Below are 143,088 nucleotides of genomic sequence, written 5' to 3' on the forward strand. Positions count from 1 at the left end.
AAATTTCAAATCTCGAAAATTCTTCTCAAAATCTTACTCATTTACCTTTGACTATTTGCGAAAGGTCTTTAAAAAAAATTTACAAAAGAATTTGCAAAAACAAAACATGTGGTGCAAGCGTGGTCCAAAATGTTAAAAATATATAAATAAACAATCCATGCATATCTTATGAGAATTTATTGGTTCAATTCTAAGTAACCTTTGTACTTACATTTTGCAAACTAGTTCAATTATACACTTCTATACTTGCTTTGGTTTGTGTTGGCATCAATCACCAAAAAGGGGGAGATTGAAAGGGAATTAGGCTTACACCTTTTTCCTAATTGATTTTGGTGGTTGAATTGTCCAACACAAATAATTGGACTAACTAGTTTGCTCTAGTCTATAAGTTTTACAGGTGCCAAAGGTTCACAATAAGCAAATAAAAAGACCAAGAAAGAGTTCAAACAAAGAAAGCAAAAGACAACCCAAAGGCACCCTGGTGTGGCGCACAGGACTGTCCGGTGTGCCACCGGACAGTGTCCGGTGCACCAGGGAACTCGAAGCTGAACTTGCCACCTTCGGGAAAATGGGAGGCCGCTCCGCTATAATTCACCGGACTGTCCGGTGATGCACCGGACAGTGTCCAGTGTCACACCGGACTGTCCGGTGTGCCAGCGGAGCAACGACTACTTCGCGCGCAACGGTCGACTGCAAACGCATTTAATGCGCTACAGTGCGCGCCAGAGTCAGAGCAGCGCCAGACGGCGCACCGGACAGTCTACAGGACATGTCCGGTGCACCACCGGACAGCCCAGAGGCCCCACCAGTCAGAGCTCCAACGGTCAGAACCCAACGACCGGCTGACGTGGCTGGCGCACCGGACAGTGTCCGGTGGCATACGACAGCAGCCTTCCAACGACCACTTTTGGTGGTTGGGGCTATAAATACCCCAACCACCCCACATTTAATGGCATCCAAGTTTTCCACCTTCAACACATTACAAGAGCTATAACATACAACTCTAGACACAACCAAATAGATCAAATCCTCTCCCAAGTCCGGAATCACTCCAAATCAAATAGGGACTAGAGAGAGTGACATTTGTGTTCATTTGAGCTCTTGCGCTTGGATTGCTTCTTTTCTTTCTCATTCTTCTTGTGATCAACTCAATTGTAACCGAGGCAAGAGACACCAATTGTGTGGTGGTCCTTGCGGGGACTTTGTGTCCCGTTTGATTGAGAAGAGAAGCTCACTCGGTCTAAGTGACCGTTTGAGAGAGGGAAAGGGTTCAAAGAGACCCGGTCTTTGTGACCACCTCAACGGGGAGTAGGTTTGCAATAACCGAACCTCGGTAAAACATATCCTTGTGTTTCACTCGTTATTTGCTCACGATTTGTTTTTCGCCCTCTCTCTTGGACTCGTTCATATTTTTAACGCTAACCCGGCTTGTAGTTGTGCTTAAGTTTATAAATTTCAGATTCGCCCTATTCACCCCCCCTCTAGGCGACTTTCAAGAAGAACAGGGAATCCATAAGCTGAATTTCGTTCTGTTTCGATGATGAAAATCAGTTGCGGTACGAAACAAAACCACAAACCCCAGCTAGGCGCAAGAAGCGAGCAGCGAAGCTACGGCGGCGATGAGCTTGCGCAGTACCTAGACGACCGGCAGTCGATCGATCGTCGACAACGAGCACGAAGGAAGGTCGCTCCTGGATCCGGTGGCGGACGAACGGTCGTCGGTCGGGGGAGGGAAAAGGGGGGGAAGACGTGCAGAGTCAGGCAGGCACCGAATTGGACCCGAGAGGAAGGTAATAGGGTGAGGGGGTGGGCGCTCGGGTTTGCTGGAGTCCGACGCGACCGGCGGCCGAACTGCGCTCGCTCTCTCATCTGGTGGGTGAGGCGGGGGGCGGAGATGGGGGAGGGGAGGGCGCAGCAGCTTTGCTTTTCTTCCTCCCGCCTGCAGGCGGCCTTGCCTCAGCCCGTCTGTCCGTCAGCGTATCCCACGGTCCCACCGACGAGAGAGAGAGGGAGAGGAATGGAGGAGGAAGCGAGGAAGAGACAACTGTGGTGCAGATGGACGGATCCGTTCACCAGCGGCGGTGCGGCGGCGTGGTGGGCGCGAGTGGCGGCGCTAGGTTGAGGGGAGGGAGAGGACTGGACTTGTCTGCGGTGGTGAGCAGCCGAGAGGATAAGGTAGGAGGGGAATTTTGGTCATCTTGGGCGGGAGATGGGAAAGTGAATGTGGTCAACAGAAAGGGGTACGGTCCTTTTCTGGAAAAAAACATAAAGTGACGCCGCCAAATCATCACATAAAGGCACATCTAAGCGTCATAAAAGTAAAACCGTCTACCGGCTTCTGGCGCCTCACAATATATGACGAATCTTCGTACCCTTATGTGACAACCAAAACACTATCGTCATAAAATCTTCATGGCCTCATGAAATTATGACGACTCAAAAAAATCCATCATATTATGTGAAATTATATGACGATAACTGACCTTGTCATTAAGTATTTTGTCATAAAAGAACAAATTTCTTGTAGTGTATATATGTTCAATCTATCAGAGATAACACAACAAGACTACATATTAACCTAATCATACACATATATAAATATGACTCAATATTAGACCTAATCATTTCATATAAATCACCTTGGAGGTTTGGTCGCGGGCGAGACGACGGTGCGCGAGGGTTGGAGGTCGGCCGCGTGCACTTTGCCGCCGTGGAGGGCGCGGCGGGCGAAGCACTGCGGGCGAGGTGCGGCGGCGGGCGGGTGAGGGGCGCGGCGGGGGGTGAGGGGCGCGGCGAGGGGGACGACGAGGGGCGACGGCGAGGGGTGCGGGTGCGGTGGGCGGGGCGCGTCCGGGCGAGGGGCAAGGGACGGCGAGGGGCGGCGGGCGAGGGGCGGGCGCGGCCGGGCGCGAGGGACAACGAGGGGCGGCCGAGCGCGGCGCCGCGACGCATCGAGGGCGGCGGCGGCGCGATGAGAGTGAGAGAGTGAGGAAGAAAGGGTGAACCGTCAGTAAGTAAACGTTCTTTATCGAGTGCCCGTGATCAGACACTTGGCAAAATTTTTTTTTAATTTTAAAATACACTTTGCCGAGTGTTCCCCGTGCGACACTCGACAAAGATTATTTCACTACACTTTGTCGAGTGTCAACCAGCTGACATTCGGCAGAGGCTTCTTTGCCAAGTGTCATCTCTGGACACTCGGCAAAGTACATTTTTATTTTTTACCAACAAACTTTTTGTGGTATGTTCCTACACTATGTAGACCTACATGTACCATTTTGGGACAATTATAACAGAGTTTTCAATAGGTAGTAGATTTAGTTCGTTTATTTGAATTTCTTCGTAAAATTTAGATTTGAACTACAGGTCACTCGAAACTTGAAAAACCGTGCATACAAAAATGATATACATGCTACTTAGCACAAGTTACGATCGATTTCAGAAGCGGACCGGAAACTTCGAGCAACATGCTCACTAAACTTGGCCGTGAACTTGTCATCCACATGTTTAAAAATTGTATAAAACATAAACAAAGTCAGAAAATTATGAAACTTGTCCACGTGTCATGATATCATATATATAGAGGCTGTGATAAAAAATTGAGAAAGTTTCGAGAAAGCTGTGACACATTATGTGTAGAAACATAAGAGATCCACACATGAAATCATAGAGTTTCAATGTGGATCGGCCCTCGGCAAAGGTTGACGGCCGTCAGCTTTAGACGGCCGCTGACGGCCCTTTGCCGAGCGCCACCTTTGCCGAGTGTTTGCCACTCGGCAAATCTGTTTTTGCCAAGTGCACTGCACTCGGTAAACGAGCTCGTTACCGAGAGCAGGACTTTACCGAGTGCGGCTCTCGGCAAAGGCTTCTTTGCCGAGTGCCAGAGAAAAAGCACTCGATAAAGCGCCTGACACTCGGTAAAGGTCCAGATTCCGGTAGTGTTTGTTTTGATACGTGGGTCAATCCAATCGCTCGTGCAAAAAAATGTTCTGTTTGCAATGCCGCACGTGGATGTGTTTGTTTTGCCGTGCAGACAAACTTTCAGACCGTCAAATTTTTAATCGTCGACTGTCAAAGATCGCTCCATGCAAGTTGACTGCCAGGGCGCGAACCAAATAGCTAGCGAGTAGTGAATTAGTCATGCTGCACGGCCATCCTCCTCCACCTCGTCGCTGTCGGTAGTGACGATCTTGTTCTTGCCGTTTCCGTGGTATCGGTTCTCTGTGCGGTGCATCGGTGATTCGGTGCATGCATGTGTAGCGTTGATGTACTCGTCGTGTACTTTGTGCGCTTCCATCTCCCCAACCAAACCCGACACCGCGACACGTACCGACGTACGCGTATGTACGTACGGCAAGCATCTTTGGCTCTTTGCATGGAAGTTGGGACGTTGGCAGACGGCACTGCATTGACGTGCGTCGCTGCCACGTACGTTCATCCGACGCTGCCGGCGACTCGGCGTCCGTACTCACTCCGTTTCGTTTTAGTTGTCGCTGGATAGTGCAAAATTAAACTATCCAGCGACAAATAAAAAGAAACGAAGAGTATTTGTCTGCAGTGGTTGGCTGTCGACTCGCGAGAATGCACTAGTAAACAATGCATGCTTCGAGTTGCTTACGGGCAAGACATTCTTCGCGTACAGTGGCTGGCCACAACGATTCCGTCAGAAAGCGCTACAACAGATGGCAAGCGTCCAAGCGAAGTGCTTCTTCTAGCTCTCTATCTCTAGCCTACTGTACCCGCAACGACGAGCCGAGCCACCCATTGCATGAACCCGTGGCGGTACCTGATGTGCATGCGGCTTGCGGCGGACACGACGCGTGTATTTGGCAACCCCGATTGATTCGAGATCATATGCTTCCGACTTCCGGGAGTTCTATAACCATATAACCCTGTTAGTTTGAGCTTCTGTGGCCGTCTGGTCACAAAAATTGCTGTAAACCGTCTAACGCTCAACTTTTCAGTCGATTTTTATGAGAATTACTTCAGCTAAAATTGTTTAAAATCAATATAAACATGTAATAGATCGAGCCATTGTAATATACTAGCTGGATGCCCGTGCGTTGCAACGGGAATATATAATATCAGTATACTACGATAACTTATATACAAAATCTGTGTTATATTGTTATGAGAAAATGTTTCATAATCAATTTGTGATCCTAGACATACATAAATTTTGTTATTTTAATCTAGTTATTTCACCACTACATTGCAACCATCAGTATCATGCAGACTTCGATATATGCCACGATTTGTATGGTCTCATCATTGGAGAGCACGAGCACGTTCCACACATGCCGGAAAAATTCCCTCGTACATCGTTAGTCATCAGACACGCACCACCATATGCTCTTGCTTAAACAAAAAGGTAAGTGTGTATGTGTTTGCGAAGAGAATTAAAGGCAGGCCGGCACAAAAGCTACCCTGACGGTGGCGAGGATGACGAACTGGTCACTGTTGTCGATCCTCCTCTGTGTCACCTCCGGCGCCAAGATGACGCCACAATCCTCGATATAGTAGTCGTCGAACGCACGCGACATGACGAGTACCGATGACTCTTGGTTGGGCTGCCAAACAAAGTGCACCCCGGGCTCATCAGCGAGGTAGTACCCCTGGCCGTTGCACCACCGAATGCGCTATTCCACTACATACATCATGTTCGAGGACACTCACACAACGTCAGCAACGTCCATCGTCCCAGCGCACAAGAATTCATGTCCGATCAGTAGCGACTTACGTGGCAGGTTGGGCTTCAGGTGGACGATGAACTGGACGGCGTGATGGCGTCGTCGTCGGATGTGGTGTCCAGAACAACCCGAAAGTCGTCGACGTTGACGACAACCATGAGGCCCCCTGCTTAACGATGGACAGCGCGGTGCAGCTGCTCTGGACCGCGTCCAAGCGGCGGCTTCGCGGGAGCTTGTCGTACACAGCGGCGCATGCGACCACGTAAGACTGCTTTTAGAGGTCGAACTGACAGTCGCCAAGCTTCTTCTCGTCATCGATGAGCGACGACAACGCGAATGGCTCCTGCTCATGGAGTTTGTTCGGGGTTTGAAGTAGGAAACATGGATTCATGCTTGGCGTTGGTTTATGAAAATGACTCACAAGTCTGATCCATGATAAAAATATTACGAAGAAAAAATTTCACACATGCAAAAAATGGAATTTAAGTATAATGCATTAGTCAAACAAAAGAAATACCATGCAAAGCTCTTCTTTAAATAATATTACCTCCATTCAAAAATATAATTCAAAAATATCGGTGATACTTATCTACTACTACGCATTGTGCAATGGTATCAAGTGAGCTTGGAGAGAGATGTAGTAGATGTGTTTTCTGTCATAGATGCAGACATAAACACATATAGGTGGGTGCCCATGCGTTGCAACGGAAACATTTAATATCATGATAACTTATGAACAAATGTGTGTTATACTGTTATGTGAAAATGTTTCGTAATTAATTTGTGATCCTAGCCATACATAAATTTTGTTATTTCAATATAACTATTTCATCACTACATTGCAACCCACAGTACCGTGCAGACTTCTATACATGATAGCTGAATGCTCGTGCGTTGCAACGGGAATATATAATACCAGTATACTACGATAACTTATATACAAAATATGTGTTATATCGTTATGAGAAAATGTTTCATAATCAATTTGTGATTCTGGCCATACATAAATTTTGTTATTTATAATCTATCTGTTTCACCACTATATTGTAACCATCAGTATCATGCAGACTTTGATATATATCACGATTTGTATGGTCTCTGAAAGGATTACGATGCCCAAGAGGGGGGGTGAATTGGGCTTTTCTAAAAATCAACACTAATTAAAACCTAAGCAATAGCTAAACAAGAGCCCAACTTCACCCCAACAACTAGCACTAAGAAAATAATACTAGAAATGTAACAAGGCTAAAACAATGCTTCAAATACTTGCTAAACAAATGCACAAAGTAAAGAGCTTGAATTAAGTGCGGAATGTAAAGCAAAGTTTAGAAGACTCCTCCAATTTTTCCCGAGGTATCGCTCCCCCTTGGTCCTCGCAAGAACCAAGTGCTCACTACGAGATGATCCTTTGCCACTCCGGCACGGTGGATCCCTCGAGACCGCTTACAAACTTGAGTCGGGTCACCAACAAGATCTTCACGGTGATCACCGAGCTCCCAACGCCACCAAGCCGTCTAGGTGATGCCGATCACCAAGAGTAACAAGCCATAGACTTTCGCTTGACCAAGAGAAGCCTAATGCAAGTGGTGTGTGCTCTAGGTGGCTCTCACTAGCGCTAATGAGGAACAAGCGCGGATTATGATTCTCTAATCTCCTCACTAGGCTTTTGGTGCTTGCAATACTCTACCAAGGTGCTGGAATAAATGTGGAGTGCAAGACATTGAATATGGTGGGTGGAGGGGGTATAAATAGCCCTCACCCACCAACTAGCCGTTACAGGCAATGTGCTGCGCGATGGCGCACCGGACAGTCCGGTGCGCCACCGGTGCGCCAACGGTGCGCCACCGGTGCGCCAACGGTCACTTCCAACGGCTAGTTCTGACAGCTAGCCGTTGGACTCATGGCGCACCGGACAGTGAATAGTTCACTGTCCGGTGCACACCGGACAGTCCGGTGCGGTGTCCGGTGTGCCACTAAAATTCAACTTCAAACTCTGCACTCTCGGGTTTCTGGGAAGGTAAAAACACTGCCGTGGACCAGCCTGGTCCCACCTGGCAGAGGATGCACCGGACAGTCCGGTGCACACCGGACAGTCCGGTGCCCCTAAGCCAGAAACACTAAGTCTTGTTTTTCAGCTAATTTTCAAATCGGTTTTCGTTCTAACTTGTGTGTGAGTTCTAGAGTGACACCTAGCACTGTATATGAGTGTGATTGTGTACCAACACTACACTAGAACTCTCTTGGTCAAACTACTCATCGACAACCCCTCTTTATAGTACGGCTAAAAAGAGAATAAAAGACCTAACTAAATCGCGAGTGTCCACATCTCCTTGACACTCGGACTCCGTAGACCTTCACCTTTTGTTCCGTCTTTTTAGCCGTCGCTTCGAGTTCTTATCTCCGGGATTGTTTTCACCGTTGTAGTAATTTTACCTGTCATGCGACCTAACTTACCATTTGTCTCTGCAAAACACACGTTAGTCACACATAATATTACGTTGTCATTAATCACTAAAACCAACCAGGGGCCTAGATGCTTTCAATCTCCCCCTTTTTGGTGATTGATGACAACCCTACAAGTTTTGTGAGAGTAGTTTGTTTTGAAGATTCTGTCAATAGAAAGAATGGTTAGTTATACTCAATAATTTTTGACAGAAAGAATGTGTACCATAATAATAAGAGTGAGCGCATACACATCATAAGATTCTTGTTCATATAAAAGAGAAAGTAAATTAATGAAACAAGAGCTAGAAGACTGGTGATATGATATAAGGTGAAAACGTAATACACACAGTCAACCATAAGCAACGAGAGAATATGACGAGTTTGTGAGCCAAAAACATCAAGCTAGTACAGAGAGTAGCAGGCACAAATATTACATCAAAAGGACACTGACTCTCTACTAACTCTCTAACTCCCCCTAGCTCTCACAACTCATATCTCTCCCCCTTTGGCGTCAAACACCAAAAGGGACCTGAACCTAAACATCTGAAGCAGGAGGAGGCGGCGGGGGCGCATCCGGTCGAGGTCGAGGTAGCAGAGCGAACGCCGACGGAGGGTCAGAGTCAGTCTCGGATCCAGGATCTGCGGTAGAAGCTGGAGCTGGTACTGACTCGGACGCAGGCAGCGCTGCAGGAGCTACCGGAATAGAAGCGGTCACAGATACTGCCATAGCGGTAGTGGTAACAGCAGATGCTGGTGGCACTGGCGGCTACGGGCAGACAGAGCTGAGAACCGGAGAAGTGAACGCCAAGGTGACCGGCCGGAGCGGAGAGGTAACAGCAGGGGGTGCAGACAAGATCGAAGGCACCACCGGAGCGTGAAGCGAAGAAGGCGGAGCAGACTGAACCGGAGGTGCTGAGATACCAGAATGCTGAAGCATGAGGGCCATGAATGCCCTATTCTCTGCCCTATCCTGAATAAGCTGCTGCTGAAGTGCATCCTGCCTGTCCTGCATGTTCTGAAACATCGAGAGCATCCTATCGGATAAACGGGCCTGCTCGGCTGCCAGATGAGCCTGCTGCTGAGTGAGAGTCTGGAGAATCGAAGCAAGGGCGGGGTCCATAGCCTGAGGAGTAGCAGGGGCAGCACTAGAGCTCCCAGCCTCATGATCATGCGAGCGTGGAGGCATAGGAGGCGGAGGCGGAGGAGGAATCCCAAAATCATCATCATCATCATCATCAGCTGCTGCTGTACCCTGGGTGTCAAACTGGCGAAGTGCTGCATCCTCGGCCTGAGTGTCAAACACAGGAGCATAAGCTGGCACTAGAATCTCAGGAGCAGGACGGTAAGATCCAAACACAAGGCGTGAGGCCTCAAGAGTGCTCTGAAATCGAGGTGGCTGAATCAGCTGCGCAAAGATGTGGCACAAGTAGTGAGCATAGGGTAGCTGCCGACGAGCACGAATCCCATCCAGAACGGTGTCCTCAATTTCACAGATCAGAAAGTCCACAACATCAAACTCAGAGTGGGATACCAGGGCACCAAGGAGCCAAAGCTGAATATGAGTGGTAGCCTCCCTGTATCCCATCCTAGGCAGGAGTGTCCGTCTGATGAGCTCATATAAGTACTTCGCTGCTGTAGTGAAGTCTGCTGGAGAACGTCGCGACCCATCTGTGAAAGGCGGGCGGAACAGAGCCGCGACGTGAGCTGTCCCTGGAGCCACACCGCCGTGAGGGCGACGTGGAGGATCTGAAGTGCCGTAGCAGAGACTGTGAAGGCGAGTCGTCGACTCAGGGAATCCAAATAGCTGTCGGATCTGACTGGCAGTGATCGTGACATCCTCGCGCTCAAAGCGGAACCTCATCCAATGATGATCCGGGTCAATCCAAACAGAGGCATAGAAGACGCGGACCCACTCCTCAACATATCTGCCGCTGATAGTCAGAAAGGACAGAAGGTCGGGCAAATAGGTGAGATGCGCCTCAGACTCAGCACCGGCTGCGAGCAAAAAAGCTGGAAGATCCAATAGGCGGTGCACTCGCAGCGCAATCTGAGCAGACATCTGAGCCCTGAAGAATGATTCCTGAATCCGTGTGCTGAAAAGAACTCCTGCTGTTGGGTCTCTCTGAGCTGGCAGCCAAGACTCCACGGGTACGTACCTGAACCGACGTACCCGGGCTGCAGTAGCACGCTGAAGATCAAACAGACGAGGATCTGAAACCAGTGGACGGACCTCAGTCTCGTCACGCCCCCGGAAGCGAGGTGGAGGGACAGGTGGAGCTGAAGCGGGAGCGGGGGCAGGGGAAGCAGTGGAAGCTGGCGTAGTGCTGGTAGTGGGTATGGCGGTGGAGGTGGATGGAGCAATAGGAGTGACTGGAGCAGGCAGAGTGGGTGACGGAGTGGAAGCGGAGGTGTGAGTGGAGGAGCGAGACCGGGAGGCGAGACGACGAGCACGGAAAGCAATCTGATCTGATGGAACATCCGGCTGATCTCCAAGTGCTGCCTGTGCAGCGGCAGCTGCTGCTGCTGCACGAGCCTCTCTGTCCGAACGCCGCTTCTTGCGGCCTTCCTGCTGCTCCAAATAGACAGTCTTGCCCTTCACCTGCCTGAAGGGGCGACGAGGGTCCTCGTCATCGCCACCCCCTGACGCCGACGCATTCTTCGTGCGCGGCATCCTGAACTAAAGTCTGCAAATGAGATAGAGAGACTAAGCACAGAGCAAAAGTGACCGATAGATTTAGCAAAGAGTGAGATGTCTACCTGGAAAGCTCACACAAGAGGTGACGATCCAGGCAGGACGGGAGACGGCACACGGTCACACAAGGTCACTGAAATGACAGAAGAGGTGAGCACGTATTAGTCACATAGTCATAAGCATATGAAATGTGAATAAATACATACACAGAGAGATAAGGCACGAGACAGGACGATCAATAAGTCAAACGACGTGAAAACGGCGTTTGACAGACAAATAGAGACATAGGATGATTGGAATTCGAATTGAGGCACGAAACGATATGGGATTGAGCCGATACTTCACGAATAGGTTTATATAGGTGAATATGAGTGAAGTGTGTGCTTGGTTTGAATTTAGGCGAAGAAATAGGGTTTTGGGCACTCGGCTCGGAAACGATCGCGCAAAACGGGAATTTTGGTGAAATTTAAGCCTGGGATCTCGGATTGGCGTGAAATTTGGCAAGTAGGTTACTGGAAGTGTGGTGAAAGTGCCTGAAAAATTTGGGTTCAATTGGAGCAAGTTTGGCTGGTTTGGGCATTTCATCGAACACGTGGTGTGCGGGGAGCTAGGGTTTTAGGAATATAGCCATTTGAGGTAGGAATACCCTCCCGAAGGAGCCAAGGACCTGCAGGGATATGAAATAGGGTCAGGGAACACAATCCACCAACTGGATGCAAAGGATTTCACAGAAATTTGAGTTTATCACAAAGGGAGAGAGGGAAGAGCTTCACTGCCCACCAAGAACAGAGAAGAACTGAGGGAGTGAGCAAGAGCTGCTCACCGAGGAGGGGGACGTGGTGGCCGGAGATGGTGACCGCCGGTGAGAGAAGGTCGCCGGCGGGCGCTGGGAAATCGCCAGAGACAGAGAGCTCGCGGGCGCTGGCTGGGAAAAAGAAGGCTTCTGGCCCGGTCGGGCTGGGGGCCGTTTTTTAAAACGCGAGATGGGCACACTGGACAGCCTACAGTGCCTGTCCGGTGCACACCGGACAGCGCACAGTAGCTGTCCGGTGAACCACCGGACAGCGCACAGGAAAAGAGGAATTTTGCGCGCGGCTGCCGGTGCACCGGACATTGCACAGTGCAGTGTCCGGTGCACACCGGACTGTCCGGTGAGCCCAGACAGAGGGGAGTTTGGAAAATTTTGAATTTTTCTATCTAACTCCTAACCAAACCAAATCCCAACTTATAATCACACAAAAGAACACTTGTTGGGACAGGTATTGGCACCCTCATATACTTTTCAAAATATTTTGCCATAGGCTAGATAATTTTTAGAGAAAATAGGCAAATGGTGAAATTTGCATTTTGGTTTGCACTAGGGGTTTTCATGAGTGATTTGAGTTTTGAATACTCCCCCTAAGTGCAGTACCTCATGCATATTTCAAGAACCAATAATTGCATGAAAGTAAGAATTTAAGTGCTTAAAAGCTTAAAACTAAGACTTGTCAAGTTTGACCCGAGTTAAGCTTTTTCACTCGCTTTGTTGGCGGTTATCTCAACTAGGTTAGACAAGTCCTAGATGCAATACAAGGAATTTAAATATGCAATGCAAGTTTGACAACACCATTTGACATTTCACAAAAAATTTCTGAGATCAAGAATATTTAGTTCATTCCTCAACATGCAAAAGCGGGTCTTATCAAGTGGCTTAGTGAAAATATCCGCTAATTGATCTTCCGACCTCACTCCTTCTAAAATGATATCTCCTTTAGCAACATGATCTCTAAGGAAGTGATGACGGATATCAATGTGCTTGGTGCGAGAGTGTTGAACAGGATTATTAGCAATTTTAACAGCACTCTCATTATCACACAACAAAGGTACTTTTTCTAGAACTACGCCATAGTCTAGAAGAGTTTGCTTCATATATAAAATCTGTGTGCAGCAAGCACCTGCGGCAATGTATTCCGCTTCGGCAGTTGACAAGGCAACACTATTTTGCTTTTTGGATGTCCATGAAACTAGTGATCTACCAAGCAGATGGCATCCCCCAGAAGTACTTTTCCTATCAATCTTGCAACCGGCATAATCCGAATCGGAATAGCCAATTGAATCAAAAGTAGCTCCTTTGGGATACCACAGACCAACGCTTGTGGTGTGCTTGAGATACCTAAGAATTCTCTTAACAGCGCGAAGATGAGCTTTCTTAGGATTAGATTGAAATCTAGCACACATGCAGACACTAAACATAATATCGGGCCTAGATGCGGTAAGGTATAATAAACTACCAATCATAGAACGGTAGAGAGTTTGATTAACCGGGTTACCTCCCTCATCTAAGTCGAGATGTCCATTTGTAGGCATGGGGGTCTTGATTGGTTTGCACTTCTCCATGTTGAACCTTTTCAACAAGTCTTTGGTATACTTCTCTTGTGAGAGAAAGTTGCCATCTTTCATTTGCTTGACTTGAAAGCCGAGGAAGTATGTTAGCTCACCAATCATTGACATCTCGAACTCCTTCGACATCAACTCACCAAATTCCTTGCAATGACAGTCATTTGTCGAGCCAAAAATTATATCATCAACATATACTTGACAAATGAAAATATCACCATTATGTTTCTTTGTGAAGAGAGTTGTGTCGACGGTCCCGATTTTGAAGCCCTTTTCGATGAGGAAGTCGCGAAGACGCTCATACCAAGCCCTTGGAGCTTGCTTTAGCCCATATAGCGCCTTGGACAACCTGTAAGCATGGTTAGGATATCTAGGGTCTTCAAATCCAGGCGGTTGCTCAACATATACAAGTTCATTTATGAAGCCATTTAAAAATGCACTTTTTACATCCATTTGATAAAGTTTTATATCATAGCATGATGCATATGCAAGTAGGATACGGATGGCTTCCAGTCGAGCAACCGGTGCAAAGGTCTCTCCAAAATCTAAGCCTTCAACTTGAGAGAATCCCTTTGCGACAAGTCTTGCCTTGTTTCTTACAATCACACCTTGATCATCTTGTTTGTTTCTGAACACCCACTTTGTTCCAATGATTCTTGCATCTTGTGGGGGCTTCTCCAGGGTCCAAACTTCGTTACGGGTGAAGTTGTTAAGTTCTTCATGCATGGCATTCACCCAGTCCGGATCCTGTAGCGCCTCATCTATACAAGTAGGCTCAACACAAGAAACAAAAGAGTGATGTTTAATAAAATTAGCATGTTTATGTGATCGAGTAATAACCCCTTGTGAAGGACTCCCGATGATTTGGTTTTGAGGATGAGCCTGAAGTAGTGATGAGTTTCTCCTGTCAACCACTTGGGAAGAAGATCCTGGAGCATCAACATCTTCGGCTTGTACCCTTGCTTGTTCATGAGAGACAAATGTATCTTCATTTGCATGCCTCTCATCTTTTTCATCATCTTGTGGTACATTTGATGAAGAAGGCCTGTCAATGATTTGCACCTCTTCTTCATCTTCTTTTGGTTTGATAGCTCCAATAGGCATGTTCTTCATTGCTTCCCTTAGTGGCTCATCACCTACATCATCAAGATTTTCAAGTGCTCCTTGGGAGCCATTAGTCTCATCAAATTCCACATCATATGTTTCTTCTACCACGCCAGTGGCATGGTTGAATACTCGATATGCTTTGGACTTTAATGAATAACCCAAAAGAAAACCAATATCACAACGTCTTTGAAACTTCCCTAGATGATGGCGTTTTTTGTAGATGTAGCATTTGCACCCAAACACCCGGAAGAAAGAGACGTCTGGCTTTTTCCCATTTAATAGTTCATAAGGAGTCTTCGCAAGTAGCCGGTGAGGAAATAGCCTGTTTGATGCATAGCAAGCAGTGTTGACAGCTTCGGCCCAAAACCTCTCCGGTGTGTTATACTCATCAATCATTGTTCTTGCAAGAGTGATCAAGGTCCTATTTTTCCTTTCAACAACTCCATTTTGTTGAGGTGTATATGTGGCAGATACTTCATGCTTGATCCTAATTTCATCACAGTACTCATGAATGTTGGTGTTGTCAAATTCTTTGCCATTGTCACTTCTAATCTTCTTAATCTTGCAATCAAATTCATTTTGTGCTTTCTTGGCAAACTTCTTGAATATAGATGCAACTTCAGATTTGTCATGGAGAAAGAACACCCAAGTGTATCTTGAGAAGTCATCAACAATCACTAGACAGTAGAGGTTGCCACCGACACTGACATAATTTGTAGGTCCAAATAAATCCATATGAAGTAGTTCCAGTGGCCTTGATGTTGACATGAAAGCTTTAGTGGGATGTGTATTAGCAACCTGCTTTCCAGCTTGACATGCACTGCATGGCTTGTCCTTTTCAAATACCACATCCTTTAATCCTCTAACCATATCTTTCTTTAATACCTTCTTGAGTGTGCTCATCCCAACATGTGCAAGCCTCCTATGCCAAAGCCATCCAAGAGAAGCTTTGGTGAAGAGGCAAGTTCTTAAGTCTGCATCTTCTGAAGTGAAATCCACTAAGTAGAGGTTGTTGTATCTAAAACCCTTGAATACCATTGATTCATCATCCATTTTTGTTACAATAACCTCTGATGGAGTGAATAAGCATTGAAGTCCAAGATCACAGAGTTGTCCCACTGATAATAAATTGAAGCTCAAAGGTGCAACTAAGAGAACATTTGATATTGATAAGTCATTTGAGATTGCCACCTTGCCAAGTCCTTGTACTTTTCCTTTTGAGTTGTCTCCAAATGTGATTTTATCTTGACCATCAACATTCTCATCTAATGAGGTGAACATCCGTGGGTTGCCTATCATATGTTGTGTGCATCCACTGTCAATAACCCAATGGCTCCCACCGGTCTTGTAGTTCACCTACATTCACAGACAATTCAAGCTTGAGTTTTGAGAGCCCTATATTGCATAGGACCAGTGACTCTCTCAATTAAGGACTTTGCCACCCAGATTTGTCTAGGTCTACTCTTATTTGGTGGACCTAGGAATGTAACCTTAATCTTTCTATTTGCAACCTTTCTTAGAACATAGTGAGCATTGAAAGCAAATGGTCTTGAGTGCTTAGGCAAGGGAGTTGGTGGTTTAGCTTTGCAGTTGTGGGCAAAATGACCTTCATTTCCACACTCAAAGCATTTGATAGGCTTGTGAGTCTGCTTTGGCTTGTATTGAGTGATAGCTTTCTTTTGCACAAAAGCATTGTATCCAATACCACTCTTGTTATTTTTCATAACAGTGTTCATAAGCAGCTCATTTTGGAGGTATTGACCCTTGTTGAACTTTTGCACACTTGTTGCAAGATGTTCATTTTCACTTTTTAGTTTCTTGACCTCATTCTTAAGCCTTTGATTATCCACTGCCAACTCATTGTTGAAATCATTGTTCTCAATAGCAACTTTTCCTCTAGTAGTTGCATCAGTCAAATAATTCTTCAATTTTTGGTTGTCTAAAGTCAGGACTTCAACTTTTTCAGTCAATTCAGCATGTAGACTAGTTTGCTCTTCTTGAATCAAATCATCACATGAGGTTGCTACATCAAGCTTAACAACAGGGTTAATAGCCTCATGTGTTTTGCAAGATAAAAGTTCATTTTCAACAAGAAGATTGTCATGATCAAATTTAATTTGAGTATAGTCTTCCTTGATCTTAACTAGTCTATTTTGCAACTCCCTATTAGCTTCATTTAATTTGTCATATTTCTCCTTAGCATCTTTTAGGGAGTTTGTGAGCTCATTTACAGTTGATGACATAGTTTTATTTTCTTCTTTTATTTCATCACTAGCCTTTATAACAATGTCATACTTGGCATTTAAAGATTCATTTTCATTTTTCAACCTATCACATTTAGCTTTTGACTTTCTAATGATTTGAGTATATTCTTTATGTAAGTCAGCTAACTCATCATATGAAGGTGAAGCAAATTCTTCATCACTATCACTATCACTATCATCATCAATATTAATATCATTTTGTACCTTTCGTTCACCCCTAGCCATGAGGCATAGGTGAGAAGTGGATGATGGCGATGGTGGTGGTGAAGAGAAGTCCCCGGCGATGGCCGCAACTTTTTCATCATCCTCTTCTTCACTTGAAGAAGATCCACTTGATGATTCGATGTCGGTGAGCCAATCGCCAACAATATAAGCCTTTCCATTCTTCTTGTGGAACCTCTTTTGCTTCCCATCCTTCCTCTTGAAAAATTTCTTTTCCTTCTTTTCATCATCGCTGTCATCTTCCTTCTTGCCCTTGAACTTGTTCTTCTTGGGCTTGTTGCATTGATGAGCAAGATGACCAAGCTCACCACAGTTGTAGCAGTCCATCTCAGAAATGGGCTTTCTTTTGTTGGAAAAGAACTTCTTCTTTCTTGAATCAAATTTGATGCCTTCTCTATTTAGCTTCTTCAACATCTTGGTGGTCTTCCTTACCATCAAGGCAATGTTTGCATCAAGGTCATCATCACTTGAGGACTCTTCCTCAACTTGTATTTTTGCTTTTCCTTTTCTTTCATGATTTGCTTTGAGAGCCAAATCCTTTCTTTTGGAAGATGATTCTTCTTTGTTGATGTGCATGTACATTTCATGGGCATTGATCTTTCCCAAAATTTGTGTAGGTGTGGTAACTGAAAGATCCATTTGATGTAGCACAGTGACAATGTGTCCATATTTGTCTATTGGGAGGACACTGAGAATCTTCCTCACAACATCCAGTTGTGAGATTTGAGTAAGCCCCAATCCATTGACTTCCTCTACAAGAATATTAAGTCGTGAGTACATAGCGTTTGCATTTTCATTAGCAAGCATTTCAAAAGAATTTAACTTTCGCATAGCTATGTGATATCTTTCCTCACGTTCACTTCTAGTTCCTTCGTGTAGAGCACAAATGTCCATCCACAAATCATGAGCATTTTTATGATTCCGAACTCTATTGAACACATCTTTGCAAAGGCCTCTAAAAAGGGTGTTTTTGGCCTTCGCGTTCCATTTCTCATAATTGAACTCATCACCTACAAGATTTGTGGGATCTCTAGGTTGGGGAAACCCTTGTGTGGCGGCTTTATAGACACCAATGTCTATAGCCTCTAAGTATGCTTCCATACGAATTTTCCAATAAGGAAAGTCGTCACCATCAAAAACGGGAGGAGGTCCATCCCCACCGGACATCATAACTCTAGCGGTTAAGCTAATCTATGAGCAACAAGCCTCTGATACCAATTGAAAGGATCACGATGCCCAAGAGGGGGGTGAATTGGGCTTTTCTAAAAATCAACACTAATTAAAACCTAAGCAATAGCTAAACAAGAGCCCAACTTCACCCCAACAACTAGCACTAAGAAAATAATACTAGAAATGTAACAAGGCTAAAACAATGCTTCAAATACTTGCTAAACAAATGCACAAAGTAAAGAGCTTGAATTAAGTGCGGAATGTAAAGCAAAGTTTAGAAGACTCCTCCAATTTTTCCCGAGGTATCGAAGAGTCGGCACTCTCCACTAGTCCTCGTTGGAGCACCCGCGCAAGGGTATCGCTCCCCCTTGGTCCTCGCAAGAACCAAGTGCTCACTACGAGATGATCCTTTGCCACTCCGGCGCGGTGGATCCCTCGAGACCGCTTACAAACTTGAGTCGGGTCACCAACAAGATCTTCACGGTGATCACCGAGCTCCCAACGCCACCAAGCCGTCTAGGTGATGCCGATCACCAAGAGTAACAAGCCATAGACTTTCGCTTGACCAAGAGAAGCCTAATGCAAGTGGTGTGTGCTCTAGGTGGCTCTCACTAGCGCTAATGAGGAACAAGCGCGGATTATGATTCTCTAATCTCCTCACTAGGCTTTTGGTGCTTGCAATACTCTACCAAGGTGCTGGAATAAATGTGGAGTGCAAGACATTGAATATGGTGGGTGGAGGGGGTATAAATAGCCCTCACCCACCAACTAGCCGTTACAGGCAATGTGCTGCGCGATGGCGCACCGGACAGTCCGGTGCGCCACCGGTGCGCCAACGGTGCGCCACCGGTGCGCCAACGGTCACTTCCAACGGCTAGTTCTGACAGCTAGCCGTTGGACTCATGGCGCACCGGACAGTGAATAGTTCACTGTCCGGTGCACACCGGACAGTCCGGTGCGGTGTCCGGTGTGCCACTAAAATTCAACTTCAAACTCTGCACTCTCGGGTTTCTGGGAAGGTAAAAACACTGCCGTGGACCAGCCTGGTCCCACCTGGCAGAGGATGCACCGGACAGTCCGGTGCACACCGGACAGTCCGGTGCCCCTAAGCCAGAAACACTAAGTCTTGTTTTTCAGCTGATTTTCAAATCGGTTTTCGTTCTAACTTGTGTGTGAGTTCTAGAGTGACACCTAGCACTGTATATGAGTGTGATTGTGTACCAACACTACACTAGAACTCTCTTGGTCAAACTACTCATCGACAACCCCTCTTTATAGTACGGCTAAAAAGAGAATAAAAGACCTAACTAAATCGCGAGTGTCCACATCTCCTTGACACTCGGACTCCGTAGACCTTCACCTTTTGTTCCGTCTTTTTAGCCGTCGCTTCGAGTTCTTATCTCCGGGATTGTTTTCACCGTTGTAGTACTTTTACCTGTCATGCGACCTAACTTACCATTTGTCTCTGCAAAACACACGTCAGTCACATATAATATTACGTTGTCATTAATCACTAAAACCAACCAGGGGCCTAGATGCTTTCAGTCTCATTATTGGAGAGCACGTTTTACACATACCGGAAGAAATTCTCTCGTACATCGTTAGTCATTGGACACGTACCACCATACACTTTTGCTTAAACAAAAAGGTAAGTGTGTGTTTGCAAGACTAATGGTCAAACATCGTATAACCACAAAGTTAGAATACTATATTAATATATTAAATAAATTAATCCAATAGACATAGATTAACCCAATTAACATAGGATAAATAAATATCTAATTATAAAAGTATGAAACATGGTATAATCAATGTTGTTACTGCGTAGTAAATATTCATACGAGACTAACACAACTGGAACGATTCAATTTGGAATTAAAATGGGGAAGTTACGAATTTCCAAAGTTTCTATGTATTTGATATATGATTAATTAGGAAATCAATTTTATTGTTGTTTTCATGACAAAACAGAGGTATTATGTGATAAAAATAATATTATAGAATTATAGAAATTGGAATGAACTCATTTGGATTTAATATGAAATTTTCATGAATTAAATGAGTTTCTGCAATTATTTTTAAACTAAAAATCAATTTCTAAACTCCTTTTCCCTATTTTCTTTATTTCCTGGACTGCGTCCCAAATTCCAGAAAGATCAGGGGCCAAGCTATAAATGTTTTTCTAGACTCAGTGACCATACAGAGTGGACGGTGGGTTAAACACAAAAGACGTTTTAGTTGAAGTTGTATACAATTCAACATGAGTCATGTTGGCTAGAGGGTGGAAGGCTAGGCATTCTGCTCAAAAGATCCAAGGTTCGATCCCTAGGCAGTCATGGTTTGATTTTTTTTCTGCGCGCGGAAAACTGGTGTGCGAGATTGGACGACTGAGATTGTACAACGGTAGAATGGACGGCTGAGATCGCAGAATGGCAGAACATAAAAAGCAGACTAACTTAATAAGTAGTAGAGATAGTAGAAAGCCTTCATTTTCTACGTCAGGAACCCTTAAACCTTTTATCTTCTTTCTACAGTCATTTCTCACCCTTAGCTTCTACCTGCTTTTATTGCTACTCCAGTTTTTTTCCCCTCTGTTGGGTCAACAAAACTGCAGAAGGAATAAAGTGGATGACGATAGCAGGTCCATCACCCGTGTCACTTCACAACGATCTGCATCCTGCAAGCGTCTCGATTGCTACGGTGCTACCAGTTCACCATCGCTTTTGGACCTTTGATCTAAACTTTCTTTACGTGCGAAAATCCCCACCGGCCCATCCCTCGATCTTTCGAAAAGTCGAACAATACGGTTCAGGCTATGTTTGGTTTCTTTAGTCTAGAGACTAAAGTTTAGTTAGGGACTAAAATTTAGTCTTTAACATGTTTAGTTTTAGGGGCTAAAAATAATAAGAATATACTAAATGACTCACAAGAAGAGTAAAATGACCTTTAACATTCTCCTGCTATTAGTACAATTGAACTAAATGAGGAGTAAATGTGAAATTAATATGGTTTAGTCCCTTTTAGCACATATGTGAAGACTAAAGACTAAATCATTTTAGTCCATATTTTAGTCCTAGTGTTTGGCAAAAAAGGGACTAAATGGGACTAAAAACTAGAGACTAATCTTTAGTCCCTTTAACCAAACACACTCTCAGGTCGAGTTAAATCGAATTAGAGTAAAAGTTAGTTTAAGTTTTGATCCAATCCACTTCTACACATGTAATTCGCGGTAGTCATATGTGTATCTAAATAAAGCTTTAGAGCATGTTCTTTTTATTTCAAATTTACAGGGGAAATAAATCCACTACTAGTCATAACCTAGAACTTGTTCGTTTTACCGTTAATACATGTGGATTAAATTATATTGAGTCGATCTAAATCTATAATAAGTCAAAATCTCTCTCGATTATTCTAATACCCTCTAATCCAAAAAAAAGAATAACCGAACAATAGCTCAATACCCCTCAAATCCACGTGGTTTTAGGATTTTTTATTAGGATGAAACGAACAAGTCCTTACTTAGACGTGCTTTAGGCCATGTTTGATTTCTTTAGTCTAGAGACTAAACTTTAGTTAGAGACTAAAGTTTAGTCCCTAACATGTTTGGTTTTAGGGGCTAAAAATAGTAAGAATATACTGAATGACTCATAAGAAGACTAAAATGACCTTTAACATTCTCCTGCTATTAGTACAATTGAACTAAATGAGGGGTAAATGTGGAATTAATATAATTTAGTCCCTTTTAGCACATATATGAAGCACTAAAGACTAAATCATTTTAATCCATATTTTAGTCCTAGTGTTTGGCAAAAAAGTACTAAATACGACTAAAAATTAGAGACTAATCTTTAGTCCCTCTAACCAAACACACTCTTACTTGGACGCTTTTTTCTGTATGTTATACACCGTAACAACAATGCTCTTGAATGCGCGCTTTGGTGTTATCTGTAAGTTTTGGCTATGCTTTTCTCACCTCTCCGCTTTTGCACTCAAAAGCTCTCCTGTTGCGGCTTTCCAGACTAGTTTTAACCTTTGGCCCAGGCTCCGATTCTTTCACCCGCTGGGCACGGTAGAAGCGAGAAATTAACGACGGAACGGCCGCCGAAAGGGAAGGGAACATGACTTCGTTCGATGCCAAAGCATGGACGGATCAAATCAGAACAAAAGCGATCGAGCATGGCATCGGGCAAACGAAGGATCAAAATCGGAAGGGAGGCATCGCTAGATTACTCTACTTCATTCGTTTTTTTTGGTGAGAGGACATTGCGTGCTTCTACGAGTCGGACGATCGATCTATCTACTCCCTGAAAGTTCATCTACTGCCGTCGGCTCTAAAATATATAGCTGTACACTTACCTCTCGATCGCGACTCGTTTTTTTATTAATAAAAAAAGACAATCAAATTTACGCAAAACTGGTAAAATTGCTGCACACTTAACTCTCGATCGTTGAGTTGTTAATCACTAACCGTGGTCGATGATTTTTTTTTAAAAAAACTCTATCAGCTTTGATCTGGTAGACAACCCCAAATTAATGAATATAGCTAGAGACGGATTCATGAAGTTGGTGGAGCAGATCGTATTGAAGCTAAAAATATTTGAGTAAAAAAGTTAGATCTAAATCTAATATTAATAAACATATAGCTAGGGAAAACTGCCATAAATAGACGTTTGAGTGACCACTGTACCAAAACAGCTACCATTGTTGTTCTTTCACTTATGGCTGTGGATTCCGCGTGAGGACTTAAGAACCCATCCACCCTCGCAAAAAAGAAAGTCAAGCGGTTCCGGAAGAAGAAGAAGAAAAAAAAAAGGCAAGACAGCGAACAGGTCGCCACCCCGTAGCTTCAGTTTCAAGCTATTAGCGAGTTCAATCGAAGGAGCTAGCTGCACGCTTTCGAGCGTGTAAAAAGTTGAAAGACTTGCGTAATTCCGATCTGCAGGACGTGCCTGGTGAGACCCACATCATCCCCAGCGCCAGCTCCGATTTGCCGAGCTGGAAAAGACCCCGTCGTCGTCCGAGTACGGACCACCGACCACCCATCGAATCCTCGCTGGATCCAACGATCATCTGGATGCAAAGGCATATATGGCCATCTTTCTTTCGAATCGAAATTCGAAACTGTACCTAATATGCTGCGTATGCTGATATGCATGTGTTGAGAGACTTGGGAGGTCAAGCCATGCATGTAGAGAGTAGAGACAAGGTATATGTTCTTGCATGTGTCGCCTTGCTTTCCATGCGATGCGAGCAGGCGAAGGATGCGTCCAGCGGCCGCGAGGTACTTGATCGAGCTCGATCATGTCACGCGCGCACGCATGGCGCGGCCGCCCCGCGCCCCGGCCTAGGCGGTGGACGCTGGACGGCAAATCAGCGCGCTCAGTCACGAGGGGCCACATGGACGCTTTAATTTCCATTCACGCACTATGATTAATTCTTAGGACCCAAGACTTATTTGCTTGGTCGGTTAGGCTATATTTGATTTCTTTAGTTTAGAGACTAAAGTTTAGTTAGGGACCTAAAGTTTAATTCCTAACATATTTGGTTTCAGGGACTAAAAATAGTAAAAATATACCAAATGATTTATAAGAAGACTAAAATAGTCTTTAATATTCTTCTGCTATAGCTAGCTTGTCCCAGAATCGGCAGAGGAAACCCGGTACGTGGAGGGCGCATAAAACAGATTCAAGAGTACTATTTGCTCCACCAAACGTACTTCGTGACCTTGGATTTTGTTCATCGGCAGTTGCTACCGTTGCTGGCTGGCAGCTAGCGAGAGAATTTACCTGTTAAAGCTACCATTACGTTTGTGCGCTTTACGGGCGCTTTAAGTTGTCTCTAGCGGTTTACTCATCTTATTTACAATCTTATCTCGTATTTTAAATTTTACTTGTGTAACCTAGTTTTTTTCATGGTTATATACCTGACCCGCTAGAGATAGATCGACTAGTGTGAGTTGTTGTACCGTACACTTAGTACTCCTAAGCCTAGTAGTATCACATGCCAAATGGCAGGGAACCAAAGCAGCAGACACTACCTAGATAGTCCATCTCTGATCTATGCCCGAGTAATTGAGGCCTTGTGTTGTTTTGCACAAATTCCGGGTTAGCTTCCGCGTTACACTATCCACGTCAGATTATGTAAAATATGAGATCTGCACACGGTTTGCATAACGATGTTTAAAATAAAAAAAATAAGATAGAGAATAAGGCACAATAGTTTCTAGAGAAAACACTAGTTTTATTTTTCAAGGAGCAGAGCAACCTTATGTTTGGACCCAGAGCTAAACCAAACTTTTCTCACCTTTGTTTTAACTTCGGGATCGAAACACACACTAAATATTTTATAAAAATAACTACTTATAATAACTTCTACTTCTACCTTCGTTCTTAATATTTTATAATAACTACATCCTTATTTTTTACTCAGCTAATTTATTTTTAACTAAAACATGATGAATAAAAAAGAATGGAGGGAATATTAGAAAAAATCGAGCCCATACGAAAACTATAAAATAATCAATTGATTATAAATTGTTTCGATTTTTCCATATAAAATAACGGAGAAGTTCTGCCGAATAAATCCTGATATAACTTCCACTAGTTACCTTGCCCAGGAAAGAAATCGAACCGTACGCTTTTGCACGTCGATAGCGAGCACCATTTAAGCTGCAAAAAAAAGGCAACACTGCCCGTGTGGAAACGATTAAAGGCGGCATATGTAAAGTAGCAAATATCTAGGAGTGACAACTGTTAGGCAAAATACAGCTGGTGTTCTCAAAATATCTAAACACACGTCGACGTTATTGAGCCGCAGATCCACAAGCTCCCTCGACGTACACAATGCTTTCTATAGTGGTCATGTTTGCAACATGCATACAGATTTCTCTGGAGTTATATCTGCTTTCCGACAGTGCTTGAGCCCCCATTCGACGCTGATCCGTTCAGCCAAACGCCACCGGTGGCACCTGAACGGCCGAACAGCTGATAGAGCCTAGCAGAATGTGCAGAGAGAGCGCGTAGTCGAAAATGGTTGGATGGAGTGGAGACACCTGGGCTCAACAAAAGAAACCTGGACTCGAAGGTTCAAACTATAAAACACACTCCCGAGTCCCTCTATAGCCCAAACCAATTCCAAAACTGCAGGCCTCTCCAAAATTCGAACACCCTCGCCTGGAACCTTCTACGAGCCAGCTCCGAGCGGTTGCCGTCCCATAATCTGAGAGACGGTGCCGTGGGTTTGCGGCGCCTGGGTCGCCAGTAAAGTGCGGGCCGAGATGGAGTCCTCGTCGTCGGGCGGCGGGCTGGCGCGGCGGCGGAGTAGCGGCGGCTGGGGCAGCTTCAGCGGCGACACGGACCCGTTCGACATCCCCGCGAAGGGCGCACCCCTCGAGCGGCTTAGGAAGTGGCGGGTAAGCACGCTCCTCCACGCTCGTCGCCATTTGTTGTCGCGAGCGCGTTCCGGCGGCGGCGTGGCGTGATGTCTAGCTCTGCACAGTGTGGTGTGTCTCCAGTGGGTTGGGCTCATTGTGGCTGGGTTTGAAGCAGCGTCCAGTTTTCGTTCCCTGCGTTGGATGTGTGTCTGTGGCGGAGCTCTCAATTGTTTGGGGGGAGAAGAACAACCCACTCGCGCTGGCGAGCTCGCCGTCAGATTTTGGTTTTTGCAAGGGACTTCTGCGGAGTGCGGTGTATCTGATTTGGTTTGGGTTCATCATGGCTGGGTTTGAAGCAGCGTGTCGCTAGCATGGGACTTCTGCTTGCGCTTTCACTCGCGGTTTGGGCTCGTGAATTCGCCAATTCGGATTATTTCTTCACCCGGTTCCCCTTTCAAATTGAATTCGGATCCTTTTTTTTCTCTCGAGAGAAGAAGATGAATTAGATATCACATTAGCTGCGTTCCATCAGTTATCTGTAGATGGTTTTCAGCTGTTTCAGTCCATTTGATTCGATGGTCTTCACCGGGGTAATTTCTTCCGAACGCTAGACGTTCAGCACTGATTTAGCATTCCAGCTTGCTTTCAGATTCGCCTTTTACGATTTTATTTCAAACCTCTTTCCTCGTGCTCATTCATCTCCTTACCCTTTTTGCACTGTTGCATTTGAGTGGTCCGACGCGTCCTTTAGATTTGGCCTTTAACCAATGCGCGTCAGGTACTGAATCATTTTATTCAGATTTGATCCTAGACGGGCGCTTTTCCACTGCAAGGATTTGCCCGCACTTGCGTTAGGTTTGGGTCACTGTACGTCTGTACCCCTTTCGTGATATTAATGCCTTACAATTTCTGAAAACGGATATTGCTTGTACTCTGGGTGTAGACACTGACACTATATATACTAGTCCATTAACCCGCTAGAATTCCAGTGGGTATAAGAACTCGGTGATTTTAAAAATTCCTTTATTCTAAATTATCAAACATTTATAGTCGTCCATCAATCCATGCTCTTAATTGGACTATAATTTAAAAGATATAAGAATTAGATGATGTTTAATAATCCCTTCGTTAAATTATAATACATCTTATCTTTCTGGATATATATTTTTTACTATGTATGTAGATAATACATTTAAGTTAGATGCTACGTATAAGTATATAGCAAAAGTTATATATTTGGAAACTTAAAACGTATCGTAGTTTGTTGGAATAGAGCGCTCATTAATAATTAATTAATTATATCATACTATTTTTTACTTTTCTTTAATGCAATAGATATAATATATTATATATAATGTATACGAGTTATCATAAACTCAATAATTACCATTTTAAGGAACCAATTTATATATTTTTTTCTTTCAATGACATCTCTATATATTTTAATATATAATTACTTTAAAATCTTACTACTAACCATGGTGACTCTTATTGCATGATTTATATGAGGTCATAAATCTAAATTTTTATTTTTAAAGTTTTATTCATATCGACTATTATGGATTTTTTCTTTTAAAGCCCTTGTGCTTATCATATTATTTTATTAACTCACCTTTTTTACTTTTTAAAATAAACATTTTAAGTCATAAAATACGTTCTTAACTAACCCGTTATTTGAAACGTGCAGCATGCCACTTAAGATAAGTTATAGAGTTTAAAAAGAGATCTTGAACAGAAATAATAGAGCTAACCTCAAGAGAATTGCAATACTTAAACTTTATAATAAATTTCTTGTTGCTACCGTGTCTTAGGATCTCACTATGTATTGGTGTTTCTAAAGGTCTTCGTTGGATATGTCCAAACTATCTCAACAGATGTTGGAGAAGATTTTCTTCAATTTGTGCTACCCTAGCATATTACGTACGTCATCGTTCTAGACTCTATTCATTCTTATATGGCCACATATTTAACGCAACGTTCTAGACTCTATCCATTTCTTATATGGCCACATATTCAACGCAATGTACACATTTTTGGAACACTTATATGTTGAACATGTTGTGTTTTTGTAGGCCAGTATTTTGCGCTGTACAACATAGCAGGTCTAATCGTTGTTTTATAAAACTTGTCTTTTAGCTTGAGCGGTAGCCTCTTATCACATAGAACTCTAGATATTTGACATCTCTTCACTCACCCTGCTTTGATTATATGGCTACCATCTTCATAAATATCCATGTTTCTCTATAGCACTGATCATAAATACCGGAAGTTATCCTTTTTTGGCACTATTTGACCTTTTAAATTAACATTTACTTCCTCTTTTATAGTAGTGCCAAAGTCATATCATATATTCGATGTTAGTTCTACTGAGTCCAAAAGTTTTGGACTCTAGAATCTTTCGTCACAACCATAGTGACTGACCCCCTTTTACTTTTAAGCGACAAAGCGTAAGGCGAGGCAACAACTTAAATATATTTAAAAACTAAAAATTGATATTTGAGAAAGTATTTAAGAAAAAAATAATGAAGAAGAAAAAAGATAAATAAAAGAAAAAGACTAGCCCAACTAGCCAATTAAAACTTGGTTAAGCCCACTTCTTCTCTCCCCTCACTCCCTCTATCTCCTAGCCGACTCCCTGCTAGTCCCAGCCGCCTCTCCTAGCGGCCAGCCTTTCCCTCTCTACCTGCTTCTCCCTCTCTGCTCGCTTCTCCCTCTCTAAACATTTTTCCTTTGCTAAATTGATTTGCTTGATATCATTCTTTTGATATGTTTGGTTTTTAATACCTTATATTATTGCAGCAAGCAGCCCTTGTGCTGAATGCATCAAGGCGCTTTAGGTACACACTCGATTTGAAAAAGGAGGAACAAAATGAGGAAATCAGGAGAAAAATTCGTGCAAAGGCATATGTTATAACGGTATCTTACTAGAAACAAATTTTCATCATTCCTTAACTTTATCTTTTGGTATTACCTTATGTTTATATGTCCTTATGCAGGCTGCTTTTCGTTTCAAAGAGGCTGGCCGAGTCCATGTTCGGTCTGAAGAAACAAAAGGTTCGATTTTAATGCTTACTCACTGTCCTTTGACAACGGATTGCAAATTTGTTTGTAATAGTCTTGCATAATACCTGTAAGATGTTTTCCCAACTGCTGCTGATCAGCGTGAATATTGCTTGCAATCAACTGAATATCAAAAGTACAATATATAGTTCTCTACCGATGATCTTCCTATTCCTGTTTCATAGAAACATGATCAGGGAGGTGATTCAGGGGATCAGGCACATAATGTCCGGGAAATCAGGCACATAAGGCAACCAACCAATCACCTGAAAAAAAGAGATAAATTCTCTTACACCCGCAGTAGTCAGAATGGTCTACACGATAGGCATTAAGACTAGGACAAAACTCTCACAAAAAATAGAATTAGGAAGCCCCTTAGTGAAGATGTCAGCAAATTGGGATGTCTTCAAGACATGGAGAATGCGGACATCACCAATAGCAACACACTTATGAACGAAGTGGAGATCGATCTTGATATGCTTACTGATTTCATGTTGAACAGGGTTGGGCAATAAGTAGACACCACCGACGTTAGGAGACTATGAAGTTCTTGTAGCAACGGTGTAAGCTAACAAGCCTCGGCCACGTTAATTGCAACCGTCCGGTACTCAGCCTCAGCAATGAAGCAGGACAACGTGTTCTGTCGCTTGGAGGACCAGGATACTAAGTTGTCACCACATAACACAACATAGTATCGAGTAGATTTAAGATTGTCCCGACAACTGGTCCATTAAGGATCAGTGCGGACAAGCAAAGTAGAGGTCGCCGATGGGGGCAGAAGAAGATTGTGACCAAGTGTCCCTTGTAAATAGTGTTGGGATGCGTTTAACAATAGATAGGTGAACGTCACGAGGATCATGCATGGTGAGACACCCACAACATAAGATATATCGGGTCGAGTAAAGGTGAGATACAAAGTGGGGTCATCGCCAGGTGCACTGACTGTGTAGGAGAATTTGGGATGAGCGCCGACGGGTGTGTTGCACAACTTGCAGTTGGTCATGCCAGCTCGCACAGATACATCCAAAGTGTTTTATCATTGTGAAAGAAAAAGGCCCTTAGAACGCTGTTGAATAGCCACACGGAGGAAGTGATGGAGGATATTGAGATTCTTCATGGAGAATTCCTTCTGAAGTTTATTGCTATGCAACGAAGGAGATCCTGGTTGGAGGCAATGAGGAAAATGACGTCCACATATAATAGTAAGTATACCCTATCGGTCCTATGGCGATATATAAACAAGGAGGTGTCAGACTTGTCCTTAATGAATCCCGAAATGAGCAAGTGCACAACAAAGCAACTATACCAAGTGAGAGGTGCCTGCTTCATACTATACAAGGACTTGTTGAGATGTCAAATCACATGGGACTATGTAGGATCAACAAAACCTATGAGTTGTGAGTAGTAGATTGTCTTAGTGCGAGTGCCATACAAGAAGGTATTCTTGACATCGAAATGGTGAATCGCCCGATTTTGAAAGAGCGCAAGGGACAAAATGGTATCAACAGTTGCAAGCTTGATCACCGGATTTAAAGTCTCGTTATAATCCACACCAAGGTATTGGGTGAGGCCATCGACAACCCAACGATGTGGAACTTGTGGCATAAAATCCACCTGCCAGTGATGATATTGGTGTCGAAAGTATGTGGGACAAGATCCCACGTGTTGTTGGACATCAAGGTGTCATACTCATCTTTCATCATGCGCCACCAATGTGGATCGGTGAGGACATTGCGATAGGTCTTTGGAACGGGTGAGAGGACCGTCGCACTGAACGCGGCTGGCATGCAGAAGCCAGACTTGTCGTGGATAGCCATCCATTGGCGAGGGGGCGACACCAGGCGGAAGCCGGATTGGTGCAGAAGCCATGGGCTGTGAAGGTGAGGGTGTTGTCGGGATGGGAGCATGTGCAACAGGGCGGTTGTACATCAGCAAAAGGGTAGTCGACACACTACATGGGGCATAGCTAGCGACGAGGTTGCACGTGGTGCGGGCGAAGTCTAGGTCATTGTAGGCGTGTTGGGCAAGGGCGCCACCAGACGTTGTAGGCCTGGGGCGTTAACAACTTTAGCTAGTGTGATGTGGGTCACATCTGTTGAAGTGTATAAGTGGATTGCTTAACTTATAATAGCTTAAGCTTTTGGGTTGAGCTGGTCAGTGCGTCCACTCTAACATGGTATCATATCTAGATGTCTCGAGTTTGAATCCTGGCAGAGGCTTAATTTGTGCTTCCGTCCTTTTTTCCACGTTTGCGCCTTTCTTTCTGACTGCATGTGAGCAGAGGTGTTGAAGTGTATAAGTAGATTGTCTATCTTATCTTAATAGCTTAAACTTTTGGGTTGAACTGTTACTGGTTAATGCGTCCACTCTAACAACATCAACCACGACGGACGAGGTGCCAGGCTAGGCGAGTACTTGCATGGGATTGATCAATCAGAAAGATTGAAACCTCGAACTCAGACGAGAAGTCTTGGTCAGTGCATGATGCTGGAGAGCCAACAAGGGGAAAGCAAGTCTCGTCAAAGACCACTTGGTGGCAAGTGATGATCCTGTTGGACGAGAGGTCCAGATTATGATGGTTACTGGAGTGGCCAAGGAAGACGCAAAAACTCGATCTGTAAGCTAGCTTGTGAGGCGTGGTGGCAAACATGTTGGAGTAACATGTGCAGCCGAAACCCAGTGGTGGTGTTAGGACAGATGTGTACCAAAATGGACAAAATGGTGGTGGGGTGCCAAATGCCGATGTTTTGGTGGCTAGCCGATTGATGTGGTATGTGTCGGTTTGAAGGCTTTCAACCCAATATGACGGGGCTAGGGAGGCCTGAAGGAGCATCGAACATATGATGTTATTAATGCAACAAATCATATTCTCGACTTCACTGTTTCGAGAGGACGTGTATGGGCACTATATCTGGAGTAGGACGACAAGTGTGAGTTAAGGAGTTATTGAACTCGTGGTCGTTGTCACACTGAACACTTTGAATGGTGCAACTGAACCGAGTCTTCACATAAGTGAAAAGGTTAGCCAAGGCAGGAAATGTCTTGGATTTGAATGGTGCAAACTGAATCGAGTCTAAAGGTAATGCGAGCAGTCATTAAGAATAACAAGATAACTAGGGAGACCCACCGACCATAACAAACCAAATTAAAATTCTGTAGAGCTCACGAGTGGTACTGAGTCTAAAGGTATGCGGCCTGGGTTACGTGCGCACGTGGTGCCTGGCCGTCGTACTGCTGCAGACTGGGCCACATGGTGATTTGGCATATCCATGGGTTGTAGGTCGAGGGCCATAGCGCTGGTGGACTCCACTAGCAGAGCTGCAACTGGTGCTGCTAGAGGGTGCCGTGGAGCGGTGGATTTGCCATGGGGCGTCGCCGAGGCACAAGTGGAGGTAGTGCGAGGGAGCCAAGTCGCCGGAGTAGCACGAGGGCGGTCGCCGGAGGTGGTGTTGGCGCAGTGGAGTCGGCTTCGAGGATGAGGTAATTGTGTACCTCATTGAAAGAGGGCTTGCAGTGGGCCTTCATTTTGGAAAATTTTTCGTTTTAAGCCACGTAGCACATTGTGAACGAGGGTGCTATCACAGATGGGATGACCTCATAAAGGTCGCATATTGTGATGGTAGTCGTCGATCGAGAGGTTTTGCAAGAAGACACGAAAATCAGCGTCGAGGCAAAGAACGCGAGCTTCACGGTTGTAGAGGGATTGCGCCTCGATAGTGATCTAGATGTGAGACCATGACGTGTTGTGCCGTGGTCGGCAGACTCCATTAGCTTGGAGGAGAGCATGCCTAGCACCCATGACACGAGGATGACATCCATGTGACGCTAGGATAGCACGGCGAGGAAGGCAACGTCTTAGAGGACGTGGTCGGTGAAAGTGTACTGCTTGGGGGTGAGGAGCAGGGGCGGGCCCCATTAAATTCAAAGGTATTCAAATGAATACCCATTATTTTTGGCAAAAAAACTTCAATATATATACATGTATATAGTGCATATGCATGGAAAATAAAAAATGAATCAAATAAATAAAGGAATTCTGTTAATTTGGACTAAAATATCTCCTTCATACCTCTCATATCTAACTAATCCAATAGTTTGTCGTGGACCATGAAGCCCAATGGAGCGATAAAGCCCACTTCAGTACCTCACGACAAAAAAATCCCCAAACCCTATTGTAGTCGCACCATGGCAGAGCCACCAGATGTGTCAGCCACCAAGTCGTGGTTACATCTTGCAGCCCCATGTGCCATGGAGACACCAACACCTCCGTTGAGACATCGTGGCTCCACGGTGTAGCTAGGTGCCCACACTTGACTGACTAACTATCATTGTGTTGCATCTGGCCTCGTTGTTGCATCGTATGTTAAGTAATGGCGTCACCGCGTGCCAGGACATACAACCAGGGGCAAGGTCCCATCGTGCCAATGTCCAAGCCTAACCAACTAGTGGGCACCCGACCTGGCCTCCCCTGCTTTGCTGCTTGCAGTACTGGGCTGCAGATGGGGCATTAGCGATTGGAAAATGCCAAAGAGGAGAAGCAGCCAGGCAGCAACTGAGCAACAACCAATAGATGCATTTAGATTTAAAACTTTTGAAATAGTTGTATGAAATTTGAGTTTAGTAGACTAGTTATTGAATCAGTTATGACCATAGTGTTTGTGCTTAATTATAGGTTATATATATAATTAACTATATATGTCGATAGACATGTTTTAATCTTCCAAAAAATCATGTTTGGAAACCCTATTTTTCTAAGGGATTTTTATTTTCCCAAGGAAAATTAGTTTGTTTTCTCTTGGAAAAATAGAAATCACTTGGGAAAATGGTGTCCCCCATTTTCCTTGGGAAAATAAAAATCCCTTACAAAAATAGGGTTTCCAAACTAGCCCTAAAAAAATTCGAATACCCATCCTCTAAATCCTGGGCCCGCCACTGGTGAGGAGGACGATGTCGCGCCAGCGATTGTAGTGGGAGTAGATGGGGTCCCAAACTATGGGCACAAATGTTTTGACATCAGTTGCCTGTGCGCGGAGTTTGGCGATGGTGGTGGCAAAGCAAGAGGTCTCGATTACGAGTCCCGACAGAGGCATCATTTGGGCATCCACTCATTTATTTCCACGTTTGTGCCTTTCTCTTTGACTGCACGTGAGTCGGGATGTTGAAGTGTATAATTGAATTGACTACCTTCTTCTAACAACTTAAGCTTTTGGGTTGAATTGGTTAGTGCGTCCACTGTTACAAGGACATGGTAGGACATGATAGGAGCTTGCTTTGCTTCTTTGCATCGTACTATGTGTTGTGTGCCGGCGATCCTTATTCAATGCGTAGTAAAACAAAAGATATTCGGTTGTTGCAATTATTTTAATATGTTTTCAACTGACTTCTGCAGTACCGATTGCTGATGGTGCACTTGGCTTTGGAATCAAAGAAGACGAGATTACAGCACTGACAAGGGATCACAACTACTCTGGTCTGCAGCAATATGGAGGGGTGAGCTAATCCTGGTTCATAATCATCTACCTCACTAGTTGCCTGTGATAGCTTCATCAACCTTATAATTTCCTCCGCAGGTTTCTGGTGTAGCACATATGCTAAAAACCGATTCGGAGAAGGGCATTAGTGGAGATGACTCAGATTTGATAGCAAGGAAAAATACATTTGGTTCAAACACATATCCTCGTAAGAAAGGAAGAAGTTTTTTGGTATGCTAAGGTTTCGTTTATGATATAGTACTTCTCTTTTCTCTGGGTTAGTCACACCTGCTGATTGAACATCTTGTTTAGGCTTTCGTATGGGATGCTTGTAAAGACCTGACGCTAATCATCCTCATGGTTGCTGCTGCTGTTTCACTGGCATTGGGCATAACAACAGAGGTGGGCATCACATCTGTAGTTCTGACTCCCTAACTGTACAAAATTGTCAACTGTGTTTTGTCACACTGAAACAGTTGTTTTATTCTTTTTCCCTTCTGTGGGTATCCTATTTCAAATCTATCCAACTTCATCTACTTTCCAGCACATGCATTTCTTATGCAGATTTCATCATATTGCCTTATATCTTTCCATGTGCTTACATTGATTACATTGCTCATCTGTGTTCCTTTATTTTGCATTGGAATATGATGATATTAGGGCATAAAAGAAGGCTGGTATGATGGAGCGAGCATTGCCTTTGCTGTTCTTCTAGTTGTATTTGTTACAGGTGTGCCACTATGACTTTTCTCTGACTTTCTGTGTTCTTTGTCATATAACAAGCAGTGTGTTTCTATTCACATCAAATCATCAAGTAATATATGATAAAACTAATAACAAGCATGTGAAAAGTTACATATAATGATGCAAAATTAGTAGTGGCCTAAAGCAACAAAGTTGAAGTCAAGTATGCATGCCTGAAACTTCAAATAAAACCTCTTACTCAGCGCCAACAGTTCCTTTTACGGTTTGTGTACAGTTGCTCAAATCTAGTGGCTATTATTTTTCCATGTTAATTTTCAGCTATCAGCGACTACAAGCAATCACTACAATTTCAAAATCTGAATGAAGAAAAACAGAACATTCGTTTGGAGGTGAGGACTAGAGGCGCATATATTGCTATCGATTTCTTTACTGATCCCAAATAACATTACAAATCATTCAGGTTGTTAGAGGTGGAAGGCGAATCACAGTATCAATATATGATTTGGTTGTTGGAGATGTTGTCCCTCTCAAAATTGGTGACCAGGTAGAGAAGGCCACTGAGCATGAGCCTCATTTCTGAGTCATGTGTCTACTTCTAAATTCTAAGGATACCCTATTTTTTTTTGCCAGGTCCCTGCTGATGGTATCCTTATCAATGGCCACTCTCTTTCCATAGATGAATCAAGCATGACGGGAGAAAGTAAAATTGTAAGCTACTCCAATATGCTGCTTTGGAAGTAACACACTTTACCTGTGAACCTAACTTGGCCACATGTGGGTTATTTGAAGGTACACAAAGATCAAAAGTCGCCATTTCTAATGTCAGGTTGCAAAGTTGCCGATGGCTATGGCACAATGCTGGTGAGTTTGACTTGAAATTTTCTGGACAGGAATCCAGCCAAGCGTCTGAAATTTTGACTTGAAAATTATATGTTTAGATTTGTCTTGAACAATACTTAATACTCTTCTAGATTATTCGACTTCATATATGTGTAGAAGAAAACAGTGGATAAAGGTACATGAAAATAGTACTTCTCTTGGTCAAAGTTTGAGCTAAAACTTTACTGTTGTTACTTTCCAGTGTCAAACTTACTTTAATAGTTTAATATGATATATGCCTATTACCTCTTTAATTACTAGTAGTGATTGGAACAGTGTAGAGCGTTTATCAACTGAACCATTCTGTTGTAATGTCCAGGTAACTGCTGTTGGAGTCAACACTGAATGGGGGTTGCTAATGGCAAGCATATCTGAAGATTCGGGTGAAGAGACACCACTCCAGGTTTGATTTTGTTGTTGTTGCCAGCCTTTGCGCGAGTTTATTTCCTTTACATGCCTTTGTTGTTCCGGTGCAGGTTCGTTTGAATGGTGTCGCTACTTTCATTGGAATGGTTGGACTTTCTGTTGCCCTTGCAGTTCTGGTTGTACTTTTGGCCAGGTAAAATTGGCATATTTTAGTGTGCTAACCGTCTACTTTGTTTATCTACATCAATCTGTATCACCTTGTTTTCTCGTAGGTACTTCACTGGGCATACTTATAATCCTGACGGATCTGTGCAATATGTGAAAGGGAAGATGGGTGTAGGCCAGACGATACGTGGAGTAGTTAGAATATTCACAGTGGCTGTAGGTATTCTGTTCTCTGTTTATGCATACTGCTTTAGTGCTTACAGTTTTTGGCTCACCATCTTGAGGTGTAAATAGGTCACTATTGTGGTCGTGGCTGTTCCAGAAGGACTACCATTAGCTGTCACACTGACGTAAGCATGGTTTGTGTGTTATTTTCTGCCAGCCCTTTCGTCCCTTGCCACTCAACATACTTTATTTTTGTCAGGCTTGCTTTCTCAATGCGCAAAATGATGAAGGACAAGGCTCTGGTATGTTCCCAACTTTCTATACCTTGGTTTTGTCATACTACTTGATCCGACATTGAATGCTTTGCACGCTCACTTCCTATGGAATGTAGGTCAGGAGGCTTTCTGCATGTGAAACGATGGGTTCTGCCACAACAATCTGCAGTGACAAGACTGGCACCTTAACTTTAAATCAGGTGCAATGGTGTTTATTCACTTTATACATACTGACATACATGTTTCAGATAATTCTGTTTGTTGAATCTGATTGGCCCTGATTTTTAAATTCTCTTCTTCCTGGTTGATTTTAAGATGACTGTTGTTGAGGCATATTTTGGTGGAAAGAAGATGGACTCACCAGATAATGCACAAATGTTATCTGCTGATGTCACATCACTGATTGTTGAAGGAATTGCACAGAACACTTCTGGAAGCATATTTGAGCCCGAGGTTAGTCATCTCCATTCGTGGAGAAAGAAAAAGCATATGTGGTTGCATATGCATTTGAGATTTCAGGTTTTAGTAAAGATATAGCTTCGTAGTGATCCCTATGCGCCATCACTCAGTGGTTAGATAAAATGTGCACCCTTACAATTTTTTTATTGGAATTTATTGCACATGCATGCCTGTGTAGTGATCTTCAGAGGAAATTTTATGTTTGGTTCTCAAGTTCAATTGATTTTTTCTGGCTTGACAATTATCAGGAGAGCATGAACAGACATGTACTTTCTTGGGGCCATGAATTCTGACTTATGTTCTACAGGGTGGTCAAGAACCGGAGGTGACTGGATCACCTACAGAAAAGGCTATATTGTCTTGGGGGCTAAAGGTGCAAAAAGATCCTTTATAGTAGTCACAGAGATCCTTCTATAGGTTAATCTCTTGCTATTGCTAATCATGGTCGGCACATTTTTACAGCTGGGTATGAAATTCAATGAAACAAGATTGAAGTCATCTATTCTTCATGTATTTCCTTTCAACTCAGAGAAAAAGCGAGGTGGGGTTGCAGTGCACCTGGTAATTTGAATTATCTGCAACCCTGAAGATGTTGTGTGATATCTCTTGAAGACCTAAGTCATAACGTTGTGCTAGATCCTCTCTTTTTTACCCTACCACAGATGGGTTGAAAGGGTGCATGCATGTTGGCCCATTGGTATCTGATATGCCTTTAACGGCTTTAATTTTTCAAAATCTTCGTACTGTTTGAAAGATAGCATTTCAGTTTCCACCTATTTAGGGTTCCTTTTTTTAAAACAGGTTAATTATGTTTGAATTATTAACTACATTACACCTAATCCTTCAAATCTTGTATTCAGCAATCATGGATACTCTCCTGCTAGTTCTAGGAAAAATATGAAAACAAAATAATGATCAGAAGCAGATACTTTCTTCCTTGATCAGTGTCTCCTTTGGTTAAGCTGGCAATTTGTATTTTGAATATTTCAATGTCTAATCACTTCCCCTTTTTTTTTTGAAGGATGGCCCTGAAGTCCATATACACTGGAAAGGAGCAGCTGAAATCATTTTGGATTCATGCACAAGCTGGCTTGACACTGATGGTTCGAAGCACTCAATGACTCCTGAAAAAGTATATATTTTTTAAGGGAACTTCATGTTCGTTCTTTTCATTTGTACAGTATCTTAGTTTATTAATATTTCAGATTGCTGAATTCAAGAAATTCATTGAAGATATGGCTGTGGCTAGCCTCCGCTGTGTTGCCTTTGCCTATATAACTCATGAGATGGATGATGTTCCAAACGAAGATCAGAGGGCAGAGTGGAAACTGCCTGAAGATAACCTCATTATGCTTGGAATTGTGGGAATAAAGGTACATAACATATTTGAGAGTTTTGGTTATAACAACAATAAAGCCTTTTATCCAAGCAAGTTGAGGTAGTATAGAGTTTAAAACCCAATAGAAACCAACTCAAGGTTCGAGTACATAGATAACTATTTTCCATGCACTCTTATTGAAGGCTAAATCTTTGGGTATATCACATCCTTTCAAGTTTCCTTTTGCTGCTTCAGATGTTTTTTTGAAAGCGCAGGAGAACCGCACATCTTTATAGATAAAAGAGAGAACAAGCTTTACAAAAAAAAAACCCACGGACACACACACAACACAAACGCACTACAACCACCAGGGACTACCTAGGCGCTAAGAGGGTGTCGGCTAAAGCAAGACTACCTAGCTGCTTAGCTCCAGCCATCACCCAACAAGAGAGCTCATCAAGGAAGTTTCTTAGCACTGAGCTAATAGAGGGGGCTATCTTATCAAAAACCACTCTATTCCGCTGCAACCAGAAACACACTATTCCTCTTCTTCAGATGTCAACTTCGGTCTTTCTCTTTCTCTCTTTTTATTGCTATCGCGTCTTAGGATTCCACTACTCACTGGCGTCTCTGGAGGTCTATGTTGGACATATCCAAACCATCTCAATCGATGTTGGACAAACTTTTTCTTCAATTAGAGCTACCCTTAGCCTATCACGTATATCATCATTCTAAACTCGATTCCTTCTTATATGACCACAAATCCAACGCAACACACATTTTTGCAACACTTATCTGCTGAACATGGAGTCTTTGTGTAGTCCAACATTCTGCACCATATACATTCCTGCCCTATAAAATTTGCCTTATGTGATACCCTCTTGTCATATAGAACGTTAGATGCTTGACGCCACTTCATCCACCCTGCTTTGATTCCATGGATAACATCTTCATCGTTATCCCCGTCTCTGTGTAGAATTCAAGAGTTTTGATTGCTGCTTTTTTTAATATTCTGATAGATGCATTGCACTCCATTTCTCCTTTTTATTGCTAATGCTACCTTTTTTTAATGGTATTTGCTCCACATTTCACACTGAGTATTTGTTATTATGTGTCTAATTCTCAGCTTCTTGCTTGTAAATGAATTAACCCTGTTATTATGTCCCTTAGACCTCAATATGACCGTACATCTGGAATTGGTCTATTTATCAGCTTCAGTCACTGAATTTGTCAGCATTTGTCTGTATGAACTGTTTGGATGGAAAGGCAACTTTAACCAATGAACAACACTAGAAATCAATTTGTATCCTAGTTTTTTTCCACAACCTTGATTTCTAAATTATGTTGTCTGTCTCTAGATGAATAATGTGCTAGTAACCATGTGATATAAGACTGATGTTTGCTTTTCTCTGTTCCCTTTCTTATATAACAAATATTGTACGTTTAGTCTGCTAACAGTGTACTGCCTCTGTTAGCCGTCGCCATGAATATACCAGTAATATACATTTGTTAACTGATGCAGGATCCCTGCCGTCCAGGAGTTCGAGATTCTGTTCGTTTATGTCAGGCAGCTGGCATTAAGGTATTTTCATGTTTCTGCGTCACTTTTATATTAGATGCATCCAAAAGGGATAGGTCGCCATTCATGTCATCTTCTATAATCCGTATCTTTGCTTCGTCTGGAGATGTTTACTTGAAAATTATTTGTTTGAATTGTTAGGTGCGCATGGTTACTGGTGATAATCTTCAAACTGCGAGAGCCATTGCCCTGGAATGCGGGATACTTGATGATCCCAATGTGTTGGAGCCTGTCATCATTGAAGGAAAAGCATTCCGGGTGCTGTCAGACTTAGAAAGGGAGGAAGCTGCTGAAAAAATATCTGTATGTTTATTATCCTCGCAATTTTCCTAACATTGCATTGTTATGATATTACTGTAATAGTTTCTGTGGTTAGTATGTATTATTGTTTTTCTTCGCTTCAGCCCCTCCCCCTCTTGTCTCTCTTCTTCCCCTCCCTCGCTCCCCCCAACACCTATATCCATATCTGAGTCACAAAAATAAAAAAACTCAGATTTGAGGAGGTAAGACGGCCTCTGTCATTGTATTAAGTAGATCTTCTCACGCAGATCGATAAAATCCTCTAACCCCTGTCCCACCCATACACAGCAGTATCATAGCTTATGTGAGAACGACCGTGACCATGGTTGAGCCTTATGCCATTATTTGTCATGGGACATCCGAGAAGATTTTTTAACCCCAACTTGAAATTCACTCTAATGGAAAGTCGAATTAAGGACCTGAGAACAACTCAGACCCACCTAAGTGACTCAGCCTAGAGGCCCTTCAGCCGAGTAACAGAAATTATGTACACTAGTGCAAACCAGATGTCCCAATGTGAAATTTTGTGGTAACAGGCAAGTTTTCTTGTTGCTCACGTTTTGTGACATTGCTTATGCCCAGGTTATCAACTTGAGAAATAAAATATTTGATGAAAAACATGCAAATGAGCACATTTGATGAAAAAATTGACCTGTGCGGCTATGTAGCAATAAGAAACTCGCTGTGATTCAGTTATTTGTAGTATTACATATGCTGTCTAGACTCTAACCAATGGGCAATTCCTTACTTTACCTGCACTGACTCAATACTTCATTGCGTGTGTCAATATTTGTGGGTCAAATAATGTCATGATATGGGGTAATAATCCCTTAATCTATTTGGAGCCAGCTACCCGCTGATGACCAAAAAATTACAAAATACAACCATGCTCAGTCTTTTGTGCCTATCTATTTTGCTATTTTCCTGAAGTTCTTATATAAATCTTCATTTGTTTTATGCATTGCAAATGCAGATATACTATCTACTTTTATCTTTGGGTTAATTTATGCTCTAACAATGGCTACAGGTGATGGGGAGGTCTTCACCAAATGATAAACTTTTACTTGTTAAGGCACTGAGGGCAAGAGGTCATGTTGTTGCTGTTACTGGAGATGGCACAAATGATGCCCCAGCACTGCATGAGGTTTGTGGACTACTAGTCCCTATAAAATTTCTAATGTTTTACTATGAAACGAGCCTCATTTTAAACATGAACTTCCAAGTTCCTAATATGTAATTTACACAAGCATCTTTCCACAGATGTTCAAGAAGCATCTTTCGGTAGTAGTTAATGAACTCTGAAACTTGCAGGCAGATATTGGTCTATCAATGGGCATTCAGGGAACTGAAGTTGCCAAGGAGAGTTCTGATATTATTATCTTGGATGACAATTTCGCATCAGTCGTGAGGGTACGTTAAGGACTAGTTTGGGAACACCATTTTCCCAAAGGATTTTAATTTTCCAAGGGAAATTAGTTCATTTTCCCTTGGGAAAAATAGAAATCTCTTGGGAAAATTGAGTTCCCAAACTAGCCCTAAATGTGTTTATATTTTTTTGTTAGCCTTCTGCTACTGTAGTTCATGGTGTTTGTTTCTGGCTTCAGGTTGTCAGATGGGGTCGTTCGGTGTATGCAAACATACAGAAGTTTATACAATTCCAACTAACGGTCAACGTCGCAGCTCTGATAATCAATGTAGTTGCTGCCGTCAGTTCTGGAAATGTGCCGTTGAATGCTGTTCAGGTTTGAGTTCAGCTCTGAGATCTATTGGTAGTTGCACTATTTATCATCATTTAACTTGTAAAAGCTGCAATTTCTTCAGTTCTGTGCATGTCCAGACAGTATTTCTAAAAAGACGTGTTTGGTGGAATTCTAATTTTTGCTCCCTTGGCTGACAGTTGCTGTGGGTTAACCTAATTATGGATACTTTGGGTGCCCTTGCATTGGCGACAGAACCACCTACAAACCATCTTATGGAGAGACCCCCAGTAGGGAGAAGGTAGTGAATCACCATCTATCTTGTAGCATTGTTTAAACTGTGTATGTTCGTAAATTGTACACACTACTTTCTCTGATCACAATTCCATTGGACATTGACATTGACAAGGTCTCTAATACAATAATCAGCAATATCTATAAATTCCAAATAGAAAAACTTAAGTAATTTTTCATAATGAATCTGCTAGCATCAATCTTATGTTGCCAATCTGTTTGAAATTTTAATTATTGGTGATATTGAAGTTAAAAAACGTTTTGACTCACGGCAAACTTAAATGGACCTACATTTTTGTGATCAGATGAAGTATTTTGCAACAGATTGTAAATATAAGATTGCTGATAATTTTAATTGCTAGATCATTTCAGTTGCATCAAATATATGTCAGTGTTTATCTCTGTATGTTGCTATTAAAGTGTCAAAAGTATTTGTGTTAGCAGTGCTAAATGTTTCCTCATCACCTTTTCAGGGAGCCATTGATTACAAATATCATGTGGAGAAACTTAATTATCATGGTATGCTATATTTGCTGTTGTATTCTGTGTTTCTTGTTATAGATTTTCCTACTGAACGCTTGTTCTTTGTTCAGGCTTTGTTTCAAGTTTCAGTTCTCCTCACTCTCAACTTCAAGGGAATAAGCCTCCTGCAGTTGAAAAATGATGATCCAGCACATGCAGATAAAGTGAAAAATACCTTCATTTTCAACACATTTGTTCTCTGCCAGGTTCTGCGTTTTAGCTTTTGCTTAGAAAAGATGTTTCTGCCTTTTTGTCTAATGCGGCTCCGGAGCTTTATACAACAAACGCAGTAGTGGCCTGACATGTGTAATTTTGTCTTCTTAGGTGTTCAACGAATTCAATTCGCGTAAACCAGATGAGCTGAATATATTCAAGGGCATTTCAGGGAACCATCTGTTTATTGGCATCATAGCTATAACAGTTGTACTCCAGGTAGAATCTCTAGAATGAGTTTCCTTTCTTAACTAAGATAAATTTATTTAGGTGTTTTGTTCTCACATTCTTTTGTTTCTGTTTATATTTAGGCGCTTATCGTTGAGTTCCTTGGCAAGTTTGCCTCAACGGTAAGGCTAAGTTGGCAGTTGTGGTTGGTATCGATAGGTCTTGCTTTCTTCGGGTAAGGTTTTCATATGCTTGCTGATGAAATTGATAGAACCATGACACGTTTCTCTCCCTCTATTGCGCCTGATCATTCCCTTATTTGCTCTGCAGCTGGCCGCTGGCATTCGTGGGGAAGCTTATTCCTGTTCCTAAACGTCCATTGGGAGAATTCTTTGCATGCTGCTGTATCTGCAAGGGGAGCAAACAAGGTAGCCATTGCACTGCAAAATCCTTTACTCCTTGCCGATTTAAGTAGTGCATGGTGGAGTGATCAAATATATCAGAGCATCTTTTGCCTCTTCCCCCAGTTTTTGTCGCACATCCCTGACAGTTCTGTTTGTGCAGCCCCTGATGACGCAACCTCTAATGATAAGGAAGACAACAAGCCCGAGCCTTGAGATGTCAGCAAGATTGATGGTTGCTAACAATGACCTTGTGCTGTTTCTTACCGGGTTTTGACGTGTTGGATTTGTGATTACCACTGATTGCTATTGTACTTCAAACAGGAAGGCTGGAAATGCAACTCGGCTTCTCATGAGACCTTGTCATTTGCTGTAGTTCGTTCGCAACTGTATATTGTAGCTTGGAAGACTCTGTGCCGTGGTGCGTGTATTTGAGAAATTTCTATGCAAAGTGAGCTGGCGATAACATTGGATGGCGCAGCAAAGCATCGCGCGCAGTGTTTCCTAGGCATCATCCAGTGCGGCTCGTGGATGCTTTTCGTGGGTGGAGCTGCCTGTGTTCGTGCCATAGCATTTGACGAGTGGGCGCCCGCTGTCGGCTTTGTGCCTTGAAGCCTCCGATGCAGAGAAAACAAGGTGAGTTGGAACCCGAGACGTGTCTGACCAGCATGGCCCGTAGAAAAGTTTGCCCCGGCCGGCTAAAATTTCCCGTGCTCGTACTTTAGCCGTGCACTTGTGCGTCCATGTCCGTACGTACCGTTACGTGAAGCCGTTGCCTTCTCTATATTTCTTGTCAGCTGTCCAGTGTATTACACGCATGCGCGTTTCATTGTTGAGCCCCACGGGGCCGAGGCGACAGTTGACAGCAGCTGCAGCAGCAGACAGCGCCATGAATTCTCAGGCCCTCCCTCGGTTGGCACCAGTTGACGGACTCCCTTTGACACGATAGAAAAGTGAAGAGCGGGCGAGAGGGGTGCTTTTTTTTTACGCACCAAGTGGCCGGGGTCACGTTGAGTTGAGTAACCCGCGGGAATGGAGAAAGAGGACTCCGTCCCGTCCGCACCCGGGCCGGGTGGATCGATCTCAAGCTATCGTTGACGTTTTAACCGCTTCTGGTTTTGTAGATCCGATCCGAGAGAAAGGTCAGTATGAAGACGCACGCACCGCACCTGTTGCGGTCGCGTTTACAACGTCGGTTCGCTTCCGTCCCTTTCTCATAAATGCATCGCTCATCCTTATGAGGACTTTATTTTTCAGTTCCAAAGCCTTGTTCCGAGTCGTGCGTAGCACGCAGTCCTCTGTTGTCTCTCTGTTTGTGTACCAGCGCGCGCGCAAATGTCTCGTACCTACGCTACGCTACATGCGGTCACCTGCTGCTGGGTCAGTAGTTAGCTATGTTTGGTTCCAAAGCCAAACCACTGGATTAGGTGTGAAACGTAGTCATGACTTGTTTTGGTTGGCAATCAAGCGCTCTCTCTGTCATTATGATCTACATGTGCTCGAGGTACCATAGGCCCTTGGTGCACAGGAACACTCTTGGACGGCAAGGTGCAGCTCAGTCACCGTCTAAGAAACTGTTTTAGATCACCTGGACTTTGCCACGAATACCTTTTATCAGAAATGGGGGGAACGATAAAGGATGCTGGAAAATGAGATATTATTAGGGCATGTACAGTGGAGAGACACCAAAACGGTTCTCCAAGCACAGGAGACAACTAAGAGACTATATTGTACAATGGAGTGTCTATAAACGTAGTCTATTAATAAATATAGAATTAAATGTATTTGTATAGCATCAGATCGATAGAACAGACGACAAATTCGTACAGTGGGAAGTGAGGCGTCTGTTGTTACTTGGTTTACGAGCCAGAGGCGTCTCTTCACGGAGAGACGGCTCTAAGATTTTTTTGCAAATAACTCCCTAAAACACCTTAAGAGCCCCCACGTTAAACACCACTGTACATGCCCTTATCTATACTATACTTAAAGCACCAGTTTCAACGGTCGTTCTACGTCATATTTTTTCAAATAACCCCTCACATCTATCTCAAATTAACTTGCATCCCCATACACACAACATTCATGTCCAGCCCGTTAGCCAGTCGGGTGGTTAAATTAGCGTAAAATATTTTTAAAAAAGTGGTGTAGAAGGTGGGGTTCAAACCTAAGTCTTGATGGAAGAAGGACGGGAGACACTAAGTGAAGTCGTCTAACCAGTAGAACATCATCATGATCAATTGTTTTTAATATTGAATATAAATTGTACATATGTATATACGAGTTTTGTAAAATAAAAAAATACAATTGTGTCGGGCCGGATCAGCACTACAGGTCGAGGCTAAGGCCAAACACGACACGACGATCGTGTCGGGCTGGCCCAGGCACTATTAAATGGGCCATGCCCCGGACCAGCCCGCTAGACACGACCCATTTGGCCATATATACCTCTGCACGATAATGATGGTCCTCGTCTCAGTTGCCGCCACCTCGTTCGTCATCCTGCTTCTTTTCTCTCTCCCCTTATGCCTCCGCCTCCGCGCCACACATTCTCGGCAGAGGGCGTGGGAGCAGGCGCCTCCTCCCCGCATTCGTCCGACACTAGCCCCGACACCGACTCGCGCAGTGGCTATTGCACGTCCACGAGGGTGTTTCACAACATGCACGCACCATCGTTTTCGCCGTCGTCGGACGTCCCGTTTGTCTTTCGGCCTTTGCCCTGTTCTTCCTACCCAACCTGTTGCCCCTGCCCACGGTCGCAGCCGCGAGCCGACCGATGCTCGTCGATGTGGGTACGGGCAAGTCGATCTTGCTCCTGGCTTTTCTTCGTGCGTGTCGCCGAGGAGGACACGATGGTGCCTACCACGTAGGTTATCTTGGCGATGACGAGTCTAGATCTGAGATATTGGACAACCAAAGCCTGTAGCGCGACAGCAGTCGGCATATGCTACAGAGTTGGTGGTGTTGTTGTGTCGCCTTGGTGGGTCCAGAGCTGAAAGGGACTCGCATTCTCTCGCCCTTTTCGGAGTGACGCCTGGTGTGGGTGCCTTCGGTTTGGAGCTGCTCTGGTTGGGCTTCTTTCTCCGCTTGCGTGCTCTCTCCTTATATGTATCTAGCGGTATACTAGCTATGTCGCCTCCAGATGTCCATGTCTTCGTCGTGTACTTCTCCGGCAACGAACAGGTATGACTGCATCTTTCTTTCCCTTCCTGGTCTACGAAACCTTGGAAGTGGAGAAGGCGAGGGATGGGATCCCTGATTTGCTGTCTATGGTACCCATTAGATGGCTCAATATTGACTGTCTACATGGCCTTTCCTTTATCACGATGTCGACTCACTTAGTCAAATCAAAAAAAAATTATGCGGAGAGCAGAGACAATCAATAAAAAATATTGAGATCTTTTTTGGTGGATAGTTTACGTGTGTATTGTTGTGAGTCGTCGCAACGCACGAGCAACTGACTAGTAGCTAATAAATTGGCTTTATTTCCTGGAGGCACTAGGATTTGGACCCAGAGCCAAGTGGCCAAGTGTACCGAAGAATCGTGTCGTGACACACGACCAACTGCTTGACTCTCCCTCTTCTGTCCGATAACATTTGTACGCAAGATATAGACAGTACTACTACTATACATGTTAACCAAGGCGGGCAAAACATGTTTATAGGGACGGGTAAAAAATCCACTTTATTCAAAAGCATTTGAATATAAAGGTGGGGGTGTAGTGCATGATTCTTTTTTGGCGCTACATGTAAAAAGGCCCAACACCAAGAGAAGAGGAAAAAAAAGTGCAATTAAATGTTCAAACTCTAAATATGATCTATGGAGGCCTTGATCCAAAGGTCCTTGTGTGTCAATCAAAGAATTAGAATGTGCAGATGAGGTTTGGAGAAAACTTGAAGTTGATGGGGGGTGATCTACATGGCAGAATGCCCATGTTGACTCATTAAGTCATCTGTATTCGTTTTTCGTTATTCGTTTTGATGCATGCAAACAACCAAATGCAGTTGTATCTAGACTACATGCACAAATGAAACAATTAAACAAAAACCTACAGCACGGACCTAACCTGACCATATGGAGCTTGGCTCCTTCTCATGTACTGGCCAAGTCGGTATTCCACCTTCGCTTTCTATGCTTCGCGGTTTTTCTTAAGAGATCGCCATTAGAAATAATTTTTATCTTTAATTTTTCGAGTTTTTTCAAACGATCTTGTATGATGAAACCATCAAAATAAAAGTTGTAGATCTCTAAAAGTTATAAAACTTTTTAGTTGATAACTTTTTTATTTGAAATCATTTTGACTCTAAAAAATTACATCTAAATTTGTCAAATTTAAAATTCAAATTTTACAAACGACCTCGGATGAAAAAAGTGTCAAAGTGAAAGTTGTAAAACTTCAAAAGTTATTCAACTTTGTAGTCGACAACTTTTTATTTGAATTCGTTTACGGTCTCAAACAATCAATTTAGACTCAATTGGTTGTAATATGTGAACAACAAACTATAAATTAGACACAAAGCATGTCAAAGGTGGAGTGGTAGACACGCGAGGGTAAGGTTGGGCTTTTGATTCCTAGCAACCGCGTAGCGCGCGAAAAATGTCGGGACGAGAGGGGTGGGTCGAGGCCTCTCCTTAAATAAAATAATTATTTTTTGTTTTTAAAACCCATTTTATGTTTCTGAAAATTATTTTCACTAGCCATTTTATTACGCTGACTGCCAGTGGAAATCTTTCCACTGGCGGTTCTCAGTTATCCGTTTGTAAAAATGATAATTTCTACTAACCTCTAGCACTGGCGGTTCGATCTAAAAAGCGTCACTGAAAATGGGTTCATAACTGTCACTATAGAGGTTCTGTGTACTAGTGGCCTATTATCAGGTCGGGTCGGTTTGGTTCGTGCCACCCTGTTTGACGTGTGGGGTGGGGGTAGATTGGGTTGAGTTTTTTTGTCTTTAGGTCGGATTTTTTCAGGTTAGTTTGGTTTTGGATCAAAAGTCATGGCACGTATCCGACCCATGAATTATTAGAGGTCAAATTGCGTGCGGTTCGTATCCGTCCATTACATTGGTCGAATGAAGGTATGAAACCAGGTTTTTTTAGACAGATCAGGTCGGATTGGTCGTGTCAGTTAGCCCATGATCAGGTCTACTCGGCTGCTGTTTGGCGGCGCGGACTGCTGTTATGAATCACATTATCAATAATGAAAGAGTCGTCTGTCTTTTGCTCTCTGGTTCACATCAGTACTCTATTCTAAGCACGTACACTATTCTAATGATGTGGAACTAACACGAATCATGAGCCCATGACCCAAACGAGCACACTGGCTCTGCGGCACGCCGGAGGCTCTGCAGCCCAGCACCATTATCGTCCTGAGTTCCATGCAAGTAATGATCACTTGACGTCCGGTCCGGAGAAGACGGGTGTGCTTCTGCTTCTGCATGCACATGCGGTAATGCGCCGCCTAATAATTCAGAGAGCACAGACTCGCACGCGTACAGTGCGACGTGACAGCGGCCCCCGCGCCCAGGAAATTCCACGGGCATTGAAGGCGCGGCGCTCACACACACATATACACCACCCCGCCTCACCACCACGGCCGGCGGCAACGCGGCTCCGCCGAGCGCGACACGTCGCGAGCCGCGCGCGGGGGCGCCGATCGACGGCGACGTCGTACTGGCGACACGACAGCGCCGCAGGCTGGCGCGTCCCATCGCGTGGCCACCAGCACCACGCCTCGCGCGCTTTGCTTTTTCTGCCGTTCACACCCACGGCCCGTTCCCGGATGAGAGTAGCGCGCTCATGCATGCACCAACAAAGCAAAAACACGTCCGTCCAAGCTAATCCGGCCCGTGCTTTTCTTACCACAAGAAGAACCAAGAGAGAGAGAATAGAAGCCCCGTACGCGCGCGTTGGTGGTTCCGCCGCGTAATGATCGCGCGAACCAGAGGGACGGAGAGGAGCTGGTGGCCGGCCGTCGTGTGCTGCGTGTGAGTGCTGCGGCGCGCGCGGTCGTCGTCGGTCGTTTTCGGCCCCTTCCCGCGGATGCGCGGCTCTCTTCAGACGTCAAGGATATTCGAGAGGTGGCAATGGCAGCTCTGAATGATCCGCGCGCGGGAGAGGCGCATCCAACAGGGACGACGATGGATGGTGATGTGACCGAGTCGTGCTGCGTGCGCGCGGGTTCGCTGCCGTGTGTGGAGTGGATCGGAGGGTTTAGGTTTGCGGTCGCGTCACCCGGCCTACTACCCGCGTGGATCGGCCTGTGCGCTGCGACCCACGTACGGACTAGCCCTGTGGCCTCTTAAGCAATCCCGGCCGACAGCCGGCCGTCACCGTACCAACTACCGTAAGGAACAATTTGTTCCTCCCTCCGGGTCACATGCATGCATGCAAGTATTATTCAACCGAACGGGGAGCATGCATGTCCTTGGCATGATCCCGCGCCACATGCATCCGCTGCATATATACGGTGGACGGAATAGGTCGAAAGGGCTCGCAATCGACCGCAACTCCGCTTTTGCAGACGTACGTACCTGCACGGCAGCGTGTGCCGGCCGGGTCAACTTCTGGCTGGCCACGAGGCGGCGGCGGCTTGACCTGCGCCGTGGGCCGTGGCTGCTGACCATGTCTAGCTACGCATTTGTAAACGCCTCGTACGTAATAGCAGGACGAACTTGCTGGCGACACTTTTGACTTTAATTTGTATTACAAGCGGTGCAGGTACAGCGCATGTACGGCAGGCATGTACTTGCAAGCCCTTCTCTGTCTAATACTATAACTAAATCTCGGACGACCTATGGCATATTCTCGCCAAAAAATAAAAGGACGTCATATGGAACACAGCTAGCTTGGTCGTCTCGTCCAGGCAGCAAGTAAACGGAACAGTTTCAGAGACTTTCGGTTGTTCATGCGTTTAGGTTCCTCTTTTGTCTGTTTGTTTGAAAGGTCCCCTACTCCCCTTCCATTTATTTATTTATCTATCTATCTATCTATCTATTTGTTCGATGGAGTTGTTCTAGTAATCGCATTTTATTTTTAAACCCGCCAAGTCAGAACTCTCACCGGCCGGGCAATGCATGCATGCGTGTCTCGTTTATTTTTAGCTTGCGTTGTAGTAGTGCTCACCGGCCGGACTTTTTTACTCTACAAAAAATGACGTATATGTCGTTCGATCTGTCTGCATCTATCGGACCAGAATCAGCTGGTACGACGAGACTTTTGTAACTAGGATGGCATATATATATATATATATATATATATATATATATATATATATATATACACACACGACAGCACTAAAATGCACCTGGGTGCAATCTCTATATTGAATGCACCCAGGCGTAATATATAAATACACCCCCATCAAGCCTCATCGCGCCCTCGGCCTTCCCGCGCCTACCTGCCCCCCGCCGCCGCCGCGCGCCTCCCTGACCACGCGCCACCCTATACCCCGCAGCCACCGATCGCATCCCTGTCACCGCGCCGCCGCCGTCTCCTCCTTCCTCCGATCCTCTAACCCTAGATCCATGGCCCCACCGTCGCTGCCGCACCTTGAATCGCCTCGATGCTCCTCCCCTAATTCCTTGGCGATTGTTGTGGCTGGAGGTGCTGATCCGATATTGCCGTCTCCGATTGCGACAACGGGAGCGGGTGTACGCGGCGGATCAGGTGATCCCTTGCATCACAAAACGTTGCTGACGCCACCGCCTTCAATTCCACCTGGATCGCTGATCGCTCCGGATGCAGCCCAGCTGTTCCATCCGGTAAGAAAAAAAACAATCAAAAATTGTTGCTCCACCGTGCGTGGTTTGTTGATTTTATGTTGCATCGTTTGTTGCAAACTTGAGTCTCTGTTTTTTACTCATTGATTACAATTGCATGGTGTGTTTGTGTTCCAGTTGCAACGTGTGTTGCTTGTGGATTGCAACTAGGTGTATACTCTAATTGCAAACTTGAGTCTCTGTTTTTTACTCATTGATTACAGTTGCATGGTGTGTTTGTGTTCCAGTTGCAACATTGTTTGCTTGTTGATTGCAACTAGGTGTATACTATAATTGCAAACTTGAGTCTCTGTTTTTACTCATTGATTACAGTTGCATGGTGTGTTTGTGCTCCAGTTGCAACGTTTGTTGCTTGTTGATTGCAACTAGTTATATACTCTAATTGCAAACTTGAGTCTCTGTTTTTTACTCACTGATTACAGTTGCATAGTGTGTTTGTGCTCGAGTTGCAACGTTTGTTGCTTGTTGATTGCAACTATGTGTATCCTCTAATTGCAAAACTCATGATTGCGTGTTGTCCTGCAGGATGCAAACATACTTGATGTGTTTGTCCCCAGGGTGCAGCAAACATTTGATACAAAAGAAGAAGCCTACCTCTTTTACCTTGACTATGCAAAATTGGCTGGTTTTAGTGTCAGGACAAAAAGGACTAGTAAAGAAACCAGACACTGGGTTTGCAACCGTGAGGGGTTTCTGAAGCCAGGTCAAGAGAATGAGGAGCCTATGACAAATAAGACATCGATGAGAATTGGTTGCCCTGCTTATGTGAAGGTGAAGGAGGACAAGAAGCGCAATATTTGGTATTTTCATCATGTTCGGGAAGCACACAATCACAAACTTGAACCCTCACCAAGGATGGTGAGATATATGCATTCTCATAAGCAGAGGGAGGCAGCGTTGGATGACCTGTTTGCAATCATGTCAAAGAGTGGTGTGCCAACACAGGCAACAATGAATGTAATGTCAGAATTATTTGGAGGCCGTCAAAACTGGCCGTTCACAGAGAAAGATGTCCATAACAAGTAGGTCATAAAAAAAACTGACATCATATCTTTGTGCGATATATTGACAACAACATCTTCATTTGTTTTTTTCTTTTATGGTACAGGAAAGCTGAGCAAGCAAGGGAGGAGAGGGATGGTGACATGGATAAACTGTTCCAATTTTTCAGGGAGTGCAAAGAACACAATGAATACTTTTACTGGGATGTGGATTTTGAACCAAAAACAAATGTGCTTCGGAGCATTTTTTGGTGTCATGCAAGTCAGCGTGCAGAATACAAGGATTTTGGGGATGTAGTCACATTTGACACAACACACAAGACTAACAACAAGCATATGCCGTTGGCCATGTTTGTGGGTTGCAGCAATAATTTGAAAAATGTGTCCTTTGGCCAAGCACTTCTTCGGGATGAAATAATAGACACATTCAGATGGCTTTTTGAGACCTTTAAAAGTTGCATGGGTGGTCAGCAACCTTTTGTGATTCTTACAGGTATGCTTTGGCTACAAAAAAATGCTTGTCACATAATTACTGCTGTGTTGTTGCAACTGTATCTTTGAAGATGATTGCAATATTTTAAACTGCTTGATTGCAAACCTATTGGGGTTTTTTGCTGATTTTTATTTTTGACAAACAGATGAAGATGCAGCGATGAAGGAAGCAATAAGGATTGTGTTTAACAAGACACAACACCGAAATTGCCGATGGCACATAACCAGAACATGGGATTACGAACTCGAGGAGCTGTACAAATTGCACAATGATAATAATCTAAAGGAGAAACTGCAGTCCCTGATAAACTATCCTTTGGGGCCCACACAATTTGAGGTGGAGTGGAATAAACTGGTGGATGAATGTGGCATAAGAGAACACCCTGCAATTGTTGCATTGTGGCAAAAAAGGAAGAGATGGATAGCAACATATTTCAAAGGCATGTACTGTGGGCGAATGACTTCCACCCAAAGATCTGAGAGCCAAAACAGGGTTTTGAAAGATGGTTATGTTAACAATGTGACAAGCCTGCATATATTTGCAAAGAGGGTGCTTGACTCGATTCAGCACATAGACCACATGGATGCTGGGGAATCACACTACTCACAGGTATTTGCCCACACCCCTGAATTTTTTGGTCTGATTGTAAAAAAACTGTTAAACATAAATGATTCCAACTGCTGGTGTGGTGTGATTGCAACTACTGTATAATTCTACCCAAATATCTGTTAAAAAATGTAAACAAAATGATTGCAACTACTGTTGTGTTGTAATTGCAACTGCTGGTGTGGTGTGGATGCAAGCACTGAATAACTCTGGAGAATTTTGTTAAACAAACAATGATTACAACTGTTGTCTGGTGTAATTGCAACTGATGGTCTGGTGTGATTGCAACTTCTATATAACTATGCCCAAAAATTGGTTAAACAAACAATGATTACAACTGCTGTCTCGTGTAATTGCAACTGCTGTCTGATTTGATTGCAACTGCTGGTATTGATGCAGACTGAAGTTGTCAGAGCCTGCAAATCAAGATTTGATGAGCAACTCAGCAGGGTGTACACCAGGGCTGTGTACAATGAATACAAGAGGGAATATATTAACAGCACAGCTTTTGTGATAGAGCCTGATCCGGGAGTGGAATGCGGTTACTTGGTGAAACATGAGAAAGGCGATAGGACATTTTGCTGGGCACAACACGCATTCAAAGTGGTGGCTGACAAAGCAGCAGGCGTGTATAAATGCGAATGCATGCAGTGGGAGCATACAGGTGAGTTGAATTGCAACCTCGTTACATTAACAAAATTAAAAATTGATGTTCCTGCATATTTACATCCAAATTGCAACAAAAAAATGCAGGTCTGTTCTGCATGCACATAATAAAGGCATTCACCCACCTCCAAGTCCAAAACATACCTGAAAAGTACATTTTGAAGCGATATACACGTGATGCAAGATCTGTGGTTCCGTGGGACCGGCACGATGTGAGTGTTGGTGGTCAAAATGAGACAGAGCAGTCAAGGTTGTCGAAGCTGCTGCCAAAGTTAATGCGACTGGGAAGAGCGGGAAGCAAATCTGATAGAGCATACACTGAAACTATCAGGCACATCGACATGATAACTCCTGGGATTGAGCTTCTACGAACAGCGGAGATTGGTCCGATTGGTCCGGACGAAGCAACAAATACTGAGTTGCAGCAAGATGCAGAAGGACGGCGGAATATTGGTCCCATTGCACCAACACAACAAAGTTCTGACAACAATATAGAACCTGTTGTGATGCCAACTGGACCTACACCACCACCGGAATCGGGCCTGAATCCAGATTCTGCAAACTGCCTCACTGATCTAAGATTGACTGAACCGCCAGTGTCGCGCACGAAGGGTAGGAAGTCTGCCAGTGGGGCTAAATGTGCTAAAAATAGTGTGGAACCTGCTAATCCATACAGCACATATAGTGGTGGTCAGGGCATAAGAGAGTGCCAAACCTGCCATGTTAGGGGGCACTATAGCACAACATGCCCTCAGAACCCAAACAGAAGCAGAGCGGCCGAGAACAAGGACAAAAAGAGAAGTGCGAAAACTGTAGGTTGGACTCCAAGAAAAAGAGGTCGCCCAACAATAAAAAAAGGACTAAATGGGAATCAAGATGAGGCACAGAGTGAGGGGGATGATACACAGCAATCTGGGTGCACTATGGCGGTGCAGGAGTCAGCAGCACACGCGGTGATTGCAAGAATTAGGAGGGCGACAACTTGCCATGTTAATTACCAGGACGAAAGTGATTAAGGATGACTATGAATCTGACTGAATCTCCAATGTAATATTTCAATTTTATCTTATTTTATAACTCTGTGTAAGTTAAACTCAATAATGACTGTGTGACTGTTCGGAAAACAGTGGACACACATGACCAACCAATTGCAACATCGTAGTTGCGCTGATTGCAACTGTATGTATACACTGAATAATACATGAATCTGTGTTATCTGTTTACGTCTCGACATATAATTAAAATATATCTTGTTTTATTATAATATAACAGTTGCTACTACTCATAAACAGGTTTGCAAAGTTTGCCATCATGCTGGTTACCAAACATAGAAATAAAAATGAGTGGTCATGGTCAGTTGCAACTACGATTACAATTTCAGTTGCAGCTGTAACATATACGCTGCTACTACTCATAAACAGGTTTGCAAAGTTTGCCATCATGCTGGTTACCAAACATACAAATAAAAATGAGTGGTCATGGCCAGTTGCAACTACGATTACAATTTCAGTTGCAACTGTAACATATACACTGGTTGCAACTGCCTCATATGGAAGGGCTCCACCTCGCCGGTGGGTACAGAACACAAACATATACATTGGTTGCAACTGCAATGGCTGGTATTTTTCAAACAAAATTGGAAACTGCAGTTTAGAGTACGATAACAACTAGATGAATAGACCAGTTGCAAATGGAAACAGTGCGCTGGTTGCAACCTAAACAACATTACTGGATTGTTTCTGGAGATAACATAACACAACTGATTGTTTCTGACTACTGCATAACACAACAGATTGTTTTTGCATGAATCTAATTGTTTGACTGACTACTATCCCATTCAATTGGCAACGGACGACCACCAATTCTAAACTTATCAAGCGAACCAGGAATTTCAGCTTGGTTCAAAGGGTGGAAGATCTCGTAATGCAACAGCTCACATCTGTATATCGGGCCCTTGAACTGCAATGGCATAAAAACATCATAATGGTCAGTGACTATATTATGATGCAAACATAGAAAACACACAAAAAAGCACCAAAACAGATAGAAAATCAGTTGACAGCATGGCTAACCGGATTGATTTCCTTGGTCATTTTGTCCCCATCATAATATTCCATGTACTTCCATACAAAAAAAAGACAATCGCTTTGACCTGCTTGCTTTGGCACATCAATAAAAGGCCGCCTCCACTTGCTAACTCTGGGTAACTTGAGGTTGGAAACTTTCTGGAAGGCTGCATCGATGATTGGGATTTTGGCAAAGACAACCTTGTGACGTTCTTCCTGATTAGAACAATTCAGGAAGTAGTCGTTCGAGTCCAGCATATCAATACGCTTATGGATAAAATTGAAGCAATATACAAAATAGTGAGCACCATCTTTGATAGGGACAAAAACCTGGTGCAAGAAAGGAGTAGAAAACTAATTACTAAAAATGGAAAACATATATGAAAAAAGAAGTTGCAAGAAACAAGTATAGACAGTTGCAAAGTATGTGTCCTGGTGATTGCAACTGTAAATGATGGAAAGTAAAAAATTGTAGGTAAGAAAAAAGTGGGTTGGGGAAAAGGTCTGCTAACCAATTTTGCTCTTGACAAATCATAGTTTTCGCACTCAGACATCAGATTATTCCATATATATATGAATTCTTCCGTCTCAGATTTATCAGCGTTGAGTACTGCTTCACACGTTGATACATTGAACTGTATGTGTTTTCCAGTTTGGAGAATAAATAAAAAGAGAAATGATAAATGATTAAATTAGTTTAAACACATAAATGCAAGACAGTATACAAAAAATACATGGTTTTGGAGAAGAAACTTACATAAAAACCAGTGGTCAGAAACACTCTGTATCCACAAGAATCAACCTTGTGCACAATATCATCATGTCGCATGCAGTGCACGAAAAAGTCTATGATTCCTGACTCGCCAAGGGTGTCATTAGAAAAAGATGTTAAAATTTCCTCGCCAGTTAGTCCAACAAGAAGGCCAAACTCCAACAAAATTCTCCTGCATCAACAAAAAAAAGAAAAAACATATGGATTAGTGAGAAGAACAGTAGAATGTGCAACTGCTGGTGTGCTGTGATTGCAACTGTTGGTCTAGTGTGATTTCGAAGTACTGAATAACTCTGGGAAATTCTGTTACACAAATATGATTGCAAACTACTGGTGTAGTATAATTGCAACTAGTGTGTTGTAATTGCATGTACTATATAACTATGTGAAATTCTTTTTAAATAAAAATGACTGCAACTTCTGTTATGGTGTGATTGCAACCACGCATTAGGTGCGATTGCTACTGCTATATAAGTAACTAACTGTTCAAGAAAAATAATTGCTACTTGGTTAGAATTGCAAAATAAAATGTAAATAGCAATTGCAACTTGGGAAAAACAAAAAAAAACCTTTTCAGCTCAGGATCAGATGCGATCTTCCGCCTAAGTGCAACAGCCTTGGCCAGGGGTATCTCAAGTCGATTACGAGGGATCTTGAACGGGGATATGTACTCCCTAGGCTTCTTCAGCACTCTATCACCTAGGCGCTTGAATATCATCCTTTGAAACTCACTGAAATCAGCCTGGCCTACTGAGACTTTGTCTTGAGAAAGTCGGATTGGTTGGGTCAAATTGTTGATATCATCATCAGACTCCGCCGGGAACTGGATATCATCCAATGATGAGCTGGGTCCTGCCTGGCAATCAATGCTCTTCTCCAAACTATCAATCTCAGCTTTGGCCTCCTGACGAAGCATGTTCAACCTATCCTCGTACTGTTGGCGCTGCTCAGCATATTCTTTTGACATTTGTAACTGGAACATCTTCTTTAACTTGGCAGCGGGCACCGGCTTTTTCAAAGCTTTGATGTTGTCCTTTAGCTGTTTCTGGATTGCAACCTGTATCCTTTTCTCCTCCGCATCAACCTTCTTCTCGGCATCAGCCTTCTTCACAACTTCTTCAGCTGCAGCCATTCTCTTAATCTCAGCTTCTTCAGCCTCAGCCTTTCTCTTAATCTCAGCTTCTTCGGCCTCAGCCTTTCTCTTAATCTCAGCTTTTTCGGCCTCAGCCTTTCTATTATCCTCAGCTTCTTCTTCCTTCTTCTTCTCAGCTTCTTCAGCTGCAGCCTTTCTCTTGATCTCAGCTACTTCGGCCTCAGCCTTTCTCTTATTCTCAGCTTCTACTTCCTTCTTCTTCTCAGCTTCTTCAGCAGCAGCCTTTCTCTTGATCTCAGCTACTTCGGCCTCAGCCTTTCTCTTATTCTCAGCTTCTTCTGCCTTCTTCTTATCAGCTTGTTCGGCTTCAGCCTTTCTCTTCTCAGCCTCCTCAGCTTCAGCATTCTTCATCTCAATCTCAGTCTTTTTCTTCTCAGCCTCTGCCTTCTGTGTGTTGGCAACTTGAATGGACCTATCGCTCCTCCTTGAGTAAGTTATATGATCCTGGTGCAGTTGAGTAGAATAGCCAAATTAACATATTTGTATTATGAAAGTGAATCGTTTATATTATAAAAAAAGACACGAATTGCATGAACATACCTGGGCAGTAGGATGCTGCATCCCAGTGTCCCTGCTCAAAGGCTCCTCTTCTGTCTCAGGTGGTCCCTGTTCATAATATATGATTAATTGCAAGTTGATATAGGCTATGATTACTACAATAGGTGGGGCCCGATTGCAACTATGGACTGCTTTCACATGGGTATCAGATGATCTTACCACAAGCCGTTGATCATTGCCAGGGGGGTTTGAGGAAGCCTTCCTCTTGCGAACAGCAATTCGTGGTGCACGAGTCGGCTGGCTATTGGAAGGGGACTGTAATTGTAGAAAAAAGGGAAAAATCATAATATTAATCAGAAAAAAGGAGTTGATGGTAATAAAAAAACACGATAAACTAACCTCGCCATCAATGCTTGCAAAGTGCTCTGGGGAATAGATCATTTGCAATATATCATCAATACTTCGGGTTGACCCACGTAAATCAGGAGGTGCTGCCAGGGGAAAGAATAAAAAATATAAATGAAAAAAAGGAATAATCAAGATGAGAGAAAACATTTTTTAAGCATGGAAGACATAGGTAGGCTTACTTCTATTCAAATTTCCCTCTTCCAGATCAATGTCATCACCACACGATGGGGTTCTCGTAAAATCTAAGCTGTCATCAAGATCTCCACCACTGCAATCCAACTGTATTTCTTCACTATCACCTCCTCCAGGTTGGTCTTCCGGTACATTTGAAGTAGTTCCTGATCCTCCATACAAATTTAAAAAAATGATTGAAAGCACAAAGTGATGTATATGGGTAAAATTGCAACTTGTATGGTGGGTGGTTGCAACAATAATATTATACTGTATGCAATAAAAAATACCTGCTCCAGCTCTAGGGTCAATTGCAACGGGACTCCGTATAATTTCTTCACCATCACCTCCTCTAGATTGGTCCTCCGGTGCAATTGAACTAGTTCCTGCTCCTGCAAACAAATTTAAAAAATGATTGTAAACACATATTGATGTGTCTGGGCAAATTGCAACTTGTATGGTGGGTGCTTGCAAACAATAATATTATCCTATATGCAACAAAAAATACCTGCTCCTGCTCTAGGGTCGTTCTTCACCTTCCTCCTGCGCTCTTTGGCAGCTCGCTTCTCAACGATAGCGTCAGCGATAAGCTTCTGAATGCCAGTGTAGCACTCGTGGTGAGCTTTTGCCATAAGGTCGCGGGATATTGTTGAATACTTCACAGCCTTCTGTGCGTACGACTGGGCTTCACTAGTGCTTTCATCAAACGCCTTCAAGATGTTCAGCGCATCTGACTTCCTACTCCTTCCAACTAAATCAGTAATACTCTGACCAAAAGAAGATCTAAAGCTAGGGTACTGGTAAAAGACTGGGGGTTGGATATTAAAGGAAGCATGACCGACGGGATCATGGGATGTGCCAAGCACATCAGCAGATATCCCAGTAGGTGCTGCTGTTGCTACTGGGACAGATGCTGCTGCTACTGGGTTAGGTGCTGCTGTTGGATTAGGGACTGCTACTGGGGCAGGTGCTGGTACTGGAGCATGTAATATTGCTAGAGCACCAATGGGGACGCCGTAGCACGTGTCAGTGATACTTCTCAACTGAAAGTAAAAAAAAACAATGATAAAATGATAAATGAATAACAAATTGCAACTATTGTGGAGTATCATTTGCAACTTACCCTGAGGTGTCCAAACTCAGTGGTCCCAGGAGGAACATCTCCCCTGAGATCCATATTTGCTATAGCATCAATCATCTTGGAGTCCAAGAAAGCACATCGAGGGATTGAAAAAGGACTTGTGTCTAATCCATGTTGCAGGTTGTCGACATAAAGCATATGCATGTTTTTAACATTAGGTAAAAGACACATGGGTATTTTAGGTTGAATTCATATAATAAAAAAGTAAACCAAATTGGCACATGTGCAATAAGCCAGTTGAAATAGCCTCATACTAAAATTATTGCTACTTTATGAACAACATAAATTACAAAATACATGTGAATGTGTGAACTAAGTTATCATAAAAAAAATGCCCTCAAATTGCAACTTGTAACATATGACAGTTGTGACAGTAAACATAAAAAATTACTACTTGTGTAATTGGAAGAGTAAGTTGCAAGGGCAAAAATTGAATGTGTGTGTTGAGCTTACAGCTACAAAGATCCCGCATCCACTGATGGGTGCGTTAATGCCTTTCTCAGCAAAATCCTTTCTATAAAGCCGAGCAGCTATGCTCAGCCTGTCTACTACAGCTTTGCACCAGTTCTTGTTGCCAATATTCTGGATGTCCTGAGTGTACTTCACATCATCAATCCTGATCCGAGTGTCAGTATTGGAGAATAGAAGACACTGAAATGCTGCCATGAAAAAGGCTCTCAGGCCCAGCTCACCATTGAGAGTCCTCTTCTGCAATCTATCAGTGATAACAGATATATTGATGCCAGATATGCGTCTATAAGATTTCCCACAAATTTGCTCCCCCAGCTCGTCCCGCAAGGCACGAGCATCTCCATCAGACATGGTGGGCGGATCACTGCCAACGTTTGGTAACTCCAAAACACACCAAACACTGTGTTCGGTGATTTGAATCTCTTTCCCACCACCAATCTCTAATTTCATTGTTTCTGGGTTGAGCTTCCGCATCGGCCAGCTAAGCAACTTTCTCGACAATAAATGTGGCTTGAACCTAAGCAGGCCGCCAAACCCCTTAGCAACCACTTCACTTTTCAATTCATCAGATAGATAATTCACAAGCTTTATAAACTTTCCAGGTGAGCATCGAATAGCTCGTGTCTTAGTTATACCCTTATTTTCATCTCCTCCAACAATACCAACATTGTCATCACCAGACCCATCACCACCAGGAACAAACTCTGTGTCTTTTTCATCATCACTTTCGGCATCTTGTATAGGAGGGACTTTCAACCTTAATCTCTTCTTCCTTTCCTTTAATTCATTTTTATCTAATTGTTTTCTCTTGTTTTCAACACGGGGAGAGCGACGGACAGCATGAGCGCCTTGCTGGCCTGATACATTCTGATCTTGATCCATTATAAAAAACACTGAAAAAATGGGAATGCAAAAAACATGAGGGCACAAACACATGGTACAGATCTCATAACCAAAAATTGCTAATCAACAAACTAATACACACTAATGCTGCACACATACATTAGTACTGGGACAGAATTGCAACATGCGACATAAGCCAGTTGCAACAAGACTGCTAAAAAAATTACTACTGGGACAGTTGCAACAGTGAATTTAAACAAATAACTAGTTGTATACGAGCACAGTTATAAAAGACAGTAATGATGTATGTGGTCTGAAAGTAAAAATTATACAGTTGCAACTTATGTCATGGACCAGTTGCAACAAAAGGTACACTGCAGTTACAATAAAAGTGGAAACATCTGAGATTATAACCTAGAACACAAACTGCTTGTTCAAAAATGAAATGTATCCGCATTAACCTAGATTATAACCTAGAATACAACAATTAATAATTCCAATCAACGAATAATACTAGTTGCAACACTTGGGGAAAAAATGGGGTTTACCTGTCTATTACCGAAAATAACAAAACAAATCCAAAAAATGGGGACAGAGAAATGGGAGAGAGATCGGATGCGCTTACACGGCGGTCGCGGGCGTAAACTACTCCGGCGCGGGACGTTCGCGGTCTCTGACGGGAGCGGAGGATCCGTTCGCGGAGAAGTGTGGAGGGGGCCGGAGCTGGGAACGAGCGGGAGCGTGCGGGATGGACGAAGACGGGAACGGGAGCGAGCGCACAACGGCTACGGCGAGGGCTAGGTCGCCGGGGAAGAGAATGGATTGAGACGTACGCAGTCGGGCAAGGAAAGTGGAAAAGGCGCAGTCGGGCGCGGGTAAGTGAAAAGGCAGCGTCGGTTCGGCTTTGGGGATAGGTTGGGTCGGACCATGTGCACATGGGCGCGTAGGTTGCGCCTGGGTGCATTCTCTATATTGAATGCACCCAGGTGTAATATATAATAACAGTATATATATATATATATATATATATATATATATATATATATATATATATATATATATATATATATATATATTTCCGTGACGGAACATTACTGATCGTTTCAATCCCACATGATTTGATTTTGTCATCATGACTATCGGAATTCGGAGTGTCAAATATTTTGCCGAGTATTTTTGTTAGGCACTCGGCAAAGAAGCTCTTTGTCGAGTGTCAAACAAAAAACTCTCAGTAAAAGAAAACACTCGGCAAAGAAGTTCTTTGCCGAGTGTCAAACAAAAAACTCTCGTTCAAAGAAAACACTCGGCGAGCGTTATATTTTTGACACTCTGCAAAGAGTGTTTTTAACTCTTTGTCGAGTGTCAAAAATATAACACTCGACAAAGAGCGAGTGCTTTTTTTAACACTCGACAAAGAGTGTTTTTTGTCAAAAATGTAACACTCGGCAAAAAGCGAGTGTTTTTTTCAACATTAGGCAAAGACAATTTAAAAAGCACATTTTAATGTAGTAAATCGATTCAAATGAAAACGTTTTCACCTACAAATTTGTATAACTCATCATGATGTACAATTTATATTTTGAACATTTTTCGTATGATAAAATAAAAGTAATTTTGTTCACAAAACCTATATCTCTCTCGTAGTTTATGAAACTACGAGAGAGATATTAGATTTGTGCATATTGTTCAACCATCATGTAAGATGAATAAATGACCAAACAATCAAAATAAACTTTGTAAATCTTGAGAAGTTATTGAATTTTTTAGTTGGCAACGTTTTCATTTGAAGTCATCTTGTCAACTAAAACTACGTCTGAATTTAAAAATTTAAAATTTTGAATTTTGAAAACAACCTCGAAAGAAAAAAAAACACCAACATAAAGTTGTAGGTATTGAAGAGTTATGAAACTTTGTAGTTGACAATGTTTTGGTTTGAAACCATCTTATCATGCAAAACTATGTTTAAATTTTAAAATTTGAAAATTTTAAACTATCTCGAATGGAAAAAAAACAACAAAATAAAAGTTGTAGGTCTTGAGATGTAATGAAACTTTGTAATTGACAAATTTTTTATTTGAAATCATATTATTATTGAAAAAATCGTGTGAAGTTTTCTAACTTAAAATTCAAATTTTGTTAACGGTCTCGGATGTAGAAACTATCAAAATATAACTTGTAGATCTTGAAAAGTTATGCAACTTTATAGTTGGTCATATTTTCAAATAAATTCATTTAGTGCCTCAAATAATCAAATTACTCTCGGTTTGTTATAGTACATGAGGATTGAAAACGTAATATAGATATAATTGATGTAGTAGTGTAGTGGTAGAGGAGAGTATGCGCGAGAGAGAGTTGCAAGTTTGAATGTCACCATTCATAAAACATGTAAATTTGATTTAAAATAATAGTGAAAAATGATAGAGTATGATAATGGGTAGTGGTTGAAGAGTTGTTCAATATTTTTTAAAAAAAAAATTGTTGTTTTTTTGTTGTTTTTGTGTTTTTTTTTAATTTGCCGAGTGCTTTTTATTGTCGAGTGTCCGAGAAAAAGTACTTGCCAAAGAACAATTTACCGATAAAATGTTTACCGAGACACTCGAAAAAGTCTTTACCAAGTGTAAAATAGTCTTTATCGAGTGTTTTAGACATTCAGTAAAGAACATGATTTTGGTAGTGCGTCGTCCATGAACAGCAGGATCGACACGCTTGACGCGAATGCAGCAATCGCAGACGCAAGCACATTGATGAAACGAGCTCGCAGACGCACGCACATTTGAAACGACGAACTCGCAGAGGCACGCAGCAGCTAGCCGTGCACGTTATGTACTTGGATTTGATTCCTCGAGATTTTCTGGCGTTTATATATATAACACCAAGCAAACAAGTCATTCGATGATTGTGCTACCACGCACGCACCCCGCTAAATTAAAAAAAGGTCAGTGAAAGGACGGGTGTGCAATATGGATCAGCATCAGCAAGCTATAATTAATCGACGATATGATGATACACCAAAGCCTCTGACTCCGAGCTTTATCTTGTGGTACGGTAGGTACTCACCGGCATGCAGAAAGCGACCTTAATTGTTTTTTTTTTCAATAAAAAATGCTCTCTTAGACTGACGTTTCTGTATCAGAGTACGATCCAGGTATGCGACTTATTACTTCCAAACTAGGTTGACTTAGGCCTTCATGACCAAACACATTGTCAAGTGCGTATGGATCGATTCGCGCGATGGACACAGAGCTACAAAAACGTAATAAGGCGCCATACTATACAGTAGCTAGCAGACCCTCGGGTCGTCCTCGAAAATTAGTCACCTTATTGTGCAACAGATATGCCGAGACCATAATAAGAGTGCCCTTTAATTTGTTGGTTGAAGTGAATGCAACAATTACAAGGGCATCGGCAGGAGGCTGCAAAGGGCAGCTGTCCTTTGCCCGTACAAAACGTCGTCAGGCTGTCACGCGCCCTCAAGCAGGGGTAACATGGTGTACGGACGGGGACCAGCATGAACAGATCAAAAGGTCAACTTGTATGGCGGCATGGCTTATCCCTCTAGTGCTAAACAACAACTTGTGGTCCTCAATTTTGTATGTGTCTCACATAAATTAAAGCGTTTACTTGGGACTGTTTGTTTCCCTCCGATTGTATAAGTTGGATTATAGTGTAGAATAGTATGAGGATAAAAATATCATTTTTCAAACTATACATAATAAGCTGAAATAAGTTGGCATTGGATAGCTTATTTTTCATTTTAAAGTGATATTTTACCTTTATACCCTTCCATCATAACTAGCTTATATAATCGATAAGAGAAACAAAGAGGGAGCCTTAGGGCTTGTTTGGTTTGTAGCTAAGTATGTCACACTTTGTCTAATGTTAGTCGTTCGAATTTAAGAACTAAACTTAGGCAGAAAAGTTAGACAAAGTGTGGCAAGTTAGGCAGCGAACCAAACAGGCTCTTAGTTTCCTAAATGCTATAGACATATATATGAGAACTCATAGACATTGCTTCGTTCGAAGGTTTTTAGTACAAACATAAGATCAGCAGGTGGCAACGACTATATATATATGATGACAATTAATCAGCGTGCATGCATGACACAAACAAACTGGCAAACTGCTAATCTCTATCAGATTTGTTCAGTAGGGAGAATCTATTTACTAGGTGCGGATGATATATGTATAATAGTACGTTCAGAGTTCGCTGTACCGGTACCACATCGTTCGTTCGTTGATGAATAGGCAACAAACGAAACGACGACGACGACGACACATCAGAGTGACACGGACGTTGAGATTTCTCGTCTTTTGTTTAAGGGCAGCGCCCTTTGTCAGTTTGTGAGAGAGCGCTCGTTAATTACTAGCTAGGGTTCGTTTGCAACTTGCTAATGAGTAGTACGTAGTGGCCTTTTATTATATATACTAGGTATGTGCCCGTGCTTCGCTACGTAAGTTAAAAATTAGTTCACTTATTTGGTGATGGTTTAAGGGCTGTGGCAGCTGCAAATGCTACAATATTTACTTTTTATATAACGTGACATAGCAGCATCAGCTACTGCTGCAGAAGCAGCAGCTGAACGCTAGTCGAGCAACCAAACAACGTGAGTATAAAACATCAATACATAACGACAAATGTCAATATGATATACAAAATCCGTAGTAAAATACCACTCTGACACTAATATTATATTGATGATATAAATATGTAACGGGTACTGAGTCCCATTCACTACATTGCTGCAGTGATGAATTAGCCAGCTTGTTTACGGATCCAACAGGAACGGGCAGAATTAGCTGCATATTAGGAGTATCAGTGTTTTTCCCTGTGGCTATGCTGCTGCATTGTCGTTTGTGATGCTTTTGTAAAACTTGAAAGCTATGTATCCATCTATGACTGTTGACGCAACAGGAAACAACAGTGCGGCGGGGAAAACAGAATTTGGCTCCACGAGGCGAGGGTCCGCTACGGTGGCAACACAACGCTCGCATGGCATGGAGGCCGGAGTCGGGTCTGGTGGTGACATGTTTCAGACTCAGTACACACATGTCCCGTGCAGTCAGCCTGGACGATGGTCTCTCTCACGCAGACGTCAGCTAAACGCTGCCCAGCCCAGCTGCTGCAGGCAGAGACAAAAAGACCGGAACCCACAACAAAGGTATGCAAACCAAACCGTGTGCTCAGTTTCGGCCGATTCAGCCACGAAAAGAAAACCCCGGGCGCCACGCGGAAAACCATCGGACGACCCGACACCAGGGGCGGAGGACTCACTATAGCTCGGTGTTGCTCAAGCAATACCTTGATTCAGCCCGAGAAGAGATCAACAGTGAAAAAAATCTAATCCCTAGCTAACTCTACCCTGTTCCACGCGACCACACATCCAATGAGTGTCGAGCAAGCTGCCGACGCCGAGCCTCTGCCACTCCGCCAACTCTGTCGTCTCGGGCGGTCGTGCCCCCGTTCGCCTCCAGTCTCCCACCGCTTGTGGCTGACGCACAACAATGCCGAGCAGTTGTTCCACCTGGAGCTAGGGAGCTTCCTGCCTGTGTGCTTGCGCTCGCCAGGTACTCGTCGCCGTCGCCCGTCAAAATCGCAACAGTATCTAGAGATCTCTTGCTCTGGCCTCTGGGATGTCCTTTTTCGAGTGATTCGTGAATCGTGATTCGGAAAGCAGTGGGTATGGTCTCTAGGTGACTCGTTCGTCTTGCAATTGTAGTGTTGATGGCTAGTTTGGCTAGTAATTGGCATCCAATGTTAGGCATGCTCATATAATTATAATAATAACTTCATAATTGCCCATCCAGCGTCATGCTTGTTGTTTGGATGAACTCCAGTCCATACTAATTCTTAACGCTCCTCCGGTCCATACTAATTCTTAACGCTCCAGCTCCTTGATTTCCTTTGGATTACTGAAAGAGTTATTCTGGTGGGTAAGCAGGGTAGAGAGCATGTTGAAATTGATTCTGCATTTCTGCAGGTGGGCATGCATGGTGAAAACTGTGTTGAACATGTTTCTTTTAGCTCACAGAACCAAATCCAAATGAATACTGATTTTTTGTCTAATCTCCACCAAAAGTTTGTGTGACTTTTTTCTATTTCGTGTTGCAGTAGCAACACCTTAATTTTGGTTCGCCCTCCGCCACTGCCCGACGCTTATCGCCCCCGCGCTCCGCTTTTATTAGCAAAAGATCCCAGTAGCACAAGCTGCTTTGCCCTTCGGTGACCACGAGGACAGCATCCGAGCAGCAGCAAGACGATGCAGGTTCAGCGACCGGTTTCTGCGATGTGCCGTGCCACGGCGATAGAGGGCGGCTTCCTCCGCCCGCCCCCGTCCCGCGCGCCTCGACATCCACGCTTTCTACCTTTGCCTCTCCAGTCTCCTCCTGCTCCGCCACGACGCCCGCGGAGCTCACGCTGGCCTACCACCCGGCCATCGGGGGCGCGACGCTGGGGCTAAACAGTCGCACGCTCCCGCCAGGCGTGCCCGCCAAGGTCACGCTCCGCCGGGTCGCCACCGACGCGTACGCGAGCGCGTGATTCGAGGTGCTCGCCGCCGCCGGGGAGGAGGCCGCGGTGGAGGGCGTCTTCTCCGCTCGACGCGGGGGGCGGGGTGGCACGTGGAGTGCCGCCAGGCGCTGGCCTCGCCGGAGGTGTGCGTGGCGGATGTGGTGGTGCTCGCGGAGGGCGGCGTGCTGATGCGGGACAGGGCCCGCGCGGCCGGCCGGGGCCGGGGCCGGATGCGGTGCGGAGCCACCCGGCTGGAGGGGATACCGAAGGAGGACGTCACCACAGGCCTCTATGGCTGGTGCCGCTGTGAGTGCGACGACGACGGGGTGGGAGGTGGTCGGGGATACAGAGGAGGAGGAGCAGGAGGTCGAGATGGAGACGGTGCGGTGGGCGATGGAGGTGGGCGTGTGGGCCAGGTGCCTCGGCGTTGGCCTCCTCGCAACGGCCAGGCGCTTCCGGCGGAAGCGCACCTTCTGGTGACCGCTGGCACTTTCTCTGGGTCGGTGTGGGGCCGTTGGGGCATCGCGCACGGGAGGCGGAGGCGGGGGCATGGCCGCGCCAGGCGCCCACACTCCATTCTTAATTAGTAGTAGGGATTTTTAAGGCGAGCGAGTAGTAGACTTCCAAGCTAGTGTAGTTTGAAAATTTATGTAGACACTTGCGTATATAGCAATTAAGTTTTAAATAGATAGGACACCACGCCAATACGTAGCTAGCTGTTTAGATATGTTCTTTTACAAGTGCTCTACTTCTTTTTATAAGCTAGCTAGCTTTCACAGGTACTACTTTGGAAGCAGCATGGAAGAAGACACACCCTGTTCGTCACATCAATATATATATATCACTAGCTTTAACCATGCATGAGAATAATGTGCGGCGCCAATATGAACCTTGAGAAGACCCCGAAACTTTGCTCGATCGTTTTTTTATAGTCAAATCGCAATTGGAACAGCTGCGTGCAACACTTCGCGTATGGGTGACCGGATTGGAACAGTTACGTACGTACGTACGTGAGCAGTGGCCGCCTTAATGGGCCGAGTCGCAATAACGTACAACTTGCCTGCATGCATGTACTTTGTCTTTTAGCACCATGCATGACTTTATCATGTCTGGCGTCCAGACATATACTTATCGTTCGTTTTATTTATATAGTAAAATCCGATGGTTCGATCGACGATCAAACACACCCACACATGGGCGGCGGCTGATCGAGCGCGCGACGAGAAGCAGCCAAGATGATTCGAACGAGACAGTGGCCGCGCGCGCGCGTTTGATCAAGTAGCCAAGTTTTTTTTTAATGAATTCTCTCATCGTAGCTGCTCAGGTTTTCCTATGTCAACTGATGGCGGCTTTGACAATGGCAGTCGCTGGAGACTTCCGAGATCCCTCGAGCTTTACGACATGCAGCTTGTGGCCGCACTGCATGCTCAGGTCAACAGCAAGTAAGTTTTGCTGGTCTGGTAAGCACTTTGTTCCGCCAGCTTATATATAAAGCTCGGCTATTATATAATGTTTTTTTATTATTATTTTAGGTGTAGACGGCTAGACGTAGAGATAGACCTGTCCTGGGCAGCAAGAGGACCCAAACATCGCTTTCTCTCCAAGTACGTACTTTTGCAGCAGCTAGCAGGTTCGAGGAACATGGCCGAACGCCAGTACTACTGTAGTACACGGTATATATACATGTAGACCGTGTACGTGCAACCTTTGTTTTAGCCGCCCGGCAGTAGTTTGTTTTCCTGGCGGCCGGGGAGTCCGGACAGATTACTTGCTGGCTATATGCATCATGCTAGCTAGTATATGCCAGTCGTCGTCACATTTATATATAGGATAGGAATATTAATTTGATTACTAAACAAATGAAACCGTCGCCTCCCTTTGTGCGTCGTCGTTGCGTCCAGAGGACCTGTTCCGGCAACACGTTTTAGTCATTCTCGATCCGTTTGCTATATATATACGATAATCCATGTATCTGTGTCTAAACTGCACTGTTTTTTTTTAATGTTCAGCAAGGTCATGTGTGTGGATATATTTCCTTCTTTTTCGTACGGATTGAACCACGCATGCAAATCACGCACATCAGGTGGACGGACGGACGAACTCACGGTCACGGACACATGCGTGGGCGTGCACGGCGGCTGCTGAATTTCTGTGCAGTCAAGTACAACGCGCGGGGCCGGTGTCACAGAGATGGCGATCGCGCGCCGTCTGTTTAGACTGAAACGTCCATAATTAATTTTCTCTACTGTTGTTGGATGGATAACCCGAAACATATATATGTGACCGCCCAACAATATCCGCCCCTGCTGCATGCATCTAGCTACTACTAATATTGGCTAGGACAGGTACTGTAGCTAGCTAGCCACGACATCGACGTCATTCGATCTGCTTTATGTCCATCGTCTAATCGTCTATTACAACGGCGATGCTGGCCAGGGGGGCAAGGAAGCAGCTTGGGCCCACTCATGCGCTCACGTTCACATTATCTCCCTCGGCCGAGCTTAGGAACAACTAGCTAGAGATGGCAGTGTATTGGAATGGTTTCTATGCACCTGATTGCAGTGGCGGAGCTCTATAAAATTAACGTCCCGGGCCACTCTAAGGTTATTTTAAACAGCTTCTAATATATTGTGCGGCTAAATATACCGCTAAAACAAAATATACCACAAACATAGACTAAGATAGTATTTACTTCAATTCAGCATCTAAAAATACAATAAACTTGGTAAAAAAATTTAAAAATACCTAATTAGAGATGATTTGGTCCTTCCCCGCCTCTAATAACTTCATCAACATTAGCACGTGAATTTGAACCTACACATTGCAAGTTAAATATTTGTATAAAATGAGAGATACAACATGACAATATAACTAATGAATGCAAAAATGTATAAGTGAGCACAAAAATATACCACTTGAACTTTGTGGAGGTAGCTTTTTCATACGACTCTTCAATTCTTGAAAATGATATAAAATATCATCACTTTGAATTCTTGCAAAGATATCTCTTTCTATATAGCATACCATTCTATGATTTAACCAATCATTTCCCATCTTATTTCTCAATTCTGTCTTGATGATTTTCATAGCTGAGAAGGCTCTTTCAACCGTGGCAGTTGCAACAGGCAAAATTAAGGCTAATTCAATGAGACGATAAACCAATGCAAAAACTAGGTGTCTCTCGGTTTGCACCATCTTAATAGCCAGATTACCAAGGTCTTCACAATTTGCAAAATCAGAATTACCCCTCACATCAACAATAAATATATCGAGTTGGTCTCTAAGGATCAAGAGGTCATATTGAGAGAAGTCTGCAGAATAAATCTTAGCCAATTCTATCAGCTGAGCTTTGTCATAGCTGGCAAATGAATTTCTTGGATCTAGACACGAAATGCATCTCAATAATTGAGTAGATCTTTCAGTGAAACGGTTGTTTAATTCCACAATAACTTGATCATACACAACAATAAATATCTCATTTTTGAAATGATGATAGTAAGTCACTAATTGACCTCCACGCCCCCTTGAGCGACCTCGAACAGTAATTGTGTCATCCATCTTTGGTACAATAATGTTATGTTGGTTACAAAAGGTCTTTACCTCCTCAAACAATTCTTCCCATCCACTATCACGTACTTCACTAATATTCCGCAATGTGGCTCCAATCAATCCAACAGCAAGGACAATATTCTGATCTTTTCTTTGCAAACATTGTGACAAATCATTAGTCTTGCCTAATAACCTCATCATGAGATGCATAATAAGCACAAATTCAAAGCTCTCCATTTGTTTCAACAAACCAGAAGCCATGTATTTCTTATCCCCATTAGAGCCATCATCAGCCACAATCTCTAATACCTCTAGAATAGCATCCCACATGAGAACAATACGACATAAAGTTTTATGATGTGAACCCCATCGAGTATCCCCAGGTCGTGCTAGGTTGGTTTCTTGATTTTTCCCTCTACCTGAAAAAATTTCCCCTCTTTCCAACATGTTCACAAGTTTGTCATGGTGTTGTTGAGCCAATTGATCCCTTCTCTTACAAGAAGCATTAACACTATTCACAATCAAGTTGCACGTTTGGAAGAAATCAAATACAGAAGCGCAACACTTAGCAACTGAAACAACCACTAATTGCAATTGGTGTGCAAAGCAATGTATGTAAAAAGCATGTGGACTCTCATCTAATATTCTTCTTTGCAACCCATGAAATTCACCCCTCATGTTTGATGCCCCATCATAACCTTGTCCTCGTAGTCTATCCATTGACAACCCATAGAAAGAAAACATACCATCCAAAGCAATTTTTAGAGCTGATGATGTAGTGTCGGGTACCTCTTGTAACCCAATAAATCTCTCAATCACTTCACCTCGTTCGTTGACATACCTAAAAAACAATAGATGCATGGTTAAAAATTTGGCATTGACAAAAAAATAACCATTCAATTATAGACTAACCTCAAAACAACCGCCATTTGCTCCTTGATACATCTCGAGCCTCATCAACAAGAATGGAAAAGTTTCTATTCCCAATATCTGAAATAATAGCTTTGGTGGTCTGCTCTGCACAAGCTCTACAAATGTCTTTTTGGATATCAGGTGAAGTCATCTGATTAGTACGAAGCAAATTTGCTACATTTTTATCCTTGTCTTTGTACCAATGTAGCAACTCTAAAAAGTTTCCCTTATTGCTTGAGGTAGAGGATTCATCATGCCCACGAAAAGCAAGTGCTTGCAATAAAAGAAATCTTACAACTCCCAATATGACAAGCAAACGACCTTTATATTCCTCTTCCATCTTTTTACCCCCTCGATTCATCACATGAGACACACTTTGCCTCTGATTTTTGTAGTCCTCATAGGACCTTCTAGACTTATTGTGATCTATGCCATTACCATGAGCTCCAATGGTTTCACGTCCATCTTTCCATCGACGAAACCCAACAACCGTGAAGGCATCAACACCATAATTTTCAGCTCTTTGTTGTTTAAAAAGGTAGCAATAAAAACAAAAAGCCGCATCCTTAGCAATGCTATACTCCAACCATGGATTATTTACATACCATTCATCATGAAAAGACCTATTGCGATTGCTTATCATTCTTTTAGGATACTTATGACCTTTTGGTTGGCATGGACCCTTCGCAATATATGCTCTTCTGACAGCATCCCTAATGTTTGCATCAATTTGCTCAATTGGCATGCGAAGACCAGGATCGGCTATAACTTGATCGACATTATTGATATTGCTATCTCTTAAACCCATTGATTCATTTGCATTGCTACCTTCTGTCTCTAATGATGCTTGTCCCTCCTCAACACCTAATGTTTCTGATTCTATAACAGGTTCTTCTTGGGAAGGTTGGTTTGGTATTGATGAATTAGTTCGTATCAAAGGTGTAGGAGCCGGACAATAAAACGATCTCAATGTTTTTGTCCTCTTCATTCTTTAATTCTGAATTTTAAGAAACATTTAACAATCTAGTATTTAGCTTGTTATTTACTAGTTAAAAAAATATGAGAAAAAGAGACGCAAGAGAACGTACCTGCAGGCAGGCAGCCTGGCTGCCTAGTGCGCAACGGCGCAGCCGCGCAGAGAGCCAGAGAAGGCACGCTACGCTAGTCTGGCTGCCTGGCGGCTAGCAGAGGCGCTCTGCTATTGCTAGTCTGCTGCTCGATGCCTCGGCCTACGCGCACGCGGCTAGCTAGCAAAGGCACGCGGCTACGAGTCTACGACCTGGGCACCTGGCGGCCTGGCGACATGGGCGTCTGGCCCCTGCGCGGCTGCGCTGCGCCCTCTGCTCTCGTGAACTCGTCGATCTCGCGGCTGGCGGCTGGTTTTGGTATAGGAACGCAGAAAACAGACTGCTAGGGTTGTTTTTTTGCCAAAATCACTACTATATATATAAATTTTTTTTGGGCTACGACCCGGGCCGTGGCCCAGGTGGCCCGGGCCCTATATCCGCCCCTGCCTGATTGGTCACTCGCACCATCTCAATCTTAGATCACCGCATGCGTTGACTTTATTTAAGATTATGTTTGGTTGCTTGTATGTAGGAGTCACAGCCTGCATAGGTGTATACAAAATAAGCCATTTTTGTGTTATTAACCTATATCCACTCATATGCTCAAAAATATCGTATCTGGCTGGGCAGGGTAGCGCCAGCCTGCGCATGGACGTCTAGCCATCCAATCAGGCTGTATATATTACCTAAAGTCGGGTTCTGATCGTTAGAATTAATTTCTGGTAGCCAAATATTTTGCTTTCTCGGTCCTGTTTATGAGGATTGTTTCTGTAAAAATCATTTATAGATCAACGTGAATACAGAATCCGACCAGCCGTCACGATGGGATGAACCCGTCTCTTTCTAACCCCTGCGACATCCAGATTCTTGTGACAACTAGATTATCCGGGAATCCAGATTCCGAGAAAAACTCTTCAAAAAAAAAGTTGTCTCAGACATGCATATATAGATAAAGACCTTGTTTAAACGGGGTAGTTGTTCAACCACGTCCCAAACCTTTACAATAAGCGTCGGTTCAACCTGACTCGAGCACGGTCCGACTCATTATCCACCAGGCCCGTGGCAGCCCAACCCGATTACTGTGCCATTGCTTGGGCCTTAGGTGCGACACAACCGACTAGACTTGGTATGACCCATTTTTTATTTTTGCTTCGTTTTCCAGTAAAATACATATATTATGGTTATATATAGAACATGAAACACAAAAATTTGTATTTTGTTGGCTAGTTCGAATGAATGTCGACCAAAAACCACAGTTCAAACCCCCTGTTTTGCACAAATTTAGCTTATTTTTAAGAGAGAGAGGGGAGGGGAGCAGACACTCGAAGAAATATACGTGTTTGACGTACGATGACGCTTTATAGCAGTAGAGAAGTACGTCAACCCTGGAGCGAAGTGGTGGTGTCGAGTGAGGGGACAATGTTAGTGGCACTAAATATAGATGGCTATGTGGGTCGTGTTAAATAGGCCGGTATTAGGCATGACACGGGACTCGTGGTGCTTTGGCATGACACGATGTGATCAACATAGTGCCTGTGTCGACATGGCACGAGGTCTAGTGTCTTGTCTAGGTCGTTACCCTAGCGCGATGGACTAAGCCGAGCACGAGATGGCTAAGTGATCGACAAAGTTAGGCACGGCTTGAACCAACTTACGTTCTGTAGATGTGACTCTGATGTATGTATGTATCTATGATTTATTATGGTTTTAAATATTTTTAAATTCGGTCAATATTAGTATCTTAAAAGTTCTAGATCTTTTGAACTCTTAAATTGAAACAATGTCTAGACTGTCACGAGCACCACTAATAGCGGTGCTGGTGCCTTATAGTGCTGGCATAGCACTATCGTGTACTTTAGTGTCGTGTGTAGATCGATTGATGGATAGGCACGTTTATTACCATCACAACACGATACAATTAATAGCCGTGCTTTATATTATCATGCCTAATAGAGTAATAGTGTCGTGTTTTACGGTGTCCATGCTAAAGCCTTGCCGTAGCGCTGTCCTGATCTACTGTCCCGTTGCTTAACGTGAGAGGGTTCTGTATACGCGTCCTTGCTTTGTCGCTGTGTGCCAGGTCGGTTGCTTGTTGCTGAAAGACGGTGAAGGGGCTAGAGAGGAGGGCATGCAATGCAATGCAACGCAAAACACCAAAGCAGCCACGTCGCCTGCTTGCCGGTCTAGCTACACGTATGTGCGAAATTGACTTAAAAAAACTCCAAGCAAATCAGAAAAGTCTACTCGCGGCTGTACTAGCGTACGAAAATCGATCTGTGCATGCCTGGTTGCATACACACCTGCGTCTGCGTGTGTGTGTGTGGTGGTGGTATATAAAATCCAGAAACGGCACAAGCACACACACACAGAGAGAGAGACACACACAAAAGCAACGAACGCCATCGTGCATCCATGTGAATCGATCGATTAATTCCTGCAAACAGAGACCGCAGCCACAGGAAATGTGTACACAAATGTCTTCTCTATCTACTGGCCAGAGAACTTCCGTCGTTGAGCGCCGCGCCACAGCATGACTCACCCACATTATTAACGGATGGATCGATCACTGTCGTCGCCGTGTGTGTACCTAGCTACCTTGTTTTATGTGGTCGATCGAATAGGCATGGTCCGTTGATCCGATCGTTTGAAAATTGTAATTACCAAAGCCAATCAGGGAGCCACCGGAAGTTTTCTCTACGGCGCCTCGTCGAAAAATAATCCAACTTCTCGAATGCAAATTCAACACGTAGCGTCCAAGCCATTAATTGTTCACCTTGAATTCTTTTTACCGCAGGGTCGGAGCAGGCTAAGCTAGCTAGCTAGCAGCAAATCACGTGTCCACTTCATCCGTCTCGTCAATCCACGCTCAGCTCTTCTCCATAAAATTCTGATACTACTAATGGCAGTTGTTCACATGATTAATTATTTAGGAGGCTTAATTTATATGCAACACCTTATAATTTGAAGTAAATTTTGAATGTTTTAATGTCTTGTATTTTAGGATGGAGCGAGTTTCTTCAGATTATGAAATCTGGATACGAGTGCTGTGGTAAACTGGTAATCACCAAATCTGTACAAGCCCAAGCGAACTGCCCTAGCCTCACCTCTACTTCGACTCTTTCCAAATAAAAATCTTATCTTTTGACTCTGTTTTTCCTTAACCAGCGTCAGGTAGTGTTGAATTTCATAACGCCTACTACCAATCCCCTATTTAGCTATTTCATTCTAGACACCCCAAAATTCTCCCATCCCAATGAACGGCTGCTGCTAGCTACAGTACTAGCTTGCCACCCGCAGGCCGCAACCCGCCGTCTGCTCACATTTTCCCCGGGCATCCCAATCCTGACTCCCAAGCGTTTGTTTGACCTTCCGAAATCAACCCAGCCGCCCAATCGAGCAAGTGATACGCAGAGAGAGAGAGAGAGAGCAGTGTGTATGCGTATGTGTAGGCCCCACAGGCGGGTAGTACGTACGGAACGGAACGGAAGTACCGTCTGGTGTCCGGGCCTTTGATGCCCTTTTATTTTATTTATTATATAAAAATCGCCTGCTACTGCTAGGGGGCTAGGTGCTTGCTGGAGTACCTGCACAGCTTACACACTGTACCGTGTGGAAGCGTCGCTGGGTCAGCTAGTAGCTTCTCCCTTCCGTTCCGTTCCATTCCGTTGGTGGCCTCCTCTCCTCCTCCAATCTCTTTCTCTATAGTAGTAGTACTCGTTAGTTGTGTCTCTTCTCTCGGTTCCCTCCCTAGTCCCTCCCGCTATATATCAAGGCTCTCTCGCTTGGCTCAAGGCTCACCTTCTCCTACCTCTCGCCTAGCCTGCCTCGCTCCTCCGTTCAGGCAGGCTTTCAGCTACCGCCGCGCGGCCGCGACCGGCGGCCTCCTTTAGCGGCTACGTACGACGTATATACCGGGCAGGCGGGCACCGGCCACGGCCAACGCTAGCTGCTGCCAGGTTGCTGGAAAGAGCAGCTAAGAGAGATAATTCAGGTCTGATATCATTCTCATCACTACAAAGATTTATGCTGCTATACTGTTACTTTTCGATTGTTGGATGATGTCTGATCTGATGGAAGGGGGTTTCAGTTTCAGCTTCGGTTTCAATTTCAGCTGCATGCATGCAGCTAGCTATGGGTGTTCTCGTGTTCCAAGTTCTTTCTCTTCTACTTCCTTTTGTCATGCTGCCTTTTCTTTTTCCTTTTCCGTTCCAGTTATTAATTTGCCCATTTCTTCTCGATCTCTGATCTCCTCTTCGCTGTTCTTGGCTTCTTCTTGCATTTGCCGCCAAGAGCGCAAGAGGGATGCATGCATAAGCATGGGTTAGTTCCTGCTGCGGTTTCTCTTGTTGCAAACCGCGGTTACGCCCTGGCTGCAGGGGTATATAGTAGCTTATCACAATTATATTTCCGCTATAACTTTCTGTACCTCTGCCTTTCTCTGTCGACGGCTACCATGTGCAGCATGCATTCTCTTGACCTAGTAGCTAGGCTCCTTGGTGCGATAGCAAGGACAGAGAAGTTAATGACTTCTTCTTTGTTAGTTGTTGTTATTACTAAACTGTTGCTGGTGGTGTGCGGCTAGTTTGTTTCGTTTTATTTTCCTATGGGTGGCTGTGTCCTTGTTTAATTATATATTACCTACAGTATTAGATACTAGTTGGTGTCTACTCTTGATTTCAACGCTCTAGCTCTTTCTCTTCGGTGGGTGATGTGGTGGGGAGAACATGCATCTATATCTATCAAGTGCTCCTCCATTTTTGTTTTGTTGTTCTTGGACAGCTCGCCTATCCAAAGAACTAAAAATGTTTATATTAGCTTAGTATTTTCCCTGGAGCTATGAAGTTGATACTGGAAGACTATGTAATATGTTTTGTCTCATTAAGTTTCACAGACCCTAGAGCAAGAAATACTACAGTTAATAAAACCCATCCTTTTCTGGGGAGGACCTTTCGACGGTGCTGATCTAATTTGTGCCACTTGTGCCTTCTCTCTCACCAATTAAACCATATTTTCATGGCCATAGCATTCCGCCAGCTGATTGTAACGCCCGCAATCAATACCAGTAAGTGCCCACACACACTAGCGTTGTTTCTTGTTAGCACGGGTGTCACACATGTCCCAATCGTATTTAGTTGCATACATCTTAGGCGCGTACGTGCATCCATGGACCATGGTGTGGTGCCAATTATGTCAGTTGTCGTCTCTTCTACTCTCTGCAATCTTTACTGATGATAGTGGCATCGTCTTCTTCCTCCTTTTTCCATTTGTTTTCAGGAGTGGGATCGAGACGACATGAGGGACATGGGAGAGAAGAGGAGACACGGGCATGGACATGGACATGGACATCTTGTTGGGTTTGGAGCTGGAGGGGTTGTTGGACATGCCGCAGAGCATGAGGAGAAGCGCATGGAGCAGAAGAAGCTGGACATGAGCAGCATGTCCATGGACACCCTGCCACATCTCACCACGCCTCTTGGCAACATCACTACCCTGGATCTCTCCAACAACAACCTACAGGTATACATCCATAGTATATATGTGCTGGCTAGGCTTGTACTTACGATCAGCAGTTCTTGCCTCTCTTCTTGTGTGTTGATACCTTTGCATGTCATCCTGGTCTTCCATTTTTTTTTTTGTTCTATTCGAATGGATAACACGCAGAACACTTATCTTGACATGGTGTTGCATATTATTATATCAGAGTGATAAGTTAACTGCAAACATATAGCTCGTATGAGATAAGCATGAATTGTTATTAATATATGAAGGATAGCTCAGCTATCTAGTCATCTTCTTACATATCTTGCTATTGCTTTGCCGCTTGGGGATATCCGTGACATGTGAGTTCTGACTCAACCTCTGGGTGCTAAAAATATTCTAGTAAAAACCCTGTTGTAATAGATAGAGAAGGTATTAGAGCCTAATAACTAATTAAAAGTTACAGGACTTCAGAACATAGCTTATTCAGTTTTTGGCTGGACCTGAATACCTGATGTGAATTAGATTAGAAGGGCGAGTCAACTTTCCTGGAGTAGTACAAAAGTGTCGTATCTGCAGTGCACTGGGAAAACAATAACCATGCAGAGACAACTTGCTTGTTTGCATGTTATTACTATAGGCCTGCCTGTGCAAGTGGACTGGGGCCCTGAAAACGGCAAGGAAAAATCTCACTGTATTAATCACCAGTTTGACGATATTTCTGCAGTGTCGAGTAGGCACCAGACAGGAAGAAAAGTATCTAGTGTTTGAACCAAAAAAAAATGATCGATACATGCCAGCTGTTCATTAATTAATTATGTGGTGGATGGAGAAATACTCATCATATATACAGTACCACGAAAAACATGTAATTAATAACTAACGTGCTGTCGTTGGAAAAAATCTAAAACCGCAGAGCATTCCGGAGTCCATAATCGCGAGGCTCCTGAACGTGGTGGTGCTGGACGTGCGCTCCAACCAGCTCAAGTCGCTGCCCAACTCCATCGGCTGCCTCTCAAAGCTCAAGGTCCTCAACGTCTCCGGCAACCTGCTCCAAGAACTCCCGGCCACCATCGAGGAATGCCGGTAACTATATAACACATGCATGCATGCATGCCGCATATGAGCTGCACTGCTTCACTCACTGGCTTGCTGTGAGTGCTGACTACGTGAGACATGTGTGTGTGCCAGTGCGCTGGAGGAGCTGAACGCCAACTTCAACCAGCTGACGAGGCTGCCGGACACGCTGGGCTTCGAGCTCCACGGCCTCCGGCGGCTGTCCGTCAACTCCAACAAGCTCGCGTACCTGCCGTCGTCCACCTCCCACATGACGGCGCTGCGGTCGCTGGACGCGCGCCTCAACTGCCTCCGCGCGCTGCCCGACGGGCTGGAGAACCTCGGCGGCCTCGAGGCGCTCAACGTGAGCCAGAACTTCCAGTACCTGCGGGAGCTGCCCTACGGCATCGGCCTCCTCGTCTCGCTCCGGGAGCTGGACGTCAGCTACAACTCCATCGCCGCGCTCCCGGACTCCATGGGCTGCCTCACCAAGCTCGCCAGGTTCAGCGCCGCGGGCAACCCGCTGGTGTGCCCGCCCATGGACGTCGTCGAGCAGAGCCTCGACGCCATGCGCGCCTACCTCAGCGCGCGGATGAACGGCACCGCCAAGGCCAAGAAGAAGAGCTGGGTGCCCAAGCTGGTCAAGTACAGCACCTTCTCGGCGGGGATGATGACGCCCGGCCGCACCAAGGTGCACGGGAACAACACCGACGGCCTCCACATGTCGGATTACCGGTCGCTCGACGGCGGCGGCGTTGCGTCGTCGGCGTTTCTCAGCATGCTGTCGCCCCGGCGTCTCTTCTCGCCGCGGAGAAATTCGGCCAAGCACTAGTAGCTTAGCAGTGGCCACTGGTTCGGCGGGCTATACATGTGTGCTCCCTCCTTATTGCTGGCTATTTGCTTGCTGCTTCGATGTTCATATGACATGCACGTACTGTAGCGCAAGCTGAAGCTAATGATCTTGCTACTGCAGTTGTATATGCTTTGAAGAGAGGTATATATGAAGTGTGTATAGTAGCACGTAGTGCAATAGGGCATTAATGTACATAAGAATTAAGGGTGTCTTTCTTTCCATTGTTTACATTTGCGTTAGTGCTTATGCTGGAGTAGTCTTTTTGAAGGAAATTGTGTCATCACTACAGTAAACGGAACAACGTCCGACGGCCAAAACCGTCGGACATAAGGATTAAACCGTCGGAAATAGGTTATCTCCGACGGGAATGACTTATCTCCGACGGCTTTAAGCCGTCGGAGATAATTCGTCGGAAATAGTGCAATGTCCGACGGCAACCGTCGGACATAAGCTATCTCCGACGGCTGCGTGAGCCCGTCGGAAATAGTAAATCCCAATCGTTTTACCGGTCAGCCTGTGGGCCCCACAATCTTACGTCCGACGGCCCAGCGCTAAGCCGTCGGACATAACACATGGTTATGTCCGACGGTATAGAATGCCGTCGGACATAAGGAATGGTTATGTCCGACGGCTACCACTAGGCCGTCGGACATAACAACTTACAGAATTTACACAAAATTCTGTTTTTTAAAAAATCTGACATTTACAAAACAAAAACAGATTCATGCACATATACACATTCACATTCACAATCACAAATATACACATTCTAATAAGTATTCACAATCACAAATATTCTCACATAAATATTAACATTCACAAATTTAACATCAACATATAGGTTCGACGGTTGTTGCAAACTGAAATTGTGTTTCACAAACAAGTGTTGCAAAGTGTTTCATAAATAAACATCATGACACATCAATCATATCCATCGTCTGGATGGTTCGAGTAGCCACCTCCTCCGGCTGGACTCTGCGTGTTGAAAAGGTTGTTGAACCACGAATGTGTTGTGTCGTCTTGACCAGACCCATCTCCTGGTGCGGCAACTGAAGCTGGTGGTGTCTGAAATCCCTATTGTAAGGGAATTAGGCTTACACCTACTTCCTAATTGATTTTGGTGGTTGAATTGCCCAACACAAATAATTGGACTAACAAGTTTGCTCTAGATTATATGTTTACAGGTGCCAAAGGTTCATCTACAACTATACTAAATCGACTGTCCGGAATACCGTAGATTATTCCGGACAGGAGAAGCTTTTTGGAAAAACAGGCCAAGCACGGACCGTCCGGGCCCTTGCGGCGGACCGTCCGCGCCACAAGGATGACCCTTGGACAGAACCAATGCAAAAATCCGAGTCTGCACTATGGACCGTCCGGAGGATAAGCGCGGACTGTCTGAGACTCCGCTCGGACCGTCCGGCCTCAGGCGCGGACCGTCCGGTAGGCAAGGATCCGAAAAACCCGAAGGTGACGGGTTCGGAAGAATGAATTATAGCGGCCTCGCGGACCGTCCGGGGTGCACGACCGGACCGTCCGCGACTGTGTCTGTCTGACATCTGACGACACATTAAATGCAATATAGCCGTTGATATAGCCGTTACTGCTGACCGTTGCATTTTCAGCCGTTGATCTACAGGGGCGGACCGTCCGGACCTGGCGGGCGGACCGTCCGCGCTCAGCAGAATGGAGTAACGGCTAGGAAGTGGTTGGTGGCTATAAATACAACCCCAACCACCTCCATTCACTAGACCCAAGCATTCCAACCTTCAACATTCAATACAAGAGCTAGCAATCCATTCCAAGACACATTCAAAGCCTCCATCTCTCCAAGTTTCACAATTGAGAAAAGAGATCATTAGTGATTAGTGACCTGAGAGAGAAAGTGATCCGTGTGTTATTTGTCGCTCTTGTCGCTTGGCTTTTGCAATCGTGCTTTCTTTCAATCTTTCTTGCAATCAAACTCACTTGTAATTGAGGCAAGAGACACCAATCTTGTGGTGGTCCTTGTGGGAACTTTGTGTTCCAAGTGATTGAGAAGAGAAAGCTCACTCGGTCCGAGGGACCGTTTGAGAGAGGGAAAGGGTTGAAAGAGACCCGACCTTTGTGGCCTCCTCAACGGGGAGTAGTTTTGAGAGAACCGAACCTCGGTAAAACAAATCCGCGTGTCTCACTTCATTATTCGCTTGCGATTTGTTTTTCACCCTCTCTCACGGACTCTATTATATTTCTAACGCTAACCCGGCTTGTAGTTGTGATTATTTTTTGAGAATTTCAGTTTCGCCCTATTCACCCCCCCTCTAGGCGACTTTCAATTGGTATCAGAGCCCGGTGCTTCATTAGAGCCTAACCGCTCGAAGTGATGTCGGGAGATCACACCAAGAGGGAGATGGAGACCGGCGACAAGCCCACTACGAGCCAAGGGAGCACTTCATCGGAAGAGTCCCGCACCAAGAGGAAGGAGAAGAAGAAGGACTCCTCCAAACGGAAGGAGAAAAGATCTTCTTCCTCACACCACAAAGAGAAGAAGAAAAAAACTTCTTCCCACAAGTCGCATCGGAAAGGCGACAAGCACAAGAGGATGAGGAAGGTGGTCTACTACGAGACCGACACTTCATCAACATCGACCTCCGACTCCGATGCGCTGTCCGTAACTTCTAAGCGCCAAGAGCGCAAGAAGTTTAGTAAGATCCCCTTACACTATTCTCGTACATCTAGACATACTCCATTACTTTCCGTTCCATTAGGCAAACCGCCAACTTTTGATGGCGAAGATTATGCTAGGTGGAGTGATTTAATGAAATTTCATCTAACCTCACTCCACAAAAGTATATGGAATGTTGTTGAGTTTGGAGCACAGGTACCATCCATAGGGGATGAGGATTATGATACGGACGAAGTGGCCCAAATCGAGCACTTCAACTCCCAAGCTACAACCATACTCCTCGCCTCTCTAAGCAAGGAGGAATACAACAAGGTGCAAGGGTTGAAGAATGCAAAGGAAATTTGGGACCTTCTCAAGACCGCGCACGAGGGTGATGAACTCACCAAGATCACCAAGCGGGAAACGATCGAGGGGGAGCTCGGTCGCTTTCGTCTTCGCCAAGGGGAGGAGCCACAAGATATGTACAATCGACTCAAAACCTTGGTGAACCAAGTGCGCAACCTCGGGAGTAAGAAGTGGGATGACCACGAGGTGGTTAAGGTTATTCTAAGATCTCTTATTTTCCTTAACCCCACTCAAGTTCAATTAATTCATGGTAATCCTAGATACACACTAATGACTCCCGAGGAAGTAATCAGGAATTTTGTGAGCTTTGAATGTATAATCAAGGGATCAAAGAAGATCAACGAGCTTGACGAACCCTCCACGTCCGAAGCACAACCAGTGGCATTTAAGGCAACGGAGGAGAAGAAGGAGGAGTCTACACCGAGTAGACAACCAATTGACGCCTCCAAGCTCGACAATGAGGAAATGGCTTTAATCATCAAAAGCTTTCGCCAAATCCTCAAGCAACGGAAGGGGAAGGACTACAAACCCCGCTCCAAGAAAGTGTGCTACAAATGTGGTAAGCCCGGTCATTTTATTGCAAAATGTCCTATATCTAGTGACAGTGACAGGGGCGACGACAAGAAGGGAAAGAGGAGAGAAAAGAAGAAGTACTACAAGAAGAAGGGCGGCGATGCCCATGTTTGCCGGGAGTGGGACTCCGACGAGAGCTCCACCGAGTCCTCTTCCGACGAGGACGCCGCCAACATCGCCGTCACCAAGGGACTCCTCTTCCCCAACGTCGGCCACAAGTGCCTCATGGCAAAGGACGGCAAAAGGAAGAAGGTTAAATCTAAATCCTCCATTAAATATGAATCCTCTAGTGATGATAATGCTAGTGATGAGGAGAATAATTTGCATACCCTTTTTGCCGATCTTAACATGCAACAAAAGGAAAAATTAAATGAATTGATTAGTGCTATTCATGAGAAGGATGATCTCTTGGACTCTCAAGAGGACTTCCTTATTAAGGAAAACAAAAAGCATGTTAAGGTTAAAAATGCTTATGCTCTAGAGGTGGAAAAATGTAACAAATTATCTAGTGAGCTAAGCACATGCCATGACATTATTGACAACCTTAGAAATGAAAATGCTACATTAATTGCTAAGGTTGATTCTCATGTATGTGATGTCTCAATTCCAAATCTTAGAAATGATAATGATGATTTGCTCGCTAAGATTAAGGAATTGAATGATTCTCTTGATAACCTTAGAGTAGAAAATGAAAATTTGATTGCTAAGGCTAAAGATTTTGATGTTTGCAATACTACTATTTCCGACCTTAGAACTAAGAATGATATGTTGCATGCTGAGGTTGTAGAACTAAAATCTTGCAAACCCTCTACATCTACCGTTGAGCGCACTTCTATTTGTACTAGATGTAGAGATGTTGATATCAATGCTATTCATGATCACATGGCTTTAATTAAACAACAAAATGATCATATAGCATTATTAGATGCTAAAATTGCCGAGCATAACTTAGAGAATGAAAAGTTTAAATTTGCTAGAAGTATGCTCTATAGTGGGAGACGCCCTGGCATTAAGGATGGCATTGGCTTCCAAAGGGGAGACAATGTCAAACTTAATGCTCCCCCTAAGAACTTGTCTAACTTTGTTAAGGGCAAAGCTCCCATGCCTCAGGATAACGAGGGTTACATTTTGTACCCTGCTGATTATCCCGAGAGCAAAATTAGGAGAACTCATTCTAGGAAGTCTCACTATGGCCCTAATCATGCTTTTATGTATAAGGGTGAGACATCTAGCTCTAGGCAACCAACCCGTGCCAAGTTGCCTAAGAAGAAAACTCCTAATGCATCAAATGATCATAGCATTTCATTTAAGACTTTTGATGCATCTTATGTTTTGACTAACAAATCCGGCAAGGTAGTTGCCAAGTTTGTTGGGGGCAAACACAAGGGCTCCAAGACTTGTGTTTGGGTACCCAAAGTTCTTGTTTCTAATGCCAAAGGACCCAAAACCGTTTGGGTACCTAAAGTCAAGAACTAAAATTGTTTTGTAGGTTTATGCATCCGGTGGCTCAAGTTGGATACTCGACAGTGGGTGCACAAACCACATGACAGGGGAGAAGAAGATGTTCTCCTCATATGAGAAAAACCTAGATCCCCAACGAGCTATCACATTCGGGGATGGAAATCAAGGTTTGGTCAAAGGATTGGGTAAAATTGCTATATCACCTGACCATACTATTTTCAATGTTTTTTCTTGTAGATTCTTTAGATTACAATTTGCTTTCTGTATCTCAATTATGTCAAATGGGCTACAACTGTCTCTTTACTGATGTAGGTGTCACTGTCTTTAGAAGAAGTGATGATTCAATAGCATTTAAGGGTGTGTTAGAGGGTCAGCTATACTTGGTAGATTTTGATAGAGCTGAACTCGACACATGCTTAATTGCTAAGACTAACATGGGTTGGCTCTGGCATCGCCGACTAGCCCACGTTGGGATGAAGAATCTTCATAAGCTTCTAAAGGGAGAGCACATTTTGGGACTAACAAATGTTCATTTTGAGAAAGACGGGATTTGTAGCGCATGCCAAGCAGGAAAGCAAGTTGGCACTCATCATCCGCACAAGAACATTATGACAAGTGACAGGCCACTGGAGCTCCTACACATGGATTTATTCGGCCCGATCGCTTACATAAGCATCGGCGGAAGTAAGTACTGTCTAGTTATTGTGGATGATTATTCTCGCTTCACTTGGGTGTTCTTTTTGCAGGAAAAATCTCATACCCAAGAGACCTTAAAGGGATTCTTGAGACGAGCTCAAAATGAGTTCGGCTTAAGGATCAAGAAAATTAGAAGCGATAACGGGACGGAGTTCAAGAACTCTCAAATTGAAGGCTTCCTTGAGGAGGAGGGCATCAAGCATGAGTTCTCTTCTCCCTACACCCCACAACAAAATGGTGTAGTGGAGAGGAAGAATCGAACTCTTTTGGACATGGCGAGGACCATGCTTGATGAGTACAAGACACCGGATCGGTTTTGGGCCGAGGCGGTCAACACTGCCTGCTACGCCATCAACCGGTTATATCTACACCGAATCCTCAAGAAGACATCCTATGAACTCCTAACCGGTAAAAAGCCAAATATTTCTTATTTTAGAGTTTTTGGTAGCAAATGTTTTATTCTTGTTAAGAGAGGTAGAAAATCTAAATTTGCTCCTAAAACTGTAGAAGGCTTTTTACTAGGATATGACTCAAACACAAGGGCATATAGAGTCTTTAACAAGTCCTCAGGACTTGTTGAAGTTTCTTGTGACGTTGTGTTTGATGAGACTAACGGCTCTCAAGTAGAGCAAGTTGATCTTGATGAGATAGGTGAAGAACAGGCTCCGTGCATCGCGCTAAGGAACATGTCCATTGGGGATGTGTGTCCCAAGGAATCCGAAGAGCCTCCACATGCACAAGATCAACCATCCTCCTCCACGCAAGCATCTCCGCCAACTCAAAATGAGGACGAGGCTCAAGTTGATGAAGGAGAAGATCAAAGAGATGAGCCTCCTCAAGATGACGACAACGATCAAGGGGAGATGCAAATGATCAAGACAAGGAGGATGAACAACCAAGGCCGCCACACCCAAGAGTCCACCAAGCAATCCAACGAGATCACCCCGTCGACACCATCCTCGGCGACATTCATAAGGGGGTAACCACTCGATCTCGTGTTGCACATTTTTGTGAGCATTACTCTTTTGTTTCCTCTATTGAGCCACACAGGGTAGAGGAAGCACTCCAAGATTCGGATTGGGTGATGGCGATGCAAGAGGAGCTCAACAACTTCACGAGGAACGAGGTATGGCATTTAGTTCCACGTCCTAATCAAAATGTTGTAGGAACCAAGTGGGTCTTCCGCAACAAGCAAGACGAGCATGGTGTGGTGACAAGGAACAAAGCTCGACTCGTGGCCAAGGGGTTTTCACAAGTCGAAGGTTTGGATTTTGGTGAAACCTATGCACCCGTAGCTAGGCTTGAGTCAATTCGTATATTATTGGCCTATGCTACTTACCATGGCTTCAAGCTCTACCAAATGGACGTGAAGAGTGCCTTCCTCAATGGACCAATCAAGGAGGAGGTCTATGTTGAGCAACCTCCCGGCTTTGAAGATAGTGAGTACCCTAACCATGTCTATAGGCTCTCTAAGGCGCTTTATGGGCTAAAGCAAGCCCCAAGAGCATGGTATGAATGCCTTAGAGATTTCCTTATTGCTATTGGCTTCAAAGTCAGCAAGGCCGATCCTACTTTATTCACTAAAACTCTTGACAATGATTTGTTTGTGTGCCAAATTTATGTTGATGATATTATATTTGGGTCTACTAACGAATCTACATGTGAAGAATTTAGTAGGATCATGACACAAAAATTCGAGATGTCTATGATGGGGGAGTTGAAGTATTTTCTAGGATTCCAAGTCAAGCAACTCCAAGAGGGCACCTTCATTAGCCAAACGAAGTACACTCAAGACATTCTAACCAAGTTTGGGATGAAGGATGCCAAGCCCATCAAGACACCCATGGGAACAAATGGGCATCTCGACCTCGACACAGGAGGTAAGTCCGTGGATCAAAAGGTATACCGGTCGATGATTGGTTCATTACTTTATTTATGTGCATCTCGACCGGACATTATGCTTTCCGTTTGCATGAGTGCAAGATTCCAAGCCGACCCTAAGGAATCACACCTTACGGCCGTAAAACGAATCTTGAGATATTTGGCTTATACACCTAAGTTTGGGCTTTGGTACCCTCGGGGATCCACATTTGATTTGATTGGTTATTCGGATGCCGATTGGGCGGGGTGTAAGATTAATAGGAAGAGCACATCGGGGACTTGCCAGTTCTTAGGAAGATCCTTGGTGTCTTGGGCTTCAAAGAAGCAAAATTCGGTCACTCTTTCTACCGCCGAAGCCGAGTATATTGCCGCAGGCCATTGTTGCGCGCAATTGCTTTGGATGAGGCAAACCCTGCGGGACTATGGTTACAAATTAACCAAAGTTCCCCTTCTATGTGATAATGAGAGTGCAATCCGCATGGCGGATAATCCCGTTGAGCATAGCCGCACTAAACACATAGCCATTCGGTATCATTTTCTTAGAGATCACCAACAAAAGGGGGATATCGAGATTTCATACATTAACACTAAAGATCAATTAGCCGATATCTTTACCAAGCCACTTGATGAACAAACTTTTACCAAACTTAGGCATGAACTCAATATTCTTGATTCTAGGAATTTCTTTTGCTAATTTGCACACATAGCTTATAAATATACCTTTGATCATGTCTCTTTTATATGCTATGACTAATGTGTTTTCAAGTATATTTCAAACCAAGTCATAGGTATATTGAAAGGGAATTGGAGTCTTCGGCGAAGACAAAGGCTTCCACTCCACTCTACTACTCATCCTTCGCCGTCGCTCCGCATCACTCTCCATCTTTGGTATAATCTTCACTTAAATGTTTTATTTGCCAAAGGGGAGATAGTAGCTAGAAAGGGCCTATATTTCATTTCAAAGTATCCGTTTTTGGCGATTCATGCCAAAGGGGGAGAAAGTATTGGCCCAAAGCAAAAGGACCGACCGCACCACCCTAATTTTTTTTTAAAAAAAATTATTAATGATTTTCAATTGGTAAATTTCAAATTGGTATCTCTTTATGTTCTAAAGGGGGAGCAAGTAGTATTTTCAAAACTTGATATCTCAAAACCCTCTTGAACACTAAGAGGAGAATTTGTTTGAGGGGGAGTTTTGTTTAGTCAAAGGAAAAGCATTTGAAACAGGGGGAGAAAATTTCAAATCTTGAAAATGCTTCGCAAACTCTTATTCATTTACCTTTGACTGTTTGCAAAAACAAAACTTGTGGTGCATGCGTGGTCCAAAATGTTAAAAATAAAGAAACAATCCATGCAAGAATTCTTATTGGCGCAATTCTAAGTAACCTTTGCACCTACAATTATGCAAACTAGTTCAATTATACATTTTTATATTTACTTTGGTTAGTGTTGGCATCAATCACCAAAAAGGGGGAGATTGTAAGGGAATTAGGCTTACACCTACTTCCTAATTGATTTTGGTGGTTGAATTGCCCAACACAAATAATTGGACTAACAAGTTTGCTCTAGATTATATGTTTACAGGTGCCAAAGGTTCATCTACAACTATACTAAATCGACTGTCCGGAATACCGTAGATTATTCCGGACAGGAGAAGCTTTTTGGAAAAACAGGCCAAGCACGGACCGTCCAGGCCCTTGTGGCGGACCGTCCGCGCCACAAGGATGACCCTTGGACAGAACCAATGCAAAAATCCGAGTCTGCACTATGGACCGTCTGGAGGATAAGCGCGGACTGTCTGAGACTCCGCTCGGACCGTCCGGCCTCAGGCGCGGACCGTCCGGTAGGCAAGGATCCGAAAAACCCGAAGGTGACGGGTTCGGAAGAATGAATTATAGCGGCCTCGCGGACCGTCCGGGGTGCACGACCGGACCGTCCGCGACTGTGTCTGTCTGACATCTGACGACACATTAAATGCAATATAGCTGTTGATATAGCCGTTACTGCTGACCGTTGCATTTTCAGCCGTTGATCTACAGGGGCGGACCGTCCGGACCTGGCGGGCGGACCGTCCGCGCTCAGCAGAATGGAGTAACGGCTAGGAAGTGGTTGGTGGCTATAAATACAACCCCAACCACCTCCATTCACTAGACCCAAGCATTCCAACCTTCAACATTCAATACAAGAGCTAGCAATCCATTCCAAGACACATTCAAAGCCTCCATCTCTCCAAGTTTCACAATTGAGAAAAGAGATCATTAGTGATTAGTGACCTGAGAGAGAAAGTGATCCGTGTGTTATTTGTCGCTCTTGTCGCTTGGCTTTTGCAATCGTGCTTTCTTTCAATCTTTCTTGCAATCAAACTCACTTGTAATTGAGGCAAGAGACACCAATCTTGTGGTGGTCCTTGTGGGAACTTTGTGTTCCAAGTGATTGAGAAGAGAAAGCTCACTCGGTCCGAGGGACCGTTTGAGAGAGGGAAAGGGTTGAAAGAGACCCGGCCTTTGTGGCCTCCTCAACGGGGAGTAGGTTTGAGAGAACCGAACCTCGCTAAAACAAATCCGCGTGTCTCACTTCATTATTCGCTTGCGATTTATTTTTCACCCTCTCTCACGGACTCTATTATATTTCTAACGCTAACCCGGCTTGTAGTTGTGATTATTTTTTGAGAATTTCAGTTTCGCCCTATTCACCCCCCCTCTAGGCGACTTTCACCTATAACACAAGCACATGAAATAGTAACCACTCAGTTGTTCATTTAAACACATAAGACATCTATGAACATGTCACACACGCATATGTGTACATACCATAGGGAATTGTGACGGAGGCGGAGGCGGAGGTGGAGGCGCCAACATTGGCATTGGCAGTGCAAAGTCCGGAGGCAGCATCCCATATGTCGGCATCGGGACGCCCGCTTATTGGGCTAGTTGCTACAAATTATATACAAGTCATTGTTGAACAAACAAGATACACATCAAGTGTTTTGCAAAATAAGCTACAAAATGTTACTTCAACTTACCGAGAGAAGAGCTTGATTTTGGGCCTGGAGGCTTGCATAATACTCGTCCTTCTTCTTCTGGTACTCGGCTTGTTGTCTCTGGTATTCAGATTGTTGCCTCTGGTACTCCAATTGTTCCCTCAAGACTGATTGATGGTACTCTGCCTGTTGACGCAACACTGCAAGCTCTATCTCATGGGCTGCTGATCGTGAACGGGACGACTGTGAAGACGACGATGTGGATTGTCGTCCACGGTGTCTCAGCTCTCTGGAATCAATCGTAGAATCAAAAATACCCAACCTACAAGAGTGAACCATGCACTTAGTATAGTAACTCATGGCTCAGTTGAATCGCAAGCATATGATGACAATTTTGAAAACAAAATCAAATAATCTCACCGTCCATGGGCTTGTCCTCCTGCGCTAGCATATGCTGCCTGAGGGTCGATTGGCTGGCTCCTCCAATCGTATTCCTCCCCATGGCATTGAACCATCTCCTGCCCATACGAAGCCTGGAGGCAAACAATATCAAATATAAGTGCATAACCCCTATGCCCTTGCAAACAATATCAACACACATAATAGAGTATCAAAAACTCACTAGACGGTCGGTGGCCGTCTGAGTGCATAACACATCAGGATTCTGAGGATCAGAACCCCTATGCCCTTGCATATACACCTCCACATCCGTGGGCGTACGACCGGATTTGACTTCCTGTACATAAAAGTTATAATGACACATTTCTATGTGATTCAAAGTTACGACAAACTGTGACTTACCATTCGCTTAGCCAAGCGCACATGACCATCACCGCCGTAGTTGTGGAACGACTCAGTCCCACGGTTTCCCCTGTTCCTTTCGGAAATGGCACGAAACTCAGGGGAAGCCCACCATCTGCACAATGCCCGATAACCGTCTGATCGGGTGGCCATCCACGGCACCGACACCTACATGAAATTTTTTAAATAAAGCAAGCAAATACATGGCTTTGTGCGATATGAGAGGCAACAACCTGTTTACCTCTAGGTATTGCTCCTCCGTCAAGTAAATTGATGACCACTCGGCCTTTGTATTTGGCATCGGTCGATCATCAGCATTTGCTCTGTACCATGCCTTTATAGCCTGAATTCGTGCATAGTACATTGCATCTGCAACGACATCGTTCGCGTTAAACTCAAACACGTAACGAGCGTTCATATCATATGATCCATCGTCCGACAACTTGTACCGTTTCTGCAAAAACCATAGTGTTATCATAAAAGCAAACATATATGGAATAACTAAAATAGTATAAACAAGTCATACCCAGAATGCATCCCAAACTAGTGCATGTGTGTTGCCAAATGTTCTACAGACACCATAGCGATAATGCTCCCAAGTGGTGGCGGGGACAGACTCGCCAGTAGGCAAAGTCACAAGACCAGGCCAGTGCAGACGAACAAGATTACCAAGAACCATGTTCACCTGCCTGTAGTGTCCTGTGCCTGTGAACGAGTCGTCGATCCAAGTCCTGCAAACAGAAATCAATGTAGAAATTAAAACATAACTTTCAATAACATTTAAGCAAAGATATGTCACTCACTTTCCACTAGGCTTTATCACAACCCGAGATTCGGGTGGAAGCTCTGGAGGTGGTCCAACAAAATGCAGCTTCCTCGTTCTCTTAACTCGAGAAGTTCCAGACCCAGCTGCAGAATCTCCACCAGCCCCAGAATCCCCAGCCCCAGAATCCCCACCAGCGTCGTCTCCAGCATCATCTCCCACATTATCTCCACCATCATCTTCAACATCATCTCTTGCATGATCCTCTACCACTGGTTCCTCAATTTCAGCATCCTATGAAACAAATAACTTACATCATACAATATTAAGTAACTCAAATAATGTAATTTAACAACTAACTTACATCTTGTGGAGGAAAATGTTCTGCCAGCGCTCTCTGTCTGCTCATGGTAGAACCTGTGCCCTGAAAAACTGAATCCTCACCCCTCGAGCTGCTCCTCGAGCTACTCCTCGACCCAAGCAAACTACGAGCTAAAGACTTCATTTTCTTTGACATCCTATTTTAACAAAAACAAGTTAGTACATAAATCGACAATAAAATAATAAAATATGCAATAAAATCATAAAATATGCAATAAAATCATGATCCATACTCGTCAATCGTAATCGTAATCAAAATCAGGATCTAGTTGCTTTCGTCGATTTAATGGACGCCAAGTAGCTTTCTTCTTTCTCGTCACTCGTTTTCTTTTTGGAGGAACCTCTACATCATTTTGATCGCCTAATAAAGATTCTTCCAACATTTCAGTTTGTACATTAAACGTGCTTGTAAGTTCTTCGTCTTGGAAAATCTCAGCAGCCCCCACTTCCTGCTCGATTTGACTTTCAACATAACCAGCATCACCAGTAGCATATAGTCGTTCACGCGGATTAACTTTGTACACTACCCTCCAATCAACCAAACCGTTTTTCTTAGATGGATATGTCATATAATACACTTGCTCGCATTGGTGGGCAAGGATTATAGTGTCGTGGTCTTTTAATCTATCGTTGTGTTTGACTTCCACCATGCCATATTGATTTTCTCGCGTTGTATTTGGAGAAAACCAATCACACCGACCATAACGTCTGCCAGTTACTGCTCCTAGGGATAATTGTCGAAGGTCCGGGTGTATATTGTCATTTTTATCTACATAATCTCGAAACCAACACAAGAAATTAAGTCCCCCATCTTTTCCCTCTCGACGAATCTGGTCACGTTCACAGCCAGAGATGCAATTTTGAGAATCAAATTCCCTGTTAGTACAAGGAAACAAACCTTTTAGTATCACAACAAAAATTCTATCGGCAATGACTAAAATAAAGTTTACACTTACAGGAGAAACTGACTCATCTCTTCCATGTTGTTATACATGTAGAGTAAAGCAGTCTTCCATTCGTCGTTGGTGAAACAGTATGTTGTGCTGGGTCCTACAGTTTTGCCCCTCCATTGAAAAATTTCAATATCACTAATAGGGGGCTCGTCGACATGATACCGCAACGTATGGGCATTGACATTGTGTTCCTCTGCAAAGTACAGGCCCGTGAACGATGCTATCTCTTTGTATTTGAATTCTTCAGCGATGCACCCTTCAACTCGTCTCTTATTACCAACCATTGCACGTAGCTTCTTTAGTGTCCTTCCGATGTGATACATCCATCTATATTGCACAGGACCTCCTACCTTATCTTCGTATGGTCTTCTACAGATTAAGGCCAAGTCTTTCCTTGCCTTAGGGTTGTCTTTTGTTTTGTCGGTGATATTCATGCAAGTGCTGATAATGCTTTCACCCATATTTCGTTCCTGGTGCATGACATCAATGTTATGCATTAGAATCAAGGCTTTCATATAAGGGAGTTCCCATAGACCACATTTGTGAGTCCAATTATGCTCGGTTCCATAACCTTCAAAACGATTTCCATGTTCGTTTAGTTTCAAATCATTAAGTCTCGCGAGAATCTCTGGACCACTTAGACGCTTGGGTGGTCCCCTCGTCACAATCGTGTCCTTTTTAAAAGCGTTCCTATCGAACCTGAACGGGTGATCCTCTGGCAAAAAACATCTATGGCAATCAAAGTAACATATCTTTCCACCAAACTTTAGTCGAAAGCATAAAGTGTCTTCAACGCATATAGGACATGTCAAAATCCCATGACAACTCCATCCAGCAAAGATACCATAAGCCATAAAATCATGAATAGACCATAAAAACGCGGCTCTCAGGTTGAACTTCTGTTTCTTGTAACAATCGTACGCCTCGACTCCTTCCCACAAAATTTTCAATTCTTCAATCAGGGGTCTCATCATCACATCGATCTTTGTTCCAGGATGATCCGGACCAGGTATTATAAGACATAAGAAAATAAATTCATATTTCATGCAAAGAGCTGGTGGAAGGTTGTATGGAACAGCAAAGACGGGCCAACATGAGTACGACGTTGCAGTTAGATTGAATGGTGAGAAACCATCTGTTGCCAAACCGAAGCGGACATTCCGCACTTCATCAGCAAAGCTGGAATCAAAAGCATCTAGTGCCTTCCATGCATCTGTATCAGCTGGGTGCACCATGACATTTGGATTCTCACGTACCCCTTCTTTGTGCCACCTCATGTGTCTGGCTGTATTCTTGGAGATGAACAAACGTTTCAACCGAGGTATGAGAGGCATGTAACGAAGCTGCTTACGTGCAATCTTCGTAGTCACGGTCAAACCATCGTCGTTTTCAACCTCAACGAATCTACGCTCACCACATACGGTACACTTCTTCTCACCTGTGGTCTCCTTCCAGATAAGCATACAATTATTTTCACAGACATCGATTTTTTCGTAGTCCATACCGAGGCCAGATAACAGCTTTTTAGACTGATACATGTCCTTTGGCATCTTGTGATTCTCCGGAAGTACATCACTGATCAAGTTCAAAAGTTCCTTGTAACAGTTGTTTGAGAATGCAAACTTAGACTTAATAGCCATAAGTCGAGTCACAAATACAAGGACGGTCACTTTTGTGTGCTCATGCAACGGCTCTTCGGCAGCTTTAAGGAGCTCGAAGAACTTCTGAACCTCAGGTGTAGCTGGATCCTCAAACTCAGTGGGTTGACCGGGGTTCTCCGAATCGACGGTTAGAAACTCATGGCGTACATCGTCAAGCATCTCTTCCATCCTATCGTAGTCCTCCTCTTCATGTGACTGAACTTCCGATACAATACGAGGAGGTGGGTCCTCACCGTGGTGCACCCACACCTCATAGCCTGGCATATAACCGTTCTTGCAAATATGTATCGACATAGTCCTCCTGTCAAAGAAATTAATGTTCCGACACTTGCTACAAGGGCACCTAACATCGGTTCCAGTCTCTGACCGAGCAAAAGCATGGTCGAGAAAAGCATCAGTCTTGGCCACCCACTCACTTGATAGAGCACCTCTTTTCTTCCAACCTTCATACATCCATCGACGATTCTCCTCCATACTAGATACGAGACGTTAACTTAATTAGATAAGTAATGCACGGGCCATCCGTTTTTACGAAGAAATCACGCCCCTACATCTGTAGGAAAGGATAGGTCCTAAACCCACCCAGGAGTGACTGACGAGGCCATGTTTATGACAAGACATGTGGTCGTGCGAAATTTCGGCAGCATAACCCCGTTGTTCTCGAATCGCATGCCTAAAAATGGTGCAATTGGAGAACAGAGAGGTTATGCTGCCGAAACTAAGCAGGAGCACATGCTTTTGTCATAAACACGGACTCTGTCGGTCACCCCGAGGCTGTCCAATAAAGGGACAATTCCGGCCCAACATACCTCACATGCGTCGCTTGTAAGGTGTGTTGGGCCGAAACGGGTGACGCCTAGGTTTCGTTTGTTCACACTACGATACACTATGATTAACTATAATCATCGTGCATTATTAAATAAATAAACTAATAAACCACAATACAATATAACATACGAAATAACATTGTTATAGATGACAAATCATATAAAATGACCTTATTTCCGAGGGCATAATAATTACCCTCGGAAATTAAAAATTTAAATTATCTAAAGTACCACTAAATAAACTAAAACAAGCTACTTTAATTACGTAATCAAATTTTGGCCGTCGGACATAACAAACTAAACAATCAAATGCATTCATACATACAATTCTAATCAAATACATTAATACAAGCATACAATTCTAATCAAATAAATTAATACAAGCATACAATTTTAATAAACAAAATTGCTAATTAAGTATACTCACTTAGCGGGCGTGGGGAGCCGGCCGGCGACGGGCGCACGGGGCCGTTGGCCGGAGCATGGGGCGGCGGCCGGAGCACGGGGCGGTGGCCGGAGCACGGGCCGGACCACGGGGCGGCGGCGGCGGGAGCACGGGCGCGGCGGGCGTGGCGGCGACCGAGCGCGAGCGGCGGCGATGGTGGCGGCGACCGAGGCCGTGCGGGACGGCGGCGGCGGCAGAGAGAAACGGACGCGCGCGCGGTGAAATGAAAGTCGCGCGGGTCCGATCCGCGCGTTAAAAAGCCTTATCTCCGACGGCTAGGTACGGGGCCGTCGGAGATAACCTTATCTCCGACGGCTCGGTACGAGGCCGTCGGAGATAAGCGCTATTTCCGAGAGCCGGTTGTGGCCGTCGGACATAACCTTATCTCCGACGGCCTCATACAGAGCCGTCGGAGATAAGGAGGCCGTCGGAAATGCCCTGTTTTACTGTAGTGCATCTACAGTATATGTTCAGTGATACAGTGACCCTAAGACTTTTAATTAATTGAAATACTCTCAATTCTGTACTCTGTACTCACTTGGCCAGGAAAAGATTGAATTACTATGGTAAGGCACTAAGGTTATCTCCAATAGATTATTCATCCATATCTCTATATTTAAACTCAACTTTGTGAACATTACAGTCTACGCTGCAAAACAGTTGTTGAGCCCCAAAACAGATGGCCGGACGCCCGGACGGTCCGCGGTCCAGACGGTCCGCGTGCGCGCAAAGCCAATTAGGGTTCCGAGTTTCTTGCTATGGTTATTGGCTAAATTCGCAGAATTAACTCGGGAGATTTGTTTGTAACGGGTCCAGCCCCCCTCCTCTATAAATACAGAGGAATACGACCGATTAAATATCATCAATCGAACCTACAATCAATACAATTCGCATTTTATCTTGTACATTTAGGAGTAGTTCTAATCTAGTTCTAGTTTAGTCTTTCAATCTCCAAATTCTCTGCTTCTCTTCGGCTCAACGTCGATTAGAGGTGTCTAGGTCGGCCTGCGGAGCCTAGACAACACCTAGGATCTCTCGTCCCCGACGGGGTCCCTCTCGGGAGCGAGATCTAGGCGCCGACGGCGAACCTCGCCGCCCCTGCGCACGCGCGGACTGTCTGGCCTATAGGCGCGGACTGTCCGATCCATCAGGCAGGAAACCCGAGCCCTGCTCCAAGTCGCGGACCGTCCGGCCCCTGGCCGTGGACCGTCCGCGTCTGTGCAGAGAGCACCGCCGCCGGTTCTCATCGCAGTGATTGGCGCCCGGATCGACGCCAACAACAGTGTTTTGGTTCCACAAACTACGCGTTGCAGCAACACTGCACATATTCAACACAACGTGCTTTCTCACTCAACCAAAATTTAGCAAAGACTTCAAAGCTATTGTCGTTGGACGAAGGGTCCATATTAGATTTGTGCATTTACGCATGAATGTGATTGTGCATAGGGTAAGGTCTCTTTGCAGGTTTCTCTAAAAGATTCTCTCTTCTATTTCAGACTCAAAAAATGTGGTCTTGATTACCCGGAATAATGTTCTCTTTGTGATCAGGAAAGGGAGACAAGTAGTCATCTACTTGTAGCTTGTGTCTTCTATAGAGATTGTTGGTTCGTGATGTTGAGCCAATTTGGGCTCGAAGCTCTGACACCACAACCTACCACTCAAGTTTCATAGCTTGGTGGAAATAAGTGAAAGGGAAATGTGCCTTTGGGCCATTTCTAAGTATTTTGGTGATTTAGTGCAAACACAAGTGCTTAAATGTGAAAATATGCCCAAGGATGATCAAAGTGCAAATCACAAGTTAAGGTATGTTTCTAAGCCTTAGTACATTGGTTTTGTGTACTAATATATTTGTCTAAGTGTTAGAAACAGATAGAAGAAGAGAAGAGAAGACTTGGCTGTGTACAGCCAAGGGGCTGCTTCGGTCTGGGGCACCGGACTGTCCGGTGGTGCACCGGACAGTGTCCGGTGCGCCAGGCTGCCTCGGCCGAAGAGGCCGCTCTCGGGTTTTTCTCCGGCGACTTCGGCTAAAATTCACCGGACTGTCCGGTGTGCACCGGACTGTCCGGTGAGCCAACGGTCGGCCGGGCCAACGGTCGGCCGCACGATCGCTGCGCGACACGTGGCCGAGCCAACGGTCGGAAGGAAGCACCGGACTGTCCGGTGTGCACCGGACTGTCCGGTGCGCCAGATCTGCAACGGTCGGCAACGGTCGGCTTCGCCATTTAAGGAAACAAATCGGGCACCGGACAGTGTCCGGTGTGCACCGGACTGTCCGGTGCGCCACGAGACAGAAGGCAAAGATGGCCTTCCAGATTTGTTCCCAACGGCTCCTAGCTGCCTTGGGGCTATAAAAGGGACCCCTAGGCGCATGGAGGAGTATACCAAGCATTCCTACAACTCTTCTAAGCACCAAGACATCAATCTCACGCATTCGTTTCATTGTGATAGCATATAGAGCTCTTGTGGAGTTGTGAACTCTTTGTGTTGCGTTGCGAGCTCTTGTTGCGACTTGTGTGCGTGTTGTTGCTCTGATTTTCGAGTCTTGTGTGTGTTGCTCATTCCCACCTTACTCCGTATTTCTTTGTGAACTCAATTGTAAGGGCGAGAGACTCCAAGTTGTGGAGATTCCTCGCAAACGGGAAAAGATCAAAGGAAAGAAAAACACCGTGGTATTCAAGTTGATCATTGGATCACTTGAGAGGAGTTGAGTGCAACTCTCGTCCGTTGGGACGCCACAACGTGGAGTAGGCAAGTTTTGTACTTGGCCGAACCACGGGATAACCACCGTGTCAACTCTGTGATTGCTTTCTTGTGGTTATCTTGTTTTGAGTTCTCTCTAGCCACTTGGTCATACTTGTGCTAACCCTTAACAAGTTTTTGTGGCCTAAGTTTTGAACTTTTACAGGATCACCTATTCACCCCCCCCTCTAGGTGCTCTCAATTGGTATCAGAGCCGTTCTCTTCAAGAAAGGGACTAACCGCCCGAAGAGATGGATCCTAAGGGGAAGGGAATTGTGATAAACGACAAGGAGAAGGAGTCCTTCTCCAACGAGCCAAGGGATGACAAGTCCAATAACTCGGGCTCGGGCCACAAGCGAAGAGATGGGAAGAAGAAGAAGACAAGACGCATCAAGGAGATCGTCTACTACGACAGCGATGAGTCCTCTTCTTCCCAAAAGAACGACGACCACGACAAACAAAGGAAACCGGTTAATTCGAACTTTTCATTTGATTATTCTCGTATTCCACATAGTTCGAATTCGCATTTGCTTTCCATTCCTCTTGGTAAACCTCCACATTTTGATGGGGAGGACTACGGATTTTGGAGTCACAAAATGCGTAGTCATTTATTCTCTCTCCATCCAAGCATATGGGAGATTGTAGAGAATGGAATGAAATTTGATAGCTCGGATAGCCCTATGTTTATCAATGAACAAATTCATAAAAATGCACAAGCTACTACTGTTCTCTTAGCATCTTTGTGCAGGGAAGAGTACAATAAGGTGAGCGGCTTGGACAATGCCAAGCAGATATGGGACACCCTCAAGATCTCTCACGAGGGGAACGACATCACCATGCTCACCAAGATGGAGTTGGTGGAGGGCGAGCTTGGACGATTCGCCATGATAAGGGGAGAAGAGCCAACTCAAACTTACAACCGGCTCAAGACCCTTATCAACAAGATAAGGAGCTACGGAAGCACGCGTTGGACGGATCACGACGTCGTCCGCCTAATGCTCAGGTCATTTACCGTTCTTGATCCTCATCTCGTGAACAATATTCGTGAGAACCCCAGGTACACGATGATGACGCCCGAAGAAGTACTTGGAAAATTCGTGAGCGGGCGGATGATGATCAAGGAGGCAAGGTACGTCGATGACGCGTTGAACGGTCCAATCCACGAGCCTCAACCCATTGCTCTCAAGGCATCGAGGAGCAAGGAGGCACTACCAAGCAAGGTGGCGCAAATTGAGGCGGCCGGGCTTAATGATGAAGAAATGGCTCTCATCATTAAGCGCTTCAAGACGGTGCTAAAGGGTCGCAATGGACAGCCGAGCAAGACTAAGACCAAGGGGAAGCGATCATGCTTCAAATGCGGTAAGCTTGGTCATTTTATTGCTAACTGTCCTGATAATGAAAGTGACCAGGAAAAGGGAAACAAGAGGGAAAAGAAGAAGCATTATAAGAAGGCAAAGGGTGAGGCGCATCTAGGCAAGGAGTGGGACTCGGATTGCTCCTCATCCGACTCCGACAATGAGGGACTCGCCGCCACCGCCTTCAACAAATCAACCCTCTTCCCCAACGAGCGTCACACATGCCTTATGGCAAGGGAGAAGAAGGTATGTACTCGCAACTCTACCTATGCTTCTTCAAGTGAGGAAGAATCTAGTGATGAGGATGAAGTAGATTATTCATGTTTGTTCAAGGGCTTAGATAGATCTAAGATAGACAAAATTAATGAGTTAATTGATGCCTTGAATGAAAAGAATATACTTTTAGAAAAGCAAGAGGATTTGTTGTATGAAGAGCATGATAAATTTGTTGAGGCACAAAAATCCTATGCTTTAGAAGTTAAAAGAAATGAAATGCTTTCTTTTGAACTATCTACTTGTCATGAAACCATTTCTACTTTGAAAGGTGTCAACAATGATTTAAATGCTAAATTAGAAGTAGCAAATAAATCCAATTCTTGTGTAGAACATGTTGAAATTTGTACTAGGTGTAAAGATTTTGACATTAATGCTTGTAGTGAACACCTAGTTTCAATTTCCAAGCTTAATGATGAACTGGCTAGTCTTAATGCTCAACTTAAGACTAGCAAGAATGATTTCGATAAGCTAAAATTTGCAAGGGATGCCTATACAATTGGTAGACACCCCTCAATTAAGGATGGACTTGGCTTCAAGAGAGAAGCTAAGGACTTAACAAGCCATAAGGCTCCCATTCCCGCCAAGGAGAAAGGGAAGGCCCCTATGGCTAGTAATGTGCAAAAGAACCATGCTTTTATGTATTATGATAGGAGACAAACTAGAAATGCTTATAGGAGTTATAATGCTTTTGATGATTTTGACTCTCATGCCATGTTTGCTCCTAGTTCCTCTTATGTGTATGATAGAAATGTTACTAGGAGAAATGTTGTTCCTAAGAGAAATACTATTCATCATGTGTCTAGAAAGAATGCTATTCATGCTCCTAGGAAAGTAGTGAATGAACCTTCCACAATTTATTATGCTTTAAATGCTTCCTTTGCTATTTGTAGAAAGGATAAGAAAATTGTTGCTAGGAAGTTAGGGGCAAAATGCAAGGGAGACAAAACTTGCATTTGGGTCCCTAAGGATATTTGCACTAACCTTGTAGGACCCAACATGAGTTGGGTACCTAAGACCCAAGCCTAAATTTGCCTTGCAGGTTTATGCATCCGGGGGTTCAAGCTGGATTATTGATAGCGGATGCACAAACCATATGACGGGGGAGAAGAAGATGTTCACCTCCTACGTCAAGAATAAGGATTCCCAAGATTCAATCATATTCGGTGATGGGAATCAAGGCAAGGTAAAAGGGTTAGGTAAAATTGCAATTTCTAATGAGCACTCTATCTCTAATGTGTTTTTAGTAGAGTCACTAGGATATAATTTACTATCTGTTAGTCAATTGTGCAATATGGGATATAACTGTCTGTTTACAAATATAGATGTGTCTGTCTTTAGAAGAAGTGATGGTTCACTAGCTTTTAAGGGTGTATTAGACGGCAAACTTTATTTAGTTGATTTTGCAAAAGAAGAGGCCGGTCTAGATGCATGCTTAATGGCTAAGACTTGCATGGGCTGGCTGTGGCATCGCCGCTTAGCACATGTGGGGATGAAGAACCTTCACAAGCTTCTAAAGGGAGAACACGTGATAGGTCTAACCAATGTTCAATTCGAAAAAGATAGACCTTGTGCAGCTTGTCAAGCAGGGAAACAGGTGGGAGGAGCGCATCACAGCAAGAATGTGATGACCACTTCAAGACCCCTGGAGCTGCTGCATATGGACCTCTTCGGACCCGTCGCCTATCTAAGCATAGGGGGAAGTAAGTATGGTCTAGTTATTGTTGATGACTTTTCCCGCTTCACTTGGGTGTTCTTTTTGCAGGATAAGTCTGAAACCCAAGGGACCCTCAAGCGCTTCCTCAGGAGGGCTCAAAATGAGTTTGAGCTCAAAGTGAAGAAGATAAGGAGCGACAACGGGTCCGAATTCAAGAACCTTCAAGTGGAGGAGTTCCTTGAAGAAGAAGGGATCAAGCACGAGTTCTCCGCTCCCTACACACCACAGCAAAATGGTGTGGTAGAGAGGAAGAACAGGACGCTCATTGACATGGCGAGGACGATGCTAGGAGAATTCAAGACCCCCGAGTGCTTTTGGACGGAAGCCGTGAACACTGCTTGCCATGCCATCAACAGGGTCTACCTTCATCGCCTCCTCAAGAAGACGTCGTATGAGCTTCTAACCGGTAACAAACCCAATGTATCTTACTTTCGTGTATTTGGGAGCAAGTGCTACATTCTAGTGAAGAAAGGTAGAAATTCTAAGTTTGCTCCCAAAGCTGTAGAAGGGTTTTTGTTAGGTTATGACTCAAATACAAAGGCGTATAGAGTCTTCAACAAATCATCGGGTTTGGTTGAAGTCTCTAGCGACGTTGTATTTGATGAGACTAATGGCTCTCCAAGAGAGCAAGTTGTTGATTGTGATGATGTAGATGAAGAAGATGTTCCGACGGCCGCTATACGGACCATGGCGATTGGAGAAGTACGGCCACAGGAACAAGATGAACGAGATCAACCTTCTTCCTCAACTATGGTGCATCCCCCAACCAAAGATGACGAACAGGTACCTCAAGTGGAGGCACTTGATCAAGGGGGAGCACAAGATAATCAAGTGATGGAGGAAGAAGTGCAACCGGCACCTCCAACCCAAGTTCGAGCGATGATTCAAAGGGATCATCCCGTCGACCAAATTCTGGGTGACATTAGCAAGGGAGTAACTACTCGATCTCGATTAGTTAATTTTTGTGAGCATTACTCTTTTGTCTCTTCTATTGAGCCTTTCAGGGTAGAGGAGGCCTTGCTAGATCCGGACTGGGTGTTGGCCATGCAAGAGGAGCTAAACAACTTCAAGCGCAATGAAGTTTGGACACTGGTGCCTCGTCCGAAGCAAAATGTTGTGGGAACCAAGTGGGTGTTCCGCAACAAACAGGACGAGCACGGGGTGGTGACGAGGAACAAGGCTCGACTTGTGGCAAAAGGTTATGCCCAAGTCGCAGGTTTGGACTTTGAGGAGACCTTTGCTCCTGTGGCTAGGCTAGAGTCCATTCGTATTTTGCTAGCATATGCCGCTCACCATTCTTTCAGGTTGTACCAAATGGATGTGAAGAGCGCTTTCCTCAACGGGCCAATCAAGGAGGAGGTGTACGTGGAGCAACCCCCTGGCTTCGAGGATGAACGGTACCCCGACCACGTGTGTAAGCTCTCTAAGGCGCTCTATGGACTTAAGCAAGCCCCAAGAGCATGGTATGAATGCCTTAGAGACTTTTTACTTGCTAATGCTTTCAAGGTTGGGAAGGCCGATCCAACTCTTTTTACAAAGACATGTGATGGTGATTTGTTTGTGTGCCAAATTTATGTCGATGACATAATATTTGGTTCTACTAACCAAAAGTCTTGTGAAGAGTTTAGCAGGGTGATGACGCAGAAATTCGAGATGTCGATGATGGGCGAGTTGAACTACTTCCTTGGGTTCCAAGTGAAGCAACTCAAGGAAGGCACCTTCATCTCCCAAACGAAGTACACGCAAGATCTGCTAAAGCGGTTTGGGATGAAGGACGCCAAGCCTGCAAAGACGCCAATGGGGACCGACGGACACACCGACCTCAACAAAGGAGGTAAGTCCGTTGATCAAAAAGCATACCGGTCAATGATAGGTTCTTTGCTTTACTTATGTGCTAGTAGACCGGATATTATGCTTAGCGTGTGCATGTGTGCTAGATTTCAATCCGATCCTAAGGAGTGTCACTTAGTGGCGGTGAAGCGAATTCTTAGATATTTGGTTGCTACGCCTTGCTTCGGGCTCTGGTATCCAAAAGGGTCTACCTTTGACTTAGTTGGATACTCAGACTCCGACTATGCTGGATGTAAGGTCGATAGGAAGAGTACATCGGGGACGTGCCAATTCTTAGGAAGGTCCCTGGTGTCATGGCACTCTAAGAAACAAACATCCGTTGCCCTATCCACCGCTGAGGCCGAGTACGTTGCCGCAGGACAGTGTTGCGCGCAACTACTTTGGATGAGGCAAACCCTCAGGGACTTTGGCTACAATCTGAGCAAAGTCCCACTCCTATGTGACAATGAGAGTGCTATCCGCATGGCGGAGAATCCTGTTGAACACAGACGCACAAAGCACATAGACATCCGGCATCACTTTTTGAGAGACCACCAGCAAAAGGGAGATATCGAAGTGTTTCATGTTAGCACCGAGAACCAGCTAGCCGATATCTTTACCAAGCCTCTAGATGAGAAGACCTTTTGCAGGCTGCGTAGTGAGCTAAATGTCTTAGATTCGCGGAACTTGGATTGAATTGTAGCATACATGTGTTTATGCATTTGATCAGGTTCATTCTGCATTTTGTTGCTTATTGTGGTGCTCAAGTTGTACAAACCCTCCCTGGACCTCACAAGTCCGTTGCAAAGTGATGCACATGTTTAGGGGGAGATGTGTTACAACTTGACCCTTTGAGACTAACCTTGTGCTTGAGTTTGATAATTTAGTCTCGAAGGAGGATTGAAAGGGAAAAGGTGGACTTGGACCATGAAAGACTTCCACTGCACTCCGATGAGAGGGTAACTAATTCCAAGTTCATCTCATGAAATCTTATTGCCATTTGCTCTTAATTGAAGACTTTGGTGAGGCAATGAGGTTAAAAGGCCAAGATTGATCCCGTTTTGGTGCTTGATGCCAAAGGGGGAGAAAATAAAGGCAAAGCGATAAATGGATCAGCTACCACTTGAGAGATTTTGAAAATAGTAGAATAGAGTTTTTGTTGTGTCAAAAGCTTTTATTGTCTCTCTTGTCAAAAGTTGGCTTCTTGTGGGGAGAAGTATTGATTATGGGAAATAGGGGGAGTTTTTGAAATCTTTGATCAATCTCTTTTGGAATAACTCTCTTTATGCTTCAACATGTGTGTTTGACTTAGAGATAGAGATTTGAGTTTGATTTGCAAAAACAAACCAAGTGGTGGCAAAGGATGATCCATATATGCCAAAATTGAATAAAACCAATTTGAGTTTTTATTTGAAGTGATTTTGCACTTGTTCTAGTTGCTTTATGTTGTGTTGGCATAAATCACCAAAAAGGGGGAGATTGAAAGGGAAATGTGCCTTTGGGCCATTTCTAAGTATTTTGGTGATTGAGTGCAAACACAAGTGCTTAAATGTGAAAATATGCCCAAGGATGATCAAAGTGCAAATCACAAGTTAAGGTATGTTTCTAAGCCTTAGTACATTGGTTTTGTGTACTAATATATTTGTCTAAGTGTTAGAAACAGATAGAAGAAGAGAAGAGAAGACTTGGCTGTGTACAGCCAAGGGGCTGCTTCGGTCTGGGGCACCGGACTGTCCGGTGGTGCACCGGACAGTGTCCGGTGCGCCAGGCTGCCTCGGCCGAAGAGGCCGCTCTCGGGTTTTTCTCCGGCGACTTCGGCTAAAATTCACCGGACTGTCCGGTGTGCACCGGACTGTCCGGTGAGCCAACGGTCGGCCGGGCCAACGGTCGGCCGCACGATCGCTGCGCGACACGTGGCCGAGCCAACGGTCGGAAGGAAGCACCGGACTGTCCGGTGTGCACCGGACTGTCCGGTGCGCCAGATCTGCAACGGTCGGCAACGGTCGGCTTCGCCATTTAAGGAAACAAATCGGGCACCGGACAGTGTCCGGTGTGCACCGGACTGTCCGGTGCGCCACGAGACAGAAGGCAAAGATGGCCTTCCAGATTTGTTCCCAACGGCTCCTAGCTGCCTTGGGGCTATAAAAGGGACCCCTAGGCGCATGGAGGAGTATACCAAGCATTCCTACAACTCTTCTAAGCACCAAGACATCAATCTCACGCATTCGTTTCATTGTGATAGCATATAGAGCTCTTGTGGAGTTGTGAACTCTTTGTGTTGCGTTGCGAGCTCTTGTTGCGACTTGTGTGCGTGTTGTTGCTCTGATTTTCGAGTCTTGTGTGCGTTGCTCATTCCCACCTTACTCCGTATTTCTTTGTGAACTCAATTGTAAGGGCGAGAGACTCCAAGTTGTGGAGATTCCTCGCAAACAGGAAAAGATCAAAGGAAAGAAAAACACCGTGGTATTCAAGTTGATCATTGGATCACTTGAGAGGAGTTGAGTGCAACTCTCGTCCGTTGGGACGCCACAACGTGGAGTAGGCAAGTTTTGTACTTGGCCGAACCACGGGATAACCACCGTGTCAACTCTGTGATTGCTTTCTTGTGGTTATCTTGTTTTGAGTTCTCTCTAGCCACTTGGTCATACTTGTGCTAACCCTTAACAAGTTTTTGTGGCCTAAGTTTTGAACTTTTACAGGATCACCTATTCACCCCCCCCCCCTCTAGGTGCTCTCAATAAGTCAGTGAAACGCTTGATGGTTTTTTCGGAGATGATCTCAATACTCTCATTGGATAGGGTGCCTAGGTGTTGTGGAATCATAGAAATAGATGTGTATTCGATGGCCTCTCACTAGTATTGTTACAGTTTAATCCATATTGGGGAGGAGAGTCGGATGTGGGAGTTTGCTAGTTGCTGGGGCCAAGGGATTGTCCTTCCTTGTAGGCCCCCTCCTAGATGTTTTTGGAGCTTTTTATTTTTAGCTGAATCAGTTGGTGTATGTTAGATTTTGGCCACCGTAAGCATCTCCAAGGGACTCTTTATTTTAGCTCTCTATTTGACTCTCTATTTACATTTCCATAAAGATTACACTCTATATATAGTACCTCACTTACTCTAACACACTATCCTATATAGTTTGGCTAGTTTGAAGACATAGATAGCTTGGCGAGTTAGATGGTAGCCTATTGGAAAGTTATTGTGTCGTTGAGTAGCCAAAATTTGGCTTAGCAAGCCATTTGGCTAGTTTCTTAAAGATGCTCCAGTTCATTGTACCTCAATCTATTTTGGACTTTGTTCGATTCTTTTTCTTATTAATATAATGATGCACGGCTCTCTTGTGTGTTCGAGAAAAAAGTTATCTATTCTTTATCTCATCCTTCTCCAACAACGTTCTTTATATCTCGTTCTCTATACGTTAAATACAAATATCATACATATTTTGCTCTAAATTTTTGTATGTAAGTAATTTCCATACCCTCAAATGTGTTATACATATTTTAGTTTTGTTCAATCTGTTGTCTAAATTATAAAAATAAATTCTCCCTCCATCCCAAATTATAATCAGTTTGACTTTTTTTTGCCAATTTTGACCGACTCTTCTTATTCATTTTTTTGCGAAAAAAGAAAAAAATTCAAAACCATACTTAAAGTATATTATATATTAAACAATATCACAGTAAAAAACTAAAAATAACAATAATCATGAAATCTTTTGAATTGGACGAGTTGATTAAACTTGAGGTAAAAAAAGTCAAACAAATTATAAATCAGAATAGAGGGCGTAGAAAAGGGGAGGAAATATCTAGATAGGATGGAGAGGTGAAATCTTCTATAAATATAGGATACATGTTACTCCCGCTAGAGTCTATAAATATAGGATACATGTTACTCCCGCTAGAGTCAACATGAGAACATTGCCCTGTGGTAGAATGTGATGGCAGATGCCAGCTGCACCACCACCTCCCACTTCCTCGCTGCCTCACTAGTCATTATCTACGCATCTCCTGAACGATGCATCTGAGATGTTCTCCATCCCAGGCATCAGCAACAGTAGCAGTTTGTTCATTCACTTCGTTAGCTGGAAGAGAAACTCTAGGGCATGTAATCGAGAAATGGGCTGAGATAATCAATCTAAGACAGAAACGACACTCTCTCTTCAATCCGAAAATACTTCATCAATTTATTCGCATTAATTAACTGCTGAGACAGGTACACAGTAAGTGAATGGACAATCATGTAAAATCAGCAAGGCGAATAACGACACAAATATCTCCATTACATCACTGAGATATCTAATTATCTATGGCTTGTTGCTAGCAGAACATGTCATGAAACATACATGGGCAGTTTTGAAAGTTTTGATGATCCTCCGTAATGACAGTAGCAGACGGAGCAATGAACAACTGTTGTTCTTTGCTCATTTGCAAAGCTTGAGCTTCTTGAAGAAAGAAGAAACCTGCGACTTTGGGCAGGGTGCTGTAGCTATGCATGTTGGGATGTTCTCAGGCTGCTCTATCCACAGCTTGTGCCGGACACCAGCTGCTGCCAGCTTCTCAGCCAGGTTATTCAGCTGTGTCTCTCCTTTCACCTCCAGTGTTACCTGCATACAGATAAAAGAGGACCAAATTATTTGTTTATGAAAAAAAGAGTGATTCCAATGGAAACAACAATCAATAAAAAAAAGAGCATATACAATGAATGCCCTTACAACCACTGCTGTTACTGATGCTAGTTAAGTCAAAATTGTTAGTAGGATATTTCAATGTGCCTTAGTCTCTCGTGAATTTTTTTTTTTGGTGTCCACAATTGTTGCCCAAGCATGAAGGATAACCATCCAGTCCTGCAAGAAACTGCTAGGTGTATAAAGGGGTATTGTAAGACCTTTTAAGTGACATCATACATTCTTGTCCTCGATAAAGTTATTGGACATTAGCAATTCACAGGAACGACCTCCTCAAACGGATCATAAAACTATGGAGGTACTAGGTAATGACGCTCATGCCTACCATCAGTCCATGACCATGGCTCTGTAAGCAATGATTCAAATTCCATGTGCTAACAATACTAAGCGAGATCCCTGTGGCCGACATGGTAATGCCAAAGGCAGACACTTGACACAACACAAGCAAGATACTGGAACGCGTGTAAGGCAAACCGTCGAACATGCCTTGTGCATTCGGTCGAGGTTGTCGGGCGCGCAGTAGGCGGCGGTGTCCGGGTGGTCCCGGTGCGCCCACACGGCGGCCACGGCGGCGTGGCAGCCCTGCGCCACGACGCTCCCCAGCGGCCACGCGTCCGCCAGATCGCGCCGCAGGACCACGTACTGGACCAGCACGTCCACGGCCTCCTTCGCGCCCTCCTCGCCAGTGGCGGCCGCAGCAGCGTCCGGAGCGGAGGAGGCGGCGGCAGCGTTCATGCTGGCTCCCTGCGTGATCTGGCGGAGGGAGACCCTGGTGCTTGCCGGGAGGAGCAAGGCGGCGTTCGGGAGTGTGGCGGCTACAGGTAGCGAGAATGGCAAGCGAAGGGGCAGGAGTGTCAGCATACCTGTGGCTGTGACTGAACTTGGGTTTCGTACTCCTATAGTCCTACTCCTATCAACTGTTCTTTCCTATGCATTGCAAAAAATCCTGCTGTTTGATTTCTGTTCCATTCAAATGTTCCAAGCCAAGTTTGGCATAAGGGAAGTTTACTTTAACAATTGATTGTGCAATTGCAGAATCCATACATTAAGACCATGTTTATTTACCATCTAAATTATATATCCAACACAAATTATTAGAGTGGATTATATAATCTGGTAACTAGATTATATTAATTATAAGCAGATCATTAGGGGCTTATTTTATATTATTTTTAACATTTTACCCACTAATAATTTATTTAAACAAACATCTATAATATAATTATATGAACTGGATCGTGGAATCTGGATTATATAATCTATTTAAAATAAGTTGGATTATATAATCCTACAAGGAAACAAATCGGCTCTAACAACCTCCGTGAAATCACATGTTCATCTCTACTTTATTAAAGCGCTAGTTTCATATATCATGTATCAGACTTCACGTACGAAATGTGTAGGTCCATTCCTCTTTTTCGTTTCTCTCCTAACAAGGTCGTTACTCAAACGGGGCTTGAGAAAACCACCGGAGCCCAATATGATAGGAACCTACATGCAACGCATACCTATAAAAAATTTGAACGCAAATCTTTATCGTTCTTTTCGCTAAGATAAGATGTAATATTTGTTTTTATCAGTTTAATATCTTATATGTGGACCATATGATTACTCTAATATTAAATTTACTTTTATGTGTATCAAATATGATTTATGTGTCGTTGCAACATATGTGTATTGTACTAGTGTCACCTAAATTATCTATTCCAGGTAAGGCGGATGGTTCTAAGGGCTAGTTTGGAAACTTAAATTCTCTCCCGAATTCCTAAGGATTGAGAAGGAAATAAGCTATTTTTTATTATGTGTGATTGAATTTGAGTTTCAGACTAGCCCTAAATGGTATTGGACCTGTTTAGTTGGGTGGGTAACCCAAACCAGGCTAAAATCTTTGTTCGGCTGCGAAGGCCCATTAGCTTGGTCCGGGTAAATGTAACAACCACTTCGGCGCTTCTGGCTCCCTGGAAATGCAGCGGCAGGTCGTTTCCCGCTAGCCTGGTTTTGGGCTTTTGGCCAGCGCGCGGGTGGCCGAACACGTGACCGTCACCGAGCCCAGCAAGCTCCCCGCCCCAGCGCGCCCGTCGCCTCCGGCGACCATGCGACATGCGTCCACGCGAGCTCAGCTGGGCACCACGCGAGATCAGCCGGACGGCCCGGACCCACGCAAGGACAACGCCGCGACTCCACGGCTCCACCTCTGCGCCTACACCACCTGCCGTTGTGCCTCCACGGCTCCACCATCGCTGCGCCTGCAACACCCGCGGTGGCGCAAGGACAACAACACCGCAGGCCGTGACTGCCCTACCACGCCCGTCGGGCGCGGACCGGCGACTAGCCGGGTGCCACTCAACACCCACCGACCCGTCCGACGTGCAGCGGGTAGGTCGAAATAAATTTTAGGCACGGTGGATATCTAAAGTATTAAAACTTCACCCGGTTTGGACTCCTCCCCGCACTTCACGGGGTCTCAGCCGCACGCGTGCCTGCGCGTGGCCACACGCTCCCGCGGCATGAAGCGTGTGCGTTGGTTCGGACCCGAAAACTTACTCCATTTCAGCTCTGAACGATCCCATGCCATCCGTCTCTCTCATCGGCTCGCCTCGCACCTGCTCTCCCATCCACTTCCCTCCGCGTGCTCCACCGCCTCGCCTTCTCCCCCTCTCCCTCGGGAGCCGCTGCTGCTCCGACGACTTTCAGAGAATCCGCCTCGATCTGCAGCAGCGTTGCTAGGCTCCTTCCACTGGATCTTCTGCAGGGCACCTTCGACGAGCCGGTAGCAGGCCCCCTTCGACGACCTTGTTCTCCCGTCAGGCGACACGCGGCCAGGCGGAACCCTAGCCGACGGCCGGCGCCGCCACTGCCTACAGCCACAGGTATCTTCGCTCGCTGCGCGGTGCGGGTGCGGGTGTTGATTTCCTGGATCTGGGGTCGCCGATGGGAGGGAGCGGGTCGCCGTCGGAGTGCATGTCGCCGGAGGGACCCTTCCAGTCATGGTCGTCGCTGGTGGGGATGCCGATGTTGCCGGGGGGGCTTCCAGCCTCGGTCGTCGCCGTGAGATCGCCGATTGGTGGGAGCGGGTCGCCGATGCGACCGTCGCCGGGGGAGCCCTTCCTGCTGCGGTCGTCGCCGGTGTGGGAGAAGAGTTGGCAGATGGGGCCGGCTTCGGCGGAGGCGGGCAGTTCATCGGCGTCCTTCTAGCCGTCGCTGTTGCGGAGCAGTTCGCAGACGACCTACCAGCATAGGCCGTCACCTCGCTCGCCGGCACAATTCGGCGTCACCGCTGCTCGACGAGCTCCGGATGACGTGCGCGCGCGCCGTGATGTATTATTACTTGTGTATTATATGTGGTTGTCAGGGTAGAGGAGGGGCTGCTGGGTCGGAGGGACGCCTTATTGCTCGGCATCGTCTTCTTCGCCGCGACGCCGGCGCTGCTCACCCCTGCCAGCGCTCTGGCGGACGAGGCCACCGCCGGTACAGCAGCGCCTACGCTCTCAGTTCTCGTCGTTCTGTGTCCATGCTTGCTGGTGTTCCCTGTCTGTATCCCTGCCTATGCTCTGGCGGACGAGAGCACTTTTATTTAGTTTCCCTGTCTGTATCCAATGCAAAATGATAATTTGGTGGCAATGGCGATGTTGGGGACTTGTTCTCAAATGCTAAGAATTAAGAACAAGGCAACACAAAAAATGTTAAGTGTTAAGGTCCTTCGTCCTCCATAACGATATATCCCTTCGGGATATAAAGCATCTCGGACGAAGGTTACGAAGGACATACCTTCGTAAGCATAACAACGAAGAATGAAGCATTCACATAAATCATAGAATATGAAATAAACATTTAAATATTGTCATAGAATTATCTCTACTTGTACTAATGAATATAAATGACTTTGAATTACAAATGTACCTTCGGTCCTGCGGAAGGCAAAAGTACAAGCGTGATGCGAAAGCAAATGACAAGTTCACGTGAACAGTACAGAGGTACTGTTCATCTATTTATAGGCACAGGTCGCAGCCTGTGACAAATTACAATTATGCCCCTTGCGAAAGTTTACAGCATTGACTCAGACCTATATGTATAAAAAGGTCATTCTATCTCTATGTCGGTTTAAAACGCCGAAGCTCCATGAAAAGGGACCTTCGGCCATCTCTTGGAGACGACTTCAGCCGAAGCTGCTTCTTCGTGTGAGACCTTCGGCGCACCGAAGCACGACCCCAACAGTAGCCCCTTTCGCGGTGCTAGATCGTTCTTCGTAACGAGCTTGACCCGTGAAAAAAGCCTCTTCAGCTTCGGGAAGCCGAAGGTCCAAAAAACACCTTCCCTGAGCTCGTTGCGGAGAAACGATCCGACTTCCGAGCGCGTGTCGGTCCCACCTTGCAGAGTTACTGTTTGATCCTTGCGGTCCACTGCGCAGCGGGTACAAGTTACTGCGCGCCTGGTGTAACAATTCCGCCGCTTCGCCTTCTTACCTGCAGCACTATATAAACTGACAAGTAGTTGTGAAGTTACCACAGCATTCATTGCTATTTGCACTGTTTTGCTGCCGAAATTTTCCATCATAGCCGAAGCTTAAGTCCCAAAATCGAACGAAGGTGCTTCTCAACGTCCGCTTCGTCAGAAAGAAGAGCTTCGGAGAAAAGAAAAAAGGAAAAAGTTTTTGACTTCCCAAACTTAGAATCAAATGGCGAGAATACGATCTACTGCCAAAGTTGTACGTGAGGGAGACGAAGCCGAAGGTTCAGACACTGTGCCCATCTCCGAAGCAATGCAGCGTTCCGGTCTACTGACTACAGAAGAAATGCCTGCTGCTGAAGCAGGCCCAACAACTGTCGAAGGAGAAGAAAACATTGAAGGGACTGACTCCGAAGATGACTATCACCTTGCTACGCCCAGCAAGCCCAGTCACCTGGATTTTGGGAAATCAACTGTTTCAAAAGCTGACCTTTCGAAGATGGTGAAAGCAGGTTATTTCAATGAGGACCAGAAGAAGCTACTCCGCTTCGGGGAAGAAGAAACCACCCCGAAGCCAAGGAAGGATGAGATTGTTATTTTCAAGAGTTTTTTAAAAGCCGGGCTTAGATTCCCTCTCCACGGTATTGTTGCGGAGATACTAAGGAGGTTTGGTATCTACTTTCATCAATTGACTCCTAACGCCATCGTTAGGCTCAATGTTTATATCTGGGCCCTCCGAAGCCAAGCTGTGGAACCATTTGCTGACAGCTTCTGCCGAGCTCACGAATTACATTACCAAACAAAGGCCAGAAAAGATGGGCTACATGATAATTTCGGTTGCTATAATTTTGCCTACCGGAAGACAACAAAGTGTCCTGTCATCAGCTACCGAAGCAAATGGCCAGCAGGTTGGAAATCTGAGTGGTTTTATGTAAAAGTCGATGAAGACAAAGAAAAATTGGTTCAAAGCCCTCTGGAGTTAACCTTCGGAGAGACAAGGCCACAATGCCACATTGGCGACCTAAAAGGTCCCACCTGGGCTGCTCTGGGTGAATTTGAAATTATCTCAGAACATATTGGCACCAGGGATCTAGTTCAAGAGTTCTTGGCATTCAGAGTTTTCCCTACTCTAAAAGAGTGGGAGATGCCGAAGCTGGAGGGAGAGAAGAAGAAGGGGGAGCTTGTCCGGCTTCCCTATTACTTCAAGTTCAAGAAGTTCTTCAAAAAACCCTGCAAAGAATGGTTAGACACTGTTGAGGTGATGTGCAACGAAATCCTGGGGAATTACTCCAAAAAAGAGGATCAACTAATGACAGCAGCCTTCGGTGCCCGACCGAAACGAAGGCTGAACCGAGTGCTTGACGCCCTAGGCTTCGAATACCCAGACTACGAACAATTGAACAAGGGCGCCGAGGGCCTCAAAAGAAAAAGAGTAGCCGAAGCTCTGATCAGAGACGAAGAAATACCAGCAAAGGAGAAGAAAGTTCTCAAGAAAAGAAAAATATCTGCTCCGAAGCGCAAATCACCCGAAGAAGAGGAGACCCCCACACCGCCTTCTACCAGCGACGTGGAGGAAATTTTAAAGGTAATGACTGAACCCATGCCTACGAAGCTAAGTCCATTAGGGCTCCAACTGACGAAGCTTTTTGAAAAGGTGGACGAGCCGGATCAACCGAAGATAAACAAACCCAAACGGCAAAGAATTATTGCGGTAACTGAGGTTATCGACAAAACTCCACCTAGGATGTCAATTCAGAAAACGGCAGCTGCTGAAGGTAAAGCTTCGGAAGTCGCGGCTACCGAAGCTGCCACACCCGAAGATGTAAATTTAGAAACTTCTCTTGAAAATATTGACAAAATTTTGACGGAAAACATTGAAGAAGCTGCCACCGTTACTGAAGAAATCCTGGCCACAGTGCCAGGGAAAGGGAAAGAAATAGTCGAAGAAACTCCGGATGACGAAGCCTATTCTTTCCAGAATCTAATTGGGCAGAAACTGACGAAGGACGAAATAGAAGAACTCAAAGACTATGCCAAATCTTGCGGCTACAAGCCAGGAGCCCTTCTATTTGGGGGTGTAGATGATGAAAAACTAGGCTGTATTCGAGACCAGACTGGAGCTAAGGTAATCGGTACTCTATCGAAGAGTATCGGTTTTCCGAAGCTAGAGACAGACATCAGCCGCTACCGACGACAACATATCGTCGGCAGCTTGTTTTATTCTAACTTCAAGGTAAACAACCTTTTCCTCTGGTTTTTATTGCCGTTAACAATGAAAATATTACTTAACATAAGTTGTTTCTGTTCAGAGCATGCTACTGAGCAAAGCTCTGAAGATGCAACAAGACTTGGAGGACAAAAAGCACGAAGCTATAATTGAAAACTTGGAAAGCAAAATAAAAGAACAATCTGCCATCATTGAAAGGAAAGACTTCGAGCTCCAATCGACCGAAGGCTTGCTGGCTGAAACTGAGGCTAAAATATTAGAGTTAAATTCGAAGCTTATCAATCAATCAAAACAATTTGATCAGGAGAAGCTAGAACTGAATTCGAAGCTTAAAGCCGAAGTCCAGACCAGCTCAGAATTGAAGAAAGCATTAACAAGCCTTCAAGACAAATGCTTGAACTTTGGCAATAATTGTATTGGACGATTAAAGAAGATATTTTACTCTGTTGGAGCCAGCAGTGGGAAATTTAACCCTTCGGCGGAAAATTTACCCCAGGCCCTCGATCATATTGAAGCTGAAATCGAAGAGCTTGACGAAGTTATAGCCGGGCACGGCGACTTCTGTGCCTGGGTAGCTTCTCGGGGTACCGCTGCTGCATTTCTGAAGGCCGGTTGGGAACATGGAAAGGTTGTCAACAGGCCCAACTTCACCTTATCTTCATCAATCCTGGATGATATGCCCGACCTCGCCCGAAGTATCTCCAATAGATTTATAAAAATGGTATGGACAAAGGGCGGGCGAGAGAAAGCTGGAGACGAAGCCCGAAGTCATCTTAAACCAGTAAGAAATGACATTTCGTGCTTACCTTTTCCTTTGGGCTTGATTCTTATGATTCCTTGACTCATGTAGGATGACGAAGGTGAAGATGATGCCTAGGATATGTCGCCGAAGTTGTCGTCGAAGCTGAAGCTTAATGAAGACTAGCAGAAGTGTGCTTTAGAAAAACTCAGGATAATTTTGTAACAACTCTTGTAAATATAATTAAACTGTTCTTCAAGGAACTTTGTACATACCTTGTAATATATTCTTACCCTTCGGTTGAGGTGCTTTGATGTGGACGAAATCAGTTTTTTGAGCCAAAGGCGAAAAAACACCTTCCCTTCTTTTCGTACACAACGAAGCATAAAAGGCCGCTTCCTCTTTTTGCCGAAGCCTTTCCTTACATAACAAAACATAAAAGACTGCTACTCTTATCTGCCGAAGCTTTTATTTACATAACAAAACATAAAAGACTGCTACTCTTATACACAACGATTCATAAAAAACCACTTCTTCGAAACCTTTCTTTTACATAACGAATCATAACAAACCATTTATCCGAAACTTTTCTCTGTGCCGAAGCAACCATTTAGGAACACAAATGCTATGAATGAATGCTTATGCATGCAAATGCCATGATGTAATGTGCAAATGAGTGTCCGAAGCGTATGTCCGAAGCCACACTCATCCATCATTTTCTTAGGAGCAAACACACGTCAGCTCTGCATTCCCTTAGGAACGACTTTGGAGCATCTTTGCCTTTTACTTAGGCAGTATCAGCGTTGACTTTTCGCTGTAAGCTCTGCATCCCCCTAGGGACGTCTTTGGAGCTTCTTCGTCTTTTACTTAGACGGTATAAGCTCTGCATTCCCTTAGGAACGACTTTGGAGCTTCTTCGCCTTTTACTTTCGGCGGAATCAGCGTTGACTTTTCGCTGTGAGCTCTGCATCCCCTTAGGGACGTCTTTGGAGCTTCTTCTCTTTTTTTAGTTTCGGCACTCGATGGTGCGCTCTCAGCTTTTACATTTACATTCTTTGGGGGATTTTGCTCTTATAAAACTAAAAAGGAAATTACATAAGATGGCCCCATTAAAAACCTTTCTCCCCCTTTAGAAAGGAAAAGGGTGCCATGAAAAAGAAAAGAAAAGTCAAAATTACATCGAGTTATACATAAAACCGCCGAAGCTCATCCGCATTCCAAGATCTTGGAATTTCATTGCCATCCATGTCCTTCAGTCTGTACGAACCAGGCCTTGACGAAGATGCTACTAAGAAAGGCCCTTCCCATTTCAGTTGCAATTTGCCCACTGTATCCGGATTGGCCACTCTCCGAAGCACCAAGTGTCCTGGCTCAATATTTTTTAGCCGGACCTTTCTATCTCGCCATTTAACTGTTTCAGCCTGGTACTTATTGATATTCTCCACGGCCTGAAGCCTGATCCCTTCTAAAGCATCTTTTTCCACGAGACAAGTATCTTCGGGACCTGATTCTGCCGAAGCTACCACTCTTATTGATCCAGCTTTGGCTTCTTCCGGGGTTATTGCTTCGTCACCAAATAACAACTTAAATGGGGTAAAGCCTGTAGATCTTGATGTTGTTGTGTTATGGCTCCATACCACTTTGGTAAGCTGATCTGGCCACTTTCCCCTTGGTTGATTAAAGATTAGCTTCATTATTCCTGTCATTATGATGCCGTTGGCCCTTTCAACAAGCCCATTCGACTCCGGGTGCCTGACTGACGCAAAGTGGATCTTCGTGCCAATTCGATCACAAAAATTTCTGAATTCTTCGGAGTCAAATTGTGTTCCATTATCTACAGTTATAGCCTTCGGCACTCCGAAGCGACAGACAATATTCTGCCAGAAAAATTTTTGGACAGTGGCCGAAGTTATTGTAGCTAATGGCTTCGCCTCAATCCACTTGGAAAAATATTCCACAGCAACTACAACATATTTCAGATTGCCTTGAGCCGGTGGTAATGGGCCCAGCAAATCGAGGCCCCACCTTTGTAATGGCCAGATGGGTTGTATTAGCTGTGTCAAAGACGAAGGTTGTTTTTGATCTCTTGCACATTTCTGACAACCTTCGCACTTTTGAACTAACTCAGCTGCATCCGAAGCTGCCTTCGGCCAATAAAATCCTTGACGGAACACTTTTCCAAGTAACGGCCTGGATCCGATGTGGGATCCACAAAGGCCTGCATGTATCTCCTTCATCAACTCTATACCTTCGGCTCTAGACAAGCACTTGAGCAGCGGGGCACAAACTCCATGCTTGTATAACTCCCCTTCTATAATGATATACGGACGAGCTCTTGCCTCTATTCTTTTATTATAAGCTTCGTCATCTGATAGGAAGTTGCCCTGAAGGTAAGAAATTATTTCAGTTCTCCAATCTTCACTGTACACAGGAGAAATAGTAAGAACTGCTCTTTCAAGTAACTCCACTGAAGGTGCCTTTATTGTTTCGAAGAATACATCCGAAGGTAGCGGCAGCCCCTGTGCTGCAGACCTGGCTAACAAATCAGCATGTTCATTTTGCCCTCGAGGGATATTCTTAACAGAAAATCCTTCGAAGGAAGCTTCGATCCTTCGGACTGTGTCTAGATATTTTTCAAGCTTCGGGTCTTTAGCCTTGCAACTTTTGTCAATATGACCCGAAACAATCTGAGAATCAGTTTTAAGGATCGCCCTCCTGATCCCCATCGCCTTTAGTTTCCGAAGACCCAGGAGCAAGGCTTCGTACTCAGCAATATTATTTGTGCAGCTGAAGTCCAGTCTTGCTGCATAGCAAGTTTTAACCTTGGACGGTGAAACCAAAACAGCAGCTGCTCCTGCTCCGAAGGTTCCCCAGGAGCCATCACAAAACACTGTCCATGCTTCGGCATCTTTATTCGCTTCTTCGCCCTGAGCCCCTGGCGTCCAGTCGGCAATAAAATCTGCCAATGCTTGAGACTGGATCGAGGATCTGTGCACATAATCAATGTAAAATTCATTAAGCTCCGCAGCCCATTTTCCAATTCGGCCAGTAGCTTCTTTATTTCTCATGATATCTTTCAACGGCTGCGAAGAAGGAACAATAATATTATATGCCTGAAAATAATGCCGAAGCTTCCTGGATGCCATTAGGACGGCATACAACACCTTCTCCAGTTCTGTATAATTTTTCTTTGAGACACTAAGGACCTCAGATACAAAATATACTGGGACCTGCTTCTTGATTTGTCCATCAAACTTCTCCTGCACAAGTGCCGCACTTACTGCTGAGTGCGAAGCTGCCACATACAACAACAGAGGAGCCCCTGGCATTGGTGGAGTTAATGTTGTTAGATCTATCAGGTATTGCTTGAGTTCTTCGAAAGCTTTTTGCTGAGCTGGGCCCCATTGAAAGACTTCAGCTGATTTTAGCACCTCGAAGAAGGGTAGATTTCTTTCCGCTGATCTGGATATAAATCTGTTAAGAGATGCCAGTCTTCCTGTCAATCTTTGGGCCCCCTTTCTTGTGGTTGGTGGCTCCATTCGAAGTATAGCTTCGATTTTATTTGGATTAGCTTCAATTCCCTTTGTTGAAACCAAGCATCCAAGGAACTTACCCTTCTTTACTCCGAAGACACATTTTTCTGGATTCAGCTTCAGACCAGCTTTTCTGAAACTGGCGAAGGTCTCCTGCAGATCAGCAATATGGTCTTCTTGCTTCGTGCTTTTTACAATAATGTCGTCAACATAGGTCAACACATTTCTGCCTATCTGAGATTGGAGAACCTTCGCGGTCATCCTGCTGAAACTCCCTCCAGCATTCTTAAGCCCCTCAGGCATCCGAAGATAGCAATATGTACCACTTGGGGTTATGAAACTAGTCTTCGGCTCATCCTCCTTTTTCATCCAGATTTGATGATAGCCTGAGTAACAATCCAGGAGACTCATGAGTTCCGAAGAAGCTGCTGCATCAACTAAAGAGTCTATCCTTGGCAGCGGGAACTCATCCTTCGGACAAGCCTTGTTGAGATCTGTGAAATCAATACACATTCTCCACTTTCCATTGGCCTTCTTCACCATAACAGTGTTAGCTAGCCATTCTGGATACTTCACTTCTCTGATAACTCCTGCACTTAGGAGTCTTTTTACTTCGTTGCGAGCCCCTTCGGCCTTGTCATCAGACATTTTCCGAAGCCTCTGCTTGCGGGGTCTGAAGGATGGGTCAATATTGAGCGAATGTTCAATAACATCCCGATTCACTCCACAAAGATCATTGGCTGACCATGCAAAAACATCTTTATTGTTGAATAAAAACCTTATCAAGGTTTTCTCTTGATCTTCAGATAATTGCGAGCCCAATAGCACCTTCTGCTCTGCTATATCCTCACACAGCAGCATGGGCTTCGGCTGATCAGCCGAAGCTGCTTTTTCCCTCCTGAACTTGTACTGTTCACAAGCTTCAGCTCCATCTATATTATGGATTGCCTTGGAATCAGTCCAGCTTCCTTCGGCCCTTCTGGCAGCTTCCTGACTCCCATGAATAGCAATAGGCCCTTGGTCCGAAGGTATCTTCATGCAGAGATAAGCTGGGTGAAGAATTGCTTCAAAAGCATTTAGGGTACCACGACCAATGATGGCGTTGTAGGGGTATTCCATGTCAACAATATCAAACACAATTTGCTCAGTCCTTGTGTTATTAACAAATCCGAAGGTTACCGGCATGGTAATCTTCCCGAGTGCCACAATCTGCCGCCCTCCGAAGCCACAAAGAGGGTGCGTAGCATCATGAATCTTGTCTTCAGGCTCTTGCATCTGTCTGAAGGCTTTGGCAAATATAATGTCAGCTGCACTGCCTGTGTCAACTAGGACATTGTGAACCAGAAACCCTTTGATCACACAAGAAATGACCATAGCATCATTGTGGGGATAGTCCTTGAGCTGAAGATCTTCCTGAGAGAAGGTAATTGGAATGTGAGACCATTTTGACTTAATGAAGGGTCCCTGCACTCCAACATGCTGCACCCTTCTCTGAGCCTCCTTCTTCTGCTTTTTGTTAGCTGGCTCTGAGCAAGAACCGCCTGTTATCGGGAGCACCAGCTTCGAAGCCGAAGCAGCTCCAGCTTGAGTGTTGAACGAAGCCATCAGCTCAGAAAGGTGGAAGTGAGTTGACCGGAGGTGGGCGCCAATGTTGGGGACTTGTTCTCAAATGCTAAGAATTAAGAACAAGGCAACACAAAAAATGTTAAGTGTTAAGGTCCTTCGTCCTCCATAACGATATATCCCTTCGGGATATAAAGCATCTCGGACGAAGGTTACGAAGGACATACCTTCGTAAGCATAACAACGAAGAATGAAGCATTCACATAAATCATAGAATATGAAATAAACATTTAAATATTGTCATAGAATTATCTCTACTTGTACTAATGAATATAAATGACTTTGAATTACAAATGTACCTTCGGTCCTGCGGAAGGCAAAAGTACAAGCGTGATGCGAAAGCAAATGACAAGTTCACGTGAACAGTACAGAGGTACTGTTCATCTATTTATAGGCACAGGTCGCAGCCTGTGACAAATTACAATTATGCCCCTTGCGAAAGTTTACAGCATTGACTCAGACCTATATGTATAAAAAGGTCATTCTATCTCTATGTCGGTTTAAAACGCCGAAGCTCCATGAAAAGGGACCTTCGGCCATCTCTTGGAGACGACTTCAGCCGAAGCTGCTTCTTCGTGTGAGACCTTCGGCGCACCGAAGCACGACCCCAACAGGCGACATGCTATATAAAAAGCTCTATGCGCGTGTGTCTACAGGCTGGCTGGTCGGCGCCGGCGAGGCCAGCAGCATCAAGTCCGTCACGGCGTTCTACCCCGAGCAGGCTGCCGCCGACTCCAGCGGCTTCTGCGTCTCTCTCTCTCTTCTTCCCTCGCCACCAGTCAGCGTCGCCATCACCGGGAGCGGGCCGGACTTCACCAGCCTCAAGTCCTTGGGCGACGTCGATGCCTTCGCCGAGGGCCTGGTACGTGCGCGCTCGCCTCTGTCTGAACATTGCTGCCTGATTTGGCACCGACCAGAACCAATGCGTAAGCCATGACAGACACCTGAGAGCACACGCAGGTGAACGGCCTGGGCAGGAGCTGGCAGAGGTCGCCGGGGCTCGCCGCCAAGCTCATCCACTCCAAGGCGGCAAACAGTAGTACCGTAGCTCGTAGCAGGACCGATCGACTGCTGGACGGAAGGAACGCAGCAGCGCTTAGTCACTGCTTGTTGACCGCGTGTTGCATGCATGCAGGCCTGTACTACCTGGAATACACGCTGCAGAACCCCGGCGAGCGGCGGCGGCACATCGTCTCGGCCATCGGGATGGCCTTCAACGGCTGGTACAACTGCCTCCACTGCGACGACCCAGGTGAGCCAGGTGAGCCACGCTCCTGCTACAACCGCCTCCACAACTACTAATTTATTGTAGTATTATTTGAATGCCAAATTCAAGGAGACAAGGCACAACAACATGTACTTCCCTTGGGTTAGCAAAGAATGATCTATCTGTTTCTGCTATTCTTTTTTAGGTTAGCGCAAAGTAATAGCAATATTTGATTGAACAATGAATATTTGTTTCCATAGCTCTAGGTTGCAAAGCTAGCTATCACCTCTGTTCTTGAATCTATTCAGGTAAACAAGTAATTTCTATCCCATATCATGTCTTATTTCTTTGCATTATCTAAGCACTGACTTTCTGTGTCTTAAATTATTTACAGAACTAAAGAACTGAAAGAGAAACAAGATAGAAAGTATGTCGATGACAAAATAGTTCCATGAGAACCTTTTCAACCTTAAAATACCCGTTCCAAGTTAAAAATAATTTAACTGAAAATTTGGTTTTCAGCTATTGTTTGATAGTTCTGATTTGGGTAAGCTATGTAACTAAAATGTGTTGATGAGTGCTAAATCATGATAGTTCTGATTTTGGTAAGCTATGTAACTAAAATGTGTTGATGAGTGCTAAAATTACTGAAGAATGGAACAGAGGTTAGTGTGAAGCCATATCCAAGACACTCTACTCATGTATATTGAATGCATATACCAAATCCAGCGTGAACCGCTACAATTACTTTACAAGTCCAATAAAAATGTTGCACCAAAAGCATGATTAAAAAAAGCCATGACTTGAATATTTACCCAAACTCAAGCATGTCATTCTTCAGGGTGAGGAACAGAACCATGAACTTTTTTTATGGAAAACTGAATTGTCTTATATCATCTGAAATATCTAGCCAAAACAGCCAATTTTCAGCAATATTCAGCTTGGTTGGATTGGTGTTATCTCTAGCAATGAGAACTCTAACAGACTGTCAGTCCATAGCTACCACGAAATGAGCTCAAAATGGAATACACAGCACAACAGAAATAACATGTTTTTCTTGCAACATTTGTTCTCTGCGTTCAGTTAAAACGAGCTATTGCTTGCAGGAGCTGCACCAAGTTCACGCTTCATATTCGCAGAGAAGAATGCAAACTATGTTCTGCTTACCTGAACAATAAGTGTCTTGAGAAGCTTTTTGTAAGTGAGGTGATCTCTACTTATGCGCAGTAGCTCTTTGCTTGCTGACTCCAACATATCTGTTACCAAATCATCCTGAGCTTGAAGGACTTTAATTCTAGAAGCATTGAGCTGCATTGAGTAATCACTGCATAAGACCACACACAATAAGATCAGTGAATTGATATTTTTTACACAAAAGAAAAATAGTATGGTCACCGGCATATGCTAAAGTGGGGAAATATCCATAATGGCCCGTAGACAATAGTAGCTATGAAGTGTGACATAGGTAAAACAGAAACAAGTCACAAGAATGGGAATAAGAAATTGAGTTAGAACTGCTATTTACATTTTCTTCTTGATGCCAACTTGCTAGCTGGATTCCACCGTGGTCAAGCCTTGTGATGAAATCAGATGATGATGACGCAATTGGCTTCTGTGACCTACAATTATGGGCATGCTGATGCTACCTAGAACCTTACTACACTGGATGACAGGTGAATAAGCAGACAATAGTTGAGTGTTGTCATCAGGTTGCATCTAGAAGCCCCATGACTGAGATTGTGAGCTTATGTATCTGTCGATCATTGTATTACTCACTCTTTCTCAGTATAAGTTGAGTACTCAGCATACTACATATATCACTTAATTTGTTGTTTCTATAATACACAGTTCCATTTATTGTATACTTTCAAGTGTTCATATATATATATATATATTAGGTGATATAGCGCCCGATAGGGCGCTATTTTTTCTAGTAGTATACATAACAGAATAAGATTCAAAACTAAAAGTTGAATACATATATATGCAAATACAAGATACAATTAGTTAGTCTCTTCTTTACCTGTCCTCCTTTACCGAAGCGTTATAAATTGACGAATCATTTAGTTAATAACACTATAAATAAAAAAACAAATTCAAACAGTAAACAAGTATCATGTGCTAATTAGTTACAGTACTCAATGCATATCTCAATACTCAATAGCCAAAACTTATATAGCTTGTTTTTTTTGGAAATGGTCTTGTTCGTCATCTTTTCACTCCACCTTTTTTGTTTTGTTTGTGGAATGATATAAGTTAATTTATCACCAACTCATTCCTTATAATAAGTTAGTTAATACTAATACGAGGAATGAGGTTATCCCACTAAATTTATGAAGTGAATCCTCAAACCAAACACCCTCATAGTCATGTTAGGCTTGGACAATGACGAATGAATGCATCTACAACTTTATACGACTTATTGTGATGGTGTTATGGCCATTCATGGTACGGAGCTAATCTTATGGCCATGTTTTCCTTCGGATTAAAGCTAGTTCTTCGGACTGCTGCAGATGCAATCCATAAACATAAAACGATGTAGAAACAGTAGAAATCAATATAGATAAAAGCCCAAACGAAGAACTTGAGTTGTGAACCTTTAGAAGATATTTAGATAAGTCATTTTATTTGTTATTTAGGTTATTTGAAAAACTATTAAAATTCATATTGTAAATTATAGCTCTATGCTGAAGCTGTAACATGGTCAATTCCAAACACCCCCTAGGAGAAGACTATTAGCAATTTAATCTAAGTCAAAAGAATAGTCCAAAAATTGTTTGTTTTCTTTCTCGTTGCATCACGAGAAGTCTAACAAACTCACATCGGATGATAGTAAAGAGACACCAACATAACATAATTAGGAGAAGTTTGGTTCCACCCAACTAAAATTCAGTTTATGATACATCAAATGTTTAAGTGATAATTATGAGTATTAAATATAGTTTGATTTTAAAACTAATTACACAAGTGAATACTAAAAGTTGAGTCGAATTTTTTAAACCTAGTTAAGCCTATATTTAATACTCTAATTGATATTAAATTTTGATGTGACATAGACTAAACTTTAATCAGTGAAACCAAATTCCTCCTAAACTGCACATGATATCTTCGTATCAAAGATAAGTACTTGCAATTTGTGAGTAGCATCACAATATTTCCAGTAACGTCCTCTAAAGAATATTTTTTAAAAATATTCTTTGTCTTTTACCGCAGACTCTAAAAACAATTTGTGCTCTATATCCTTTTCATCTCCAGCGTCGCACCCTAAATTCCGTCCTCTATATTTCATCATCCATTTTTTCATCAATAAAAATAAATACTTTCCAGGGCATTGTAACTCTCGTACTGTCATAATGTACTATATCACGGGAGGCAAGGCAATGAGCAATCAATAATGACTTAGTAAAGGATAGCGCAAGCACTATATTTGGTAGACCGGAAGCGTCCTTTAAAATTTGGAGAAGATTATACCGAGTCTTGTTAGAGACAAAAAAAAAACTAAAAAGTGATAGATTTGGAGTATCGATGGAGAGTTTTAGGGGGCGTTTGATTGTAATGATAGAACGAAATGAGATAGAACGATCACTTAAATAAGGTAGTTTAGTTTAGGTTAAAGATTAGAACAGGACTATCGCAATGTTGTTCTCAGTTATTGCTCAAAACTGGAGGAACGTAAAAGGACACTAGTAACGTTCTGTTCGCAGCTATCTCGCAACTAGACCTACCATTAGGTCACACCTAGTCTCACTGTGGAATCGAGTGGAAGTCCACTTGGACAGCTCCGCTTGCCCGGGCCGGGCAGGCCAAGGAAGAGGAGAGGAAATCTCGCATGGGTCGATCCGTTCAGAGGGCGGATTGGCGTTGTCTCGCCGGAGGATTTGCCGGGAAATAAAAAAAATCGGGGAGGCTTCAGCTGTGGATTAGGCTGAAAGCCGGGGCAGACAGATCTAAATATTGTTAGAGCTGGAGGTGTGCAGCTCTCACTAGTCTCCACTCCTCCACCGTCCATGAATCCATTGACCGAGCGAGCACTCGCTTGAGACAAAAGTAATTAACGGGCAGTGGTTTTAATTTTACAGCCAAGCTACCTAGCCACTAGGCAGGCAGGCCAGGCAGGCGAAGTCGGCACTTCTCTCTCATGTTACTTTACTGTTTCTCGTTTGACCATGGACCCTCGTGAGTATCATTTGATATGCAGGTCTATCGCCACCGGTAAGAAAAAAAAGGATTAGAAAATGGCCCAAGAAGGAGACGTAAACTAGTGTGCGGAGCGCACCAATGGAGCGTGAGTGGATTAGATATATAAATAATAATAATATAATGCTAATGGAAGGCTGCCCAAAACGACTTGCGAGCTTATTGGCAGCGCTTTCGATGGTACCGGAGCACCCGTAGCCTGGTAGCCATAGTGCTTCAGGAAATCAGTATTAAGGTGGAAACGAGAACGACGGACCGTGACTACTACGCGTTTCTCCTTTTTTAAAAAAAAAACAGAGAGAGAGCGAGACAAGACAACGACGCGTCCACGGACCATACATTGGCATAAAATGCTCCTAGTTGCCTAGTTGGGCTTGCTTTTCCCGCCAAAAACAAAAAAAAAACAAAAAAACAAAGGGCTAGTACTCCACTAGCAACAACACCTGCCTTGCAACCACGACCATTCACCGACGGTTGACTAATGTCTAGTGGAGCTGTGGAGGTGTCGCTTCAGCTCATTAGTCACAGCAGTCCCTGGGCTGGCAAACAGAGGAAAGCGGAGGGCAGATCAGAGATCAGAGTATCAGACAGACGTGGGTGTCAAGCAAAGACTCCTGTGCTCCGCACGGCTCGGTACGCTCGCTAGGTCAACGGATGGGTACGCGCGAGGCCCGGCCCAGGTCCCACCTCCGGGGAAAAAAAAACAAAAGACGCAGACGGGGCGGGCAGCCCGGAGTGTTTGAAAATAAAACAAAAGACTCAAGCGAGGCCGAACGTAAAGCTGGGAAAAAGGTAGAGAAAACGCTCCTGCTGCCACGAAGAGAGAGAGAGAGAGAGAGACAGAGAGAAACAGGTTGCGGTCAACTAGAGGGTGCAGGTGCTGCAGTGCAGTGCAGGCAACCGAGCCGGGAAAAGCGACCCCTCACCCGTCACCTTTGACCCTGGCGCCCAATCCCATCCTGGCATCCCTCTCCTATCCCGTGGGCAGGCTAAGCTTGACCTCTGCACAGAGAAAGCAGGGACAAGGCCGATGGTGCGCCATTATTGCGCTTGTTTAAGCGGCTGCCTACGACTTCTTCAGCTTGTTCGCTACGGCTTGCTGCGGCTGCAATCCGGCTGCGGCTGCGGCTTCTACAGTATTTTTCTCTCTATGGATTGCAGCTGCAGCAGTCCAACAGCTGCAACAGTGTCGGCTTGTAGCCAGCCGAACACGCCCCTTGGCGCTTCCGATCTTTCTTCGTAATATCTACAGCGGCAGCGGATCATGAGCTATCCAGGACAACAGCTCCGCGGCGCCCCAATGGTTCATCCTCCGTCGTTGTTCAACTGTTCCTAACCACGCCCCAGAATTTTACAGCTGCGTCGGATGGTACCAGCCCCCCAGGTGACTCGGGGTCTGTGCAGGCTAGCGGGCGCGATTTTCGTCTGAGCTTGTAGTATTTACTCACAAAACGGGAGCCTGAGCGAGCACCAATCGGAGATAGGACACGACACAAAGGTTTGAGTTTTGCGGCATCGAAATTCCGGTGTCCTCCTCTCCCTCTTTCTACAACCTTCTTCCTTGTTTTACACGGACATCAGCTCAAACAAAAAAAAAACAAAGAAGACGAGAAGCTAATCCTAGCTTTTAGTAGACTAGACAACGAGCCCGTTGCCGGCGGAGACGGCGACGGGCACCGGCGACGCGGTCGCCAGGGGGCTCGGCCCCTGGACCGCGCCCGGCGTGTGGCGGTGCTCGCCCTCGTACGTCACCACCAGCATGGCCGGGTCGTCGGTGGCCCGCTCCACGTGCTTCCTCGCCGGGCATCCCCGCACAGTGCTGCACTTGTAGTAGCCCCTGGACCAGGTGACAAGAGAACAGTCAGATTCGTTGCGCGACAACACAGACGAGATGAGCTAGGTCCGGACTCCGGACTGCGGAGGAGGTTTTTTTTTTTACCGTGGGTAAGGGGAGCCCTTGATGGGCTTCTGGCCGTACTTCCTCCACGAGTACTCGTCCGAAGGGATGTCGGCGACCTTCGAGCTGATCGCCGGCACTCTGATGGTCCTCTTCACGCGGTTCTTCCTGTAAAAGGGAAATTAACAAGTACCGTGGGTTAGTTAGTTACAAGGCAGGCTACTACTACAGACGGCAGGTGGTGTTTTTTTTATTTATTTCAGGAGGCCCTTAATTTTAATTTGGGTATCGACGTTATACCTTCTCTTGGAGCAGTGGCAACGGCTGCCGTTGGTGGTGGCCTCGGAGTGGGCGCCGGCGCAGGGCTTCCGCTTGTGGCCGGACAGCGGCGGCTTCCCGGAGGACATGAGGCTCCGGCCCTTGGAGACGCTGCCCTCGCCGGCCGTGACCGACGAGAAGAAGGACGTGGAGGTGACGGACGTGGCGGCCGACACGGCCAGGTTCGGCTTCGTGAAGTCCAGCGTCAGGCTCTGCGGCGGCTGCGCCACGCTGACGGCCGCCAGGGGGGCAGGACCGGGGACGACAGGAGGCGGCGGCGGCGTCGGCGGCGGCGGCTCGACGGGCCCGCGGCGGAAGCGGGCGTGCCCCGTGCGGTCGAGGATGGAGATGACCTTGCGGAACTTGGAGACGGCCTGGCCGGCGATCTCGCCGAACGGCTGATCAGCGGCTCTGTGCGGCGCGGCGGCCTGCGTGGACAGGGACGTCACCAGCAGCTCCAGGTTGCGGAGCCCGGCCGCCGCCGCCTCCTGGATGGCGAGCTGGTCGTTGGCGCGGCGCGGGGCGTAGCAGCCCATCAGGTCCACGGCCATGGGAGCCGGTGCTTCGCCGGGTGACTTGCTTCGCGCGGATCTTGGCTTGGGGCTCTCTCTCTCTGGGGAGATTGGGTTGGGAGGTGTTTGTCGCGCAGGAGGCTGCGGCCGACTTTATAGGTGGAAATGGTGAGAGCAGGGGAACCTGCGAGTCAATGGATTCTTTTTAATTTTTCTATTAGTTTTTTTGTCTGTCTTTTTTTGTGGAGGAGCCCTTTGGATTCCTCCAAATATCGATGTGGTCGCCTTCATTGCTCACCTTTGCCACTTTGGCCAGGCAGGCGTCTCTCTCCGTCTCTGTATTTGGTTTTTTGAGGTCCACTGAATACTGTTAGATTACTGGGTAGAGATACAAACTCACAGTGTGTGGTATTTACCTAAAAGTTGGCAAACAAACATAACAAATGTAGTTAAATATAAAGTATTTCTCTGTAATTGTAACAAAACACCGTAAAAATAGACTTACGGAGTGTTTATTTAGGATTATAATAATCTATCCAGATTATATAATCCATTAAATTTTAAACTAAGTGTTAGTTTAACATTTGTTGTTGGATTATATAATCTGTGCAAACACCCCTTCCCTTATAAAGTGAAATCAGACATATATAATAATAACCGCATCTATGAGTAGTAATAGGTTAACAACATTTAAATGATTGAACAATGATTTTATTGTTAATTCTCTACAACAGAAAGAAGTACAAGTAGCTCACAACGCGTATCCAATCACTCGATGGAGATCGATATGTGCATTTGCTTAAAAGCAATATCTACGCTGACGCGGTTTCTTCTATGTGGTAACTAGTAAAGATGTCTGAATCAAGTCCAATGAGACTGGGTTCGGAGAAAAAAAATTACCGCTTAGAATCAACAATGCATCAATAACAACCTATCACGCTTTTCTTTACAGAAAAGCTCTCTTAGGTTGACTGTATTAGTGGGTGGTATGGTATACAAGATACAACATACTACTCTCTCCAGGTCTGCTGAATTGCCCTCGGTAATTAGGACAAAGATGAGGTGTTCTGTGTAAAGTGGTCAAATGTGGGTGTGGTTGATAGTGACGTCCTGGCCATGATGATATATTGATATAGTGGACTTTGAAGACGAGATTAAATCAGTTTCCTAAGGCTTTATTCCCAGCATCGCAGATAAAATTAACAGAACAATGCTCCAATAGCCGTACATGACTATTGCCTCCGCTGGCTTATCTTACAGACTTATTCAATGTTTGAAATTCTTGTGCGCGTCATTATTCCAGTCTCCCCTGATTTTTGTAATGGTCTGGGGTGTAGGAGTATTTGCACGCCTACTTTGAGAAATGAGAAGTTTCGCGCTCCCCTGATAAGTACTCCCTCCGTTTCTTTTTATTTGTCGCTGGATAGTGCAATTTTACACTATCCAGCGACAAATAAAAAGAAACGGAGGGAGTATTTCTTTTCTGCATTTCTTTAGCCCGTTGACGAAACGATGTTAGAGCTGGCAAGCCTGGCGTGACCAGGAGTTGAATCATCATTTTCGACACAATTATTATGTGCTATATTAATTGCTAGCGTATTGCGACCAGTGGACAAACAGGTCTTTCCTTTCCTTATTTTATATATAAATATGGAAAAAACTGCAGGAGGCTCTGCGTTTGATTATGAACAGCTATCCTAGTGCAGTTCGTTAACAAAAAGGCAAGTGGCTTCACGAAATCTTTGATCTTTTTATTTTTTAACAGACAGTGGGCATTTTTTTTCGACAAAGTTGACAAGTTGCGTGTATTAGAAAAACCAGGGGGGCTGTTGGACCGATCTTGAAAGTACAATCCTATTAGCAGAAAAAAAAATAAGGGGCCACGCGATGCACACATCCCTTGAACTACTTACCTGTGTCATGGGCACGCCATGCTGCAAATAGGCAGAGTGGTTGTAGTGGCCTCTGCCAGTCGGACGATGGTTTCAGACTCAACAATGGAGCACGGTTAAACAAATCCAGCAGCACCAATACCAAGTAGTAGGTCAATCGAAATAAAAAATAATAATAATAGTATATCCACCGCTTACTTTTTAGATGACACTACTACTACGTACTACTAACTGCGTTTTTTTTCTAACACAAACTTGATGCCCGTCACATTTTCACACAAAGACGTGGATTTTACGCCGAAACTACAGCGAGTTTGATGTCTGTTTGGACTTTGGAGCAAGCTGCGACCGTGGATCGTTTGGTTCTGATTTCCGCGATATATATATATATATATATATATATATATATATATATATATATATATATATATATATATATATATATATATATATATATATATATATATATATATATATATATATATATATATATATATCTCCGCGCAATCATTTCAAAGTTTTCAAAACCAAAGGAAGGCGAAGGATGAACTGGCGATCAAATACCGAGGACGTCAAACTCACTTTCTTCTACCCGTCTTTCTAGAAAGAAAAGAGAGCGTGGAACGGGCGAGAGAACTTGAGAGTCGGGGAGAGAGAGAGAGAAAAAAAAACTGTGGCCGCGGCCGAGGGATAAAAAGTCTTCGGCGCGAGCGATGAGCTGACGACAAAAAGGCCGCACCAGCAGACGTGGTGACGACGGTAGGAGTGCGAGGCGAGTCGTGCGTGCCTGACGCGTGGGGCCGCGACGGAGGTGAGGTGAGTTGAGCTGATCCGTCCGATGCCATGTTTGACCGTTGGGGTGTGGGCTTGCGTCGGGTCGTCGTCATCGGTCCTCTCCTTTCCTCGGTCGGACGGCGTCATCTGAAGAAGTAAACGGGTTTGGCCCTTTTCACAACAAACGAAGCGAGATTATTTCTGTGAAACAAACTTGTGGAACAGGGCAGGACTGCAGGGCACGGGCCTCGGCTTATAAGAGCATGACTGCACGAGATCGACAACTTTAGAGCTCCAAGCAGCCAATTAGCATGTGTTCGGGGGCCAGCTTTGCAATGAGCATCTTCTATACTTACTACCTAGGACGTGAGGAGCACCAGAGCTTACACCTTCAGGTATTCTAAAGAAATATTATTACCCTTTACAACACTCTTTAAAAAATTCTATCATCTACATTTTCTACATATCCAACAATATCCTCTAAATTTCAGCATCTATATCAACACTGTACCAAATTTCAAATTCTTTATTATTTTTTACGAAATGTGGTCACGTGAATGAGATGCACATAAAATAAGTACAGAGTATAGAGGACGACAGTACGCCCTCTATTTCTAACGGATGTAGGCCTCCCTCCAAATTTTAGAGGACCAAGTCTTTTGGTAGAGAAAAAAGTAGGCTATAACTGTTATATTTTAGAGTTCAGAATCATATATAGTCCATTGTTGAAGCTACTCAAGAAAGGGTGGAGTAGTAACCCCTCCGTGGTGGGCCACGAAGTCACCATATATGAGTCGGGATCCTTGAACATGTTTTTGCAGCAGAGCGGAAGGCATGAGTATGACCTTCCTCAGACGCAGGCATCGGTGTTTTAGAGTTGATGAACAACTATTTTCCTCTTTACCCACTACATGTTTTTAGGAGCATATTCGTTAGAATTGAAACAAAAAGATATGTCAAAGATAAACAATGGTTCCTTTCGAGACGATGGAACGAAGCCACCAGACAGCACGAGTGCGAGGGCTCGGTTTAGGCATCGGGTTCCCGTTGACTTTGTGACGCGGCCTCCACTTGTTCCTGCCACTCTGCCAGCGCCCAGCGGCATCCGTGTTCCTGTCGTCTTCGGTCCCCTGTACGTGTGCTGCGGACTGCGGTGTTGCACGTACATGTTCGCGCTGGGCGCGCACCGCGTGTGCATTCTCCCAGTTTACTCGCGTACGACGAGTCGACGACAGACAGGGACGGGTCGTTCGTCGCGCGCTCCTACTTTTCTGCGTGGTTGACACACACGCGCGCGCACACGGCACACCCGTGAATGACCAGCCCCGTATGGCCGTATCAATGCGTTCTGTCTAGGAAGAAGATTTGTTGGACTGTATGCAGTTGATATCGGCCACAAAAGAAAAGCATGGTACTACGTGTTCCCTTACCTTTTCGTAAGAAGACATTTTATGTGTACCACAAATTTACTACAATTTAATTTACTTATTTTATACCATATATATTAGTTTTTAAAATGCATCAGAATTTAATGTGTTTGACCTTTTCAACCGTGCGTATTTAAATACGGAATGTTTTTTTAGACGGGAGGCTGGAGTATGCCATGTAAACCATACGACCCCAATGTTCGGTTGACCTGCTATCGGGGGGCGGTGGACTTTGGCGGTTTTTTTAGAGACCACAGATTAATCACTCTATTTTAGTATTATTTAGTTTTTAAATTACCAAAAATTGGAATTAAAATAGTCACTAAACTGTTTTAGTCTCTAGTCCTATTTAGTTTTTAAAATTTATCAAAATTTAATATGATTGACCTTTTCAAGCGTGCGTATTTAAATACGGAATATTTTTTTAGACGGGAGGCTGGAGTATGCCATGTAAACAGTAAACCATACGACCCAAATGTTCGGCTGACCTGCTATTATGGGCGGTGGACTTTGGTTCCGTTTGGTTTGATAGACTAAAGATTAGTTTCTTTATTTTAGTTATATTTAGTCTCTAAATTATTAAACGTTGAGACTAAAATAAGTATTAAACTGTTTTAGTCTCTAGTCCCTCAAAAGATGACTAAAAGGACTAAATCATACAAATTCCACTTTTTACCACTCCTTTATTTCAGTTACACTAATGTTGGAAGAATGTTTAGTGGTATTATGATCATCTTATGATCCATTTAATAAGTTTTGAATACTTTTAGTCATTAAAATCAAACACTCTTAACTAAGGGGGTGTTTGGTTAGAGGGACTAAAGATTAGTCTCTAGTTTTTAGTCACATTTAATCACTTTTTTTTGCCAAACACTAGGACTAAAATATGGACTAAAATAATTTAGTCTTTAGTTCTTCACATATGTGCTAAAAGGGACTAAACTATATTAATTCCACATTTATCCCTCATTTAGTTCAATTGTACTAACAACAGGAGAATGTTAAAGGCCATTTTAGTCTTATTATGAGTCATTTAGTATATTCTTACTATTTTTAGCCATTAGAACCAAACATGTTATAGACTAAACTTTAGTCTCTAGATTAAAGAAACCAAACATAGGCTAAATTATAGTTCCGATACTAAAGTAACTAAGCTAGCCCTTTGTCGCGTGCATCCTGAACGATCCAAGTACTCTGGACAATTTGGTACGTCCAAAAGAGAGTGGACCTAACACGTGCCCATCACAGAACCCATATGCGTGGCCGGTGCCATGCGCACGTAGTTGACAAGCGAACCTGTCTGACTGTCCATGATCAGGTGCATCAACCCCACACATGTTTTCGCATGATCAGGTGCATGAACTGAAAGGTACTTATTAAGGAGGACTGGTGGCGCACGGTGTGAACCCAGATTGATTCGGAATTGGATGGTGGGTCAGTCACAGTCAGTAGACGCTGAACGACAAAGTAGCAGTTCTCGATCTGTGGCCATCCTTGTACGTATCTCGTGCGATCGCGATCAGGAGCACTTGACGGACGACACAGACTCTTTCATTGCTTTGCCTCGCAGAGCCGCGGAGGCGAAGAACGACCAGGACTTGAGAGATGAGCTCGGTGATTTTCTTGTTCTTGGTTTGCTTACTCCTTCTAACGACAAGCACGTACACACAGCTGCCGTACTGCTACGCTGAACCTGTCCGTTCCATGACGGACCAGAAGCGGCATGTGCACGCAGGAGGAGGCACGGGCACCACGCCGACGGATGAGTTCGTCTTTTGTCTCCCGGGACCGGGAGAGGGGACCAGGAACCGCAGAAGAGTGAGCTGTCGTTGATTGAATGGCCGCCATGCCCATGCTTTCGAAACGCCAGGAGCCTGTGTGCTTCCGTCGATCGTCCACCACGCCGACGTCCATGTCATCTAGCGCAGCAGAGACTGGAATGCGCGTGAGTTCCACACTTTGTTAACTGTGGTGGAAATAGTTTCGCAAGCCATCAGTTACATTTTCTACATTTCTGATAAGCTAAGGGTCGGCTATTTTAGTCCATACAAACGGGTGGCCTACGTCCACATCTCGCTCCATAAAAACTAGGCAAAAAATGGACGAAAATTCCTTTGATTCCGAATGAAAAAAACTATACAACATACTTTGAGCAATATCCATGACTCATCATAAATGGTAATGTCCTGTACCCTGTTTGGATTGGTGCCACTTCAGAAGTAGCATAAATGGACGTGCTTATGACCTTATGGGGATTTATTATGCTTATCTTATGACCTCTTATGCCTCTGATATAAAAGCAATACTACTGTTTTTGAAGGAGTCAAACATTTTTAAAAACTTTAATTAGGCATATATAAAAAATATTAGAAAATATAGTATATAATTTGTAACATTAGATAGATTGTTTAATCCATTTCTATAATAAACTTACCTAGGGATAGGATGTTGCTAATGATTTTTTTTAAGAGCGATAACTATCTTAGAATAAAAAGAATACGATTAAAGACCGACCTCTAGATGAGGTAGAAAGGATGTCCCAATGCTACTGTTAGTAGTCAGTGTTGACATATGTACAACGAGCAAGGACTTTCGATTTTATAATAAAGAAGCAATTAATGAGCAATTGATATTGTATTGTATTTTCTATAAGAAAACGTAGTTATAACATCCGAAAGATGACCCCGATATCTGAAAGTTAGTCATTCTTCTTGATCCGCGTCTATTGTTCTTATTGATCCTCATGATAATATAAACCCGAAATTATTGCTGCTATCACAGCAGCACTGTCGTTTTCTGTGTCTCGTATTGATGGTTGCGGGACAGAATTATCAAACACGGATGCAGGTATAGGTAAGAAACAGTACAATTTCATTCAGATCTGGATGACATCGGACCGCACGTCACACATACTGCCGACGGCGTCCGACAAAACTGGGCGAAGTTTTCTTTTCTTTGCCTATTTCTGTCAGTTGAGATCAGCAAGAATGCAATTTACGCTGATTGCCGACATTGAGCTGATCTTTCCTCGGGCATTCGGGCTCTTAGCCGTCATGGTGAATGGCCACGATGATTGATGAGTACAAAAACGGTGGCAAACTCGATTTGACATCGCAGCAGACATGGACAGAGACATCGCCATTGCAGGGAACCATCACCACCTGATCGACATCGCACCAGACGCGAGCATGGGCGAGGCCAGTGGCGCGACGGACGGCAGCGCGGAGCGGCTAGGGGTAGGCACGGGCGGCGGTGGTGGCGGAAACGAGAAGAAGTGGCTGCGCAAGCTCACGTCGGCTACAGTGAACACGGCGGTGCTCCGAGACCTCATCTCGCGGACGCCCATGCTGTGGTACCTCGGCGAGAGGACGGGGACAATCCTCCGCCCGTGCGCCCGGCGCGAGCCCGTGGAGGCGCTGCACGCGGTGCGCGCCGTGGCCATCGGCCCGTTCCACCGCGCTGACCGCGGCCTCCCCTTCCCCGACGACGCCAAGCTCCCGTTCATGCGGTACCTGCAGGACCAGTGCGGCCTCGACGTGGACGGGTACGTCGAGGCGCTCTGCCTGGAGCGCGACCGCCTCCGCTGTGAGTTCGCCGACGACGGCTCGGACGGGCCCGCCGTGGAGATTCTAGACGACGAGGCGAAGCTGCTGGAGATGCTGCTGCTGGACAGCTGCTTCATCCTGGTGGTGAGCTTGATGCTCAGCAAGGCCGGCACAGGCGACGACGCCGACAGCGTGACGCGGGCGGCGTCCATCAGCAAGGACTACTTCATACTGAACATGGCCGTGGCGCAGCACGCCGACGACATCAAGCTCGACATGCTCGTGCTCGAGAACCAGGTCCCGTTCAGAGCCATCAAGCTTCTCGCCGCTTCGTGCCCTGGGCTCAAGCTCCGGAACTCCGTCGAGGAGCTCGTGCTCGGATGTTTCGACGACATCTGCCCCAAGCGCGCGCGTCGCGCCGCCTACAGCGCTGCCGCCGGCGAGTTCCACCACGTCCTGCACCTCTTCCACTGGTCCCGCGTGCCCAAGGACAAGTACTTCGTCCTCTCGACGCCACGGAAGCTCCTCAAGATCAAGAAGGAGTCGGAGCGGCTGTTCCCCTGCTCCATGGAGCTTCGGAGGTCAGCGGTGTGGTTCCGCGAGGCGTCGTCGAGCTGCGGCGACCTGGACATGTGGTTCTGGCGACACCCGGCGAGCCCGGTGGCCGTGATGACCGTCCCGTGCTTCCACGTCCACGAGTACAGCGCGGCTGTGCTCCACAACCTCCTGGCCTTCGAGAAACACTTCTACTGGGCGCACGGCGCATGCGTGACGGCGCACGTAGCGCGGATGGAGGGCCTGATTCGTTGCCCACAGGACGCGGCCATGCTCCGCAAGCGAGGGGTCCTTGCCAGCACGCGGCGCACGGACACCGAGCTGGTGGCCTTGTTCCGGGAGCTAGGTGAGGAGACCGTCGGGGCGCGGCTTCCTGACGACTACGGCGAGATGCTTGACGCCGTAGCGGGCCACCGGGGCCGGCTTGTCAGCGGGTGGTGCGGAGGGTTCGTGCTGCACTTCTTCCCGTCGCCATGGGTGGCCGTCTCTCTCGCCGTCGCTGCCGCGCTCATCTTCGTGCCGTCGATGCTGCAGACCGTCTACACCATGTTCGGCTACTTCAAGAGCAACTGACAGGATCAAAATTAGGGTGCTAGAAGTAGAACCTCCTGTAACCCCTGATGTTTTGTTAGCACAAAGTTAGATTTAATTTGAGACACGTGGCTTAAAATCTGGTTCGTTAAAACTTGAAGGCATTTGAGTGCACCGGAGAATTCCGTACGTGCTCGGTGCTCCTCAGTGCGGAGGCCACGTCGCCCGAAAATAGCCGCGCCTCTTCCCCAGCCATCGCCTCTGCCGCACAATCCCCCCACCTACTGCGCTTCCGCGCAACCGCTCCACCACCTTGCAGCGGCGGCCCGTCTCGTGGCGCTCGCGCTCTGGCACTGCTCGGGCGTGACCCTCTCCTCGTTGTCGCCTCGCTTCTAGCTTCTGATCCCGTCCCACTTATCTCCCTTGTCATGTGGGCGCGCCTCCAGCCGCGGTTCGTTCCCTCCTCCGACATCTCCTCGCTCCTCGATACGCGCCTCCCGTCGGCCACTCACTCCTTCGAACTCCTTGCTCTCTTCGACGACAACCTCGGGCTCCCCGATCTCGTCACCTTCCCTAAGACCCTCAACACCATTGTCTCCACGCTCGCCAACCACGGCCTCCTCGAGTCAGCCTTCTACTACTTCAAGTGCCTCCGCGACACCAGCTTAGGCTCTGTTTGTTTGCACAGAACCCCTTAAGAGAACTCAAGACGCCTGGCTACAATTTCCTCATCTCTGTTGCTCATCTAGGGCCTTGCCTTCGAGGCTTTCGAAGTGCTTGGCGAAATGGCGACATACAAGCTCGCGAACAGAGGTATAATGTATCCTCTATTGAAGGGGAGGGGGAAGAGAAGAGTATGCCGCCGCAAATAGTCTTAGAAGTGGACCATTCAATTTTGAATAGAAAGAGATTAATCTCCCTCAATTCCCTATAATCCACGTGTAATTGAAAAGGGCTTTAGTGGACCATTATACCATAAACGGGCCATGAGAAACTACCAAAGCTCACACATATAGGTTGCCACATATAGCGCAACGCTCTCACATAGTACCGCCTCGCTAGCTGAAGAATTACGAGTCACCGAGCGAGTTATAAAAGGGGCCAAACTCCTTTTCAACTCATACATTTCTCAGCCTTTTGGGTAAGATAAAATGTAATATTTGTTCTTATCAATTTAATATATGGTCTATGAAGCATATGTTCACTTTGATATTAAATTTGTTTTTATCAATATCAAATATGATTGCGTGTCGTTGTAGTGTACGCAGTGCTGGCCCTGGAGGGCTCAAACAATGCCCTTGATCTGGGCCTTCACATTAAGACTCTCTTCAATAGATTCCTTATCTCACTCTCTATTTCAAACTTCACTCTACAAACAGTATAATATATAGTACAAAATAGTAGATTTGCACGACCATTTACATGGCCTACTGGAGATGGTCTTAATGGGGCTTCACCTCTCAGTGATTATATCTATATCTATACTACTCTATTAAAAACCTAATGTGGGCACTTGGTGCTACACGGATTCACCCTCTGCGCAGATACTCTGGCCCCGCCCTACGTGTCCTGACTGGTTATCCTACCCCCACACACCCTTGCCTATCCCACCCCCACACACCCTACCTAGGCGCCGTGCCCTGTGGGCTCCACGCCCAGTGCCCGTACAACTCGCAACTCTACTGTGCCTGCTCAACACCCAACCTATCCGTGCAGCTACCACACTACATAAAAAATAGTGCAGAGCGAGCATTTGAACCATACCCCCCGCTCCAACAATTTAGGGCTAATCACCAGACCACACGCGTCTTAGTATTTAGAAATAAGCAATAATTATATTTAAATAGATATCCCAGTATCTACACGGGCAACTGGCTAGTTATTGAAAATTTATATGTACTTCAGTACATACAACATCATATGTTAGATGGTAAAGGTTCAACAAACAAGGAGTATTAAGGCTTGTTTGGTTCGTGGCTAACTGCGTCAAACTTTGTCTAAAATTAGTCGTTCGAATTAAAGAACTAACCTTATACAGAAAAGTTAGTCTAATTATAGTAGGATAGGCAACAAACCAAACAAACCTTTAGTCCACCAAAGCACGTCATTTTCTTAAGTTCGCACGTTCCAGTTCCTAAACACACGGTGGCCAGGGCCGGCCCTGAGAATTTGGTGGCCCGGTGCGAGGCAAAAATTAAGGCCCCATTCATCATAAATACCAAAAAATTATGAATACTACGATGCATTGAACTTATCTTTATGTTTTTTCCTTTTTCACTACTGGATGCATGTGGAATGTGGTGATCAGAACACAAAATAACCTATACTCAAAAATAAAAGAACATTTAACTAGTAAAGATTGGTTTGAGGCGAAAATTGAACAACGAAAGTAGAGTAGCAGACTTGACGAAGTTACTGAGGCAGGGCACGCTACCCTGTCACTACCGCTAGGCACGGCGCGCGACAAGCCTGGTCTGGGCAGATGACAGAGCAGCGGACAAGGTGATCCCTCTCGTCTGTCGCTGCTAGCTGCTACTGCTGGTGCCAGACAATTGTTGTAGCCTGGACAACGTGAGCGGAGGCTTCCACGAGAAGGCAAAGAGGATTGCAGCTCAAGCGTCCACGAGAAGTCGAGTACGTAATCGAGTTTAAATAGGCATACATATTGTACGTTGATGGGCTTTGGCCTTTTATCAATCTTTGTGTTGTAATCTACATAAACATTTTCTATATATATACACATACACGTATATACGGGGAGGGGCCCCTGGTTCTCGGAGGCCCGGTGCGGCGGCACTGCCGGCACCTGTCCAGGGCCGGCCCTGACGGTGGCCCTGCCCTATCCTGCTTGAAGGCTGGCGGCCTGACCGCTGACGCATCACGCCATCACGCACGGTGTCTTCCTCTTCCTCGGCTCCTCGCTATCCTGTTTGGCTGTTGCCTCTTCCACGGCGCGACCGCGCGTGAGCGATGAGCGGGAGCGCTAGTTGTTCGTGCGAGACTGCGAGTTGGGATCTCTCCTACGGTTTTATCTCCTGCCTGTTTCAGACCGATCAGAGCTATGTTATAATATTTAGAAAAAACATATCCTTCATCTCTGGTTGGATAAACCTATATATGCCATGAAGGATTATTATTATAATATTTGATTGCTTATCGATTACTATTTATTGTGCCTGTCACTATGACATCCGCTAAAATAAGCTTTTTAAGACTAATTTGGAAGCTCCATTTTATTAAGGGATTCCTATTTTCCAATATTATTTACCTTGGGAAAATAAAAATAATTTAAAAAAATGGGTTCCTAAACTAGCCTTCAAAGTTAAAATTAGCGCCTGATTGGTTTACTGCGCCCGCACCCCCAGCCCCACGCGAGCCTGTCCGGCCAGGTACGACCATTTCTGACGTATGTGCAGATGCAGGTAAATGACATCAGAATGACTTATTTTGCATTCACTCATGCAGCTACCGTTTCTCGTGTACAGACAACCAAACAGACGCTCAACCAAAGTCAACGCACACGATGATTTAGGATGGAATGGTGCGGGTAACCAATCAGGTTTAGTGAAGAATTATTTGACGTCCCAAATATCTCAAGAAAGATAAGATGGTTTGGCTATATTATGTATCGAGAAAATATTATTGGGTGAGACTAATATTGACATCATCATCAATAAATTTGATATGAACATTTTTTAGATATGCATAGAGTGTTTATTGATAATCTATATACACTATATTTATGTATAATAATAATCAATATTATAAAG

At 44.6% G+C, this 143,088-nt stretch overlaps 8 protein-coding genes, 1 non-coding gene and 1 pseudogene across 11 annotated transcripts; 7 read left to right on the forward strand and 3 right to left on the reverse strand.

Annotated features, from left to right (window-relative positions):
- Window positions 1–24,892: 24,892 nt before the first annotated feature.
- On the forward strand, window positions 24,893–44,024 carry LOC103645972 (calcium-transporting ATPase 5, plasma membrane-type). 2 transcript variants are annotated; one of them, XM_008670703.3, is made up of 35 exons: window positions 24,893–25,377; window positions 28,138–28,254; window positions 28,335–28,392; window positions 33,788–33,888; window positions 33,969–34,100; window positions 34,182–34,271; window positions 34,530–34,599; window positions 34,893–34,963; window positions 35,035–35,118; window positions 35,205–35,282; window positions 35,364–35,435; window positions 35,773–35,856; window positions 35,930–36,012; window positions 36,092–36,200; window positions 36,279–36,334; window positions 36,409–36,451; window positions 36,541–36,624; window positions 36,740–36,877; window positions 37,191–37,256; window positions 37,346–37,444; window positions 37,905–38,015; window positions 38,089–38,256; window positions 39,724–39,783; window positions 39,922–40,083; window positions 41,108–41,224; window positions 41,392–41,490; window positions 41,685–41,822; window positions 41,978–42,078; window positions 42,545–42,590; window positions 42,665–42,799; window positions 42,918–43,025; window positions 43,118–43,209; window positions 43,305–43,402; window positions 43,539–43,610; window positions 43,700–44,024. In XM_008670703.3, the coding sequence occupies exons 1-34, from the start codon at window positions 25,243–25,245 to the stop codon at window positions 43,589–43,591; spliced, it is 3,258 nt and encodes a 1,085-aa protein (XP_008668925.1). In that variant the 5' UTR covers window positions 24,893–25,242; the 3' UTR covers window positions 43,592–43,610; window positions 43,700–44,024. The 2 variants fall into 2 exon arrangements, with proteins under 2 accessions (XP_008668925.1, XP_035821077.1); XM_035965184.1 differs by lacking the exon at window positions 24,893–25,377 and adding an exon at window positions 27,185–27,258.
- A 9,199-nt stretch (window positions 44,025–53,223) lies between these two features.
- On the forward strand, window positions 53,224–55,143 carry LOC103631159 (protein FAR-RED ELONGATED HYPOCOTYL 3-like). The gene is made up of 3 exons (XM_020549259.1): window positions 53,224–53,257; window positions 53,654–53,918; window positions 54,008–55,143. Exons 1-3 carry the CDS (start codon window positions 53,228–53,230, stop codon window positions 54,934–54,936), a joined length of 1,224 nt encoding a protein of 407 aa, XP_020404848.1. The 5' UTR covers window positions 53,224–53,227; the 3' UTR covers window positions 54,937–55,143.
- Window positions 55,144–66,064: 10,921 nt separating this feature from the next.
- Window positions 66,065–68,431, forward strand: LOC109943962 (uncharacterized; annotated as a pseudogene).
- Window positions 68,432–70,369: 1,938 nt separating this feature from the next.
- On the reverse strand, window positions 70,370–73,743 carry LOC103645974 (zinc finger MYM-type protein 1-like). The gene is made up of 3 exons (XM_020548149.3): window positions 72,413–73,743; window positions 70,864–72,341; window positions 70,370–70,765 (listed from the first exon to the last, which is right to left on the reverse strand). The coding sequence occupies exons 1-3, from the start codon at window positions 72,427–72,429 to the stop codon at window positions 70,701–70,703; spliced, it is 1,560 nt and encodes a 519-aa protein (XP_020403738.1). The 5' UTR covers window positions 72,430–73,743; the 3' UTR covers window positions 70,370–70,700.
- A 3,339-nt stretch (window positions 73,744–77,082) lies between these two features.
- On the forward strand, window positions 77,083–81,111 carry LOC100502238 (leucine-rich repeat-containing protein 40). Of its 2 annotated transcripts, XM_008670337.3 has the most exons (4): window positions 77,083–77,470; window positions 78,754–78,996; window positions 79,874–80,043; window positions 80,149–81,107. In XM_008670337.3, exons 2-4 carry the CDS (start codon window positions 78,772–78,774, stop codon window positions 80,843–80,845), a joined length of 1,092 nt encoding a protein of 363 aa, XP_008668559.1. In that variant the 5' UTR covers window positions 77,083–77,470; window positions 78,754–78,771; the 3' UTR covers window positions 80,846–81,107. The 2 variants fall into 2 exon arrangements, with proteins under 2 accessions (XP_008668559.1, NP_001183644.1); NM_001196715.1 differs by lacking the exon at window positions 77,083–77,470 and having other exon boundaries at window positions 78,617–78,996; window positions 80,149–81,111.
- A 28,258-nt stretch (window positions 81,112–109,369) lies between these two features.
- On the reverse strand, window positions 109,370–110,863 carry LOC103645975 (putative peptidyl-tRNA hydrolase PTRHD1). Its single transcript, XM_008670707.4, has 2 exons — window positions 110,382–110,863; window positions 109,370–109,814 (listed from the first exon to the last, which is right to left on the reverse strand). Exons 1-2 carry the CDS (start codon window positions 110,754–110,756, stop codon window positions 109,632–109,634), a joined length of 558 nt encoding a protein of 185 aa, XP_008668929.1. The 5' UTR covers window positions 110,757–110,863; the 3' UTR covers window positions 109,370–109,631.
- Window positions 110,864–112,882: 2,019 nt separating this feature from the next.
- Window positions 112,883–123,880, forward strand: LOC103648413 (psbP domain-containing protein 3, chloroplastic). Its single transcript, XM_008672888.1, has 8 exons — window positions 112,883–113,109; window positions 113,248–113,363; window positions 114,731–114,771; window positions 123,098–123,203; window positions 123,243–123,325; window positions 123,424–123,499; window positions 123,599–123,715; window positions 123,876–123,880. The coding sequence occupies exons 1-8, from the start codon at window positions 112,883–112,885 to the stop codon at window positions 123,878–123,880; spliced, it is 771 nt and encodes a 256-aa protein (XP_008671110.1).
- A 5,497-nt stretch (window positions 123,881–129,377) lies between these two features.
- LOC100273049 (uncharacterized) lies at window positions 129,378–130,709 on the reverse strand. Its single transcript, NM_001352181.1, has 3 exons — window positions 130,065–130,709; window positions 129,807–129,932; window positions 129,378–129,704 (listed from the first exon to the last, which is right to left on the reverse strand). The coding sequence occupies exons 1-3, from the start codon at window positions 130,631–130,633 to the stop codon at window positions 129,503–129,505; spliced, it is 897 nt and encodes a 298-aa protein (NP_001339110.1). The 5' UTR covers window positions 130,634–130,709; the 3' UTR covers window positions 129,378–129,502.
- Window positions 130,710–137,825: 7,116 nt separating this feature from the next.
- Window positions 137,826–139,476, forward strand: LOC100193076 (uncharacterized). Its single transcript, NM_001138242.1, has one exon. It carries the CDS (start codon window positions 137,876–137,878, stop codon window positions 139,358–139,360), a length of 1,485 nt encoding a protein of 494 aa, NP_001131714.1. The 5' UTR covers window positions 137,826–137,875; the 3' UTR covers window positions 139,361–139,476.
- A 962-nt stretch (window positions 139,477–140,438) lies between these two features.
- On the forward strand, window positions 140,439–140,636 carry LOC111590971 (U2 spliceosomal RNA). Its single transcript, XR_004856748.1, has one exon. It is a non-coding gene; the product is annotated as a U2 spliceosomal RNA (small nuclear RNA).
- Window positions 140,637–143,088: the final 2,452 nt, after the last annotated feature.

This window comes from Zea mays, chromosome 2 (assembly GCF_902167145.1).
Source record: "Zea mays cultivar B73 chromosome 2, Zm-B73-REFERENCE-NAM-5.0, whole genome shotgun sequence".
Taxonomy (NCBI): Eukaryota; Viridiplantae; Streptophyta; class Magnoliopsida; order Poales; family Poaceae; genus Zea; species Zea mays.

Coding starts and splice junctions, on each gene's coding strand:
- LOC100273049 (NM_001352181.1), bottom strand. CDS start 130,633: ATGGCCGTGGACCTGATGGGCTGCTACGCCCCGCGCCGCGCCAACGAC. Junction 129,933..130,064: donor TGCCACTGCTCCAAGAGAAG/GTATAACGTCGA, acceptor TCCCTTTTACAG/GAAGAACCGCGTGAAGAGGA. Junction 129,705..129,806: donor AAGGGCTCCCCTTACCCACG/GTAAAAAAAAAA, acceptor CACCTGGTCCAG/GGGCTACTACAAGTGCAGCA.
- LOC103645975 (XM_008670707.4), bottom strand. CDS start 110,756: ATGCTGACACTCCTGCCCCTTCGCTTGCCATTCTCGCTACCTGTAGCC. Junction 109,815..110,381: donor ACCTCGACCGAATGCACAAG/GCATGTTCGACG, acceptor ATCTGTATGCAG/GTAACACTGGAGGTGAAAGG.
- LOC103645974 (XM_020548149.3), bottom strand. Junction 70,766..70,863: donor ACCTCCACAAAGTTCAAGTG/GTATATTTTTGT, acceptor TGCAATGTGTAG/GTTCAAATTCACGTGCTAAT.
- LOC100193076 (NM_001138242.1), top strand. CDS start 137,876: ATGGGCGAGGCCAGTGGCGCGACGGACGGCAGCGCGGAGCGGCTAGGG.
- LOC103648413 (XM_008672888.1), top strand. CDS start 112,883: ATGGTCGTCGCTGGTGGGGATGCCGATGTTGCCGGGGGGGCTTCCAGC. Junction 123,204..123,242: donor GGCTGCCGCCGACTCCAGCG/GCTTCTGCGTCT, acceptor CCTCGCCACCAG/TCAGCGTCGCCATCACCGGG. Junction 123,326..123,423: donor ATGCCTTCGCCGAGGGCCTG/GTACGTGCGCGC, acceptor GAGCACACGCAG/GTGAACGGCCTGGGCAGGAG.
- LOC100502238 (XM_008670337.3), top strand. CDS start 78,772: ATGAGGGACATGGGAGAGAAGAGGAGACACGGGCATGGACATGGACAT. Junction 78,997..79,873: donor TCTCCAACAACAACCTACAG/GTATACATCCAT, acceptor CTAAAACCGCAG/AGCATTCCGGAGTCCATAAT. Junction 80,044..80,148: donor GCCACCATCGAGGAATGCCG/GTAACTATATAA, acceptor TGTGTGTGCCAG/TGCGCTGGAGGAGCTGAACG.
- LOC103645972 (XM_008670703.3), top strand. CDS start 25,243: ATGGAGTCCTCGTCGTCGGGCGGCGGGCTGGCGCGGCGGCGGAGTAGC. Junction 25,378..28,137: donor AGCGGCTTAGGAAGTGGCGG/GTAAGCACGCTC, acceptor ATATTATTGCAG/CAAGCAGCCCTTGTGCTGAA. Junction 38,257..39,723: donor TTGGAATTGTGGGAATAAAG/GTACATAACATA, acceptor TAACTGATGCAG/GATCCCTGCCGTCCAGGAGT.
- LOC103631159 (XM_020549259.1), top strand. CDS start 53,228: ATGGATGCTGGGGAATCACACTACTCACAG. Junction 53,258..53,653: donor GGGAATCACACTACTCACAG/GTATTTGCCCAC, acceptor GTATTGATGCAG/ACTGAAGTTGTCAGAGCCTG. Junction 53,919..54,007: donor CATGCAGTGGGAGCATACAG/GTGAGTTGAATT, acceptor AAAAAAATGCAG/GTCTGTTCTGCATGCACATA.